Source organism: Vidua macroura, chromosome 3, assembly GCF_024509145.1.
Source record: "Vidua macroura isolate BioBank_ID:100142 chromosome 3, ASM2450914v1, whole genome shotgun sequence".
Taxonomy (NCBI): Eukaryota; Metazoa; Chordata; class Aves; order Passeriformes; family Viduidae; genus Vidua; species Vidua macroura.
This window is the reverse complement of record NC_071573.1, coordinates 22,843,613-22,966,499: the sequence shown is the minus strand read 5'-3', so window position 1 is coordinate 22,966,499 and position 122,887 is coordinate 22,843,613. Positions and strand designations below refer to the sequence as shown.

Sequence of the window (122,887 nt, the reverse complement as noted above, 5' to 3'; positions counted from 1 at the left end):
CAGGAGACTGGCTCAAATTCACTTTGTTGCAAGGACAATGCAGTGTCACTGTGATTATTTTTTTCCCCCATCTATTTTATAGATTGTTACTGTAGCACCTAATGTGCTAACAGAGACATTATCAAATGCTTGATTGGTGAACCAGTGCTTTTTGTGCAGTGGAGGTTGTGGTATAGCCAGAGCATGACTGCCCATTACATGCTGGTTTTTATGTTTGATTCCTGCTGCTGGATTTAATTTCAACTTTCCTTACTCTTCTGTGTTAGCAGTTCTACAGTTTCTGTAAGCACGGAAAGTATTTCCATGTGTTTCCATATATAAGTATCTTTACACACCATGCAGAAGCTGAGATATGCTGTGTTCTACTCCCATTCAGGTAACTAAATGAGCAGACAGAAATTACAGCAGAATTAGAAAGAGGTTTATCCTGAAGAGATTTTCAAACCTATTGCAAGTTTCAGATGAAAATAAGGTTATAGAGGCAATAGATGAAGATTCCTATCAGTGGGTTTTGTTCTTTGTATTTTAATGATTGCACGGAAAGAACGATTAAGGCAGGCCTTTGTGTTGCCTGAGTTGTTCTACATTTTATCTTAACATGTTTTGCAAATTCACATGCAGATTTTGATGGGAATGCTACAGCATGCATATCAAAGAATCCTGGGTAAGATAAAGGTGAAAATTATCTATAACATACGGTGAAATCATTGCACTTGCTATGTGGTTCAAACTTCAGTCACAATCAGTATGTGGAATGACTAAATTTATAATGGGCCAAAATATGAAGAAGGTTCTAATTAAAGCAGGCTGAATCTGCCTTGCATGCTCTTAGCAGTTACGCAATTGAGGAAGAGAAGAAAGGTAGGCTTTAGATCAAGGGATTAGAAGCACACATTGTTCCTATATATGCAGCTCTAATCCAGTGTCATGCTAGTATGAGGTAAATGCTAATCTTGCTAATTTATCTGTAAATGTTAGGCTAAGATGACCTCACTAAGGAAAAGATTCCTTAGATTCTGTTCCACGTGTGCACATGGAGAGACAGGAACACTTTAGCAAGAGTTGCCTTTTTGTGGCAAGATGTTCCTGCTTATTTGAAACAGAGTCAGCTTTAAGCCAGTGAAGTCATATTGGTGTAACCCTGATGTGAGGAAAGGATCTAATCTAAGGACACTAAGTGGAGTTGTTGAATATATTGTGTGACAACAGAAGAAGTAACTTGAACACACTGTGGAAAACTGAATTTCAAAACTTTCTTCTGTATGGAAAACAACTTTTAGTACCTTGAGGCACACATTTAAAGACAGTTTGTGTGAATGAAGAGTGTAGTTATTTAGAAGACCTAATCTTGTGGGCAGAGAGGAAGTGAGAAAGGGTGCAGTGCATCTTGCAGGATACTCTGTCATGGTGCCAGCAGAGGGTAAGGAAAAAAAATCATATGGGAGAGCTTAGGGATTCAGTCTTTATGTAAGCAAGCAGCTGTGTTCACACAGCCTCCCTGAGAACCTGACATACACCACTCTTTTCTCACAAGGAGAACAGAAAGAAAAACAAGTCTCTGTGTTGTCTGTTGAAACTGGCATCTCTCCATGGCATGCCTCAGTATGTTGATAGGGAAGAGGAGGCCCTAGGACTCCTTCATTTGGGAGTAAGAGACTTGAGTCACAACATCTGGAGAAAAGAAGGGGCACAGATCCCTCACTAGTTCAAGAGCATAATTCCAGAATCCTAAATTCAGCTTGAAGAGACTTCAAAAGAGTTTGTCTAAGTTTCCAATTGTAGATAGTCATATGTAATTTACTACTGGTTCTCTTTTGTGTTAAAGTGGACTGGGCAGTTGAATCCTGCTTTCCTAACAGCCACACCTATGGGAAAGCTGACTGAAACAGGATCTCCAATTTCAAAGTTAATTATAGGTGATCTTGGCCCTGTTCTCTCCCCTCCTCTAATATGTCTGTGTTCCACAGGAGGGGGAAGTGGTACTGTCAACTTCCTCAACTCTGGGGCTGTTGGAAAGGCACCTGGTTTATCTCAGAATCTGGACATGGAAAATTTCAAGTTCTGGCATTTCTGTTATTCCCAAATATGCCAAAGTGACCTTGACTTTGGATACCGAAAGTGCTCCAAGACTGCAGTGGCATAAACCCTGAAAAAGGCATTTCAAATCATCACAGAGGTGCTAGGAAGTCCTGCCCCTGTCATGCTTCCTTGGGTTCCCAATTGAGCTGTCCTGAACTCTGCTGTATGTACACGTCACTGATCCTCAGTGAATCCAGCGATCCATGAACCCTTATTTGAGATTTCCAGGCTCAGCTGCATTGTGTCCTGCCTCCTTCAAAACTCAGACAACCCAACAAATAGCAGTCTTGGCCATCCCAAAACTCAGTGCAGACCAAAAAAAATTCAGATGCCCTTCTAAGAATCAAAACTGGCAATTTTATAACAAATGAGCTCATCCATCCAGGCAAATGCTTAGTCCATTTGTATTTTACACAATAACCCTTACTGACAACAAAAACCATTGAGCAAGATCAGGTACATGACTTAACATGATTTTGTGCCCAGAATATGAAGATGATTTTTGGTCTGCAGTGTTATGATTAGCAGTATATTACACTCAATCATGAGGAAGAAAAACTCCCAAAGAATATAGAAAACAACTACTGAAGAAACATGACTGTTTTGATGTTGTTGTCTGCTCAACACAACCAAACAATCTGATCCAACAGATACTTAAGAGATTCTGTATAATTTTGAAATTATTGAACACCTTACTGAAAGAATTCTGTTCAGATTCTATGAAATAGAATTTCAAGCTCAGACATCTTCTTCCTTTCTTTTTTTTCCAAGCTCATTTTCCCAGCCTTCCAGGCCAAGTGAAGACTCTTCCCTGCTTTAAGGCACAAGAGATTCTTTCACAGTGTTTGGAATATGACTGGCATAGTAGTCATAATTTCTCAAAGTGGCAAGGACCCCAGCTGAATTCATGTGTTTCACCTCTTTGTTATACTGAAATGAATTTCCATGGATATCAGTTATCTTGCCTGCAAAAACAAAAACAAAAAAAAAAAAGAAAAAAGAAAAAATATTCCAGCAAAAAGGAGTTGGAGTCCATTAGTTCAAGTGAAATAACTAAAAGCAGTCTTTGGTACACATGCCTGTCTTCAGATGTGAAGTATCTCTGCTTCCAGTTTAAGTACACAGGTTTTATATTGACTGAAATCGAGTAACTAGTGGGTTTATTTTTTTTTTAACAATACTTAAATTCTTTGTGTCTCAGAAAAAGAAAAACATCTCTCTCTCATGGATTACTTAAAATGCTTCCTGAGTAGCTTTTACATTTGCCATTGACAAGCAGCAAAGAAAAATCCTCAGTTCAAGTAAAAACCAGAGTGACTCTATACCACAAACTCTAACATAATGTCAAAACACCCCAGCTGGTTTTAAATGAGATTTTAGAAATCACTTAGCAAGAGCAACACAGATCTTTATTCAAGTTAATTTAACCAGGAGATTCCTACCTACCAAAGAGGCTAAATACAGCATTGTGCTGCCCCAGACTGGTTGGGTTGCTTTGTGCTTGAGCTAACCCTGTTTAAAATTATCCCACAGCAGCCTGAACACTACAGGCTGCAGAGGAGTTCAATAGTGTCATTATGAAGCCTGTTATCCTTGACTGACAGAATTTAGGAATCAAATTCCATAATTTTAGCATATGATGGTAAAAGGCCTATTAATGTGAAAAGAACAATTTAAAAAAATAATAGTACTTCAAATCCTCAGTAGTGAGTCTTTTCATAACTTTTCAACCCCTTTATCCCCTAGATAAGTGAAGTGTCTCATGTTGGTTGAAGACCACTAATTCTACTGAATTACATGAATGACTAAATTTTGGAGTTTGTACATCCAGAGAACAACAGCATGATTTGACCTATTTTTGTTGGTTTAAAGAATGCAATGTCCACATATTACATAACATGTTACTAATAATAAGCTACTATACTCAATTAGTAGGACAGTAGATTTTACTGTGAGATAGTAGCCAACAGAAAAAAAAAAAGGGCATTTGTTTTGAAAATATTAAAATTAATATACCCCAAATTTGGGGATTTGGCTTTTTTAATTATGTGACAGTTATTGACACATGTATTGTCATTTTTCTTTCAATGGAAAGCAAAACTAATTTCAAATTAATGCAGTTTCACTTATCCTGGAACTTTGAATGCTATTAACTTACCTCCCACAGCATGTAGGATAGCTTCAGGTGCACATGTATCCCACTTCTTGCATCCAGGACTGGCAAACACATAAGCAGATGCTTTGCCTTCTATGAGTTGAATGATCTGTTAAGAATAGAGCTGCAATCATTGCAAAGGATTTAGGCATTTAGAAATGGGTAGAAATAACACCAGGAAGTGGGGTTAAATCTGTTTATTTAAGTACTGATAGTCAGGAAAGGAACTCCAGCCATTTCATTATTAATATTAAAAGAAATGTGTTAAGATTTAGAAGCTATACTGTATCACCATTCCCAGTTCAATATTTTTGATTGTTATAAATACAGTCTATAGGATGAAAATCTGCTCTCAGTTTCAGAAACAAGAATCCACTTCTTGTGCAAATACTAAAAAAATAAAGTGGAAAATACATACATGTTGTGTTAGTGCCACTTTGGGCCTTGCACATATTGGAGAAAAGAGATGATAGGGTGTGTTTTTGACAGCTATGACAAAACAGCTTTAAAACCTGTACCAAACGAGTGTTCCCTGTACACAAAGAAATTCCAGAAAGAAAATATCACTGTGTGCTTATATTTTTATCCTTTCAAATGTACTGCTAGATAGGTGGAACAAAAGCTGTATTAATACAAACAGGAGGACATGTCAAATAATTGAGATTAAACTGAATTCCCATTTTGTCATTCTGGTCTTACAACTTTTTATTTTCACCCCTAAAAAACAGAATACTGGGGAAGATAGACCTCAGCCATGACCAGCATGGCCACTGGTACAAATACACCTGTGCCAAATACTCTCAACCTCGCAGCAGACTGAATGCTAGGAAGAGAAGTTGTGCTGGGTAAGGTGGAGCAAATCTCTCCTGTATGTTTGTGCAAGCAAATGATTTCTTTAAAAAGTATTTTTAATTTTTTTGCCAAAGGTGCCACCTCCCAGTAAAAACAGAAGATTTGGGGTTTTCATACCTTGTTTCCTGCTCCTCCAACTCTGATTACATGGTCTGGGTTCAAGGCAGTGATGCACTCATTCACCAGGGCACTGCTGTGGGAGCGGGTGGTAACGATGATGTGTTTGCCAGCAGGTGCTTCTGTCAGCTGAAAGCCAAAGGCACCCATGCCCAGCACTCCCCAAATTGTCCTGCCCAGCACAGCATTAGCTCCTGCCTACAAGAAAGGCACAGAATGATGGTTAGAGTTAGGGGTTTAACTGATCAGCAGTTAAAGCACAAAGGGAGAGGGGTACCTAGATGCATCTTGGCATATCAGGGAGTATAATATTAATACTGGGCTGTACATTTAAACAGTGGCACTTAAAAAGAACTACTCAAGAGCCCAGAGGGAGAAATTAGCTCTCTTTCCCTATAAGGCAATGACATCATTGACCCTTTTCTTATCTGTGACATTGTGATGGTGCATTACATCTTGCCTCCAGTGACTGGCAGATTAATATTTGTCTATTTCTCTACTTGGGGCACAATCTGTAATTGAAAGTATCTTGTAATTTGAAATACTTTGTGATACATGTCACACAGAACATGATAGCATTACATCAGCTCAAGGGCTTTTTCTTTTAACTCCAGTAAGTTTAATTAATCAGGTTGTATCTTGAGCTCCCCCAATAATACTGAAATAATCTCCAAATGTGTAAATGCCTGTAGGTTGGCCGTCCTGACTTTTACCTGAAGCCTGGCATGATACACTCTAACCCAGCTGTCAGTGACAATTTATGCTTGGTTTATTTAGGGCTGCAGATCTATGGCAGTTACCACACATTGCAAATGCACCCATTGCAAGGATTTACTAAAGAATTTCTAGCAAAGACTGCAACACCACTGACCTGTACTTGTTTTACAGTAGGTACTTTATAAGGACTGTAGTAATTTGCAGAGTATCTATGTAATATATCCAGTATTAGTGCATTACACCAGCCTCATGATTCAGTATGGTTACTAGTAAGTTCCTGACATTCAGTTCCTGGACACCAACATTTAAAATTATATATATTTTATTAAAAAAACCCTATAGCTTACATTACAACATTAACTCCACTACACGCCACTTTTCCGTTGAAAGTGTGCTAACTGAAATAGCTTAGGAGTAACATTTAGAAATCACACAATGCTTTTAAATAAATCAATGATTTAATACCTCATAGTTATAATATGGCTGGTTAATAACTCCTGCTATTGCTTTGCCTCCATAGGCAATTCCAATAAGAACCGTTACATGGTCAAGGAGACCTGGACAGAGAAAGCAGGAATGTAGTTATGCTTGAAAAAGAGAGAGATCTTAATAAAAACATAAACCTTCAGTAAAAGTCCACAAATCAATATGCAGGGTGCTATCTTAAAAATGAAATCGTAATCCGGATTCTCAAATGTTGATTTAATTTTTTTAGTCATTTAGCCTTGAGCTCTGCTAAAAAATGCCCCAGATAGAGTTCTTTTAATACAGCTATGTTAGAGTTAACACATAATGAGAAGGGAGTTTAAAGATACAACTACACAGCAGTATATGATGACATTCTTCTGTAATTGTGGTGGGATTTCTTTAATGCCATTCAAAACTAGCAATTTATTGACAGTTGTACATCTCTCTCCCCAAAAAGGGAAAAAATATCTACCTAAAAGATTTTACATTAATCAACTAAAAGATGCATTAGGAGGCAAAAGTGAGGTTTCAGCATATTGTTTCTTAGAGGCTTTTCTTTTTTTTTTTTTTCTTTTTTTTTTTTATTTTATTTCATTTTAGGGTCTATTTCTATGGATAGAAATTAGGCTTTGCTGAGAACAGTTTCTTCCCATGACTGAAGAATCGTGATTTGTGGGAGGATGTTTGTTTCATTTTGAAAGGACTACAAGTACAGCTGTGGTATTTGGGTTGTTTGAGAGGAAGATGTAAATATAACTGAGCATATTCCTGTTTGACGGGGAGATTTAGTCCTTCAATTTTGCAAAGATATGCAAAATTGTAAATTTAACTAAAAACTCAAGACAACCGGCCAGCAATCAAAGGCAGCTCTTTGCACTCTGAAGTGATAAAAATTCATCAGCACTCAGTAGCCCATCAGGAATATTCAGTACTAGTTAGAACTGAATGGAGTCAATAAATACAGTCCAAGCACTCAAAAAGTACAGAAACATCAGCCTTATGAAACCGTATTTTAAGTAACTTCTATGATAAAACTATGCATATGTATATGCTACTTTATTACTATTGCTATTTTTTTAATCAAGAAAATTAAAAGAAAATCCAACCTTCCGTGTACTCCTTGGTTCCATCCAAGGGATCAACCCATATTACAAGCTTTAAGAATAAAAAAAAAAAAAAGGAAAATTAACAAACACAAATCATGTAAATTACCACGCAAAGTATATATTTTACTTTATTGTTTTTATTTCCTTATGGTAGTAAAGAAAAAAAGAGATCCAAAGTTTTAACAGTATTATATGGCTGAAGCCTATAATAGTATTTTACACCAAAAAAAAAAGCTTAAATGTTGACTGGAATGTCTCAGTAAATCTCTAATAGAAGTATGAAGGATTAAGCTGAAATGGAAAATGAGATTACTTTCATATGTCCAAACTAGATTCCTGCCAAACTAATTTGAATCACAATTGCAAGAAGCCAATTTCCATTTCCCATTACTGCACACAGAAGCATGCAGCATTTGTAGCTCTGGAGGTGTGATTCTCATGACTACATTTCAGTTTTCAAACAAAAAAGAAAAATTGGCAATGTTGAAAAAAATCTTTCTTCACTGTACACTCTTAGCAAAAATCAGAAAGTAGTATAGATAATGTAAAATATTAAGACACAGAAATAGCATTACCACATTACCTCTTCCTCTTTAATTCCTGTGTACTGAGCAGGACAAGGTTTCTTCAGTATTTCTTCACAGTGACCATCTTCAATTAAATCTTCAGTTACATCATCAGTGGGCAGCTCCTAACAAAAGAATTCTCAGAATTATTAGAAAAATGTCTTGGATTCACTCACCTCATTTTGCCTTAGAGCTGTGTATTTCACAGCAGCTTGATAAAGCTAATGAAATGGAAAGGTGAAATGGGATGGAAATATCTTTGTTTGTTGCTTTTTGGGTTGCTTTTTTTTTTTTTTAATGAAAACCAATGTTTTCTTAAACCCAGCCAAAGCAAATTCTAGTGCAAGCTACAGCAAGATAAACTGTCAGTATGAAATAAAGCAGGTACTTACTTCCTCTCCTATGATTGTCACCTTGGGAAACTTCCGTGCCAGGGAAGCACAAATGCTCATTTGTACCAGTCGGTCAGCTTTGGTCTGCAAGTCATTGGGTCCAGCCTGTCCAAGAGTGGATAGGAATTTGGGTACTAAAAAAATACACCAGCACAGTGGCCCATATAGCACTCTGAATATCTACTTGTAATCTAAAAGAAGTCTAATTTGGTAAATCTTCAACCCAGTAAGTGACCTTGCGAGAGGCAAGCTAAAAACTGCAAGAAGCAGTGTACCCCAGGGCTAAGACAGCCTGGTCTGACAATAGAATAGTGGATTTGGTGCCCCAAGGTGACATAAAAAAAATACTGCAAGCCTTCCCAATGTTGTATAGCCAAACATATGTTGCTACTGTGTTACTGTAATATCTTAAATGCTAATAACCTGCTACATGTGAAAGTGGGTAACTTATTAGCACTTTTTTAACCCTTTAGGTTCAGAGACAGAATTCCAGTGAGAAATGATTCTGTTAACATTGAAATTTAGAAAGACAGTTTATCTAAGATTTACATCTTACTTGAATGAAACAAAACTTTTATCTGCTTGTATCTTATTTGCTGACAACATGAAAAGTGTTTTATCCAGGTACAGGAATTAGCCATAGGAATGAGATATTCCATTTAGAATCATGTAATGTGTTAATTTTTGCATGCTCAAAACTAGTCTGTCCCTTAGCCAAGTGCTAATTTTATGAAACTTGGTATTTTTCTTTGAAATTTCCCTCTCATCCCCTAATTAATTTGGTTTAAATTAGTCCTGAATTAAGACTCAGTAAGATCAAGTTTATTGCAGAGAATGTTCCAGGACATGAACCCAATAAAATAGTATAAGTAATTCTTCAATGTAAGAATGGGTGGACAAAAGTATCTACTTTCCAAGGTAGGGGCGGGGGGAAAAGTACAAAGAAAAGCAATATAAATTGAGAGCTTAGAGTTGACTGAGGGAAAGAAAACTCAGGATATGAGGAGAGGAGATGGTTAAAAACTCAGGTGTTCCTGAACTAGATAAATGGATAGAGGGTCATTATGTTGAGGGAAAAGGTGGAACATTCCCTTCCTTCCCAGATGTTCTAAAGCTTTCAGTAAGGCCAGTTGGAATTGGTCTTGGTGTTTGCTGGCTTCAGAAAGAGGATGAATGATGAGAAGCAGCACTTCTGTTCCTTTCTGTTCTGCATCTCTTCCCTGCCTCTCTACAGAGGCACATGTAGAGGTCCTTTTGCCTTCTTCCTCCTCCTTCAGCAGCCACCTTTGGGAAGAAGCTTGCAGGAATTTCAAGATCTCTAGTCCCTCAAACAAGAACTTCTTCTGTTGGTCATTGCTTTCAATCTAATTTTGTGTGTTTGTAGTACTCATTCTTCAAAAAATTTAAAATTATGTAAAACCAATCTTAATTAGAACCAATATCACCTGTTACTTTTGATCAATTTTGAATAATGTAAATTCCTGCAGTACCTTCAATGTAAAGACCAAAAATTATATATATATATTTAATGAAGCCATTAATATTGTAATGTATCTGTAAAGCTAGAATTAACTTCTGAAGTTAATTTCACCTATTCCAGTACTGTAGTCAAAACAAAGATTTGGGCTCATCAGTGCAATTTACTAGGTTACAGCAAATTAAGAACTTTAATATCTGTTTTCTTTTTAGAATTAAATTTGAAGCTCTGATTTTATTTTGAAAACTTTGACTTACAATAAAAGCTAAGGTTCTTTTTTGTTTTAGGAAATCAAACACTGATTTATTCTAATCCAAAATTCATCAAGGGCATGGTATTTTAAGCTGTACTAAGGATGTTAGAACATAGGTAAAGAAATTAACAGGAACTATACCTTGTTATGAATTTTGAGGTGCTATACAAACCTTGTGTTATGTGAAGAAAATCAGGACAAAATTATGGTGTTTATTTTAAATGTATAAATGTTGTTTAGAAGTACTGGCCAAAAGACACTTCTCTAGGGCTGTTCTAATCCTTTAAAAAGGAATATTTGTTGCAGGTGTTGGTAGAGATGGTGAGGGCTGTATTAATCTAACTCAAGATTAACAAGTGAAATTGAACTGGAACAAAGTAAAAGGTAATACCTTCTCCACTATGCCCAGATCTCCTGCAGACATCACATTTCTAACAATTGTTGCAGCTTTTTCTGCAACAGAATATGCTGAGGCCACTACACGCATGAGGAGAGCTGGAGAAGCCATGCTGAATGCTGTAAAGAAACAAAAGCCAAACTTGAACATTTCTCTCTTTAAAGGAAGAAAAAAGGTAGAGTATATTACCTAACATTTCAAACAGATACAGTTTAAACTGAGTAGAAAGGGGAAAGTGGGTTACTGCCAGGGAATGGTAATGAAGCAAGCTTTGGCTTTTTTTTTTTAAATACAATTAACAAACACAAGGATGTAAAGGTATTGTAGACAAGATCTTACAAATATCCAAGTTCTATCTGACAGTGAACCTGATTCTCACTAAAATAGAATGACATTAAAAAAGAACAACAGCAGCAGCAGAAACTCTTATCATAAATATAAAGAAAAAGGAGAGTCTACACACAGCACTCATTTTTTGCACACTTTGAACATAAGTTCATTTTTTCAGAACTGAGCCTACAGTTGGTTCATGCCCAGAGTTCAAGCACAAGACCACCAGGAAGGATGATATCAGCAAGTTCACTTACTATTCCCCTTTGTGTAACTATAAAATAGGGGTTTGTCGATGGCCAATTGTGCACACAAAGTAGGTTAATGATATGCAGATACTGTAAACTTGTATGCAAAAGCTGAATTTAACCATCTGAATTTAACCATCCTTTCTGTATTTATTTAACTTTTCCTGATTACTTTAAGGTAATCAATTTCTATCTTCCTGCCTCCCCTCACCACTCCATATCCTGTCATTCTTAATATTGTATTGTCTTCCTCATCTGTTCTCCAGCACAAACCAGTGCAATTCACTGGGCCTTCAGTTACCAAGTAGAATAACCATCACCCTTGGAAAGGCTGGCATTCCTCCCAGCTTTTCTTTAGCTCAGGAAAAAGTAGTATTGATAACTACATTGCATTTTTTAAAATGCAAAGCTAATTGCTTTTTATGTTTTCCTATCAGTTGTTTCTGTCTGTGTAGATGACACACTTTTTGGCTTGGCCTGACATGTATGACACACTTCCAAGGAGATACTTGAGCAGAGCCAGAACAAAATACAGAGGAACTCACTGATCACCACACAAAAGAAGATATATTATGGAGGAAGTGTAAAATAACAATCATATCATAAATATTGCAATTGCAGCAAGTACTGCTTAAGTGGCAATAGGTCATTATACAACACCTGTCCTTTCTTCCTTGACAAATGAAGTTCATGGCTGTTCACAAAACAGCAATGACAGAGGTATCAGAATCCCAAATTTAGCTGATTCAAGAACTCTTTGAGCACTTTAGTAACACCATACCTGTATCAGTAAAGTCAGAAGCACTCTGAGGCTGAAAGAGTAGAGCGACTGTGCAAGCACATTCAAGAAGCACAGTTGCTAATGTTAATTATTATTTCCAGCTAATGGGTGGGAGCAAAGTGCATTGGAGTTCTGTGGAATAGCCAAGGTCCATACCCAAAGTAACCTTGGACAGGTAGCAATGCTTACAAAGGAAATTTTGGAAATGCTACCTGTGGCAAAAAGCAGCTCTCAAACAATTGAAAGTTGCAGAGCAAATATGTATCATAACATATGGAAAGCCATATACTATTTTAAGTCTATACCATAATGTGAAACAAGTTAGCAGGAAAGAAAATAGTTTATTCCATAATGGAAATACATGGAATATGAGAATTGCTGAGAAAGAGTTAAAAAGTAGCATATTAGATGGGAAGTTTGGATTACAGAATTGAAATTAATTATCAGATGAACATAATTAATATTCTTTGCTCAGCTTCTCAAAAAAAAGTCATTTGACCTTTTACTGTACATTTGATCCTACTTCAAAAATGAGATGAAAACTTAATTGTTTTAAAGTCTTGACTTATTTTATGTTTGCATAAAATTTCAAAAGACTCATAAAACAATACAGAAATGCTATCATGCATTCTTGAAGCTTGACCCAAGGTACATTTTTAGGTACATTTTTCTTGTCCATACTTAGGGCAAACAAATATACTTTCTGTGGTGAAGCCAGAATCTCCTGCCAAACCTTAAAATTAAAATATTTTTATGAAAGAATAAGGTTTATTAAAAGAAACTGAAATTAGAGGTTCAACACCCCTTCCTCATCACTCTGGAGTAATTACCTAATGAATTGCAAAGTATTTCATTAGTGCAAAGGTGACTTAGATTTTTACAGCTCCTGTGTGGCACATCTTCTGGTGTATTGGACCTTTTTGATTAGATAAGTATGAATGCAGTCGTTGCCTCTAAGTTCTTCACCTCTGTAACTTTTTGTCCTCAAGTAAACTTATTTATAGGTTTATGGCACATTCTTTCTGATGAGGGCAATGTCTAATGTATGCGTCCACAAGGCACTTAAGAATATATTGCTTGCTTTGGTCAAAAGTATCTTGACTCCTAAAAAACTGTGCAGTTCACAAATTATCCCTCAAGTTAAATTTAGGTATAATTTTCAAAACACACCTTGTCCTCTAAAGATCTTCCCTTCTTTCTTCCAGCCCAGCAACCAAACTGTTGAATGGTCTTGACAAATCAGCCTATTTTGATACCTACTAAAATGAATGACTTCTCTGGTTCTTGTTCTGCTTTTTAGTTCTGATGTTTGTAAGTACTACAGGCTGACAACAAATAATTTCTCAAAAGCACACATGACAGATTTCTTGATGGTTATCTGGTTATCATTCAGTCTCTTTTACACAAACTTCCATTTTCCAAATTTTTGATTTCACCCGATGAAAGGAGAAAGTGGACATCACACAGACCATGTCCTTAAATCCAAGTGCTAAGCCCAGCAATGACGTCTTTCTTGGAACACTCCAGTGCCTAAGCGCCCAGAGCTCCCTATTTCTTTACAATAAACTTCAGCCCACACCTAGTAAAAGATAAACTTTCCATTATGTAAGGGAGCAACATTCACCCAGCAGAAGCAGGCTAGAACTCGGGGTGGGAATCCGACTGCGGTTCACCTACAGACTTCCAAGTGGGAAAGGCCTGCGCTACCTCATTTCACCAAAGAGGAAAAAAAGGGAAGCCTGATTCTCTTGCCATGACATTCCCGGTGGCAAAGCGCCTGCAGGGCAGCGCAGCCGGAGCTAGGAGCGGTGTCCGCGAATGCACCCAACGAAGCGTGGCGGGACACACCGCTGCTGCTCGGGGATGGCAGGAGCAGCTGTGCTGCCGCAGCAGCCAACTCACCGTGTCTAGCCTCGCTTTTCCCTGGATCTCCGCCGGCCCCCGCGGCCCGGCACCGATCGCCGGCAGCGTACGGGGCGCTCCGAGCCCTTCGCGCCCGTCCCCTTGCCGAGGAGGGACCCACGCCCCTGCACCGCCGCTCACCGCCCGCAGCGCACCGAGGCCTCCGCGCCGGCTCCTTTAGCGAGGACTCACCGCCTCCACCGAACCACCTCGGAACGCCCCGAATCCTTCCGGCTCCGGGCGGGGCTCAAGCTCTCGCCCGGCCCGTCGGGCGCGCCAAGCAGCCGCCGTGCCGCCCGCGCAGCGCGGTGTGTCCCCTGCCGCGGCCCGTCGCGCCGGCGGAAGCGCGGCCGCAGCCCGTGAGGATGCTTCGGGCCTGGCGGGCGCCGGCGCTGGCGCGGGCCCGGCCCGGGGCCGCCCGGGGCTGGGCGCGCTCCGCCGCCTCGGAGGCCGCGGCCGAGAGCCGGGAGGACTCCCGGTACCGGGACACGGTGCTGCTGCCGCGCAGCCGCTTCCCCGCGCAGCTCCCGGGACGGCTGCAGCCCGAGACGGAGCTGAAGACGCAGCAGGTGCGGCCGGGGCCGGTTCCCCCGGGAGGGGCGTGGGGCTCCCCCGGGCGCGGCGAGCTCCGGGCCGGCAGGAGGGCGGGGGTGGCCGCCAGGGTTTGTGTTCGGTCCCGCCGCGCAGGGCGAACTTCTGGCGAGTCTGGGCTCTCCCTCGACCCGGCCGTCCCGGCTGCTTTTTAGAAAAGCTGAGGCTGTTGAGGTATATATAGTTTGGATAGTCATAAGTTTTCATACGGTTTGTTTTGGAGGAGAGTCACGACCGTCCGGATAGTGTAGTGCTAGGATAATAATCTCAGGCCTAATATTTCACCCTCTTCCTGCTTTTTTGTACTTAAAACCCACGAATGTCTTCTCTTGTGGAGTTAGAAAAGTGTATTTGTTTACCTGCCTGCTTTTGTTGTAAATTTCACATCCAGACTTTTTGGAAGTGCAGAGACTTGTGATGGTTTTGGTCTTTTTCTTGTTGTTTCCACAGAAATGTGGTTTTTCAGAACTGTATTCATGGCAAAGGCAAAGGAAGACAAAACAGGAATTTTGTCTGCATGATGGACCACCCTATGCCAATGGAGACCCTCATGTTGGCCATGCATTAAACAAAGTAAATATTTACTTGTTCATACTTTATGCTTGTGAAGTAGTAAAAAACCTGCTGTCATGTGCCCTGTGTTCTCCATTCCCATTTAAATTAGTAACACTTTAAAATGCTTGGGGCTTTGGTAGTTGGGGCTTTTAAAAACCAATGGTATGGTTATGTGGATGGCATATTTTGCCATGCTGACATAGATACCATACCCCAACATAAATACCATGTACTGAATGCTTAGAGCTCATTTTGATTCAGCCTTGAGATTCACAGCATTACGCTGACCGCAAAGTGAGAAAGACTCAGATTGTGAGCTGTCACCCACAGCTTCTCACAATCCCAGTGCCAGAGCTTGGGCTGCAGCAATGTGCTCTAGGCCAGTGCTTTAGGCCCAGCTCATTGTTTTAAAAATGAGAGCAAGTCACATTTGTTCACTTCAAGTCTTGCAAGTTTATAAAATGCATTTCTCAGTTTCACTGGTTGTGAACTCCTTGGATCAAAGGTCTTCTAAGGGTCTGCCAATGTACAAAATGGTAGGCAAGAAAAATAAAACTTTCAGGGTCTTTGGATCACAGAGTGGTTTGGGTTGGAAGGGGCCTTAAAGATGATTTAGTTCCAAACGCTCTGCTATGGGCAGGGACACCATCCACTAGACCAGGTTGCTCAAAGCCTCATCCAAACTGGCCCTGAACACTTGCAAGGATGGGGCACCCAGAGCTTCTCTGGTCTTAATTATGAATTTATCCTGCAGCTTTTGATATTTGTATTTTTAAACAGGAGGAGCTTAATTCCAAATGTGGCTGTTCCACATGGGGGAGCTAAAGTGATAACAGACACTTATGGCTTTTCAGATTTTGAAAGACATCACCAATCGCTTCCATGTGATGAGAGGCTATAAAGTGCATTATGTGCCAGGGTGGGATTGCCATGGGCTGCCAATTGAGTTGAGGGCACTGTCAGAAGTCAAAGGAGCTGAAAATCTTTCACCGATGGAAATTCGGCAGAGAGGTAAATAAAGGCTGTGAGACTTTATTGTGGCCTTTTCTATTAGCTATGGGTGACATTTTCTGTGTTCACTGGGTGTATTTGCCAAGCAGATAGAGCAGGCTGGAATCTGATGTAATGGGATCATTTCACACAGGCTTAATTTGTTGCTGTAGTGGGCATGCAGAGCATTGACCATCAGTTAAAAAAAAAAAACAAAAGGAGGGCAGGAGATTTGGATGTCTGCTTTGATTAACTCTTTAGTGGCAGGAAGCTGCTATTTATCAGATCAGCATCCTTTTGGTTTTTGAAGGCTGAATTTGATTAGGAACTGAAAAGATGCATGTAGAAGTCAGGCTCCTTCAGGACAGTTTGGTTCAGTATCACATGTAGGAATGTATTTGTTGACTTTTTAACAATCCTACAAAACTATAGGGGGGATCCTTTTGGAGAAAGTCTGCATTATATGGAAACATTTTTGAAGAAATAATTTCAAATAATTTCAAACCCCCTTTTCAAAATGGGTTGAAAGGCATCATTCAGCTGCAAAGCTTTTTGTAATGAGCAATTGAAACTGCTTTAATTTGAAATTTTGGTAATGAAATGGACTAACTTATTTTCAGATGTATGTTACTTAAAAAATTTTGGATCAGCATAAGCAGAGGGAGTTAACTTTCACTGTTATTAGTTTTATGTTGAGAACTTGTTTTAAGAAATTTTTCTTCCTAACAAAATATATTTCCCCCTGCCTTTCTTAAAAAGAAAGTTTGTAGTCTAAAGACATGTGCTTAATTTTCCTGTGTTGGTGAAAAAATGCCACTCCTGTTTACTCTTTGCAGTCATTTTTTTGTAACAACCAGTCTGAAATGTATGTATTTTGAACCGTAATAGTTAGGGCATAGGTTCACTACATTCAGCTTTGGCTTTACTTTAAAAAAAATCAGTAGTGCATTTTAAGTGGTATTTTATTGATCTTAGTGTGCTAAACCATGTGCTTAATGGAACCATTCCCTTCAGCCAGAGCATTTGCAGAAAGAGCAATTGAGAAACAGAAATCTGCCTTCATTCGTTGGGGTGTGATGGCAGATTGGGCCAACTGCTACCTTACATTTGATCCAAAGTATGAAGCAAACCAGCTGAGAGTCTTCCACAAGATGTATGATAAGGTATGTTGAATTTCTGTGGAAGTCTGTATTAATTTTTGATGAGTTTTGGTTCTCCTAACTTTCTTTTTTCCCCTCACTGTCCTCTCTAGGGTTTAATTTATCGTGACTATAAACCTGTGTTCTGGTCCCCTTCAACAAAGTAAGTAACTTACTATTTTGTCTTCAAACTTTTAGCAAGGATGCCAGTAGCTTTTGATGTTGCAGTGTGTAACTTGTGTTTGATGTGTATCAGAACAGCCTTGGCTGAGGCAGAACTCGAGTACAATGAGCAGCACATCAGTCGCTCTGTGTACATGAAATTTCCACTGCTGAAGTCGCCGCCTAAGTTGACTTCTGTGATAGGTATGGCTTCTCTGTAGCTTTAGAGACTGACAGCTTTGATTTTTGTTATAACTGTGAGTAAAGTGCTTCTAATTTACATCTGTAGATGGATCATCCCCTGCTAGTGTGCTAGTCTGGACCACGCAACCTTGGACTGTGCCAGCCAATCAAGCAGTTTGTTACATGCCAGACTCAGTGTAGGTGTCTTCCGCTTGGTTCAGTTGTCTCTGTCAGTCCTTACTGGTATTTAGCAGCAAAATTAAAACATTCTGGTCTGCCATTGCAATTTACTTAAGGCATCTTTTCTGGGTTTTGTTCAGGGTTTGTTTTGTTCTGTTTTTAAGTGATGCAATTGTAAGCTTTGTTCTATATCTACTAATATATTAACTTCTGTATAAATTTTTATTAAATTATTTCTTCTTCATGAGGAAAGATTACCTTGAATTTTGAGACTTATGAGTGAATTGGACATGTAAAACCTACTTGTCTGTCTTTTAGAGATGAAGCATTTCACAGATTGGTAGCTTTCTGGTATTTGTAATTATTTAGTATCACAATTTTACATTTGCATTGCAGATACTCAATTGTAAAATGTGCAACGACTGGACAACACTTCATCCTTGCTGCAGATAGAGTTGAATCTACAGCTGCTGTTCTGGACACACAGTTTGAAGTTGTATCAACATGTAAAGGTAGGATTTCATATTGTTAAATTGCTTAGAAATCTGCTGATAGGTGTCTCAAAACTGCTTCAGTTTTGATGGATTAAATGTGTTTATAATTTGAGAACATGCCTCAATAAATAATACAAAGAAGAGGAGGAGTCTGTCAGATTTACTGTTGGTGTATTGTAGCTCAAATTATCATCCATAGATTACAAATGAATTTTTAAAATCTGGCTTCATGTTTGGAAAAATGAAATGTAGAGTGCAAGTCTGTTCAGTATCAAAATCTTAATTACACTGAGTGCAGTTTGTCTTTCCATCCATTGCTGATGACAAGGGGGAGCTAATTACAAGCATGACTGGTGAGGTATTGTAGATGGCTGTTGTCTGTCTGGACAAACTAAAGCAGTTGCGTTGACATCCTAGAAAACTGCATAGTGGCATTTCTTAACAGGCAGGCTTGGGATTCAGTGTCATAAGTTGGGATTTAGTGTGTTTTTTTGTGAGTTTTATTCATTTGCCTCCATCAGTGGTTCAGTGCTGGAAATTTTTAGGAAGTTTTTACCTAATGATGAAATTACTGGGGTGTTTTTTTTCCTCACAGCTTCCACCTTTTTGAATCATGTGATTTACAGATAACATCTAAGAGTAGTAGAGTTGAACCTTCTTAAAAATAAATTTCATATTGGAACCTGTTCTTTTCAACTTCCCATATATTCAATAATTAATTATATTTCTGTATTTGTGTACATATCTGTGATGGCAGTTCTTAAACATGTTCCTTCTAGGAGAAAATCATTCGGTGAACACCATTTTGTCATATGGCACATTCCTCAAGCTCTGTGATTCTTGACTTTCAGCAAGGCTTTAATAATAGTACTTCTGTGTTTGTTACACTTGTTCTTTTTCTGCTCTCTGACAGAAGAAGTTGAACGCGTGAATTGTGTTTCTCTGTTTTATCTTCTGCTTGTATTTTTCAGGTGCAGATTTGGCAGATGGTTCTTGTGCTCATCCCACCATTCCTGGCAGAGTCTCTCCCCTGTTACCTGCAAATCATGTGACAATGACAAAAGGGACAGGATTAGTTCACACAGCCCCAGCTCATGGTATGGAAGATTACAGCGTAGCTTCCCACCATCAGCTACCCACGGTACTTTATCTTTTCAGCTGTTGCTCTTGATTTCCTGCAAATGAATGTGTGCCCCTAAAATTATTTATTTTAATTTGTGCATGAAACTTGAAAATGTTTTGAAGCATTCACAGAAATGTGAGTATCACTAATGGCCTGCAGGAATGCAAGACTAACCTTAAGGAAATGTGCATCAGGATAAAAGAATGAAGTTTCCTTCTGCTAATTAAAACTTACGGGGAGGTCTTAGAATCAGATTTTTCTGCTCTTTGTGTGGTTTTGTTTTTTAAAGGAGAACACAGAGAATGTTTCTCAGATATTGACTCTCACTACTCAGAATTGTCTTATACATGCAGATCAGTAAGTCACTTGTTATGTAGATCATTGTTACTTTTTTTCAGCAAAGCTTGTTTTAAACACATACATAAATACAGCTCATTTATGCATGGCCAGTTTGATTGATGGGAGTGAAGATTCAGGATATGAGGCATGGGGAGGGTTAGGTTTGCCTTTATTTTGCACTGTTTATTTGAAAAGTCACTGAAATACCAGTGACTGTGATGTATGATAGTTGTGGTATGTGTACAAATGCAATGGTGCTCATTTCTTCTGACACCTAAAATTCACTTACCTGGTAGATTACGAAACTGCAGTTCGCTAAATCTGAAATGTACTTAAATATTTTGTTACTCATGAGAAAAGGAGTCACCCAGTAGAGTATTTAACTCACTTTTGAATACCAAAAAGATAATTAATTGCCACATGGTATTTCATTGACATGATTAATTTATTTATTTTCAGGATTGCCTTGTGGATGAAAGTGGGTATTTTACAGAAGCAGCAGGTTCTGAACTTAAAAACAAGAATGTCCTTGAAGAAGGGAACGAAGCTGGTGAGTATTTGATGTTTCACCATTTATTACTTCATCACTTACGGTCCTGCATGTATTTTGAGAGTATGTATAAAGGTATATTTTGAGACTTTGTATAAATTGGCCATATTTTGAATGTGGATGAGGTAAAGGCATTCCTTGCTAAGTGTTGATTATGGAAAGGACTGAGTTGAGTTTAACAGCAGCCATATGTTCAAACTGAAATTTAATCTTGCCTCATTTTTTCTCTCAGTCATTAAGATGCTTCAAGCAGCTGGGAGTTTGTTAAAAGAGGAGAAATATGTGCACAGTTACCCCTATGACTGGAGGACTAAAAAACCAATTATTATTCGTGCCAGCAAACAGTGGTTTGTAAACACAGCAGATGTGAAGGCTGCAGCACAGGTATGTAATTTTGTTTTCTTATGAGACAATTGAAGATAACTGTTGCTACTTGGAATCAGCAAAAAAATCTTGCTGTAGTTCCCTCCAAAATATGGTCTTCTCTAGGGTTTATGAACAGTAGTTGAAAAGCATTAATTACTAGTTGAAGTGAAATATGTTGTTGATTCCTTTGGCAATGTTGATATAATCCAGGGTAGCTACACTGACTGGTATATTTGTTCATTGTATTTACAGATGTAGAAGTTTCTTAGAGCTACTGATGTTTTTTTCCCTAAAATATATTTTTTAAATATGATGTTTCAAGGAATTAAATCAGAAGAGACAATTTTATCACTGTTAAATTAACCTTTTTTTTTTTAGGCTAGCCTTGTGTGGCCAGACATCTTTCTTTGCTGCCCTGTTAATTTTGTCACAGTCCTATTTTGAATAACTTTAAAGCTTGGGGTCTTTTGCTCTTTGAAGTTACATAGATCCAGAGAAGATTCAGGCTAGCACCTTAGGGTAACAGTGATTTTATTCTAATTAGGGCATGAGGTGTATATTCCATATTCATCCTTATCTGGAATGGATGAAAACACAGTGGTTACTCAGCAGGGCTGGGAGTGAGTGGTAACCCTCTACAGACAGTTCATATCAAAGTGGATTTTCAAAGTAGACAAGAGTACAAGATACAGTCAGGTTTTAAACTTCAGATTCAGTCACTGATGCCATTTTTAACTTGTTTTTAGGGTGTGTTTGCTAGAGAACCAGATAACTGGGGTTTGGTTGGGAAGTGCACAGGATATGCAGTGTTCAAATAAGTTATCGAAGAGCAGCTGGCAGTTGTCTGAGAATATGTTGTTTGATACTGGGAATAGGAGAGTAGATCTGTAATGTATTTTACTGGCAGCATAGACATTAACTGTGGGAAAGCTGAAGCATGTTCAACAGTTTACTGTCTCCTTTATAGGATGTGCTGAAAAAAGTGAAAGTGATCCCTACATCTGCAGTGAACAGGATGCTGGAGATGCTGGACAGAAGGACGTTCTGGTGCATATCACGGCAAAGATGCTGGGGTGTCCCAATTCCTGCTTTTTATCAGAAGAGCACGGGAGAATGCTTGATAAACAGGTACCTGCCTAGCCTTAGACACAGAGAAGTGACAGAAGAAGCACTGTCTCTTGTGCTGCAGTTAATGATATTATAAAACTTCTTATTATTTCAAGTAGGAATGCATGCTTTTACTTGTAGTTTTTTATACACAGATCTCATTTAGATGTAAGTTAAAACAATCAAAAGCTTGTGGCTGGAAGTGACTTACATATAAATAATAGGAATCAATTTACTTAAATACTTAAGTTATCTGAAGACTCCCCTCGAGGTTAATTGCTGCTTTCATCCCTTGTCTTCAATGAGCTGACAGTCATGAATGACTGGCCTTTCCATTTAAGCAAGCAATGAAATGCAAGTTGTGGTTAGAATAGATGGCAACTGTAATTGTACCGCTGTACATTAAATAGTCCAGGTACTGTGTCAAAATAGCTTTTTGCAATTAAGTGAAAGTGAGATCTGAAATGGAATAACCACTTTGGTTGCAGAATAAATAAGTCTATTTTGTTTCAGAACAAAATTTGAGTAGTTTTGAAGACCAGTCTCAAGTGTAACTGACCCTTAGCTATATGATGTAGTGTGTCCAGATCTTCAGATGCTAGCCTGATTTTGCCATCTTTTGGTTAATAGTATCCAGATATTGCAAACGCTGCATTTCAGGAATTACAGACAACATAATGCAGAGGAAATCCAAGCTATGCTTTAAAACAAGGAAACTCAATCAAATACAATCCTTTTGTGTCCTGTAAGGAGTAATAGAGTTCTGCTTTTACTTCTTTGGAGAACAGAGGTTTTCAGTTGTGAATGCTCTCTAAGAGGTGATTTCATAAAAAGAGTATTGAATTAATTCCATAATTTTGAATTATTCATTGAATTAGTTCCATAATTTTTTCTGCCTTGAGATATGCTGATGTAACTCTGTTTAGTACATCTTAACTTTACAACCTTTTGTGAAAATTCATAATAAGTTTTCACAGCTGGAGATGAACTTGAATACTGTTGCAGAACTTTTTTTTATTCTGGTGTTGAGTAAATGTACTGCAGGAGTCCAGCATGTTTTCCAGAGGCTGTACTGAGCACACAAGCAATAGATAGTAGACAGTAGGAGGTGAGGCTCAGGGTGTGGAGAGCAGGGAATGGACTTTAGACAGGTAATCCTTAGCTTCACCTGGTGTGACTGGGTGTGTAGGTGTGCAGAGAGATGTACTTTGGCTCTCTCACTGTAGGCAATAACTGTGAGAAAAGGCCACAAGAGTCACAATGTTGTTTATAGTGCCTGGATAATGCTGGCACACATCAGGAAATAAATGGCTGGAGGGTTTGTGGGACATAAAACCATTTTACCTGCAAAAAAGCATGTGTGTGTCTCTATAAAAAACTACTATTTCTGAGGAATACTTTTTGCATTCTGGTTGAAGAGTAGGCTTGAGAGTGTGTGTGTTGCTTAAAAATTGTTAAATATGTAGTTTAACAAGCAAAAAAGTGTAACGGAAACCAGTCCAGCAGTTGGCACTCAAATGTGAAGGGCACCATGAAGCAGGAGCTCCTTCTGAACACTGAGCAGCTGGGACAGAAAGCATTTGAAAGGAGGGATGTGTGGGAATTCCTTTAGGTTGTAGTAAAATCACTTTGAAAGGTCATGACCTGTATTAAAGCCCCTGCCTTTTGTGAGTGCTCAAGCTGTGTGAGATTATTCCCAAAATTCTGCAAAATGTGGCAATTGCAGCATTTTGATGTGGCATGCCATAGCTTAACACCTCCACCTTTGTGTGTAGATGTTGACCCAGCAGTGAGACTTGTAGGGGAGTGAACGAGGGGACAGCATGGCATGTTTGGGTAGAATTGATCTGGGGAATAGAGAGGCATTTAGGAAAAAATCCAGACATATTCACTATGCTTGAAAAGAGATTTATTTCATTCGACTGACAGGTTCAGATGATCATTTATAGCCAGTACTCTTTACTTCTAACTTTACTTACTCTTGGTGGAATTTTCAAAGTAAAGTATAAAGCAGTCATTAAATATTAAATTAAATATTAAAATATTAAATAATAATTAAATATTCTAAAAAGTTTGAGCTTAAATATTTGTAAAGTTAAGTGTAGGAAACTTCTGTAACTAGAGTAGAAGTGCACAGAATATTGGCCTATAGAAGTGACAGGCAAATGCAGAAGACAGTCTGTCAATTCATAGGTCATTTTCCTGGACACCAGTTCTTACTGAAAACAGCAGCTAAGCCTGACTGTTCTGTTACATTTGCATTATCATTTTGAAAACCATATTACAACAGGTTACTGACGTACTTTTTAAGAAGTTTCATACTTAGACGGTGTGAATAATTAATATAGTTAAAACACCAGTAAATAACTTGCATTTCAAAGCATGAGCTGTTTTTAACTTGAATGCTGGATAAGCAACCTTTCAGTAGCAGCTGCTGTGGAGTTTTTGAGTGACCATCAAAAGTAACAGCATCTCCACTGGAAGTCAGTGTAGTCCACATGGAGTTGCTGTTACATATGAGAGCACCAGTGGTCAATCTTCAGTGATTCTGTTCATGTATCACCTGTAAAAAGACTTTTAAAAGGAAAAAAAAAGTCCCGAAAATAAACTGCTGTTTCCCTCTGAGAGTTGTCCCTGACTTTGTCACGTGAAAAGCTGCTGAAAGCCCTTCTTTCAAGGTGGAACTGCTTTCTCTTAACAGTGTTTTTGCCACACCAGCAATCCAGTCTTTCTAGCTTAAAAGCCAGGAGGTAGTTTGTAATGTTCAATGCAGAATCTCTATGCGTCTCCTTGCTGCTGTGGCCCCCCCATAACCCTAAAAGATACTTGATTCAATGACATTGTCATCTGTGGTTAGAAATTTAATATACCAATGATGTTTAAATTCTTTTATGCAGAGTATGCTGCATCATATTGTGACCAGGACTGTAAAAGTTATTATTAAAAATCCCTTATAGGAAAGAGAGAGAAAAGAGAGAGCACTTTTCATTATTGCCATTTTCAGTAAGAATACAGAGGTGAGATTCTGTGGGATTTTTCTGCACAAATGGAGAAAAAAGACTTTAAATAATTTAAAGTACGTGCACAAATAGATGCTTGTGCTGTGTGACAGCTTTCAACATTTAATAGATTTCAAGAGAAAACATTCTCCATCTAGGAAACTCTGTAACTCATAGAAAAGAAGAAAGAGCTCCAAAACTAAAATATGAGAATTGTATTTCCAGTAGTAGCTTAGCACAGGTAATAAATGTGAGATACGTTCTTTAATATGACCTCATGCAATAACTGCTTTACAAATTCACTGTTCAGATATAAATATAATAATAAATAGTAGTATTGCAAAGATTGTTCTAATGCCTCACAGCCTTTGTCCACTTCCCTGTGACATTGATTAACACATAAATTAAACTTCTGAAAAAGAAAAACCCAACATGTTTTTGAAAGAGGTCTGTCCTGTGCTCTAATTTGTTTTTTAACATAATAAGACATTTTAATGAATTGCAATTAATAGCAGCTTACCATCCCCTAAATACTTACAGCTGTAGTATCGACGTTCTTGTAAAGCAGAAGATAACTTTCCCTCTTTGCTGCTGTTGGAAAGGAAATGGAGAGAACATCAGGCTCTGTATTCTTCTGCTCCTGACTGTATCTTAATGCTGCCTAATTTCTGTTAACAGATTAAATAAGTGTGCAGCATAATCAATATCTGGCTCCCAGGTGATTGGCTGGAGCTGTGGTAGCGTGAATTGCTGTAGGGGTGTCAGAGCGTAGCAGGGACACGTAATGCAAGTTCTTCCAGATAGCCTCTGAATACAGGGCAAAGTTTTACAGTGCCTTTATGGCTCACTCGGGGAATTATCATGCTCACCTTGAAGGCTGCAGATTATAAAGTGATGAGTAGTTATTTGAGCAAGGTGGTTTTCACTTGCACCTTACAGAAAAGTACTTTGCAAAAATCCTGCTCCTTACAGTGCAGATAACTTAAATAAAGTTATTTCTCTCAGGATCATAAGGATCCTGCAAGCAGAGCAGAGGCAAATACAGGGACTGTGTTTGACTTGTATTTTTCAAAATGTAGGAGTAAAAAAGATTTGTTGAAAAGCTACCCTTGAAATTTTTCATCTGAACTATCTCCTCTTATAAAATGCTTGTTAATGTTCACTTATATTCTGTAGGGAAACACTGTATAGCGAAAAAAACTTGCACTGCTAAAATATTGTACTTTTTTAAAACATGATTTGAAAGTATGATAGAATTTTGAGAGTTCAATAAAAAGTTTACTTCCCAGTCCTTGACTCCTTATTTCTTGTAAGTAATTGATAACACAAATCTGACCTCCTTTTACTTATCTGAAAACTTTTATCTGTAGCATAATTGCACCTGTTGGTTCTTGTGTAGCAAAAATGTCTTTAAAAAATCTGCATTTCATAAATTAATAGTGTAATCTTTGCATTGCATGGCAATATACTTGATAGGTATGTTTGGTGGGAATGGTGTATCTGCAAGGGTACACAAGTCTTGTGTGACATTGGCAATACTTACTGTAAATGAAAGCAGGCATTTCATTATGGTTTCCCAAGGGGAGAGTAAGAGCAAGGGTTTATTTCCTTCTTGTGTCTCCCCTCCCCCACCTCTGATGGAAAGGAAAAAATAGTTTATTAAGAGTATCTTTTTATATGCTGTCCAAGATAACTGTTAGTTTTGATCTATAGCTGGATTTATCACCTTTTATAAATCCCTCCAAATATTGATACTGTGAAATACCTGTTGAATATTTTAAAAATATATAGGTTGAAAATTAATTAATCACTGGAGTTTATGTCCCTCCACTGAAGTGTATTTGCAATAGGAAAAAGTTATGTGGAAGACAGGCTTAGCTCCTGTTTAAATTTTCTGCTTTACAGGATGTGCTGGTAGCTTTTCTCTACTAATTGTGGATATGTTTCTCGTTCAGAGAATTTTTCTGGCTCTCACTGAGGCCAGAGCCATTAGCTGAGCACTGAATTACTTCTTGCATGAATCACTCAACATACACAAATATTTTACATGATAATAAACATGTTTTAGGGTAAATCATCCTCTTTTTAATTTAGTTACTCTTGTCTTCTGCTGGTGAGTTCCATGGCTAAGACTCAGCCAGTGAGAGGAAGGCATGGAAACTGTGGAGAGAGCTCTTCAAATCCTCAGGTGAAGACAACTGGTTATCTATAACTGTCTTTAAAAATACACTGAAAGTGTATTTGAGAAGAATCCAAGGTGGAAAATTCTATTGGCAAAGAGTGAAAAATAATATTGTTACTACTTTTTCTAAAATGTTCCTGGGTGCTGCAGTATCATCACTAAAGGTCAGGGTGTAAATCCAGCTTTGTCAGTGGAAGGTACTCATCCTTCAAAAGACAAATTCATTGGAATAGTTTAGTCCAGGCTGAGGCAAATTTCTTTTTTGTGTTTCCTGTGAGCTTTCTGAATTTGAATATTTAGGGTAAAGGAGGCAAGACATAAGGGTTGCATATCAGCTATCTGCCAGGAATTGTACCAGGACTGGGGTTGTTGTTTGCTTTTGTCTTGGAGAAGTAACACTCTCACAACTGGAAGTATAGCCAGCCAAACAGGCCTCTGTGCAAATATTTCTGGAAAGAAGTGGTACCATTGACAACTGGAGCTCCTCAGTGTTGTTTTAGCAAGATAAATGTTAGCAGACACATTACAAAGCCATGAATTGTGTACTACCACCAATAAAATGGAAAGTGAATGATGCAGTGCTGGTTTGAAAGGGGCAGAATGGTGATGGTGCCACAGGGATATCCATGTCTGAGTATTGCTGCTTAATGGCCTTTCTCTGAAGGGAATCTGCTGAGATGTTCTACAGGAATTTATTTTGAGAAGTGAATTGATTAATTGATGATTGAGTGATTGATTGATAGAAAATTGATGTTCTGTCATGATTTGAGCAGTCAGGAGCAAAACTGGATTTTCTTCTTGCCATTGCACCTCGTGTCATGAAGTGAACTAATTTGCTTTACAGCTTCTTGAAGAACGTGTTTTTGTGCTTAAACCCTGAGTGTAAGAGTCCATTAAATGTTTTAGTGATGTAGCTCAGCTTATTAGCAGTGCAGTAAAATACTGTGCTGAAAACCAAACACAAAACTGAGTGATGACTGAAGATCATCTGCCTTCTGTGTTTTCAAGACAGTTATCAATTATGCCAGATAATTATTTTACTTTTCCCCCTTTTGCAATACTGTGTCAAGAAATTAGTTAACTGATTAAATCTTCATTTCTCAAGTTATAAATAAGTCCCTGGTGGCCTGGGTAACACAGCAGGTTTAGTTTGAAGTTGGCAGGTCATGATGATCTCTGCTGTACTCCTTAAATACAGCAGATGTCTTGAAAATCACCTATTTAGGAAGTGCTCTGTGTGTCAGCAAGACAAAGTGTGTGGGGCTCCTCTTTGGTTCTTTAAGATACCTTAATTTATGTCTAGACTTGGTATTAAGCAATATTAAAAATCAATTCCCCATAGTCTTACCTACTGGGACCAAGGATTGAATGTGTCATAAATAGTGCACAGAACTGCACACCTTGAGGTTGCCTTATCTGTTCAGATCAGAAAAAATACTTAGTTAACTTATTAATTTTTCTTATTTCTGTAATACCTGTTTATTTCAGGACCTTTGTCCTAGCTGGTGATATATGTTATGAACTCATAGATTGCCTTCAGAGTATACATTGAATGGTTTATTATCACTCCTCTACTGGGTGCAGAATTTTCAGTTTCTTACTGAATTAATATCTTAATATATAATTAATATATTTACATTTATTACAATTTGAAAAATATATTGCTAAATTTGGGAAATTCAGGCAACTGGAAGCTTAAGCTGCATATATGTGTGTGTGTGTGTGCTACTTGAAAAGCTGTCATTTCCTCACTCCTTTCCACATGAGTTCTCAAAGTCTCTGTATCCAGTAGGAAAAATAAACCTGTTGTTAAAAAGAGCAGATATTTTGAGGGGAAATAGTTGTGTAGTTTCTTTAAATTCAAGGTCAATAAATAGCAAATAAAATGGATTTTAGAAGTTTTCAAGCTGCTGGCATCTTTTCTGAGTACCCCAATTATGAGATATTTGCAGAAGAAGATATTTGGAATCCGTGTGGGTTTTTGTATGTTGTACAAATCCTCCCATCTTGGAAGGCAAAGCCAGAAAGTATTTAATGCAGGCAGAAAGCTCTGTGAAGTCTTGTATGGATTAGAAGCTGGAAAATCACAGGTTCTAATAGCTTGGTCTGTGTATCAGCATCTCTCACTGCTTTGGGTCTGGGATACTTGTGGAAAGGTGTGATTAACTCCTCCATTCATAAACCCCTTTCTTCCTCCTAACCCAGTGAAAGCATCACAGATGTCATCAAAATAGTGGAGCAGCAAGGGACAGATGCATGGTGGGCCCTCCCTATCGAAGAACTCCTATCAAAAGAGGCTGTAGCAAAGGTAAACTTCTGACTTCAGGTACAGCAGGTGCTCAAGACAGTTGAATGATGGGAAATAATAGAAACATTTTGTTTATTCCCATGATCCTCTTCAGTCTTGTACCCTCATTGTGAAAGGAGTATTCAAAAAGTGAAATCTAAGTGGGGCAGAACACACACAATTGGATTTATGCTGTTAATTCAGGGCAGAGATCTCCATCCTCCTCCTCTTAGATCAGGAGGAAAGTGGCATCCTAATTAACCAAATTATGAGCCCAAATATATTTTAGGTCTTGGTCATTAAGATGGATTAGAATTTTTATTTAGCTCTTCCTAACTTTTTATTGTTCTTTGACAATTCTGTACATAAGCTAGCACAAAGCTGTAGTGCTACTGTGCCATCTGAGGTTTTCTTTGTAATTTTTCCTTGCCCTACCTAGAGTTTCCATCAGTAATTATCTGAAAACTCTTGTCAAAAATTATCTGCATTATTTTGTGTTCACTCACAAAGTTGGTAACAGAACCTGTACAAAACTGGTCCAGAAACCAAATTTGCTTTATTTCTAGCTTTGAAAAGCCTTCACGATATAGAGTATTCTATTTGCATTATTTAATAATTGTTCTCTCAATAGGCTGGTGGTCGTGATGTTTCGGATTATGTCAAGGGACAGGATGTCCTAGACATTTGGTTTGACAGTGGAACTTCCTGGGCTCATGTTTTGGAAGGTAAAGAAGTCCTGTGTAGATCCTTCTTTTAAAATACTTGGGGAGCAAAATATAACTCTTCTGTGTGACAGTGTTGGTGTCAGAAAAACTGAGGCAGATTATGCCAGCAGCGGGCTGGCTGTGATTTGTAAAGCTGCTTTTGCTTGTAAAGATAAGGATTTAATGTTGGCAAACTCATTTTCAGCATAATTAAAGTTGAGGTTTTTCTAATATTCTGCTCTAATGATTCTACATGTGGTGTTCTGTGTAACTGCTAATCACTTCATACTTGTTTTGAGTGGAGAAGTGTCATGGCACAAACAGCCAAGGTACTTTGCTGCTAGTTGGTAGTCTTAAATTGTTTTTAGTTAACAAATTTCAGTCTGTGTTTTTCTGTGCTATTTGAAGCAAAACAAGACTGAGATCAGCTGCTGAGTCTAAGTTCTATAATTTAAAAGTGTAGGTGTGCTTTTTCACTTCTGATTACTTTCAGTAACTAAAGGAGTATATTGTGGCTTAAAATATTTATACTTGCTATATGCTATTTATGGCTCCTACTGCCAGTAGTTGCTACTCAGTAGGTAGCAGACAGATACTTGTATAAAAAGATGTAAAATATACATTGTTGGCCTGGAGGATAGTGCAAAGTCAGGAGTCCTTTCTAGAGGAGGAGTCTGGTCCCATACATCAAGTCTGTTGGACTTTAAACCCTCTGTACACAATTACATGATAACAATCTTGCTGAATTATAAAACACGTTAGTACCAGAGTTTTATTTCTTAGCAACATGATCAGGCAACAGTACCATCAGCACACATTAATTTTCTAGAAGACTTTTACATATATTGAGGTTTATGCTCTTTAAAAATGTTTTTGATTTGATTTTGAAAGGTATAACAAAGTAGTGGTATTTTATGCAGTCACAAACTTGCATTGTTAAAGGGCTGAACACCTCAGCCCTCTAATCCTGTGTAAAGGAGATAGCTTTTCATAAGGAATAGCAGAATCAAGACTCTGGATTCGTTGTTGATTTGTGTAAAGCTCTCACATGGATTCTGTAGTGTCTAATAAATGTTGGGGTTATCACAGTACAGACTTCTTTCATTGAACTATTACAGTTCTCCACCTGGCCCTCTCTTTTGATGAAATTTGCTGGAGCTTGGTGTGTGTAAGGCATCTTCTTCTGCTGTGTGACATAACTGGAGTGGCCCCACTGCTGTCAAAGCTGGGGACTGGCTATCCAGCAGTGTAACCTCCTAACCCTGTTTATTCTCAGAAATTACACAAAAATTGCATTACCTTTTTTCTGTGTAAGTGAGGCTTCCAGCCACTGCCGGAAGTGAAGTACAGTCTGTGATTCATATAAAATTACTGGTTTAACTCACCTTTTATGAAACTTTGCAAGAGAAGTTGTTGAATTAAGAGTTTTTGTTATCTATATTCCAAATACACTCCAGTTTTTAAAGTTTTTTGCAGAACTTCTTCCAATATCAATGATAATCAGCAAGGCTTACAGACAGGCTAATGGGTGAGATTGTTTTCCAAAGTACTCTTGGAGAAAAAAAGATGGAATTCATGGAGAAATCCAAGATTGCTTAGAGAGTGTCATTATGGGAAGAAGAACTAATTTTGTGGTAGGAGATGAGTGATAGCAGAGGTTGTTGCTGCCTTCTGATGTCACTGTTGGTGGCAGAGGTTCTTTCACAGCACGAGTTACTTTCAGGGCAACTGCAGGATATAAAAGATGGCTAAAACTGAGACAAATGTTTGTTTCACTCTGCCCTGAACCCAAGTTATTGAAAAATCTAAGTTAATGATCTGTTAGTAACCAGCAGGAATAATAGATGTTACAGATTTCCCTGTCAGTTCTGTCTTGTGAAAATAATTCCTTCTCTCCAGCATCTCTGCGACTCAGAACTTGGCCTGAGTTTTCAGTGCACTTGACCCAGGTGTCCGAGCTTACTAAAGGAGGTGGAGCTGTTACAAAATGAATCCCTTTAGCTGATGGCCACACAGATTGCTGTCAGCAAATACAGCAGGTTGGGAAGGGGGTGAAGAGGGACAAGAAGAGAGATTCTGCTGAATGAGGTTAAAGGAATTGCTCAGTGACAGCCAAGTCCAATGGTGCAAATCATAGGTTGCATTACCTTTTGCCTTTGCACAGCCCTATTTCTAATGCTTGCCCTGCTGCATCTCCTTCCAGGGACTGGGCCTATTTCTGATGGACATGGCTTAAAGTTACTCTTGTTCCATTAAATTATGGTTGGCTTCCTTTTTCCAGCCTGGGTGTGACTAAGGTACAACTTGTAGTTAAATGACAGATTAACTAAACCATTCTATGTCAGCAGTGTGGCAGGTGCAACTTACACACTAAAATCAGGGATTTGGCTACTAGATTTGTAGTCACAAACTCAAAATTGTACAGCTACAAGTAGACTGTGTGTGAAATAAAAACCACTCACTAGCATCACTGAGAGCAAATCCACAAGTGCAACATTCTCTGAAATCCCCTAAAATTCCTTGGGGATGCAGTTTGCTTTGTTAATGCTCTGTTTGCCTAACACTATTTTCACTGAACAGTTGTTGTGCCCTCTCATCCTGTTTATTTCTTGGTACACATGCCTCAAATTTTTTGGGGGCAAGAACTGTTTTATGCAGTGTTAAAATTTAAGTCCAAGTGCTTCATACATGGATAACTGCATTTTCACAATGCTGCTGTGAGGTAGAAGAGTGTTAATCCACTGCTTCCAAAAAGAAAATTTGGTAAAAGCAAATTTTTTTTCAAAAGCATGTGTTAATTTTAAATACTTAATGCTGTGGTGCCCAGCACTTGTTCTGTTGTTATTTTGCTTTGAAGTTCAGCCTTTTGACAGAACTCATTTCAGTAGCTCCTTCTGAAGCATCCATTTAAGAGATGTCTTAAAATTCTTCTTTAATGTCTTAAAATTCTTCTACATTTTCTGCATGGGCAGAGTGCCAGCTTTACTACAACCTTGAGATGATTCTTTTTTAAACTATTTCATATAAAAATGCACACTGGACTTCATTGTGATGTGATTTGCCACTGGTAAAAGTCACACAGCTTTTTACCCACAGTTTTGTGGGTATTGCAATGATTGTAGTTTTCAACATCATAACTTTTTTTCCCTATCTTATTGGCTAATGTTTAACTGAATGAATGTGATTATTTTACAACTTGCCTATCTAAGTGTTTAAACTTTTGTGCTGACTGAGAGGCTTGAATTTATCTTAGCTGGTTCATTCCTGGCATCAAAATACATTATGTTTAATCTAAAAGTCAAAGTCTATAAGATCAAAGATATGGAATCTTGAAATCCAAACCAGAAGGATCATAAACTGTAATTCACTTTAATGACCTATGTACTATACCTCAGTTAAAATAAACAGCAGAAAAGTCTCTGGGGTTGTTGGACATACTGAGGAAGGGGAGCTACTTATAAGGCAGGTTTTGTATATGCAAACTCCATGTTTGTATTTACAGATAAAATGTTCAGGCCTCTTAACTTTGCAAGCACCAGTAACCAGCTTGCCAGATGTACTAGTTCCTATCAGAAAAGCCCAGTCCAGTTTGCTGTTTGTAATCAGTTATTTGTTGACATTCTTCTCTACTCTAACTACTGGCATTTCCATGAAAAGTTCACTTCTCTAAAACCAATGACTAGTAAACTAGTTGTAAGTAACAAATGTGTTGTTACAGATTTTCTAATGTTATGGTCTTCCTTACCACAAATATTCTTTTTTTATCTTGTCCTCACAAGTATTTTGTAGTCTCTTAATACAAAGGTTGCTCCTTACTTTAGTACTTCTAAACTCCAGATTCTTTGTAGATTTCCTTGACTGAATAAGCAAGTGTGTAAAAACCTGATATCCACCCACACATTTTTCCTGTGCTACCTGGAACTGCGTGGCCTTGACCTTTGTAATGTTGAACTTCCCTTTATTGCAGGATGGATCTAAATATCGAAACTTCCATTAAGTTAAACAAATAAATCAAGTGTGTCAGCGGCAGAAAGAATCATTGTCTCAGGGGTCCTAGGAAGAGGAAAAGAGGAGATAGTGAATAAAGACTGAGTAGAGAAACTTCTGTCTGAATACTGAGAAAACAACACCATCAACTTGTAGAATCAAAACTAAACTTCTGACAAATAGTGTATGGTTTTGCACTTTTGTAGGCTTTGACTTGCATGTTCTGCTGTGCTCACATTACTCTGTTCTCACTCTGGTGACCTGTCTGGGATTGCTTAGGACAAGGAGGGACTTCTTGAGTCAACAAGTTTTGTACCTTTTTGTGCAGTGACTGAATTCCACCAGTAAAGCCATTTAAACTGTGCTGTCCTCTCTCAACCCTGTGGAATAGCTGGGTTGGCTCTTTTGCTTTTAATGTGCAGTCAGCTAATACCCTGCCTGCCTTGTAGCCCAATATTCCTCTAAAGTACTCATTAGCTCCACTTGTTCTCCCCTAGCATTCCTCTTTTTTTCTGTGTTTGTATTTACAGGGAATAATATTTCTACTCAGCCTTCCCAAGCCAGGCTTTTCCAGATGCCTCTATCCCCAACAGGCTTTTTGTTTCCCATGTTGTCCTAACTCTTTGCCAAAGTTTTTAATCTTTCTGGAACACCAGTGACCAAAAATGTAAATTCTGTCACAGGTGAGATGTGGTCACTGCCAAAGCTTCCTGCTCTCTTCTATAAATGCCTTTCATGGGCTGGTTGGGCACCTTACCCTCTGTGCCTTGTGCCCTGGGTAATTCCAAATGGGGAAGCTTCAGATGGTGGCATAGATTTTCATTAATTTCAAAGTAATTCCAGTAGCAAACTGGGTATTCCAGTTTGTTTAGGAACACTTGAAAAGTATTCTGAGAATTTCTGTGATGCAATCTGAGCATGATTGCTTCTTTTCATAATTTATTATTTAGTTTGGGAGAGAGCAAGCTTATCTGTTAAATTCTGAAATGTAGCAAGTTTTGGATTCTTTTAAAAATTGTGATACTAATTAATCCCTTGTATCATAGTTAAGTAACCACACACAATTTAGAAAAGTAATTTACCTACTGGGTTTAAAAAGCAGGATAAATGTTACTAATCACTTTCAGAGATTTTGTCCTTTAATTGTTTTAAGATACAAGGTCTGATATTTCAAATAAAATGTTCTGCTTTTAAAGGTGCAGATCAAAGAGCAGATACATACCTTGAAGGAAAAGACCAGCTAGGAGGTTGGTTTCAGTCCTCTCTCTTAACCAGTGTGGCAGCAAGGAAAAAGGCACCATACAAGTAAGTGTGTGGATTGCAAATATGTTTCTAGTCCATTTATTGAATATTGGGCTTTTGGAAGTGTGCACAGTAGTGTATAAACAAGAGAAATCAAACCAGTACCAAGTATCTGATTTGTGTTCTTACATTTTCAGTATAAAGTTTTTCTTATATTAGATTTTAATTCATTTACTGTTTAACTTTTTTTCTATCATAATTCTAATAATGTTTTCATTCTTAGTAATTTAGGAATTATCAGATACAAGTCTGGCTTTTTGCTATCTCTCCCACTCCTACAATTAAAGAAATTCTTTGTGAAGTGCAGTGTGCAGATCTCCTAAGATCACTGACTTGTGAATTCAACATTAGGCTGTAGGGAGTTGGGAATAGCTGTGTGTGTTCTGCTGGAGCTGTGGCACACCATTTATCTCCTGAAAGATGGAAAGCATAGGGAAGGGAAATGTGGCTCAGCTGCAAGGAGGCTGTGCAGTTTTGAGAGATATATTGGCTTAAAAAATAAATAACACATTAGTCTTTAATTAATTGAAATACTTGTGCCCTGGATATCTAAACGATCTGTTGCTTGCACAACAAAATTAAGTGAGGAAAATAAAGTTGTTTGCTCTCTGTAGATGGTAGTACAGGGTATATTCATGGTTGGTTGAACTCAGGGGATGAAGCCTCAGGCTCACCAAAACAGGGGGGTTCTGTGTGCTTTGACTTAAGAATATTCTCATTAGAAATCAATTCTTAGCATAGCTTTTTCCCTGGGATATTGTTTTCACTAAAATCTTTCCCGCAGGACTCTGGTGGTTCATGGCTTTACTCTTGGCGAGAAAGGGGAGAAGATGTCCAAATCTGTTGGCAACGTGGTTGACCCTGATGTTGTCATCAATGGAGGCGAAGTAGGTCAAGCTCCTGAGTCTCTCAGAACTTACAACCTTTCACTGCCAGATTCTGCAGCTGTCTTGTGGCAGAACTCTGTCAGGCTCTTCCTTGGCTGTACTGCAGTTCCATTTGGCTGGACTGAAAACCTTGAGTTGTGTTGATTCTGCTGCAGTGCAAGAAAACCCCTCACCTTCGTTCTCTGCCAAGAGAAAAGAAAATTATGCAGAGGGTGTAGAATGGTTCCTTTTTACCATTGTTGATGGAGTAATGGAGAAGAGGAATAATAAAAACAAACAAACAAAAAAAATGAACCTCTGCTGTCAAACTGACTGAAGCCTACCATGTGTGGCTAGCAGTGGAGCAGTCAGATGCAGCAGTGGCACCCCAGCAATCTCTCTGCTCTCAGGCTGTTACTTACTCTGGAAACTTCATTCCATGGTCAGGGAGGCTGCACTGCCAGTGATGCTCTGACTTTCCTTCCCTCCGTACTCCTGTTGTTGCTATTTCTGAGGCTGCTGAGCAGATTTTGCCACTCACTAGAGAAAAGAATCAATCCTTGCATGACTTGGTCCTCTAATTAATTAAAACATACAATTGTTCCTGTTCTTTTGCAAAGGAGAAAAGCCATTTTCAGAGTTGAAAACAGTCTGAGGGGGGAAAAAAAAACCTATGTAGTTTCAGATATTAACATTGCTATTTTAATGATAAGCATTCAAAGGATTTAAGCCTGCAGATGAGTTTCTCTCAGCTTACCTGGGTTCTAGCACTGCCTGTACACAGAGTGCTGCAAGTGTGAGTTGTTACTCCTGAGCAGTAACTCCTGCTAAAAGAGGGGGAAGCCTCCAACCACAGCAGCCTCTGGGCACATGGACAGAGTTTTAGGTAGTCCTTTGAGGAGCAGGGAGTTGGACTAGATGATCCCTATGGATCCCTTCCACCTGGAGATATTATATGGCTCTGTGCTTTCCTGTCTGTCCTCAGGATCACACCAAGGATCCTCCATACGGTGCTGATGTTCTCCGCTGGTGGGTGGCAGAATCCAATGTTTTCACAGAGGTGATGATTGGGCCTGTGGTGCTCAATGCTGCCAGAGATGACATCAACAAGGTAAGAGCCACCAGTGCCAACACTGTTCATCCCAACAACAGGTCCTCTGTGTCTTGCCTGCAAAGCTTTCCAGTCTTTAGGCTAAAGAAAGCTTTTTCAAGCTTATTTAGGGAGGTACTACTGCTTTTTACACCTGTGGGTCAAATAGTAAAGTGTGCTGAGAAAAAGACTCATTTCACAGCTTTGTGCTTCGGTAACAGCCAGTCTTTATTTTTCTGTAGGTCCTTTTGCCATGTGTTCTTTATGATGCCTTTGTAACTATTCAAACAGTCATTTTGAAAAGTAGTCAATTTTAGTTAATGATGGAATATGAGCATTTTGTGTTTCATCTGAAGTGAAGGCTAATAATGTTTAATTGCTTTGGGTTGTTCTAGCTCCGGAACACGCTACGCTTCATGCTGGGAAACGTGGAGGGCTTCAACCCAGAGACAGATTCCATCTCCCCAGCAGAGATGTACATAGTGGATCAATACATGCTGCATTTACTGCACGAATATGGCAGCAAGGTAGGAGGCAAGTGTGTTTAGATGAACATGTGTGTAATGTTTTCCATTTGTTATATTTTCTTTAGGTGTGTGAGTAAAGTGTGTGTGTCAAGCAGGCACATTACAACCACAAAGGATCCTTCAATGCAATGTGTACTCCCTTATGCCCATCTCAATTTTTGAGGAAGACTTTAGCATTCTTAACTTGGTTTGGACATCAACCAGATTTTCCCACTAATTGCCCAAGGCCTTAAATTAGTAGTCTTTAAAAATAGTTAAAGATACGTATTAAGAAAACCAAATCCAAAAACTAGAGCTTTGGAAATTTGCTGTTGTACAGAACTTTGACATTTCTATCACTCAGAACCATTCTGCTGAAACCATGGGCCTAGTTTCTAGGGTTCCCCCTTTTCTTTCCACTCAAACTTGAATAGAAAATATTTCTTTGACCTGTTAACTGACTTCATTTTTTTCCCCGTCCAACAACCTTTTAAAGTTTCTGCCAGACATTTTGCCACTCATTCCCTTTTCTGTAAGTTTAGTTTATCAGGGGCTGTGTGATACAAACCAATGCACTGTTCTTACCTCCCTCTCCCAGGTTACAGAAGCCTACAAACAATATGAGTATAGCAAAGTTGTTCGACTGCTGCAAGCATTCTGTTCCAGAAGCTTGTCTAACTTCTATTTCAGCATGATCAAGGACAGGTGAGTTCCTTGCTGCTGGCTTTAAAAGGGAAAAAAGAAATGAATGGGTCTGAGATAGAGGTAATAAGGTTCCAGGTGAATGTTGAGTGAACACAGGCATTTCAGAGGACTCTCAGTGCATTCAGCTGAGTGGTTGTCCTTGTTGTGCTCTCTTCTGTCCACTGGTGGTACTGAACACGTTAAAAGGTCATCAAATGAGCACATTTAAAACCAAATAAATACTTAATGATGGAATCTTTGATCTATATTTCTACCCAGAAAGGGTGTGCATCTGAATTTGGGAAGACAGGAGGAAGGGCTTTTAGCAGTTAGCTGTGCAACTGAGTGTATTTATCTGTTTTTTTAGATCAGTAAAAGAATCCTAAGGCTGTGACAGATACCTGTGTAAATGTGCAAGGGCTGTTTCATGGGGTAGGAAGGGTGCAGGTTATACTGATCTTTAGTTTCCAGAATGTGAGTAAAGGAGGAGTGGGGGGAAGAGAAAGAAGCCCTAATGCTGAGGTTTACAGATGAACCAGAGCAAAGGACTGACAGCTGCAGGCTCAGCTCCCTGAGGACAGATTCTCTCTCCCCAAATTACCATGTTGAGAATCTTCTTTTCCTGTGGCTACAGATGCAGATGGTCCTGTCTGTAGCCCACTGTGCTTGCCTAGTGAAGGGCACTTCAGAAAAGCTTTCCTTACAAAGGCTAGGTGGGTCAGACTTCTGTATGTCCAGTGGCAGTCCCAGAAGTGTGGATCTTGAGCAGAAACATGAACATAGGAATACTTTCCAGCTTTCCCTGCTGTCTTGCAGGCTCTACTGCGAAGAAGCAAAGGATCCTAAGCGTCGTTCGTGTCAAACCGTGTTGGCAGAGGCTCTGGACATCGTCGTCCGCTCCTTTGCACCCATCCTGCCCCACTTGGCAGAAGAGGTTTTCCAGTATATCCCTTACAAGAAAGGTAAAGCATGTACCACTGCTAAGCAAGTCCTTTAGTGCACTGTTTAATTGCAATTACAGAAATACGCCACTCTTTTTTATTCATTTCATAAACACTCAGACTAAAATAAGAATTGCTTTGTGTTGCTTTCAAGACTCAGAGGGTGTGTTTCGTACTGGCTGGATTAATGCAAGCTCAGCATGGAAGAAGCCTGGCATTGAGGAAGCAATAGAAGGTGCATGTGCAATGAGAGACTCCTTCCTTGGGTCCATCTCTGGCAAGAATGCTTTGGAATATGAAGTCATCATTGTAATTGAGCCTGGATTGCTGTTTGAATTAATGGAGGTAAAAAAATGCAACTAAGAGTAGTGTTGTCTGTGTGAAACCTTTGTTCTGCTTTGTACTTACCAGACAATCACAGAACGCTGGAGGTGGAAGGCACTGCTGGAGCCTGTACAGCGCAGTCCCTTGCTCAGGCAGGCTTAGTTAGAACAGGTTGCCTGGGCCTCTGCCTGTTGGTTTTTGGGTAGTTCTGAGGATGGAAACCCTACCAGCTCTCTGGGCTACCTGTGCCAGTATTTGACCACCCTGACAATAAAAAAAAATCAACTTTTATTTCTTGGAGAAGGATCACCTTAACCCTGCTGGCAGTGCTCTAATACAGCATCCCAGGATGGGATGCTCCTGGCCCTGTCCCTTGGAATGCTGGCTTACAGGCAGCTGCTTGGCCCTCAGGCCCCTTTCTCTTGGACACTGCAGTTCAAGTCTGTCCTCCTGCTTCTGGCAGGAGTAAATCAGACTCTTGGTTCAAACCATCCACTCTGATTGGGAACCATAGCTCAGTATTTATTTTAGAGAATGGATGGTGCTGAGAAACAAAACCAAGTTCCAAGTCTGAAAGCTCTCTGTCCCCTAGGCACTGCAGGCAGAAGAAACTTCCAGTGTTTCCCAGCTGAATGAGATAATGATGGCTTCCCAGACAACCCTGCTGAGCGAGCTCCCCAAAGAAACACCTTCAGATGCAAACATCATAAAAGGGACCTTCCTGATTAACTTGGAAGGTAAGAGAACCATTCCAGACAGACTCCTGCACTACAACACAGGTTTGTTCCTGCCTTGAGTCTTACCTACAGCTCCTGCCCCTCTCTCAGCAATGACACTTTCTTTGACAGGTGGTGACATCTGTGAACAATCTTCATACAAAGTTATAGCCCGACCCATTGCCAAAGCAAAATGCCCTCGCTGCAGGAGATACACGGCCGAGTCCTCAAGCACTCCCTGCCCACGGTGCCTCCAAGTCCTTGCTGCTGGAAAGGGGAGCACGTGAAGACAAAATGCCTATGCAAAAGCTGCTCCAAAGTGGCTGAAGCAGCAGGTCTGCATACTGGAACCTGTAGAAGCAGATGCTTAAGCCCCAGCCTGAGCAGGAGTATCATGTATTTTGGGGAACCTTATGTGTGTGTGTATATATATAAATATATATATATATATACACTACTTCTGTATATCACTTTTCAGCTTAATAAAAAGGGTGGTTAAAAATAAGTGACTGATTTACTTGTTCTTAGCAACCTGTGTTCTGTGGAAATTCGCTTCCTTTTAAGAGAAAATCCCCAGTGAACCAGCTGTTGTTTAGTTTTTATACTGGCAGCTGGTAGCTCAGCAGAAGCCCAGAGAACCAGTCCTCTCTACAAAACAGAGGAGAAAGTGGTGACCACCATTCCCTAAAAGGAAGGAAAAGACACAATGAAACCTCAAATTTTATTTAATCAATTTACACAAATCCACAGCAAAATAAACACAAAATAGCACTATATACAGAGTATTACTTACAGTACGTTACAGATTTGATTGGTGTAGTGTGTCAGCTCTGACATGATAGTTACAGTAAATTCCTTTACACAGCTGTACCAGGATAGAGGAATGTAATGCAGCTAAGGAACACTCTGCTTTCCTCAGGCTCCATGATAACCAAATCTCAAGCTCATTCATTTCTGCAGAAGTGTGAGGTGCTGTCAGGCAAGGTGGTCATGGCACCTGTGTGATACTGCCTCTTCCATTTCTCCTTTACAGCTGTTTTAACCTCAGTTATGGAAGTCAGTAGAGAAGTACAATAGAACATAGACCAGGGAATTTTACTGGAATTCTGACTATTCTTTGCTCTGTCTGTAGGAAGTCAAACATTCAGTATCAAAACAAGATTCCTTCACCAGCTGCCTTGTAGTGCAGTGATCAGGAATGGGGCTGCAGAACAGATGGAGGAGGCTGTGTGGAGCAAGCCACCTGCATCGCCTTTTTGGGGGGGAAGTCAAACCCTTCGATAACAGCAGCACATACTTCAGAAAGATAAGACTCAATTCTAAATTCTGTCTCCAGCAAGGCAGACTATTCCAAATGTTTCTTACATATAATGCAGGAGGAGCAGGTTACAGGATGGAGCTGGTAATTTCAGCTGACAAAGACAAAACGTTTATACCAATTTAATTTTTCTCCTGGCTTCCTTCAGACAAGTAGTGAACAGGAGTCACCAATGCCAGATAACTATGTTCAACACCATTCCAATAGTGAAGATACTCACTATAGGATTCCCTTTATGTACTATCAATAAAGTGGGGGTTTTAAGGCTAAAGTATTCAGTACTATCAATCTTCAGAGACATTGTTATCAACTTTTTAAGCATTTTTGACTACAAGTTAACATGTCCAGAGATTCATAGCATACTACATCTCCTACAGTGATAAGATGGAGGAAAAATCTTACAGTAAGACATTCCTTGACCTACTTAAACTCAGCAGAGCTTAATAATAATGGAGAGGGATGTAAATCCAGTTGTAGCTGAAGCCCAGCACCCCAGAGACAGCACAGGGAGAGCTGGACTAAAAGTCCATACTCGTATGTCTGGAGAGTTGGGTTCTCCTTCCCATGCTGTCCTCCCTTTTGCCTAAGGCCCCAGCACATTTCATCCTACATCGAGTGCAGTTGTCATTGTCACATAATGCAGTTACATGGCATGAGCCCAACACCAGCTTGAGCTTCAGAAAAAGCAGTATTGGCTTCACATGGTAACTTAGAGACTGAAGTTCTTGGGTCTAATTCTAAAGTTGCTTTTGGAAAACAAATCATACATGGAACACTGAAAGTGCAGCAGTTACTGCCAACATGAAATACAGATGTGATTCACAAGATGTGATTGTGTTGAGAGAGTAAAACTGCTGTCAAATATACCCAATTTAAACAACTGCATAAAGCGCTCAAGTCAGAAATAAATAACAAAGCAGTTCAGATACTGACAAGTGTACTGGAAACTAAACATATTCTTACTAGTGCAGAATTTAAAATATACTCCAATTTAAAATTACCTTCTGAAATTCTGGGATGGGGAGCATTGTTCTTTTTGTTAATTAACCAGAGCCCTGTGGAATTTTCTTCCCATTAAGTTCAGCTCTGTAGGAGCCTGCCCTGCTCCGCAAGCGCTCAGGCGGGGATGGCCTCGACAGCCTCGATGAGGTTGAGGGCCAGGCTGTACTGCCCGTGGTTCTCGGGCAGGTGCTCGATCACCTTGCTCACCAGCCTGGCTGTCGTTGCAATTGGCACTTCCACATTCTGGATTTCCGGGGGGTCCTGTGTGAAACAAACTCAGCATCTCAGTCATTTCACAGCTAAGCCCTCCAGAACTTTTGTAAAGCCAATCGCTAATGTTTAAACACAATCAAGATGATGCTTTGACCCACAAAACTGTTTTACCCTCCATGAAACACAACTACCATGAGGAAAAGTGGGGGGAAAAAAATCCTATTTCCATGAGTAAGACAGGGCCATTCTGATGTAATCTCTGGCTTGGTGAACAGAAACCTCAGAAAATCAACTTTTTCCAAACTGGAGCTTAACTTACCATAGCTTTGAGCCAAGTGCTCAGTGTTGGAGGAAGCCTGGTGAGGAGTTCCATGCCATCCTTGATCTGTCCATGGAGCAAAGCGAAGGCCAGCCTCTGCCCAGCCAGCATGAGCAGCTGGGATGCCAGCACTTCTTTGTCAGCCACCTGCAGGAAGGCCTGAAAGCAGAGAAACCCAAGGGACTAGAAACAGTTTCAGTGTGACAGCTCACTTAGCTGGAGGCCTGAACAGCCATAACAAAAGAAAGTTCTTGATTCTAAAAGAACAAATAGGCTTTGAGACTGTTTCTTGTATTATGTGTTACTGTAACAAAGCACAGGATTAGGAGCTTCAGAGCAGCACAAGGCAGAGAATTACTCAGAACTTTACAGTGATTAGCAGGAGCAAAAGATGTCTTACAGTCCAGCAACATAACCACCCCTCAAGGAAGGGAAGGGGGTTTTTTGTCCTTTTTTTTTCTTTCTGTCCTAAAAATAAGCCAAATTAAGAAGGCCATACTAGTCATACCAGTAAGTGTAACTCCCTGTCACATTTCCACTAGTTGCTTTACACAAATTCCTGCTGGGAAAATGGAAAAATAGAGGAATTAGTCCTGAAAAGGTACTTTCATAGTCTCTGACTTTTCAGCCTGGGGATTTTTTGAGCTTGATAAATCTTGCCTAACCCTTCCAGGCATTTTAAGTAAGTGAAAAGTAATCTTAGAATACATGACAGTGTTGTAAAATGTTATAAGCTGTTCTTACCTCTTCACCAAGATGATCCATCCCATAACTGTACAGTTCACAGACATAATACCTTCTGACCAGATCCTCAGAGATCTGAAGATACTGAGCCAGGTCTGCAGCCAAAGTTGGCCAATTCTTCCCCTTCTCAAAAGGAAAATGATCCTCTTCTGAGACTTCTCTGTCCTTCTCTGACGAACACAGTGCTTGAACCGCTGCACTCACAACTTTGAGCAAGAACTTTGAAGCAAAAATCAGAGGTTACTTCAGGAGTATCTGTAACTTCAGACATTTAAGGACTTTCAGTACAGAACTTCTGCCTACCTGCTGTCGTATGGATAATACGTCTGGATCCATATCCCCACTAGGTAGCAGCTGAATTGATGTTAGGTCTTTGAAAAATGCATTTTTGCCCTAAAATTGAGAACCAAAGACAGGGAAACAATACAACAAATAGGCAATACAAAAATCCACTCTGATCCAATACTAAGCAGCCCACTTATTTCTTAAATTTATTTTGTACTGCATCTTCAGTTTTGTTCACAGAGCAAATGGAGACCTTGAGTAAGTGAAGGCAAAAAGAGGATGGCTAATAGTAATAGGTGTATGTAGAAGAATGGAGGCACAGGAATAGGATCTGATTTTTACTCAAGACATAATATGCACTCTTAAATGACAAAAGGTAGTATAATGCTTTCTGTTAACAGATAAACAAAGAAAAAATACTAAACCAATGGAATTTGACCTGTGGCAAAATGCTAAAATCAGACTCAAATGCTTGATGAGAGCTTGCAGACAAGAGCCTACACCAAAAGGAAAGTAATATTCTGCATTTAAAAAATTCCAATAAATCCTTTAAGGAAAAAGTCTGAACAGTGTTAGAGCACTAAATTATTTTCTCCACAGCAGGAATTAAACCACAGTCTACACCAGACTGTGTAATTTGTGTTTAAATTCTCTTAGAATCAAAGTGTGGTTATGATAAGAGGAGGAAAGCTCGATTTCTTGTATCAGGATCAAGCTCTGATTGTAATATATTGCATTTTAAATGCAGTGACTTTTCAGTGGTTTTTATGGGTTAAATGAAAAGTTTTTCATTCTTTTTGAGATGCTGGGAATTCTGGAATAATCATCAGCAATAATGGATACAACAGTGACACTAACAACATTTCTGACCTTTAAATACTTATGTTTCCACTGGTCTGGCAATTCTCAAAGCAACCAAAAAAACCTGTCATCCAGTGTTCTGACCATAGAGTATTTTCAGGCCAGCTAATAATTAAAAAGCTGATCCTCATGCAACTGAGGTCACTACAAATCTTTTATTCATAAGGAAGCTCACCAAGGTTGAGTCTCTACCTGAATTCTGGTGACAATTTCGTCAGTGTACCACAGTGGACTAAAGGCTTTCATAAAATCATGCAGCAACTGTTTAAAGTGTGAAAGCCAGCAAATATCCCAGATACCAAGAGGAAGGGAGTATTAATTAAGGCAGTATTTCATTATCTGCTTTCTAAGCTATACCTTGCTGTCAAACAGTGACAGTGGCTTCACACCCTTGAGCGAGAGCCTCATGATGGCGTAGAGGATGGTGCAGAGCACGAACTGGTGCTCCACCAGCGGGTAGTGGATGCGCTTCTGCTCCAGGGCCAGCTCCACGATGGACACCGGGCCCTCCACCGACACCCAGGCATCCTCCGTGTCCAGCACAGGGGCCTGCATCTCATCACTGCTCACATCTGCCTGCCAAGCAACACACCAGAGAAGTCACACACTAAAAACCTCCTACACTGGCCTGCTCTGCAGTGAAATTAAAAAGAAAACTTCATGTTGTTTAGAATATCATCAACATTTGTCTGAACTGAACAGGACAGAAATTAGTATAACCACAGTCTTCAAAAACAGATTTTCACTCATCCGTTCCTTACTTTCAATGAGAAAAATTTACCTCTAGCAAAGTTTGCAGAAGTTCTGAACAGCAGCCAAGAAAAGCTGTCATTGCTGTGTCACTCATCCCTACGTCCTGGTAACAAACAGTAAGATTTAAATTGTTTCAGCTGTAATTGAAACATGCTTTTATTAGCTCTTTATGTCTGAGAAGACAGTTGTTGACATAAAATACATAGTTCAGCTCAGTTTCTTAACCTGTTATATTTAAATGTAAACAGATACTTACTGAAGTACAAAGAATTAACAGGAAAATTTGGAATAAAGTAAATGTAGCCATTTACAATACAGTATCTCCAATGAAGACTGAATCAAGTAATGCCACCTAGTAAATTTAATTTTCTGATCATATCAGTTGTCTTCCAAAAAAAGTTTTAACTAATGACATTACACATGAAAAATAATAGTAACTTGTCATCTTATAGTCTCAAGCCTACCCTCTATAATATTTGAAGTTATACTACTGTTCTAATCTGCTTTTTCAGATAAAAATTAATTTATACTTCTTAAAATGTGTAACATTCTCTCTAGGACAATATTTTCAATTTTTTTTTAACTTTCAAAAATAAATCACAAACCAGTATTAAATTTAAAGCATTTTTACTTATTTCTTCCCACTCAGACAAAAGTAGTATTACTTGCCCGTCTGCATAATCTGTCCTTTGGAGCTTTTCCAACCTGTTTTTTCAAAAAAAAAAAAAAAAAAAAGGTAATATGTATCACAACTAAATAATTTTCATTATGACATCTGTTACCCACATTTTAACCTTTCATTTCTATTTTCTATTTCTATTTTCCCAATATAAAATGAGAAAATAGCTCAATTACAGCTACATGATGCAGCACATTGCATATCTTGCTTTCAACAAAAGACTTGATACAGATTGTAAAGGAATGAACATCACTGATGCCCATATTTAGTTCATCCTTCTTAAAGCCTAGGATTAGAAATAAGACCCCAAGGTCCTCATTCAAATCTCAGCTAAGAAATTCCCAATGATTTCTAGAATGCAGAACTAAAGCTGTAACACCAAGCACAGTATTAGGAAGAAACCAGTTAGTTAATAAAAACCTTTCTCTCCTCTCCTGCAGGTGTTATCTCAGGTAGAAGAGTTATGGTGAAGGATTTGCATAAATACAGGCAGGAAAACTGGAAAAGGGTTTTTGCAGAAGCAACACCTAAAATTGTACACAACTGAGCCTATTTGCTGAAAGGAATGGGGAAGAGAATATTCTCCAGTTCTTAGAGAACTAAACAAAAAGCAAAGGCAGAAAATGAGAGGAGCAAAGGAGAAAGAAGACAAGACAGGAGAGAAAATTCTCGCAGGTTTTGTGTTGGAGTTTTATTCTTTAAGTCACTACCCACTTACTAGGAGCACTCTTCCTTAACTGCCTTCCAGTAAACAGCCCCACTGCATTGTTATAAGCATGAAAAAACCTGAAGCTTAGCAGGGACAAAAGACTACTCAAATTCTAAGCAGACAGGCTACATACTAAAACAAAAGCTAAATTACAACAGTAGCAATAGTTAAAAGTGCTCAATATCATCTTCTGTATTTTGCAGAAGAAGAGTTCATGTATATGAAATCTGGACTTGTGGTAGATCCTTGGTAATAACTTAACAGGAAACAGGCACAGGCACTTTAAGATATTCATTGTTTTCTAACAAAATTTTATATATGCATACATAGATAATTTCAAACTGTTTCACAAATATTTCTTATCTAGCAATTACAAGCTAAAACTGCAGTTAAGTCTTCAGGACACATCATCCAGTGTTGATCAGCTGCCTCTAGTTAACCATCCAACACATCTGATATTTTAAAGTATGCATTTCATTATCACTTCCAAACGTTAGCTACATAATAAGCCAAAATAAACAATGGTGATTTGCATAGTTAAATCAAAGGTATTCCTAATACTTTTTAAAACAAAACACCAAAATGAAATTGTTTATAAATACTGGTTTCACTTTTCAGTTAGTAACAAAAGCATCCTCAAAACACTGCACTCACCTTATCCATGAGATATGTGGCAGAAGAAAGCCTTTTTACTATGAATGTACTCCACATCATCAGAGCAATACCTAGAACAATCACAGACTTGTAAACTCCAGGTGAATAGAAAAGGGAACTTACAAGATGGTGAACAAAACAAGAAGTAATTGTGAATTATCCTCACTTGGTTATACTTGGAGTTTAGATTTCTCAGGAGGAGACTACACTGGTGATCAAATAGTCATAAGTGCAATTAATAACTTGTTAAAATATTTTATTATGCAGACTGGGTTAAACATTTTAAGTACACATCAAGACAGCACTTTATTTGCATACACAAATAGTCTACAAAAAAGAAAATGGTCATCATCTTCATTGAAAGAGGGTATCAAGAAGTGCATGAAAAGTAATTGACTGCAATTGATGTTCCACTATTTAAATACAAGTAAAAATTCATTTCAGAGCAATTTTATTTTCAAATGCTTTTAGTTGGAACACATCAACTTTATCTAATGAACTTATTTTCACAGTTGTGATGGAAACTCAATTTTACCATGGAAGAGAGAAGCGTGGATTTCAGCAGAAAGTTTTGGGGTGGTTTGGTGTTTTAAGACAAAATGGCCATCAAAATTATGAACAGCATTCATTTACTTTAGCTAACAAACATCCAATCTCAAACATCCAAATTTGTTTTACAATTTCAACAAAGATCATTTTTACTAAGAGCTTTGTACTTACCATGCTGAATGTGAGCATTAATGATGCATCTTAGATGATCTATAGACCTATTGAGAAAACATGCTTCCTTATGGAAAAAAATAAATGAAAGTACAAGTTAATACATTATTCAAAACTTACTTTAAATGTAAATTACTAATTCTGAAAGGGCCCAGGTAGATTATCTTAAAGCTTTAACTCTGACAGTTATAAAACTTGTAAGTTATTCTGCTGTTGCAATTTTCTCTACCAGTATCTGACAAACACATGTGTGCATGGCAAAGTTTGTTTCAGTCATCATGAAGCCAACTGTAATTTCAGGGTTTTTTTAGTATAAGTACTGCTTGCATACTCTTTGCTGAAAGGCACCTCCACTGACAACAGTAATTTTTCAAATACAAAATCCATTTCTGATAGAGTATTTTTTACTCAATTTTGCTATGATGGAGTAAGTTTTTAACAAATCTCAGAGGAGTCCTTCTATTCTACATCAAGTGATGTGGCACAGCTCTAAGGAGTTCTGATTTAACTTTTAACATCATCTGAACTTAGGACAACATTTTCCCTTATAGAAACTATAGGACAGGAGAGGGAAAAAAGTTATTTTTTTCTTTCTTATGACAACTCCCAGCAGTGGCCAGGGAATCTGACAGTATTCAAGAAATCCCTCTTTCCTCCCACAATAGAATGGGTTCTAGTCTAAAAAATTTAGTATTCTGTGACTTGTTTAAGCATATTTAGAACAGAGAAAAAGATGCCTCTGTTTTGGAGTACTGAAACTGTTTTGTATCTGCAGTACAAACAGGCAAAAACCTTTTTCAAACTGGACCCAGTTTCCACACTCCCAGTATTGAGCATCTGATAGCTTAGAAATGTACAGTGAGGTGCCATTCAGCCTCAGGACATACTCTCAATTCAATTCAATTTCCACTTATCACAGAAAAATTGCACCTAGTAACTGCTTTCAAAGTCGGTCATATTAATTGATGCTTTGATAAACTACCAGAAACTTGTGAAGCTCCTTCTATCAAGTCGGTCTTAACCATTATCCCCTGCAAAAGACATTTTCTTACCTCTGGGTCCTTATTCCACTGCACTACACATTCCCAAGAGCAATGAGCATGGAGTACATCCACTTCAAGACTACATGGAAATTGCTGATATGCTACTTGCAGCAGCTCTAGAAAAACAAAATCTGAAGTTAGAAGACAGACCTCTTCCCACTAAAATTTCTGCTACTTCACAACAACAGTCTCTGCAGACTTCTATAATTTGAAAAATTTATTTTCTTACCTAGGATTCTTTCCAAGCCTGTAGCTGCTTCTGGTTCCTCAAGAAAGAGATTATTATGCATTTCTACGGATTCTTCAGTACTGTCTGTAGTGTTTTTGTACTGGGCCACATTCAGTATAATCGGACTGAAGCCTTGCCTAAAAACCCACTTTGCTACAGTGTCAGCAATACCTCCTAGGATGTTGAAAAGTAAGAGGTAGAGTCAAGGTATTGCAGATTATTTATAGTTCACAATCTAAGAACAAGAGATAATATAGGATTTTTAAATACTACCTTTAATTACACATAGGTACATACTCTACCAATTAAAAAAATTCCTAATCAACTAATCAGAAGCTTACAATGCAGTCTTTACAGTAATAGCTTTTAACGATTTTAAAGCACTGTTCTACATGATTTACATTGCTTTTTGAATTAAGAATGGTGTCCAGCAAAACAATTTCCAGCGCAGAGTACATCATTAAATAGGTAAGGATGGCTCAGAAGTCTATTAGAAAGAAAATCAACAATCCCTCCAAGAAAAAAAAATGTACCTTTTCCAGCTTCAAGCAGTTTCTTAACAGACAGTCTGCCCAAAGGCTCAGTCTGCAGTGATGAAACTCTTTTTGTCCTTTTGGTCACTTTGCTGTGCAGTAGTGTTTGAAGAATCAGGCAATCTTCTAATTGTTTCAGCAGAAGTTTCCAATATTCAGTATCAAGGGAAAGTGCTTCCCAGGATTCTGTGTCTGAACCTACAATTATTTGGGAAAACTAACAGAAGATATGAATTGGTTTAGGTCTGTTCATTTTAAAGCACCATAATTTTGTTCATGAAAAATGCATAGCATTAAAATTCAAAGGAATATCCCAAGAGCTAATGCATTTTAAAGAATAATTTACTTCAAAGTATGCATTAACTGTTATGCAAAGATCAATTAACATCCCACACTGCTCACACAAGTTACACACATCCTTAAATAAAAGCCTAAAGGAAATAAAAGGACCTGAAGGATCATCTTACAGTCCCATTTTTAAGTTCATATTTAGGTGAAAAGTGAGTTAGAAATCCTTAAAAATATTTATTTTTAAATCCTCCACTATATACACCTTCCCCAAATATATGATTAATCCACCTATATTTCCATTTCCTATCATATTAAAAAATATAGATCATGTGCCTAGAAATATGGATCACACCACATGGCAATTCTGTGCATTACTTTGATAATTCTCATGTCTATCAGCAAATGCTCTGCCAGGAAACCCAAGAATCTTTCCAGATTGGTAGGGAAAAAAAGGGGGAGAAGATACATGAATTTATGGAAGGGAAAAATTGAAGGAAATAAATCTGTTACTTTTTTTTTTAAAGCAGAACTGAAGAAAAAGGGGCAAAGAAGGCATGTAGGTAAAGCATAATATGTTGCAACCTATCAACTCTCTATTTTGCAACACCGACTATTTTGATAAACAGAATTGCAATAGTTGAGGTGAGTGTGCAAAAATACTGAAACACTTCCGGTTCTCTAGTTAAAATTTATAAGGCAGACACAATTAGGGGACTGAGAGAGTTGGGATTGCTAAACCAGGAGGAGAAAAGGCTCCAGGGTGCCCTTACTGCAGCCTTCCAGGACCTAAAAGGAATCTATGGGAAAGGGACTTTTTACAAGGGCAGGTAGTGACAGGACAAGGGGGAATAGCTTTAAAGACAAATAAGGAGGTTTAGATTGGCTATTAGGAAGAAACTCTTTACTGTGAGGGTGGTAGGCACAGGTTGCCCAGGGAAGTTGTGGATGCCCCTTCCCTGGAGTGCTCAAGGCCAGGATAATGATGCTCTTGAGCAACCTGGCCTAGTGGGAGGTGTCCCTGCTCAGGGCAGCAGGGGCTGAAATCACACCATTTTTAAAGTGCCTTCCAAGCCAAACCAAGCTCTGGTTCTATTTACAAGACTGAACACCACCTAGATCCCACCCAATCTAATTCAGACACATCTGCCTGGATGTGTCTATTTGGAAATGGAATCATGTTTTCCATGTTGAATTGAAATGCTTTATGCAGTTTTACAGCCTTAATCACAACTTGGTAAAGGTATTTACTGCCAAGAAAACCAAGCATCCATCATGTTAAGAAGGGCTAGTAACATAAGTACTACAAGATTTCAATGGTATACTTAAAAAAAAATCTCAACTATGTTAAAACAGGTTTACCATCCAAAGTTCAGTGGACTTCTCAAATTTATGTGGAAAGCGTGTAGGCTTTAAGTTCATCAACAACATTTGCTATTGAGAGAGAAACTCAATGTACAGTTTCCATATTTAAATATGTTTAGTAAATTATCCTGGCATATCATTAATTCATCTCAGCATAATGTTCTTCAAATCTGAATGCAAATTTTCAGGCTTGCAGGATGTCACGCTTGTACTCAGGTTGGAATGAGGACAAATGCTGAGGATGTTACTGTTACCAGGACAGATGCAGGGAAGCCATACAGTAACTAGAAGAGAAGAGGAGGTGTGAGATGAGTTACCTTTTTCTCGGTCACGCTGTCGATTATCTCTGCAGTTACAGAGTGTCCCACGTGAGCAGACAGCAGGGCAGCCGCGCTGCTTTCGGACTGAACGCAGGCCGAGCGCATCTGCTGCCACCAGGGGGACACCGACTGCGTGTCCCACGACTCGTCTATAGCGACTGGAGGCAAAGGGAGAGCGGGAAACTCAGCTGGGGTCACTGTGCAGGAGCAACCAACCCCGGAACCAGCACTTGTGAACACAGCTTGTCCACGAAGAGCAATTTCTGATTACTCTACATGATTATTTTCCAGATATTTAGCACACGGATTCTTGGATTGCAAGTCAAGTTTAAAACAGAATGTGAATTACTCATTCTCAAAACTCATTTGTAGCAAACAGACAATAGATCTGAATCACTAGGTAGCAAACCTGCTGCATGCTTTGAAGATCTAAGGGATATTACACTTCACAATGCAAACAGATTCATTTGTGATTTCAAGATGCCACACATATTCAATGCACTCAAGCTGTCTCCCTTCAGGCTACCTTGTGTTCAGCAGCATGAATTTACTCAGACAGCAGCAGTAGCTTATTCATGCTTCCTGTTTCAATCTGATAATGCTGCTCTATGGAGAAGTAGGCAAAAAGGGAACCTGGCACAGATTTATCCACAGCAGCTGTGTCTAAGGTAGGAGAACCAGCGTTTATTCACACGTACAACGTATGTACAACCTACTCCAAATTATGGCAAACTGACTTTATAGAGAACTCAAGTTACAAATGCTGCTAAAGTGACAATAAAGTAAAGGATGTCTGAGAGCCAGTCAGCACAAATTAAAGAGATGGGACTAAACATTCAAAAAATGTGAGGAAAGCGAGCTGGACAGCCACGTTCTGGTGCCAAATAGGAGTTGTGTCAACTTAGTGTACAGAGTGTAAACATGGTATGATTAGTTAGTCCATGAATATGCAGCATTAAGTTTTGCTGCATAATTTGTGAGGGGGGAAAACCCAAAGTATAACAGACTCTAGCTAGAGTAGCAAAATTTTGATAATAACAAGTTGCCTTCGAGTATTTTAAATGCACAACTCACCTTTCATTTTGCTCAGAAGTGACAGCATAGTGTGAAGGCATCTGACAGAATCTGGTTTGTCTAGAATATCCTTTTCCTTGGAAAGCCATAAATTGAGAAGGAGTGACTGTAAAAAAAGAGAATATTGAATTGAAGCAGTAAAATGAAACTCTAATATTGCAACACACCTAATGCAAACAGTTTCTCAAATAAGTTATGTGTCACAGAGTAAAAATGTTATATCCATGAACCATTATATTAACACCACAAGTTAAAAATATGCACAATGCACTCTCTGTGACAGATATTGAAATTAAATAATACAATCAGTACATTTAATTAGGAAGACATTCTAGAAAACAACTTTTCAAGGTCTAGAATGTCTAGAAAACTCCCTTTTGAAGGCTCAACTTGGCAAGCATTAGGAGTTATTAATATTATAGTTGAAAATTTTACACTTGTAGTCCTTACTGAATATTCTAGACATTCTCACTAGAATACCCACATTTTCGACTAGAATATTTTCTTCTTTTTTTCCTTTGATATTGCTTAACTGAGAAATGCAAATACGAGCAACTAAAGAACTGAATAAGGAGGTATTTGAACACAGCCTGAATCCAGTAATCCAAAGGCCAACATGCAGACATTTTCCTTTCAATGTTTTGTTTTCAAAATATTAAATCAATGTTTTGAAGTATGTAATAAACATCTTACCAATAAGGTTTGTGGGGTAAAACCTGCTGATTCCAGTGCATGGCACATTTCCTCTGTGGAACTCTCCCCACACAAACATTTCCAGAAGAAAAAGCTGCCTGAAGCAAGAATTAGTTGACATTACGAATGTTATCTAGAACCATAATCCCTCTCCTTACACTTTGACAAAAGGCAATCTATTGATCAGGTCCCAGTGAGTGCAGTACAAAATAACAGGTGACATTCAGAATCACCTGGTGTTCACCTGCCTGCCAGCTTAAACCACAACAGTCTTTTCTGATGCCCAACAAGGGTCACAGAGGGTAGAGATAAAGACAGATCTGACCAGAGCATGTTAAAACAAACTTGTCATAAGCATTGATTGCATCACTTTAATAGTCAGTGGTCACAATGCTGATGGATTTGCTGCCAGAGCAGTGTGAAGTGTAAATTGCTATAAACATTCTCTGTTGTGCTCTATCAGCCCTGGGGGTTTGGTTTGGGTTATCAGGTACTGTGTCACGCTGGCTCATGGCACGATCTCTGTCGTGACACTGATCTGCCTTCGGCCCTCGGGCGCCATGCAGTGGGAACAACTCGCAATTACACCTTTGCTCCTCCAAGGGCCCATCCAGAGGGAAATGCCTTCCTCCACCTCCCCCTTCTCCAGCCGAACTATAATCACTCTGCTCAACACTGCTCGGTACAGGCAGAGGGAAGAGAAGGCCTCTGGATCTGATGGCAAAGTGACAAGTACTGTGGCTAGTCCGAGCCCAGCAACCAGCACTGTGGCTGAGCTAGAGAACCAACCTGACACTGAAATCACTGACAACTCATCACAAGAAGAAATACTGGAAGTGAAAGTGAGCTCACTCAGTAGGAGGAACAGGAGAAGGAGGTGGATGAGGCAGGCTACTCCAAAGTAGGGCCAGCATGAAAGCAGTAGAATAAGGTGTTCACTGCTCAGGAAGGAAGAAGAGGAAGAATTTATAAACAAGGCAGTAACCAAAAAAATCTCTATCCTTGAGGGAGCTGCAAGGTATCAGTGAAGATTTCAGCCAAAATCCAGGTGAGTACACTGTCATTCAGCTGTTCTTATGTTGGGATAACAGAGCCAGTAGCCTGAAATGAGAGGGTAAGGAAGCCAAAGAGCTAGGATCCCTTTCTAGGGAAGAGGGCATTGACAACAGAATTGGAAAAGGGGCACAAATCCTCAGCCTCTAGAGGCAACTCCTCCCAAGTGTGAAGGAAAGGAATCCCTTTAATGAATACATTACACATCTCCCAGGCAAGTGGACTGATCCAGACTGCACAGAACAGGGAGAAGCCACCCTTTGGAAAGACTGAAAGATGCAATGGGCTTTTAAAGGCTATATGGAATGCAGTGGGTGCTGGGACATTCAAACATTGGGATACAGAGGTAGCGAAGGTCACTTGGTTGATCAGCACTGTGGGATCTGCCAATCAAACTACCCCTGCCCAATCAAAACTCTACTGTACAATAGAAAGGGATAAAAATACGCTAGAGAACAGAGTTTATGTTGCTTCTATCTCAGGCAAAAGCAAACCCTTTTGTGGAACTGCTTTTGCTGAAGGATGTGGATAGACTTGGGGAACTCTGATGTGTACCTCAAGGGGATTTGATTCTGGATGAGAACACACAATGACTTGAATTGTATGTTAATTGCTATATAATATTGTATGGCATCACTACTACAGATGCTATATGCCACATCAATGGTATTACAATAAAAATTACCAAGATTAATGACAATTTAATTTTGATGAATCTGCCAAAGTGCAGTGATGCTATAACATGACAAGCACAGCAGTGATGGAACCAGAACTGGTTTCAGCATGCAACAATCCAACACCACACACCACTTCTCCTGCCCTAGAGGACTACCATGACAGATGGAGCCCACAGCCATGGACTAAATGAAATCATTGGACATTTTAGAGGGACTTCGTTGAAAATCTCAACTCCACAAATTAGGGGTCCTTGTTGCCTCACCTAATGGCCTTGTGCTGCCTCTGGCCAGCTCCCCCATCTCTGAGGCTGAAGTCAGTCCTGCCATTAACTCAACTCTTAGAGTTGAGAAAGAAGCTGCAGGTTACAGCTGCTCTGTGAAGTATCCAGTTACCACTGTGCAATTTAGTGGTGTTAATAACTGAATGAACAGTGGTTCCATGGCTTCAGGGTAATTGTATCCACAGATGCAGTTAGCTTGTATTAATAGTCAGTCATGTAAAAGATTTGTCCTCCTTTTAGACTCTTACTCCAGGTAGGAGTCTAAAAGGAACAGTTACATACTACTTCAAGGCAAGATGGCTTGCTAAGGCCTCAAATTAGGGCTAAAATATTTATACCATCTTAGATTAAAATCAGTCTGAGTAATGTAACTGAGCTCAACAGCTCTTACCTAAAGCCACATATTCTCCATCTTCCATATTTTTTACAGTAATCACATCCTTTTCATATTCTAGATATTCTAAGAACATTTTCACAGACAACATGTCATCCTTCTCATCAGTCAACTGAGTGGTAGTTTGAGTATTTTCTTTCTTGTAGTTCTCCAGTAAAGTTTCAAGCCTATGAAAATCTTTTTCTTCAAGACGAAGCAGTTTAGCCAAGTCCTTAAAAGCAAAAGCAAAAAAAAAATCTCATCTCACAAAAGGCTTATGCAAGCAGATGATTTTCAAAACATAGTAAAAATGAAAAAAAAGTCCAAAGAGTCAAAATATTCTATTTCAAACACTAAAAACATTTTTGAGAAGGGCCAAAATAATCTCCAAATCAGTTATTCACATTGCTCAAACAAAGAGCTTGTCTAGCTTCCTTTTTAAGGACCAGAACAGATGCATTTCCCATTTTAGATTCTGCCCATAGCATAACAATCATCCATCAAGTAAACAAGCCTATAAAATACCAGTATGGTTTTGTAAATATATAAGCAGCTTTACAAATTATAGCAAAAGCAAGCCAAATTATGCTGCTATGCAAGCATCAAAATTTTTGACTTCTACAGTTCCCAAAGTATCTCTCCAAAACCAAAGTGAAGAACACACTACATACTTTGAATAAACGACTGAAAACAGGAGACTGTGGTTTTATTTTCACTTGTATCTCAACTTTGTGTCTCTTAAAGAATTTTAGGTAGATGAATTACCGGACACTTGTATGAGGCTGGAGGGGTATTATAAGTAATTACTTCATTAAAAGCTGCAGGCCACCAAAAGGGGTAACTTGCTTACCTACTTACTTTATCTGAGGCTTTGAAAACCTATTCTTATGCATAAATCATCACTTGAATTTAAAAGACAACAGAATTTTCAATTTACTCACATTATCTGAAGGTGAAGTCTCTTTCTGTATGCTCTGGGAATTTTGTTTACTAACCAGTTCATAAAGATGTAACAGCTTTAACTTGTTTGCACAGAACTGCAGCAGTCCTTCATCCACACACTCCAGCTCTGAGGAGAAATAAAACTGCATTTGAACTTGAACATGTAGCCTAGAATAATGAAACATACACACAGAACTGGAGGATTTCTGAAACTCACTGTAATTTTTGATGCATGGCTGTTTGCACTCATTACATTCAATTCAGAGCAGCTTAAAATAAGAATTATTTTTACAAGAGGTATTAAAGAAAGCTATGAAGCTTGTTTTAAAACTGGAGGTTGACAACATGAAACTGAACAAAGACAAATCTATTGTTTTCTCCTGGTTTAAGGCCAAACCACAGACTGTCAAAAACTGAAATACAGTTCCTATTTTCTTTCATCAAGAATAACAAACTATAATATTTTATTCATTCTGACACTTCAAGCATATTCCCCTCATCTGAAGAAGGCTTGATCACCTCAGCAAGACACTGCCTTCTGTATTTTTGTTATCTTAGTCTCAGAAATTTCATGTATCTATTGACATTCGAATTCCAGTAACAATTAAAGCAAATAACATAGGAAACTAACACCAACATGGCCAAAAAAACCCCTTTTATTTCATCTTATTAGTCTTGAAAGCTTTTCTGAGAGATCCTAAAATGACGTTTCTATACAAAAGATTCCACTGAATACATAAGTTTCACCTGAAGCTGCTTCTAAACATGATTTTCATTTACAAACCCTTAAATACTTTTGATACATTGCTATTAAAATACTACCAAAATAAGAGAAAAACATGGAGAACTTGTCACAGAACCATTTGACTTTGAACTCACAACCACAGCATTCACAAAGCCCAGGATCTGCTTCATATTATCTTTTACCTACTAGACAGAAGTGGAGAAATATAACACTACTCTTGTGAAATTAGAAGGCTGGAACATCAGTCAAATTTGCTGTATATTGTGACTGTGGGGAAATAATGTTATGTTTGACAAGAGATTAATGATGAAAATGCACAAATACACAGGCCTTAGGAAATATCAATCTCTCTTCAGAATTAAAAGTCATGTTTCTGTTTTCCTTTAGATGTTTTAGGAGTTCTAACTGAAATGGATAATGCTATTGAATTAGAATGAGAGAGAGAATTTAGGTAGAGAACTGCATGTGTGAAGGTCTCAATCTCCTCTATGTACTTCAAGAAAACCATAAAAAGAAACTACCACTGATAGAAATGAAGGAGAGATTTCTTTGATTTTTCAGCAACAAGATTTTGAATTGGCAATGGCAATTCCTGACATAAGCTCTGAAATCCCTACCAAAACTTGAAGTATTTGGTAAGTTTCAGCGAAGTTTACCAAAAAAAAAGATACTAGATGTGGTTGCAGCTCAGATTCTCAGTGATAAAGATTTTGTGCTTCAAGTACATTAAAATTCACAGATCATGCCACATCCTCACTTCCTTCTCTGGAGAGAGAGAATACATTAAAACATCTATAGGCAAAAGCCTATGAACCTGCTTTCTAAAGGAAGATTCAACAGGACACAAGTACCCAGACCAGTTCTTTTTGAGTTTGTTTTGTTGGGTTTTTTTAAAAATATAATCACAAGTTACTAGGCACAGAGCAAGCTTAGCCAAGCATACTTACCAGCAAGCTATTTGTAGTCTGCATTAAATAAAGACATAGAAAAGCAACATCCTGTGATATCTAGCACTGAAACTAAGCAGACCAAGCCTGGTCTCCCTGTGGAACAGAACATTTCTACAACAGTCTTACAGCACTGCAGACAAAATGCAAATGCTTCTCTATATCTGCAAAATCAATATCCACCTACCCTGTTTTTTTAAATTATCCATTAATGTCTGAGTGATGTTTGTGAGAGATGAAAGTGGCACGCGTTCACTTGTCAATATACTTTCCAAAGCCTGTTAAGCAGATAGCCAAGAGAATTAAACATTCACTTAATCTCACTGTAAAAACATGCAAGTTCAGCCAACAATAACACAACTTTGACCACAATTTTTCATCTGTATTTCACCTGCACATATACTTGTGGCATAATTTGTTCCTACAGAAAGGTCTTCTCTCTTTTTGTTATTCACAGACAATGCCTTGGGAAAGTCACAAGTTAAAGTTCATTCTAGTCAATAAGGCGTAAAAAAACTACCCAGAAAAAACACACAGAAATTCTACACAGCTCAATTATTTGCTTCAAGTAATTCTAGGAAAAAAAAAAAAACAACTTATTTTGAAAGATTTAGCACCCTGCTAATGCAGTAATTTTTTTCTAATATTAAAGTATACTCTAAATGTTTACCTGTTTTTTTGTAGCAGGATATTTGATATCAAGTATTAATTCCTTTGCTTCAGCTTCAATTAAATCTGCAAACAAAGACAATCACAATTTCAATTCATATTTCTCAAATGCCTTCTGAAGAGTAAATCAATCTGCACCACAGTTAAGGTGCATATGGCTGCCAAAATAAGCTTGAGGAAAATGTAACAAAATAAACATAAACCCCGAGGTACTTAAAGATCATAGCACATACAGCTGTCAGAATGCACCACAATTGTACTTCTGGTTGTACACTTACAACACAGATAATTCAAAAACTCTTTGATAACACAATCTTAAGAAATTATACAAGAGAACCTACCTGGATCTGAGGTTTTAGCTTTGAGTAAAGCATTTAACTTCTTCACTAGATGCATATCTTTTGCTCGTTCACTCTTTTTATCACTGAAGGAAAAGAATTTTTAATTGTATGAGTGAAGAGAACTAAAAGTAATAATTCAATAAAACTGTATTTTTTAAATTATTTATGCTACTTTAAGGTAACATTCCAATAATAAAAAATATGTTAATCCATACAAACCAATGAGAATATTACAGAGTGCTATTCAGCTTGAAAAGGAACACCAGAAATACTGTCTCCAATTGTTTCCAAAAACAATAATGAAATTAATTTACTGATACAGAACATAAAACGTTCTTACCTCAGTGATAAATGGAAAGGTACATGGACAGTTTTTACACTTCCAGAAACTGGATCAACAAGGCAGATCTGGTAAGTCTGGGGCTGCCATCCCTGACTGGTCACATTGTTTAGACCCATTATTTTATAACCAGGATACAACAACCTGAAATTTCAAAAATTTGCTAAAATTAGCAACCTACCCTGTCCACAAACAAAATAAAGAGGCAACAAGTTTTATGAAGCTAAGGTTTAAGAACTGCTAAACACCTTTATCAGAAAAGACTATAGAGTGATGAAATATGATGAAGTCCCCACCTCTAGAACAACAAGCTGCATTCAGTGGAAACACTGGGCAGCACAGGAAGTGCTTGCCAGCACCACTAGCACTTTTACCCCTGGCATAACTATATATCACTTTATTGCAGCAGCACAGCCACCATGCCTACCTGCTACCTGTTTCTTACCTGCAGTGTTTCCCCACATTGAAGGCTCCAACCCGAGGTCCTTGCTGCGTGCTCCACACTTCCAGAATGCCTCTTCTTGGAGCATAGATCACAAGGAACTGAGCTACCCTGCTTGGACCCTGTGCATTCCCAAAAGGAGAAGAATCCATCTTCTCAGTTTCCCTCTCCTGAAGGTCCTCTACAGTCTGTATCCAACCAACTTCTGCATCACGGTATCCTTTATAAAGAGAAGACAGAAGGTCACTAGTGTGCAGAAATTAATACAGAATTAGCACATCAAGCTGTAATCTTAAGCTTTGTTTCAAATTGTGCAACTCTTGACTCCTGTAAAGAACTCCAGTCCATTGACTTGGAACAGGGCCCATCAGAGAGTGGCCAAACGCAGCCTTTGGCAAAGCTCTGGGGAGGAAGAAATTCTTCAGAAGAAGATATAAAAACACCTCAAAACTCATCAGGTCAGTACTCTGGACATTACACCAGTGCAAGAAATTGAGGCTGCCCTTGTTGTACAGCCAATCATGATGAAATGAGAATCTAACAAGCTGTATGTCTTAGCGACTTTTCAAAGTTTATCTTCTCAGCAAAATTAAAGATGGTACTAAAGCTTATCAAGAGAAAGAACCTTGAGGAATAGCACTAAAGCTCTTCCAAAAAAATACAAACCAAACAGATCAAATTTTAACTGTAGGCCATATAAGTATTCCATGGATTTACAAAAATACCCTTATGGACTTAATATTACACCTGACTTTGGTTTGTAATGCGGCAATGTACTAAAATTCTTGGAATTCTAAGTCTGAACATAAGATGCCCCAGTGCTCTGAAGACTATTATTTGCTACATTAATACCACTATCATACCTTTCCACATGCGAACTGCAAGTCCTCTTGTAACATCCAGCAAAATAACCCTTCCAAATTCATCTGTTACTGCTGCCAAAGTGTTACATGGAGAAAGACATATCCTTTCACCATGGCGCCGGGAGTCAGGAAGTCCAAACCTAAAAAAAATAATAATGAAGCAAAGCCACTAGACACATCCTTTTCTTCAGAATACTTAGCTTTTCTTCCAAGGATTAGGACTTCCTTTTTTCAGGTAACAGAAGGTATGGGAAAAATTAAGAGCAAATAATAAAAAAAGTTCTTGTTCTGTCTACCAAGATATATCATAGCTCTGCCTAAGTCCTACTGAAAAAGCAAAGTTCAGAAAGTAGGATAAGCAACTGCTTTGTCATGCAGTGTCAGGCAGTGACTGTACAGTAACAATGAACCCATGCACTGGAAGGGAAAGATCAATAATTATTTGTCCAGAAAGATAAACTGAAATGAAAAAAAGCTTAAAACAAATGACCTGCAAACTACTATCACTGCTTAAAGTCACATGTTCATCAGTTATACACCTTTCAAGATAATTTAAATAATTAAAAACACAAGACATCCAAAGCAACTGTCAGTGAAAAAAAAAAAAAAAAACAACTTACCTCACTGCCAATGGGGTTGCAGGTTCCACTTTTGGTTTCTGTTTTTGGACAGGTTCTTCTTCATGTTTACTCTTCCAACCAAGCCAGCCACTTGCAACAGAAGAACATAACAAGAATTACACTAATGGTCCTAAAAATATTCAAAATATTATGCAGCTACAACTAAAAAAAAAAAAAAATTAAAAAAAAAATTTTTTACCTGGCAGCATTAAATAATGCTGAAGTCAGTTTGCTTGCAACTGCTAAGGCAACATGAGACAACAGTGGCTGTGAGCTACCCTGAAATACAGGAATAAAGTGTTTAGAAAGACAAGAAATAGTCAGCTATGAACCACCTTGAAATGAAGCAACAAAATCTCTAGAAAGCCAAGAAATAGTTCTTACACTAAACGCAACTGCAGAATAGTTTTTCAGGCCTCCTATGGACTTTCAGCTCAGAAAGCATAGCTTTAAGACTGCAAAATTTTAATTCATTGCCCCCAGAAAAGCCATTCTGACATCTCTTTGCCATTTCAAAATCCTCCTGCAAGTCACTGACAGTTCAGTATGTTTGTCTGCAACAGAAGTTAAAAAAACCCTGTGTATCATCTCTGATAGAGAGCTGGCTGGGGTATGGCTTTGGCGTCCTTATAAATATCAACATAAGCAGTTTTTTCACAAACCTGTTGGAAAGCAAGTAGAAAACCCAAAATTCCAAATCTAGCATTTTCAATTAACTTTCAATCGTGGTAAGGACAGCAGACACATAGGGTCTGAATGTAAAGACACAGCTACACTGACATCCTTTTTTTCCCATACAATAGAAGTTGATGTAAATATGCTACAGTTAAGCACAAATTGCAGTTTTTCTCCTACAAGAAATCACTACAATGTACTCAGGTTGTGTTGAATCAAATACTAAAGACCTCCACATATCCCTAAGATGCATGTTTACACAATACCAACATAATTTTTCAAAAACATTACTTTGCAATAAATGAACAAATTTTAAAAAATTACTTATCACACTCAAGATAGAAAATAAAATTTCTCAGTCGCAGGAACCCATGCTAGACACTACTATCACATCCACTCCAAATCACTCCAGTTCCAGAAGATCAAGAAGGGGAAACGTCAACATAAAATGAACATAAGAATACTTCAGAAATACTCATACAGCAAAAAAGATAAATTATTAAAAGTTTCAGTGAGTCAGCTTTGTAGTACATACCTCCAGGGCAAAAAAGAACCCAGTGAAAGGATTGGCTCCAACAGTAACATATTGGGACATGGCAGGTGGACTGTTTTTTATAGCTGCATTATATCCTCCTATATTGGAGGCAGTCTTCATTTGATCAAAAGGACACAGTGTCATGATGCCTAACAAAAACATTAAAGTGAATGTCTTACACATTCAGAACAGAGGCATGCAATTGCTCTAAAAGCATAAATATATTCTTGCCTTTTTGACTGACCAGCCAGCATTCAGGGGAAAGGAACAGCTTTAACCACAGAAATGCCAAACAACATGGCAGAAATAACCTAATGGACTTGGGTTAATTATAAAGCACATCTGGTTTGTTCAGAAGAAAAAAAATCCAGCAGAGTTCAGCAGCAAAAATACACGTACCAAACTCACTTCACCTGCCTTGACAGCAGCCTTCTGACCTCTTAGTTGCCTTTGTAGAAAGGGTGGAAGAAAAATTAAGCTTACTGTCTGTCAGATATGCACAAGAACTGAGGCTTCTGAAAATTCCTGAAGGGTAAAAGTCTTTGAGACCCTATGAGTCAATTTGTCCTTTTTGGAAAGGAAGCATCTCAAATTTAATTTTCCTTATGTGTTAGAATCAGGAAAGACCCATACCAGTCTTAACCTGCCTGCCAGACAGTTCTGACAGAAATGGAAATAACCACATCTGATCTGGTCTCTCTCAGCTGTTTCTTACCAAGCAACAAAAAACAAGACAGCTACAGCTGTAAGAGGGAAGACTTAATCAGACCAGAAAAGAAAATCAAAAATATTTTTTATAGTGGTTAATGAGATTATTCACTGTGACAGCCTTCTCTCACTATGTATTTCTATCCAACCAGTATCACTAAGTGCTCTCAACCAGAATTTAACTGCATAAAAACATTAATTTCATTTTTTAAAATACTTGAAATTAAACAGAAATGCTTACCAATACTGGCATGGTCAACAATTGTATCCACATCTTGCAAACCCCATTTCTTATAAGCTAATGGTGGAGGTTGAACATTCTCATTGCCAGATGCTGCAGCTGACAAAAGTCAATAAAGCACACAAAAATTTCTACTGAGTCAAAGAGAAAGCATAGCACAGAGGAAAAAAAAAACACCTGATGCAATCTGAAGACAGAAAATAACTTAGTTTTAAGTTAACATGCATTGGAACATCTGTTAAAATGGCTTTTTGAAATACTCACCATTATCAAATTAAAACATTTTAAAAAATTAACTGAATAGAACTACACATGATACTCCATCATAAATACATTTTGTGTATTCACTAGCTATTATGGTATAACACTGTACAATTTTTAAAAGCAACTACAATTGATTTCTGTGGTTTGGGCATGTTTAAGTGGAAACTTCTCCACCCAACTACTTGCAAAGTCAGAACACTCACTAGATACGTAACAGTGGGAGGTGAGAACAGTGGTAAGACTAAACCATTGAGTGTCACTTTCAAAATATCTATTACCCGAAATATAGATGAACAAGAATGAAGGAAGATACAGCACTCCAGCTGCAGATATTGCAACAAGCTTTGAGTCCTTCTCAACACCATCCTTGTCCCATCTATCACACAGTACTGTCACATAATTCTCCTCCACTCCCTGGAAACTGAGCTTGCTTCCAAATAAAGAGTATGAACAGGCACTGAACTGAAGGAACAGGATCAAAGTCTGCACAATCCAACAAGGTATGAAAAGCTCTTAGACATGAACACAAATAGCAGTGACCACCACTGCCATCATCACAGTATTATCACTTCCTATAAAGTCTTTCTTGGGAAGAAGAACATTCCAGAGACAGTGACATACTCAGAAGCACCTCAGCAGTATGCAGGGGCTTAATGCCAGCAGGCAGCTGACCACCACACAGCAGCTCACTCACTCACTCTTAGTGGGATGGGGAAGAGAGTCAGAAGAGCAAAAATGAGAACACTTGTAGGTTGAGATAAAGACAGCATGCAAACAAAGCAAAATAATGAATTTTCTTTCTTATTTCACATCAGCAGGCAGTTATTTAGCTACTTCCATGAATGTAGGGCTTTATTACACATAACAGTTGCTTGGGAAATCAAATGCCATAACTATAAATATTGCCCAGGTTTTATTTCCAGGAGTATCATCATATGGCACAGAGTATCTCTTTGGTCAGTTGGGGTCAGCTGTCCCAGCTGTGTCCCTCCCAGTTTCTGGGAACCCCCAGCCTGCTCACTGTCAGGGCAGTGTGAAAAACAAAAAAAGCCTTGACACTGAGCAAGCACTGTTCCACACCACCTAAAACATCAGCATGCTATCAGTGCTGTTTTCATCACAAATCCAAAACACAGTCCCATACCAGCTACTAGAAAAAAACAAAAACCAAAAAAATTAACTCTATCCCAGCCAAAACCAGTGTACAGTATTATGGTGAGCATATAGAAGACAGTCAATACTACTTGGACAATCTGGGCTCTGGGAACATTTTCTGTAAAGGAAGAAACATCCCTGAATGCAGTAGGTGTCAATGTATTGATGAACAAGCAAGGAAGATCTAAATTCCACCCTGATTTTATATTTAATCTAAGCAAATTTGCTAAAAAATAAAGAACTATTAACAGATTAAAAAATAAGCATTTCCCTTTACACATACCTCTTGCTACCTGATTGCGACATGCACGAAGGGACTGGAAGAGGCTGAAGCCATCAATTGTCACAATTGCTGCTGGGTACAAGATACTTAGTTCCTCATTCTGGGGAAAAAATGACAAAAAGGAGACAAAAAATAGATCACTGCTACTGTTAGAACAGCTTATTTTCTGGCTTTTTATACTATTAACTACACAAAGATGAGGATTACATCCAGAGAGTTAATATTGAACAAGCCACAGGCAACAGACTAAGGCAAAACTACAGAAATTCAGTATTAAACTCTCCCAAAAGTGTTTTCTATTTTAATCATAGTTTTCTATTTTCATCTTCTTTTAATAACCTCTTTGTTTGCTTTATATATCTTATGGCTTACATAAGTTACAGCAGCTTTTGAAGGCGACAGAAAAACAAATTCATCTAGAATGTAAATATCACAGTTTTAGAAAGCCAAATTATGAAACTCAATTAATGCCTGCCTGAATTACCACTTGGGCACATAAACGTTAATCTGGTGATACATAGTCAAGAGTCATATTCCTTAATGCTTCTGTATTTCAAAACTGATCCCAAAAATGTCACACTAAATCATGTATTTGTACAAAGCAAACTTGGAAATTTTTTGTGATTCTGTTCATTTTCCACATAAAGCTTGCCAACTCAGTCAAAAGCAAAGAAAGCTGCCTTCTTTACTAAATAGTCTGAGTTCTGCAGAGCCTTCTCTACAGGAAATACTCATAATGACATGGAGGCACCTAGCCCTATAAATTTTATTTTAATTTCCAGCTATCTTCTTTGTGAAATAACTAAGATAAGTTCTTAAGAATGAGTATGAATAGCTCTTGGCACCTGTCAAGATACATTTTTTCCCTTCATCAGTGCATTATGATGTTTTTTTGCACATAAATTAATAAATAGAAAATGAATGAAATGAATTAATCTTTGCAAACAGAGAAAAATAAAACAAATCGATATCACTAACACTCCAAAAGACATTCTGAATCCTCAAACTGTACAGGCATGAATACATCTAGAACAAGAAATCAAGGGTCTCTTGTTCTAAGGAATTGTCCATCCCATCAAAAACTGGTAAAGGACACAGAGGATTCACAGAGAAGACTCCCTTCCATACCCCATAACATCGGCACTTCGCTTTTGAAATAATCTGACAAAACCTGTTCTGTGACACCAGGATGCCTGGGAATTTCATAGGTCCTGCACTTTAGCTGTAGGACAGGATCTTCATTCAAAAGCTGTGCAAGAAGCAGTACTCCACTCTAGAAAAGAAAGGATAAGAAGCATGAACATTTCAGTCCCTTTTCTTGGGGAAGGCAAAAAGCACAATCTGCAGGGACCAAAGTTGAAAACACCCAGATGTTTATGCCAAGAGCTCCCTTTTCCTGCCCTGCTGAGAAACGCACCTCGGTGTAAAACCGAACGTAGCCAGAGGTGAAGCCAACCACGATGCACGTCCAGTCAGGGCGGCCTGTGGAGCTCCTGTTTCACAAAGATACATTCAAGTTAAAAAAAAATCCCACTCTAAGCCAGACACAGAAAAGTGTCATGTAAGGACATTAGTGATGCATATACATCCTTACCTCTTCTGACTTGCCAGTGGAACGCACAATACGCTACTCACGCATTCACTAGAAACAGAAATACAAAATTAGTGGTTTCCCTTGTTGTGAAATTTTACTTCATGCAAGAAATCTTGCCATGTCAGCACTTTGAAAGTTTTAATGATTTATTAATGCAGCACACCATGTATCAAATTCACAGTTAGAATCAAAAAAAGTCCCTTCATTTTAAAGACATCTTCAATTACAAGTTCAAGAGTGCCCAAACAGACTTTTTGTACCTTGTTAATGCTGTCTTTCATAAATCACAGAATGATTATTCTGTCACTACTGCTCAACAGATTCAAGCTGAATTTCATGTGCCTAAAGGTAAATTATTTCTTCTGATCTATAATGATCTGTCATAAAAAAAACACTTTGTTTTTTTTTTAAGAGCTAACTGAACCATACATATCAAAATAAATTTTTGAAATATGCAACTAGGTAGATTTTATATCCACTGCATTTCAGTGCCTTATAATTTGACAGCATTTGAATATGGTCTTCCCAGTTAATGTAATAATTGAGCATGCCCAATGACAGGCAAAGCATGCAGAAGGCAAGCAGATGAACAGGCCTCAATATCTCAAATCAGAGGTTATTTAACTGTTACCATGATACAAAATTTTACACTGTCTAGGGAAACAGAAGCAGTACAAAGGTTTTATAAGACAGCATAGAAGTCAAGATGACATCCCAAACAGCACTTGAAGCATAAATGCCAGCAGTACTGTTTATTTTAATTTTATTTATATATATGTATATATATACATTTCAGGTCACCTTCATTTCCCAAAGTATGGTTAAATAAGCATGGTAGTCAAGTAGAGACAGAAAGCTTTCTAAATGCAAGGTCAAGATGAGTTGCAATTTCATTAAATCCTCAAAGCAACATTAAATATCTCAGTGACATCTCATCTTGCAACAGCAAAGCTTAGCCACCACAGAACATTCTCAGTTGAAGGCAACTTTGGAAAAAGAAAAAAAAAAGACCAAAAAACCAACCAAAACCAGTCAACTCTTGTGACAATTCGACAGTAATTAACATATTAATGCCTCCACAGAATGATAAATCAAAATGTATTGAATATAAGTGTCCCTATCTAAACAGAGCTACCTGTTTCATAGGGTAGCATCCCTCAGGGCTGTAACAGTAGTAAGAAACAAACCCTCAAACAGAATTTTATTTTTTTTTAACAAAAGATGTCAGGGTAATTTCAAACACATAGCAACAGCAGTTTTATAAAAAGATTATGATTTTCACAGATTGGAGAGAAGCTGATGAAGTCAACACCTCCTGCAACAAACAGAAGGTAGAAGGCATCAGGGAGTATGTTCAAAGCAGACAGCAACTCAAGGCTGCAAATGTAACAGCAAAGTGCAAAATCTTATTCCATATGGAGATTCAAAAAAGCATCTGTCTGGTTATTTGAAGATAGATGAAGCAAAAATATTGTATAAATACCAAATGTATGACCGAAGCAAATTTTCCAAGTCCCTAAGTGACTTAGAGCCCAAAACTATATTTTGATCAGAGAGGTGACTGTGCTTGTTTGAATGAGGTTTGGAAAATGAAGAGAAGTATTTCTAGAACAACTTCATATATTTCCAATTGCAACATTCCCTAAGAAAATTTCATCTACTATAAAAGATTTTTCAAGAGTACTTTTTTTCCTTCTAGAACAAGAATTTATAAAAAGCATGTCTAAAGTACACACAAATACACTGATTTGCAGAGAACCATTCTTTTAATTTGCAAGAACTTGTTCTGTGATACTACACAATACACAGGAGTGAGCTTTGCAGATACTGTTTCTCATGAGCCATGTTACTGTATTTGTTTCCAATGCTAATACACATAAAACCACAAAAGCACTCAGATGAAAGGAAAAAGAGTACAAGTAAAAAGCAGATTACTAAATGCTAAACATGAAAATAACATCTTAAATCACAGCTGCATTTCAACACTTACCCTTCTTCAACATTCAGAGAGCCACTCCAGCCAACAGCATATTGCATTTCTTCCTTTCCCTTGTCACTGTGCTTCCATTTAGCTGCCATGAAGAATAAAGACACCATCTATAAAACCCCAATGTTTTGCATTTCACAAATGTAGCTCTAGTTTTAATTTTTCTCTTTAGTACAATACATCCTACCACGCTTAGATTAAGTGTCAATTACAAACCTTGAAGAGCATAAAAGTAAAAAGTGTTTTCTAAAGGACTCATATGTTTTCTTAAAAATTTACATGGAATAAGACACTAAAATTTTGAAATAACTTTGTTTTGTTGAAAAATATTTATACAGTAATCCATCAAATTTTTATAGGTTCAATTCAGGAAACAGTGATCCTTAGGAAAGTACTAAGCAAAGAAAAACTTCTGGGGACACTACTGAACACAAGCTAAAACAAATAGAAAATTTTAGTTTTAACTGCCAAAAAGAACATAAGTACCCCATATTAAATCTGACAATCTTTAATCATTGCATCATAATTCAAGGTTAGAAGACACCATACTTTGTTATTCACAGGGTGCTGTTACAGCTGGCATTTGATTGTTGAATCATCTCCCAGGTGTCAATGGATAACCAAAACTAAATTAGTGTTGTGTGCTATTTGTCTGACACCTAAAACCTGATGCGCAGGGACACTTCTGCCCAGTGGGGGACAGTTGTCACTGTGAAGTTCATCAGAGGCAGTTCTCCAGAAATTTAAATCACTCCTTTATGCTCGATCCAGTAAAAACTTCATGAGGAGTACTGCTGTTTTTCCAATTTTGATGACAAATTAGCAACTGGTCTACAGCAGGTTTGGAATAGGCAGCTTTGCAGGGAATGACAAAGCAGTACAACTCAATAAAATCTGCCCAATTATGCAAATCTGAGTTTCAACACTGATTTTTTGTTTTAAAATGCCATAATAGCTCCCATATCAGGATGTTTCCCTTCATCTTCCTCACATGTCACTCACTGCAAAAGACCAGAACCCCAAACAACAGCACATCTATAAACAGCAGCATGCTGATCAGTGTTCATAAATTTGCAGTGACACCTTTAAAAGCTTCCAGAGCCCTACTTTAGAGTAAAATACAAAGCCACCTATTGTTCAAGATGATATTCAAGAATTTTCTATCAAAGGTTGAATTTCAAGAAAATTCACATTAATACTCCTTTCCAAGAGTGATACTGGCTTAGGTAATTTTTTAAGGGATTCTTACTGAGAAAAATTAATGTCAGTATCTCTGAGCATTTTAAAACAACTCAGTAGTTATAACATGTATGCATTTTATGTGACAAAATAGTTTCCAAAAGGTCAAAACACAACTGAGAAGTAAAGGCAAAGCAACTTATTTGACAAGCAGCACCTAGAAAATGCATGATGTGTACTATAATATACTTCAAAATTCTTGAAGGTATGACTTGGGGGATAAACAGATAGGAGTGGGGCAAACAAATTTTGCTCTGGTTACTATCAAGTGTCCTGGCATAAACGCTCAGTGGAACGGATACTCACGCACTAGAAAGACTGCTTTCTGTTCATTAGCTATTACCATCAGGTCATTGGTTGGTGACAAGGACAACACACAGTCCTGGAGCCAGTAATTTCGCTGGTTCTTGGTATTAGATTCCTCTTCTTCCTACAGGTAAAGCTTTAGTCAATGTATGCAACAATTTTTAGACACAGCAGAACTTGCAAGACCAATGAGAACAATCTGGCTTGCCCTCCATAGCAGTGCTGAATGGACTTTTTATTACTGACCACATCACTTCAGCTCCAACTTGCATGAAAAGCTCTGAGAAATGCATCAGCCTTGCACTAATTCTATGTGTTTACAAAACAGAAAACAAAGAAGTACTCATCACCAGCTCTACTCAAAATCATCTCCTTTTAAAGAGACACTAGGAGAATGAGATCTACAGTTTTAAAATCATTGGTTAGAAAGTGGAGAGAATCTCTTTAGTTATTCTCATTACAATCCATACTCAAAATGAAGAATTTATCCAGGCTCGTACATTGACCAGCATTAAGCAAATACATGCACCTATGAAGAAGGTAACTAAGCTGGTATTCACATGGCAACAGGTATCATGTGCCTTTCCACAAAATAGTTTCACAATGAAACAATTCCAAACTACATAGTGCCAAGTTTTAAAGGTATCAAGATGCGTAAGTAAAAATTTAGATACCATCCTCATATATAAGAGCAAAAAAATTATATCTTTTTTCCTTGGGGCAACAAGCCAAATATTTTATTGTGGCACCAACAAAGTAGCTCCTGCTAATCATAGTTCAAAGTCAGGAAGTAACAGCCTTGGAGTGAACTGCTGCAAAGTCTCAGAGTTCATACTCCTGGTTAGTTAGATCCATCTTCTTATCCAATCACATCACAGCAACACGCTTCCCTTGTCCACAGAGTCCATTTGCACTTCCATATCCAACCCTACCTCCTCTTAGCTCTGCAAAATATTACTCCATCCTTAATATCTCAAAGCAGCTATGCACAAATAAAAAAAACAACTTCAGTGTGATCATTTTCTGATTCATTCAATTTATTCTGTTACAGTAAAGTTGCATCCACTTGAAAATCTGCCCATTTACTCCCAGCAGAAAAATAAACATCGAACTGTAGGAAGAATTTGCATGTCATGCTCTTAATCAGCTATTCATTGTATTTATTTCCTTGCACCATAAAAACGGTCACTGTACACATAGAAATATGCTGTGTATCCATGATAAAGTCTACATTAGCACACTACAAAAATTGTTAACTACTGTTGTCCACACACGCTCCTAATTTGAGTAAGAGAACTTATTTTCATGTGATTTTTGTCTGTTGATGGATGCCAAATTTTTTAGCAACAATTTTCCCCTATTTACTGGCAGTTCTCAAGACTTTACAAAAAGGCAATGAAGTTATCTGAGATACTTGTGACAATTTTAACTCCTCATGGCAGAGATAAATGTGTCATGTGCAAAAACACATAAGCAAAAGCCAAAGAAAAGCCTTATATTAATTTTTAATGTCATGATTTTCAGACTGAGGAAAAAGAAACAAAAATTAAAGACTTGTCAGAAGATTAAAAGGAATTACAACAGCATTCCAGGCAGAAAATTTAAAATTATCTGTTAGCCTGAACAAAGAACTTGAAATACGAAGACATAATACATGACTATCTAATATTAGCTAAAAAGACAAGTTAAGGGTTAAAACAGGAAAAGCACGGAACTTGTCAAAACAAACTTAAAGGTGAAAGACAGAATTATTAAAATCTGCATTTAAGAAAAGATATCATCATTCCTACAAAACAACTAATCAGATCCATATAAGGAAACCTTATAAAAAACAGAATTTTTTTTTCATTTTCAATGCTTTTTTAATTTTCAATTTTAGTTTTCTCAGAAATTGCTATGTTCCATGAAATAGATACTTGTCCAGGGCACAAGTAATTCCAAGAAACAATGAATCTTCCACAGCTATAATGCAAATTAAGAGTTAAAAGCTTTAACAAGGGAATTGATTGCTATATTTTACCAATAATTCTCACACACTCACTTCGCTGTGTGTTCAGACACACAGACTCCTGTATTGATAATGCTCCTACACAAAACAACCTCTTTGCTGTGTATGACAGCAAACCCTTTCAGAAGTTTGGCCTGGAATCACCGGTAACTTCAGAGGAAAACATGCAAGTAAAGGATGCAAGAATGATGTGAACCACCTGGCACAAAAGTGTGACATTTTAAAGGAAAGAGTGAAAAATTGAACTATTTCAATTTAGAAATGCCTGCTAGTTCTATCACATTATAACAAAAGTAGAAAACCAAGTATTTGTTCCACTCATTCAGGAAGTTATAAACTTTACAGTACATCTAACAAAGATGTGGCTTGAGAAACACACTCATTTCATGACAATTAGAGTGCAGCTGAGTACCCATCCTATTTAAAAGGTTTTATACCCAGTCATTCCTGACAGTGTCAGTGATTCATCTCTAGGAGACATCATGCTCATTTCAATTTGTCTGTCACCTCAGCTGAAAAATCTGTTTCTCTGCTGGATAGTCACAAGGATACTGTCCAACACTTGGGCATCCTTCTTACACACTGAGAAAAAGATGGCAGAGAAAGGGTTTGTTAGTGAGATGAGGTCTGGATTCCTCAGAGCTCTTAGAGGGAATTAATCAAGTAATTCTGTTGAGATGATTCATTCAGGTGCAAAGGATTTCTACAAGCCTCACTGACATCTCATCAAGTCAGCTGGCAGTTGGAAGGCTCAGCCTTACAAACAATTAACAGACTAGCCCTGCTACTCTCAGTTGAACAAGCTGTGCAGAGGAATGTTTTTCCCCTTTTAAAGAGCAATTGTGCTGTTCCATCCCACATAGGTAGTTTAAACCCTCCTGCAGCACCATCCACACATCACAACATAAAAGGAGCATTAGTGATCCTTATGAAGATATCTATCATCTACTTAATTCCAGTAATTCATTATTTAGGATTTTTTGATTTATATTAATTCATTATTCACTGCCATGCCCTACTGTTTCTGACTGGCTACAGCACAAAAAGGATGCCCCCAGGGTGCAGCAGCACAGGAAGATGTGTGTATACTTTGGTGAGAAAAGCCCTACAGAACACAAGCATATCAGCAATTATTATAATAGGTAACATCCAATTTATATTTAGAAAAAAACTACAGGAACAAGGGACAAACAAGCAGTCACATTTAAAACACAAATCAAGACCTTTCTTGCCCAGGTGACAGTTACACAGGAGGAAAAAACCAAAACACCACATGCACAAACTAATGGAAAAGTCTTCTATAATAGGGAAGTTAGCAATAAATATATATATGTATACAAACATACATACATATGAACTTACAGGTTCATGTAATTCTGCCTCATCCCAGGCTCCCCAGCCACCATCTTCCCAGCTTGTTGATTTGCCTGCTTTAAGTGAAAAAAGACTTGTCACAGGAGTACAGCATAGGCAACAAAATTATCATTTCACTTTCCCTACTAATGCATTACAACTTTTTTTATGACAGATACTAAAGGAATTCTGCTGAAAGAATCCTGAAGTTTCTTCTTTTTCTGTATTTTATTTACTTCCATTTCTGACAGTATGGAAGAATACTAAGAGGAGATGTACCCAAAATACAAAAGGGAACAAGGGTACAGGGAAATTCATCTGTGACCACAAAACATCTGAGCCCAGAATAATGTAGATCCCACCAGAAAAACAAAAGCTGAAGGTTTGGCCTCTGATGAGAAAATGAGCACAAGGATCTTGGTCATTCACATCTTTGCATGACAACAAAGAGGAAAACTAATGAGACACTGATCAGTTTCAATTATGTCATTCAGAAACCTCAGAGTAACCACAAGCTCAAAAAATACCACAAACACCTGAGAAAACAGAGATTAATCTTTAGTCGTAAGAGTGAATGTGGAAGTTCTTTTTTTCACCTAAAAATACAGAACTTGAAATAAATTGAAAAGCCATTACAGACATTTAGTAGTAGCAGATGTACAATTCTCAGACACTACCACCCCTGGGACCCTCAATAAATCAACAAACATCATTGTAGTTCAGTAGAGAAGCCAAGGACTGCTTCCATCCAAGAATACACTAGAGTGGAATCTGAAGCAGTAATACTGACTCCAAGAGTTTTCCAAGGATTTCTTTCAAGCTTTTCCATTAACTGTTGTCGTGGCAAATTTGACCTTAAGAAGAAGTTTAAGCATATTGTCTCAAACGAGTTTAAATTTAGTTCTAAGCAAGCAAGATTCTGCCATTTTGGAGGGCCAAACAGTACAGACAGGAAGGTTTGTATCAAGAACAATTTTATTTGTTCTAAAAATGTTTGTTCTAAAAACGAGTTCTAAAAACTCATAGTTCTGTTACCATCACGCAAGGAAAGGCTGAACAACAAAACAGAAATCTGTAATCTCTTTGTATAGGTAGATTTTAAATCTTCTGTATGGTTAATGAAGACAAAAACCTTTTGAAAAAATATTTTCATTTTAGACATAAACTTTTCCCCAATGCTGTCAAGAAGGTATTTTAGGAGGATGTAGAAGACATAATGCCCACTCCATTTTACCTCTGTAAAATGGAGAAGTCTGTACCATCTGCAAAATGGGCAAGCCAAGTAAATATAACTGCACAGCTATTTCAGACATCACTATATAAGCAACAAGCCTCCAAGGGTCACAGTCTCATCTTGCATTTGAGGTTGAAAATTTTTGCAGTGTACAAACAGACAAAGGAAAATTATGGTAAATACTGTTAAATATAGTAACCACAAGAATAAAACAGTAGCTAACATCAATGTTTAGATTAAGATAGCTAATAAAACTCTACTTCTGTTTGCATTTTATTATCTAAAAAGATTTTTTAAAAAACCCCTTCCTATAAAATTCGTGGAGGAAAGAAATCTATCCATGTGCCATGGTCCAGAGAGAAACAGAACCATATCTAAGAAACACAGCTGGGGCCAATGTCTTCCCTGCAGCACAGAGCAGACCAACCTTCCCAAGAAACCTTAGCCACTTCAATTCCGAGACTGAACACCCACAACATAAAACTGCAGCTGTGAGGATTCTTGCTGCCTCTGTGAATAGCCACAATTTTGTGGTAGTTGTCATCATGCTGGGATGATACTAGATAAATAAAAAAAGATGGGAAAATGATGTAATGGTGAGTCACCATTCCACTGACGAAACTGCAGATATCTTTTGGAACTGTGTGTGGCCTGCTCTGCAAAGCCAGCACCCTCTCCAGCTTACAAGCATTTACAAGCCTGCTCCTTCATATCCATCCTCCACATTGGATAGATCAGCCCAGAATGTGCCATCGTATGTATTTCTCAAGGCTTGCATCCATCTTGCCCTTCTTCTGCACATTGTTTCTTATTTTAAGAAGAAATAAAATTAAAGTAGTTTTCTTATTCATATCATTCTTATTATTTTGATTTTTCACCTATGCAATGAATAGTGAAGCAAGGCATTAAACAACAGACAACAATCCCTGGAACAATGGACAGAGGAGACACTGTCAAAATAACTCAAAGCACCAGTTATTCACCTGTGCCAAAGATTTATAAACTATTCCATGGAGGCTGCCAGCTTGCACAGCCTTTCCCACCCACCAGCATTTGAGGCGGTTAGTCAAGTCAAAGTCTAAGTCCACAGGGTCCAAGTTCTGTTATGATAAAGATTTAAAAAATCCCCCATCATTTCCTTTAGTAACATTACAGATCGGAACTAGCAACTGTGGAACGTAACACATTATCTAGTGACCAACACCTAAGCAAGACCTAAATAGTTGCAACACGATCATTTTTTCCAGTCCCTTTTCAGGAAAAAAAAAAACCCTAAAAATAAATCAAACTTTCCTGCACAAATCTCTATTTCCATTCAACTCTATCTCTGACTAGTAGCAGATGTCTTATAAACAGAGATTACTATAGAGATTGCAAAAATAAAAGTTCATCTACTCGATTTACATGAACCACTTAATTCTTTAATTTGAAGTATATAGCATCAGCACATTTAAAATTTAAGAGCTGGTTTAAATGCTGCACATGTGCAACACTGGTATTAAGGCATAAGAGAATTCATTTAAGCACATTTATCTTTAAACATAATACCCACAAGAACAATTTTTACCTATAAGCATGCTTTGTTTAAAAGACAAGAAAAGAGAAGAGAGGAAAAATAGCAACAGATCTAGACCACCGATGTCTAACTGGCATTTAACAGGTCAAATTCAATATGAAAGATGTTTTTACTCACTTCCCAAATTACAGAATAGACAACTGAGCACAGAGAAATGCCTGTGCCCTTCCTTCTACAGCAGCACCATGACCTGGAGCAGGCAGCTGAAACGTTTTCTTCCTGCCCTCCCATTTACATTCCAAATCCATGCAGAAGGTTACTGGAGGCTGCAGTTGGACACATGCAATGAAGTCCCATCCATGCTTTATGAATATAAAACATTACTAGGTAATAGTGCAAGAAATGATTGCTTAACTGTGAGAGTTGCAGGTTTTCTTCAACACATGTTTACTGCAATTCTGATACCACTGGATTGCATAATTACAAAAGAAATAGAAGCAGTTTCTTTTCTCTTCAGGTCAAGGAATCTTAGAAACAGCTTAGAATCCTCTTGCTGCTCAGGAACCATAGAGCATTTATTCCCAAAGCTCCTCCAACATGAGGACTGACAAATACATAAGGCTATTTTGCCAACATTACAAGGAAGACTCTCTGGAGATTAGTTTTATATTTGTTCTCTCTTCTCACTTCAGGAATCCTTAAGTGGGGTAAAAAACCCCAAAAGCACAACTAAGTTAGTCTCCTAATCACAAAAATAACCACTTGAGCATTTTTTCTTCCTTAAGGAGGTCACAATTGCTTTTGACAAAGTAAAAAATTACTAAATGACCAAATTAAAAATAATCCAGGTACTACATAGATTTTTTTTTTAAAGTAATAGTGCAAAGTTCCATGGCTTACAGTTATAACTTAACCCCAAAACCAAAATTTGAAATACCAGAGGGGAAAAAAACAAAAGCCATAGGAAACAAACGAAACCGATTACATACAAAAAAAAAAGTATTCTATACGTTTTCTCAGATGCAAGCAATGCCTTAAGTTAGAGCAAGAAAGAATGAAGGCTGTGCTGTAAAGGAGATGTCACAGCAGCAAAAACTCAGGTGAGAAGATAATATGGATGAAGTACTCTGACAGCATCCTCTCACATATGCTGAGAGCATATAATTTTACTCTTCCCCATATCTGAGATTGACTGCTCCAGATGCAACCCAATTCATACAGAGTGCCTATTTTAATGACCCTTTACAGCAAAACTGAAAGAAATAAATACTATACATAAATACTACAAGCTGGAAAGGGAGGATCTGATTAAAGAGGCAATAAAAAGAGCTAGTAACAAGAGTATTCAATAGGAATATAACTGATTCAATAAGATTGATATGGAAGCAGTTAACAACAACCCTAATGCTAAATGTAATCTAGAATTTCATTTTATAATGTTTTTTTTTTCTTTGTAACCTTGTTGGCAACTCTGAAATAAAAAGCCTGGCCATCTGTACTTCTGAACTAAATCAGCTGATCCAGATAAAGCAAAGTATACAAATCAAAAAATGTTGTTTAGAGGAACTGAGCTGAAGAGCACTTTTCAGGCTGCTGTCAATGTAACAAGGCAGGATTTTGGAAAGGAGTTTCTCTGACAGGATTAAGCCATCATGTCTACTGCAAAAAGAAACAGTAAAGTGACACCTTGTAGCTCTGAGGAAGCCCTCAGGTCAGGGGATCAATTTTTTTCTTCCCCTGAATAAGAACAAACTCATTATCATAAATGGAGATATCATTGCTTGGGAACTCTCAAGGTCAAGTTTGGGTTTGTTGGCTTTTTTCCTTATTAATTTCCTTTAGGTAACAGGAGATCAACACACCTGGGAACTAAAAATATCTTCACATCAAGAAAGTACTAATTTTTCTGATTCATCTTAACACACCCACAGTTTATCTAGCAGCAGTCCTTGCTGGTTATGACACTGAATTGCTGTCATCAAGCCTATAAAATGTTTTAAAACACAGTTCAAGCTGTGAGTGTACTAGAAGAACAAAGTCACCCAGTGCTCTAAATAAATCGTAGTGAAGATCTTCAATTTATAAAGATTATACAAAATTTTATCTGTCTTGCTCTACTTTCTGTTCTGTTCAGGTAAACATCCATTAATTACTTTCTGAATGCTAAAATTCTGTCACACCTGCAAAGCTCTATCACATATTGCAGATAAAATGGATTTTTTCCTTCATATGCATGCCTCTATTTTAGACAGCTTTACAAGAGAGCTAACTGTTAGAGCTGTTTCCTGATCCAGCCAATAGCAGCCCAAAACCTCTTCAACACAGCAAGATGTCAAATTAAATGTGATGCAAACACTTCCTATTCCCAGTATTTGCACAGTTAGAACAGCAGTTTTCAGAGCCACTTAGACACCACTAGGCTCAGGCTCCACAGAGGAGCTGTGCCTCATTAGCAGCATTACTATTCCCAAGACTCTTAAATTCTCATGCTTAAGTTCTCCTCATTAAAATACGAAAAAGCACTCCAACTTTTTTTTCCCTAAAGAATAAAGATATAGCAACTCCATATGAAGCATCTTTAACCAGCTCTCTCTGTAAGACCAGGTTTATTTACTTAAAGCACGTGAGCCAAGATCCAACACAACACCTGTTATTCTATTCTAATATGGACAATAAAAAGTAGCTATATTTTGCTTCATGGCAGATCAATGGTCAGCTCAAGCAGTCCATGAACATTTCTTACATTATTCTAGCATGGCATCAGTGGCAATTTTAACAGATGATTGCATAACACAAGCACAAAGCACACAAACCCTTCCTTTCCAGTGTCCACTGAGTAAGCAGGAAACAGGCACCTGCAGAAGTGACTTCACACAAGGCTCAGAGGAGGAGGACAGCGTTCTTTTCCTCCCAGTTTACCAGACAAGTCTATCCTTGGCACAAACAATGCAGCCTGTTGGGCTACAGGAAAAACTTAAGTGAAGTTGTAGTTGATAGGAGCTTCCCTTCATCTTGTTCTACTGTAGAATGTGTTGAAATGCTTACCTGTACAAAGAAAGGGGAAAAAAAAAAATCAAGTCCCCTTGGAATAAAAATCCAGATTTTTTTTTATTTACCTACACCTGTATTTTTAATATATACAACACTTTGCTAAGCCTTTCAAGTTAAATTTGAAGTTAACAACCTCAATTAAATTTTATATAAACGAAATATAGTGATTTAAATAGAAGATGACAAGTTACAGGTTTTTTACACAAATTAAAGACATCTAATTTAAAAACTGGACTAAAGTCACAGTATCACACTGTGATTTAGAAATGTATACTGTCTGCATTTTCTGAAGCAAGCAAATTCTCTTCATTTAAAATGTTACTGCATAAATGCTTTTACAATAATAACCCTACATTTTATTGCAGCAAATACACTCACAGAAAATACTTTGGTTAGTTCTGTTAGAACTAAAATATGGCCCAAGTTAAAACAGCATTAAAAACTTCTTTGCTCTATAACTAAGAAACAAAGAAAGACAAGGCCTACAGCCTCTACTAAAAACCCTAAACCCCACACATTGAAGATTCCAAAGGCACCTTTTCAAAAACATTTGTTATCCAAAACCTGACAGGAATTATTGAAACTTCTGCTAAGCACTTGAAAAATTAAGTTATGACTAAAATAATTTGTTAACTAGATTGTTCTTTGTTAAATAAAAATATTTAATATATATTTATTTCCCTAAGGTAGCCATAATTTTTAACTGCTACCTTTAAATACTAGCAAGAGTTTTCACACAAATGAAGCATAGCTTTAAAAAAAAGAAAGTAAATGAAAGATTCTCATCCTCACTTAAAAAAAAATACTTAAGAGTTTTGACAGGTGTTTGCTGGTATTTATATAATTGTTTGCATAAAAATAGTGACAGTTTAAGTTGAGAACTAAAGTTTGATTTCAGAGCAAATTAACATCTTCTTTGCTGAACTTATTAGCATTAAAAACCTAGAATTTATTTTTCCCTACAGAGTAAAAATCTAAAACCAGACTAAAATCCAAGTTTTTAAACATGCAACCTTATGAAACTACTGTTTTAAAACAGTACATTCTGTCAACAGAAGAGTTTTTAGCAAAGCATTCCCTGATAAAAAGCACAATTTCTTCACTTCTAATTTCAGATACCTCGGCAAGTTGGAGCAGCACTTCCCCCTTGTCAAACACAAATGCATCAAGAATTTCTGCTTCAAAAATCACTAAGTTACAACCTTCTGTCTAAACCACTTTGGGAACTCTCACTTGCTGACATTTATACTTATTTATCCTCAATTATGAAAACAGATGTAGTAGCAAAAAATTACAGGCACAAATCCAAAAGATTTCAATGAATCTAAATGAGCATTATTTTGAAAAACACTCACTTCTGCCTCAATGACTGAATAAGCAAATATAAAAATAGTCCAGAAGACAGCCAACTCATTAAAATGGAACAGCAGCCATGCATCTTCTTCACTTCTATTATTTTGGTAGTTTTACAATATATGAAATATTTTCTCTTTATGGCTGCCATTTGATAAATCCACTCCAGTAAAATATCCAAGTTATTTTACAAAAACATCTCTCATGTACCATCAAATAAGAGAAAAATATTTTGATTTCTTTCAATGCCTACTTTTAGAAACACAAACACATTCCAATCCTTTGCTTTTATCTTCAGAATTCAAGAGATACTAACAGAAGCCTTCTGCTTCCAGAATCTCTCCTTTAGATACAGATGATACCAGAGAAAAGCCATGTGAAATTGTTATGCATTTTTCAAAAACTATTAGAGTTACAAAACAAGCAGCAGCAGAAAACTGTCTTCCACCAAAAGTTTTGCACACAGAAGTTTTAGTGGCAAAATTAACTAGCTGAACATATAATGTACTTTTAAATGTTTTTAACAACTGTTGTGTCATTTTTTAACAAGACCTGTAGTTACAGGATAAGGACCAATGGCTTTAAACGGGGAATGGATTTATATCGTATATTAGGAAGATTTTTTTTATATAATAAAGAAGATAAGGCACTAGAACAGGTTGCTCAGAGAAGCTGTGGATGCCCCATCTCTGGAAGTGTTCAAAGACAGGCTGGATGGGCCTTTGAGCAGCCTGGTCTGGTGAAAAGTGTCCCTGCCCACAGCAGGGGGTTTGGACTAGATTAACTTTAAAGCTCACTTCAAACACAAACCATCCTATGATCTCCCCTCTTCTAATTCCCCCACAGGCATTTTAAACTTTTAAAATAAGCACCTCGATGTTTTCTCTTAAAGCTCTGTCCACAGCTTGACGGTTTTTACAAGCATCCTCATTAACCTCTTCAAACCCTTCCCTTCTCTACTGTTGCCAGAAATCAAAAAAAACATCAGCCAGATATAGTTCGTATATTTTGGGGGGGTTACACCTATATACACACACTGTACAGTTTTTACAGTATGCTGTAACAAATACACAAAACAGTGTTTCAATTCCCTGTGTTTTTTGCCCTGGGCATGGATCCGTTGAGAACGCAGCTTCCTTGTCAAGCAGCTCAGCCTGCACTGCCTCACACAGCAGAAACCTGGTCCACAACTTCAGACTGATATTGCTTTAAGATTCGTTGTCTTAATTTAAGCTGCCACGCTAAACCTTTAGTACACTTTCAGCACGTTCTGCATTCCTTGATAACCTCGCATGCACAACGTGTGCTGTCTTTAGGAGAGCGCCTTCAGACAGCTGCACTCCCAGCAAGAACCCTACAAACTTCTAAAGTTCGGGGCACGCAGGGTCAGTGGCCAAAGAACTTCACCTCCACACTACGGGATAAGGAGTGACACCTGCGAACTGCTGTGCACTTGAAACGTCTGGACGCCAGGAAAGTCTGACTTTACAGGTGAAGATGTGGCAGCTACGGCGAGACACTCACCCCGCACCACAGCAGCGACCCCGAGCACTCGGCTAACACGGCCACCCCAGCGGGCCGGGGCTGGCAGCGCGGCGCCGAGCGAGCGCAGGGCCCGCAGGGACAGCCCCGCGGCCGGACGGGCCCCGCGGGGGCGGCGGGCACAGCCCCGCACCGGGGGCAGGACTCACCGCTCTCCTTGCCGGCCGCGGCGCTGCCCTGGCGGCGGTGCGGGCTCAGGAAGTCGCGGGCCAACTCCAGGTCCTGGAAGTGGGCGAAGGGGACGAGGGCGCAGGACATGCTCCCGGTGCCGGTGGAGCCGGAGCCGGAGCCGCGGCCGCCACCCAACCCGGAAACGCTCGGCCACTTCCCTCCGGCCCGGCGCGGCCCCGCGCATGCGCCGCCCCCGCGGCACGGAGCGGAGGGCGGGGCGGGGCTTGGAGGGAGGTGCTGAGGGAGGAGCGCTGAAGGCACCGCCCTCCAGGGCACCCCACTGCGATGTTTAATCGCACTTTCCCTGAAGAATTTCCTCCCGGCGTCCGGCCTGAGCTTCCCGTGGCGCAGCTTGAGGCCATTTAATCTTGTCCTGTCGATAGCTGTCTGGGAGAAAAGTGCCATCGCCCACCTTCCCACAAGCGCCTCTCCAGTAGCTGTAGAGAGCTATGAGATCATCCCTGAACATCCCTTTTTCCAGGCTAAAGAACTCCAACTCCCTCAGCTGGATTTTACCATCTAGACCTAATATTGAACTAGCACAGCCCAAACCCCCCATGTTACTCTGATGAATAGAAAACACCTTTTATGATTAGTTGAGAACGGGGTTTCTTTCAGTCTTGATTGCTCTTGCAAATACAAAGCTTTTATTTAGATTTCATGTCAACCCATTTCTTTTCCTTCTCTGGACACTGCAGCATCTGAATGACAGCAGCAATTATGATGACTGAGATTTGCTGTGGAGTGACATTGGTACAATGCTGACAGCTGACCTGCAGCCTCCAAAACCTCCTCTTCAGGTAAGGAATAAAAAGAATGTATGGGAAGAACACCAAGGGATGTTTTCTGGACCCCGAAGAAATACAAATTCCCCTAGGTATAAGACTTGACAAATTTTTAATGGATCTTACTTGACTAGCCTTTATGTGTGTACACACACACACACACACACACACACATATATATGTATATAACAAGTCTGTTTCTTGTTTTCTCACAGGGCTCTTTTATGTGATAGATAGCAATGTGTGTCTAGCACATAGCAGACATAACTGAGAAAAGCAGAAATAACTTTGAAAGTCCAAGTTATTCTGCAAGTTTAGTTTGTCATCTAGGTCTTCTACGTAGTCTTTAATTACCTTCTAAGAGTAAACAAATTTTTATTAAGAGAAGTTTCATGCCAAAGTGGGCTCCAGTTGGATTGTCCTAAAGGCACAGACTGCAACAGATTATAAACTCCAGAAAATCTATTGTGAGATATGCAAAGAAACTGGCTTTAATTTACCCTGATAACTTTTTAATGTCTTCAGCTGTTCTATTTTGTTGTAGTGATGTACTGGTTTAAAACCCAGCAGGAAAGTTAACCCCACTGAACTGCATCTCCTCCTCCACCCTCTTCCAACAAGTGACAAAACATTAGCAGGAATCATAATTTTACTGAAAAGCTTGTTATAAATGCAGTACCAATAAAAGAGGGCACAAAAGTGGCCCACAAGAGGGTATTCAGCATGGAACAAACACAAACACTTCCTGAAGAGAGAGAGCCTGGCATTGTTTCCTTTTCCTACCTTTAATATAATTGCTTTGATATATTGCACTATACTACCCTGTACTATACACTACTAGTAGTTTTAACTTTTGTATTGGTTATGATCTTTCATGTAATAATACGTCACAATGAATAATTCATTCTATATAAGATATACCTGAGGTGGCAGCAATGGGACTCTATGGTGGCCATGGTGGCTTTATTCTGGGCCATGGTGCTGAGCAGCCATGCAGTCCCAGCCCCTTCCATGAGCCTGGCAAAAAGATGAGGAGCTTTCTGCTTCCAGCACCCCAGATTTCCTGCTGATACAACAACCCCACAATGAGGTAGGTGGTATTGAATTAAAGAGTGCTAGAAACTCCATCTGTCTTTTCCTCTGTACCCAGGACAAGTAATCAGGACTCAGTAATTTTGCCCTTGGCAACTACAGGAACATTTTGTGTTTGCATTTCAAACCTGTGGCTCCTTAGGCGATATACAGGTTAGACTTGAATTTAAGCAGATGAAAAATCCTTTGGTTGTCCAAGAGAGAGTTGTTCAATCCTGTTTTTCCGAACAAGCGTAGAATTACATGATGTGGAGTAATAGGAAGGATACTCTTCAAAAACAAGGTCATAGTGTGGAAAAAGTTGAGACAAGAGGCTGGTAAATTTGCAGATGCTCTAAGTAAATATATAAAACCTGTAAAGAAAACTATATAATGACATTTTAGAATTGTAATATGCACAGTCACTAGTAATGTCAACTGAATTAATAAAGAGTATGCAAGAAACTAAATTAACAACATGGTTTGTCATTCTTTAGTGAAGTGCTCATCACATAATGAAAATTTTCCTCATTAGAGAATAGTGAACAGTGTAAGACTGTCATATCCCTGCCTGGTTTGCTGTACATGAAGACTGTGAAAAATGCCAATCACTTGGTTTTTAAAATTTTTAAAGTTTAATAATAATAAAATAGTTATAAAAATAGTAATACTATTAGAGTAATAAAAATTTAGAGTTAGGACAATTATAAGACAATAAAAAGCAAAGAATTACAGACGTCCGGATGCTCTCGGGCCCTTAAGCCCGATAAGCATGCCTTGTGAACAAAGGAATAACCTTAAAAGCAATAGCCTGTTGCATATTCATACATCCAACATGATGCATAAATTCCTTGCAAATTAAGAGCTTTTCTGGTTTTTGTCAATTTCTTCTCCTTAATCCCTGTGGTTCCATAAAGATGAAGAGAAGGTGGAAGAATGTTTGTCTTTTCCAATAAGGAGGCTGTAACTCTTTATGGGCCCCGTCACTGCCATCTCTGTGCGAAGAATTTCTTGATTATCTCATCTCTTTCTTGAGCTAGTTGAAAAGTATCTTACATAGTATAGTTTCTATTTTAACATTGTGTTATAACCTAAAAATACATTTAACACACTACTTGAGAGAATTAATACAGCATAACTTTCCAACATTACACATATAATATTCATTGTAACATTTGCGAAAAGCCATTCATAAAATATGCATTTTTCACAAAGACATTAAGAACTACCAAGATACCAATGAAAGCATAAAAGAAGGCAATGAATACTCAGCAAATAACCTGATATTTCAAGACAGTCTTGAGTACACTTTGGCTACGCAATAACCCTTTGTGTATTTGTTATAAGTTCAATAGTTCCTAATTTTTAATGATTCATTATACATATATGGATGGCCACAGAAAACAAAACTACTTTAAAAAACATCTGACATAATTTTAAGTTCCTAAAGACATTCAGATAAACACTTACTAGTTAAAATTAACTATACATTTCCAGTAAGAATAATAATTTGCATTGGAATACATGCTGCTGAACAAAGGGCTTAATGCAGTTTACAAAAATAGATAATTAGGCTATATACAGATTTACACTATAGGAAATAATGTTAAGGATTTGTTTGGAGTCAACACAAGAAATTACAAAAGGGAAAGGCTTCAAAAGGCTTCAAAAGGAGAGAGAGTAGGTTTAGGTTAGATATTAGGAATAAATTCTTGACTGTGAGGTTGCTGAGGCACCATCAGGATTGCCCAGAGCAGCTGTGGATGCCCCATCACTCAAAGTGCTTGAGAACAAGTTTGAGCCAGGCTCTTAGCAGCAAAATCTAGTGCAAGTAATCCCTCTCTCCCAATGGCAGGGGATCTCCAAGATCCCTTTGACCCCAAACCATTCTGTGGTTCCTTGATTCAATGTTGTTCCTCCCTCCATTACCCCTGAGCAACAAATCCCCAGAGAGCCAAGAACATGGAACTCACTCTTCCGTGACATCAGCCCCAGGACACCACGGGCAAAGCGGCTGCTGCAGGCACTGCGGCTGTGGCTGTGCTGCTGCACGGAGCTCTCAGTGCTTGCAGCTGACACGTGCCCCTGGCAGCTATGAATTGGCTCACCCTCCTTGGCCTGCTGACCACGGCTGGGCTGGCACAGAGCATACAGACCACCTGCGGGTGAGTGGCCCCAGGACCTGGGAGGGAGCCACGGCAACACTTGCAACCTTCCCTGGAGGGGACCTGCCTGTCCCCCATGGCTAGGTCACAGCTTTGCACCCACCACAGGAAGCCTCAGTTCCTTGCCAGCAGCCAGGTGCTGGCACGGACAGACGCACACCCCATGGGCTTCCCTGGCCTGCAGTGCGTGCAAGCCCTTGTGGGGAGGGCAGAGGGCTGAGCTTCAGCCTGAGCCACAGCAGGCCATGAAGCAGCACGGAAATGACTTTCTGCTTGCAGATGGACTTGCGGCCTCCGACCCATGGTGTCTGACTCCATACCTCCTGATGACGGCATGACACGCATCGTGGGTGGCACAGGTGCCGAGCCTGGGGCCTGGCCCTGGATTGTCAGCATCCAGCACCCCTGGTTACCAGGTGCAAAGCATTGGTGTGGAGGGTCCCTCATCAGTGCAGAGTGGGTCCTCACAGCAGCCCACTGCTTTGACAAGATCAAGTAAGGAGGAGCAGGAAATGGGGACATCCCCACAACACCAACAGGTGCCCTGTCAGCAGCACCACCAGCAACTCCCGTCCCCTTTCCTCTCAGGCAGCCAGGCTGCCACAGTGCTCAGGAGAAGCCTGGGCTTGTGCCAAGGCTTCCTAACAGCCTCCAGCTTGACATTCCCTCAGCCTAAGGCATGTGAGGGCACTCACACCTGCCAGAGCACTGCTCCCTCTCTGCCTTGCCATGCAGAGATCTGGCAGCTGCTGGGTGGCTATGGCACATGGCTCTGCTCCCTCTCGGCCCTCTCTCCATCTACCTTCCAGGAAAATTGGCATCCTGAACGTGGTGATTGGGGCCACCCAGTTGACTCAGCCAGGCCCTGGGGCAGAAGTGCGCAAGATTAAGAGGCTACTTCGTCACGAAAACTATAAGAGAAGTGATATAAGTAATGATATTGCCTTGCTGGAACTGAATGAGCCTGTCCAGTGTAGCTCTTATATCCAGTTGGCCTGTGTGGCTGACCCCACCCTAAGAGTCTCAGAGCTCATCAACTGCTGGATTGCTGGCTGGGGTTCAACCACAGAAGGAGGTGAGTTCCCAAGAGGGACTCCTGCCCACAGAGCAATCTCAGCACACAGGGGAGAGGGTTTGGGCTTCCCCACAGCAGACACCAAAGCCAGGCTGCAGGACGTATACCTCTGCAGAAATGGGCCTGGCCTGCTCCCCAAAGGCAGACAGCAGGGTCACATTGCCCCAGTGCCTCTGCAAAGGCAAAGCTACCAAGGGAAGGCTATCCCCTCCAGACAGGAGAAAGGGAGAACTGGCAAAGAGCTGCTGGGGGTTCATTCCTTTCTCTGTTAACAGATGAAGACTCAAGTGATCACCTGCAAGAGGCCAAGGTCCAGCTCATCGATGTCCAGCTCTGCAACAGCAGTGGCTGGTACTCAGGGAAAATCCACACCCACAACTTGTGTGCTGGTTACCCTCAGGGCAAGATTGACACCTGCCAGGTAGGAGCGTACCACGAGCCACTCAGCCCACAGCAGCACCGGCATCCCAGGCAGCACCACCCCAACACAGCCCAGGGCCTGCTTTGCCCGGCCACTCAGTTGCCCTCCCAGCCCCACCTTCCCACCACTCTGGGGGCTTCCCACACACACACCCCATCCAAATCCTGCTTGCCCAATGCCCCTCTTGTGCCAAAAGCCCAGAAAGCCCAGCTAGTGCTCTTGGCAGCACAGAGATCCAGGTGCCAAATGTCCATCCTCTGCACATCCAGGATTCCTGTGCAGACAGAAGAGAGAGTGCTAATTTACAGGACCCCAAGTCATTCACAGCCAAGCTTCTGGAGGCTCAAGCACCTGAATACAGTTCTGGCAAGGGCTGTGAGAGAGGAGACAGCTCCTGTGCTGGCAGGGGCCACCCAACACCACCTTAATCCTCTGTGCTCTGCTGCAGGGTGACAGCGGTGGTCCTCTCATGTGCCAGGACAACAATGCAGACTCCTGGTGGGTTGTCGGAGTGACCAGCTGGGGAAGAGGCTGCGCCAGAGCAAAGCTGCCCGGAGTCTACACCTCCACTCAGTACTTCTATGACTGGATTCTGGCCCAGATGGGGCTGAGCCCATTTGGAAGTGCTTCCTGAACAGCAGGGTGGGCAAGATCTAGGGCATGCTGCAGTGCATAGCAACAGTTTCCTGCTGGAGCAATGCCTGCTGATCCAAAGGCAGCCTCAGGGTCAAAATTTTGCTCTTACCACACTCCTCTCCTGTGTGCATGGAGACCTTGTAGATGACTTAGGTGTTGAAGTAAAGTTGCCTATCATCACAGGGAATCATCTTTTCAGTTCAATTCCAGCTCCTGGGCAAAGCAAGGACTGCCACAATTGGCAAGTGCAGAATGAACCTGAGGGCAGATCTGCCAGGCACAAAAGGACAGAGTGGTTCCAAAGAGTCACTGCACAGCCAGAGTGCCTGGTCAGAGAGGAGAGTGCTCTGAGCCACCATGGGCTGGAGGAACCTGGTACATCAAGCCTAGGAAAGGGATAGGAAAAAAGCAGATACCTTGGAGGCAATGATCAAATGCACTGGGACTGCTGATTAGGGCCTGGTGTGAACGTGGGCTAAGGGAACACATCTGGGAAACTCCCAAGCATGACAAGAGAAACTCCTGGCTCCTGACTGGAATGCCAGTGCCCTAAGGCAGAGCACAATTTCACAGGTAGTAAAGGGTATTGATGTGCCAGGTGGTCACACTTCACAGATACTCAAAGGAGGAGCTGAGGTCATTCTGGGGAGAGGAACTTGGCAGAAACAGTAGGAAAGCACACCAGGTATGCCATGGAAGGCCAAGGTGAGTGGGCCAACATCACCTGCAACACCAAGTCTGTTGACAAATGTTCCAGCAGTGGTGCCCTAAGGTCCCATCTGGGTTGCAAAGTGCTGAGGAAACTTCCCTGTGTGACCATTCCAGAGGCACAGGTGACTCCAACGAGCCGATGGTTGCCCCATTTGATTCCCTACCCACACCACTCTCACCCAGTCAGAGCAGGTTTCCATACCCATTCAACCTCAGGATTCCCCCAGCAGACTCGCAGATGTCACGTTCCATAAAGAGCCACCGGCTCCTGCTGCAGCACTCGGTGTCCATTCAAATCCTGGCCAGTGCCACAGCTGCCTGTGCCCTCTGTTATGGAAAGCATGGGCAGTTCACAGCCTCTGGTCCTGGGCTCCTGCCAGCCAGAGCTCAATCTGCAGCTGGCACAGCTCCCTGCCCCAAATGGATTCCTCAGCCACTGCCTGCCGTGGGGACTGCACAGCCTCATCCCGCAAGAAGAGGGGCCTAAAGAAAGCAGCAGAGAGTTTTCTTACAAGGGCAGGTCCTGATAGGACAAGGGGCAATGGCTTTACAGTGACAGAGGGTAGCTTCAGCTGGGATCATAAGAAGGAAATCTTGATTGTGACAGTAATGTGGCAAAGGCATGAGTTGCCCAGAGCACCTGTGTGGATGCCCCATCCCTCAAAGTGTTCCAGGACATCTTCTGAGCCAGGCTCTGGACAACTGGATCTACTACAGGTCATCCCTCCATGCCCAAGGCAGTGGGGTTGGAGCTAGATGATCACCAAGATCCCTTCCACCCCAAACCATTTCATGGCTCACCAAGTAAACATTGCCCCTACCCAAGTGAGTCCCCGTACTGCAGAACCACATAGTGCCCAAGACATGGAACCCACCCCTCTGTGACATCAGCCCCAGGGCACCACAGGCAGCGTGGCTGCTGCAGGCACTGTGGCTGTGGCTGTGCTGCTGCACGGAGCTCTCAGTGCTTGCAGCTGACACGTGCCTCTGGCAGCCATGAATTGGCTCATCCTCCCCGTCCTGCTGACTGTGGCCAGGCTGGTGCACGGGACATGGGACAACTGTGGGTGAGTGGCGCCAGGACCTGGGAGGGAGCCACGGCAACACTTGCAGCCTTCCCTGGAGGGGACCTACATGTCCCCATGGCTGGGCCACAGCTTCCCACTCACCATGGGAAGTCTCAGTTCCTTGCCAGCAGCCAGGTGCTGGCACGGACAGACGCACACCCCATGGGCTTCCCTGGCCTGCAGTGCGTGCAAGCCCTTGTGGGGAGGGCAGAGGGCTGAGCTTCAGCCTGAGCCACAGCAAGCCATGAAGCAGCATGGAAATGACTTTCTGCTTGCAGAGGGATATGTGGGCTCCGACCCATGGTGTATGAGTATGAGTACATGGATCATGACAATGGCACGACACGTGTTGTCGGTGGTGCGGATGCCAAACCAGGGGCCTGGCCCTGGATCATCAGCCTTAAGCATCCTGCAATACCAGGCACAAGACACCTGTGTGGAGGGTCTCTCATCACTGCAGAGTGGGTCCTCACAGCAGCCCACTGCTTTGACAAGATCAGGTAAAGAGATGCCAGAAATGGGGACATCCCCACAACACCAGCAGGTGCCCTGTCAGCAGCACCACCTGCTACTCCTGTCCCCTTTCCTCTCAGGCAGCCAGGCTGCCACAGTGCTCAGGAGAAGCCTGGGCTTGTGCCAAGGCTTCCTAACAGCCTCCAGCTTGACATTCCCCCAGCCTAAGGCATGTGAGGGCACTCACACCTGCCAGAGCACTGCTCCCTCTCTGCCTTGACATGCAGAGGTCTGGCAACTGCTAGGCTGCTGTTGCACATGGCTCTGCTCCCTCTCAGCCCTCTCTCCATCTACTTCCAAGGAAAATTGCCATGGTTTATCTGGTGATTGGGGCCACCCAGTTGACTAAGCCAGGACGTGGAGCACAACTGCGACGGATTAAGAAGTTAGTGCGTCATGAACACTATAATCCAAGTGACAAAAGTAATGACATTGCCTTGCTGCAGCTGAGCAAGCCTGTTGACTGCAACCCCTATGTTCAGCTGGCCTGTGTGGCTGACCCCGCCTTAAGCCTGTCAGAGCTGCAGAACTGCTGGGTGGCTGGCTGGGGTTCCACTACTGCAAGAGGTGAGTTCCCAAGAGAGAGAACTACAGAGCCAGCTCAGCACACTGGGGAGATGGCTTGGGCTTCCCCACAGCACAGGCCAAAGCCAGGCTGCAGGACATATACCTCTGCAGAAATGGGCCTGGCCCAATCCCCAAAGGCTGGCAGCAGGGTCACAGTGCCCCAGTGCCTCTGCAGAGGCAAAGCCAAACCTTAGGAAAGGGGATCCCCCTAAAGCATTGGAGCAGAATTGTTAAGGAGCTACAGGGGGATCATTCCTTTCTCTGCTAACAGCTCAAAAGTCAAGTGATGTCCTACAGGAGGCCATGGTCCAGCTCATTGATGTCCAGCTTTGCAACAGCAGTGGCTGGTACTCAGGGAAAATCCACACCCACAACTTGTGTGCTGGTTACCCTCAGGGCAACATTGACACCTGCCAGGTAGGAGCGTACCATGAGCCAACACAGCCCAGGGCCTGCTTTGCCCGGCCACTCAGTCACCCTCCCAGCCCCACCTCCTCCCCGACTGCTGTGGGGGCTTCCCACACACTCCCCATCCACACCTGCCTGCTCAGGCCTCCCCTTTGCCAGAAAGCCCCGAAAGCCCAGGTAAGTGCTCCTGGTAGCCCAGAGGTCCAGGTGCCAAATGTCCATCCTCTGCACATCCAGGAGCCCTGTGCAGAGAGGACAGAGAGAGCTCTACCCTACAGGATGCCAAGCTACTTGCAGTTAGATTTCTGGAGGCTCAAGCGCTTGGGTACAGCTCTGGCAGGGGCTGTGGGAGGGAAGGAGACAGCCCCATTGCTGGCAGGAGTCACCCAAAACCACCTGAATACTCTCTACTCTGCTGTAGGGTGACAGTGGTGGTCCTCTCATGTGCCAAGAGGAAAACAGTGACTTCTTCTGGATTGTTGGAGTGACCAGCTGGGGAAGAGGCTGTGCCAGAGCAAGGCAGCCTGGAATCTACACCTCCACTCAGTACTTCTATGACTGGATTCTGGCCCACATCGGCCTGGAGACAATTGAAAATGTTTCTTGAGCACCAGGATGGGCAGCATCAGGGGTGTACTGCAGTGCACAGCAAGTGTATCCTGCTGGGGCAATGCCTGTTGATCCAAAGGCAGCCTCAGGGTCAAAACCCTGCTCTATCCTGACCACACTCCTCTCCTCTGTGCACACAGACACTGGAATTGATTTAGTTGTTGAAATAAAGTTACCTTTGTTCCCAGGGAACTATCTTTTCAGTGCAATTCCACCTCCTGCATGGTATTTACATGTCCTCTGAACAGAGAGAGACTTAGCTTTCTCAGGATTTTTTCTGAGAGAAGCTGTAAGAGAAGTAAAGAGAATCAAAACAATTCTTATCTCATTTGCTGCTCTTGTGTTTGTGCACATGTAGAATGTGTTATAGAGATTGTTTACTCAAGGTGATTTCTTAATTAGATACTGGTTATGGTGTTTTGGATAGATTGACCAATTAGATCACAGCTGTGTCAGGACTCTGGGTAGAGAGAGTCATGGTTTTTCTAATTAGTTAGTTAGTAATAGTTCTTGTTAGTAATATAGTGTAATATAGTTTTAGTATAATATAGTATAATAAAGTAATTAATTAGCTTTTTGATATCATAGAGTTCTGTACATCATTCTTCTCACATCAGGGTCACCATTTATTAGTGTTGTGATCTCTGACTCACAGACACAAACTGCACCTTGGTGTGCTCGTTTGCCTAAGTACTGCATAGAATCACCCACAGGATGGGCACGAAACTTCTCCACTCACTAATTAACAAATCACAAACTGTACAAATTTGCGCCCTCATTTTAAACCCTTTCAATCAAACTTTAATACTGGGGCCTGCATTGAGGAAATGGTAGAGGATCCTGGAATGCCTTGGGGAAGACATGTGCCAAGTACATTCTCTTGGCGTCCAGGCCAATGGAGTCCTGTCTCACAGTGGGTGGCACTCTTCCTTTTGTGTTAATCAAGATGGGCTCTGCTGAGAACAACCACCCCACATCTGTACTGGTCCCTGCCACCCTGACTTAAGTCACAGGCTACCTACGCACTAAAGACACTGAGTGCAAGAGTATCACTCAAGGCTGCAGAAGGCCATTACCCTGCCCAGTGAGGAGACCAGCTTAGAGTCACCCAATTGTCCTGGCACAACTTTACTGCGCTGTCTTGGCAAAATTCTGCTGCCCATAACAATTTCTGTCAGTGTTGCACAACCTCAGCCACAGGCATCCTCTGAACTACGACAAGGATATTTCCCATCATGTCAAAAACCATGAGGGACATCAAAGTCCTTTTTCATTATAAAAAGGGACTTCCACCTCCTTCTGTTTGTGCCCAAGGACCCTAGCACCCCCTGAGTGGCAGAAGGGACACAAGGCTCTCCCTGTACCTGTCTCCAAAAGCCTTCCAGCAGAGACTCGAGTGTCCTAGCAGAGACTCAGCACCCCCTACCTTGTGCCTTATGAGGGCCTCCACAACTCCTCTGTGGCCACCCTACACTGATCATGCTGTACATGCCTTCACCCTCTACCAGTTATTTCACCAAATCTGCACCAAATGCCACAACAATAGAGAGGCTCAAATGCCTTTACACAGAATCTGTGCATGGAATTGTAACAATCCCCATTTGGCTCCTACCAACTGTAAAGATTCCAGGTGAACTCACCGGCTGCCAACAGTTGCATGCTTGGAGGAGGGAAGCTCCAAGGGTACTTCTCTATGGTCCCATCTGGGTTGCAAAGTGCTGAGGAAACTTCCCTGTGTGACCATTTTGGAAGCACAGGTGGCTCCAACGAGCCACTGGTTGCCCCATTTGATTCCCTACCCACACCACTCTTACCCAGTCAGAGCAGGTTTCCATACCCATTCAACCTCAGGATTCCCCCAGCAGACTCGCAGATGTCACGTTCCGTAAAGAGCCACCGGCTCCTGCTGCAGCGCTCGGTGTCCATTCAAATCCTGGCCAGTGCCACAGCTCCCTGTGCCCTCTGTTATGGAAAGCATGGGCAGTTCACAGCCTCTGGTCCTGGGCTCCTGCCAGCCAGAGCTCAATCTGCAGCTGGCACAGCTCCCTGCCCCAAATGGATTCCTCAGCCACTGCCTGCCGTGGGGACTGCACAGCCTCATCCCGCAAGAAGAGGGGCCTAAAGAAAGCAGCAGAGAGTTTTCTTACAAGGGCAGGTCCTGATAGGACAAGGGGCAATGGCTTTACAGTGACAGAGGTAGCGTTAGATGAGATCATAGGAAGGAATTCCAGATTGTGACAGTACTGAGGCCATGGCATGAATTTGTTCAAGGACTGCTCTCAAGCCAAGCTCTGGACACTCTTGACAATAGGGTCTAGTGCAAGACCCTCCCTGTCCATGGTAGGGAGTTGGAACTAGAGGATCTCCAAGTTTCCTTCCAACACAGACCATTCTATTGCTCCTTGATTTGATGCTGCCTTCCCCCAGTGAGCCTCCTTGATAGGGGCCACAGTGCCCAGAACATGGAACTCACCCCTCTATGACATCAGCCCCAGGGCCAAAGGCACCACGGGCAAAGCGGCTGCTGCAGGCGCTGTGGCTGTGGCTGTGCTGCTGCACGGAGCTCTCAGTGCTTGCAGCTGACACGTGCCCCTGGCAGCCATGAATTGGCTCGGCCTCCTCCTCCTGCTGACTGTGGCAGGGCTGGTGCATGGGATATCGGACAACTGCAGGTGAGTGGCTCCAGGCAGTGAGAGGGAGCCACGGCAACACTTGCAACCTTCCCTGGAGGGGACCTACATGTCCCCCATGGCCAGGTAACAGTTTTCGACCCACAATGAGAAGCCTCAGTTCCTTGCCAGCAGCCAGGTGCTGGCACGGACAGACGCACACCCCATGGGCTTCCCTGGCCTGCAGTGCGTGCAAGCCCTTGTGGGGAGGGCAGAAGGCTGAGCTTCAGCCTGAGCCACAGCAGGCCATGAAGCAGCATGGAAAATACTTTCTGCTTGCAGATGGACTTGCGGCCTCCGACCCATGGTGTCTGACTCCATACCTCCTGATGACGGCATGACACGCATCGTGGGTGGCACAGGTGCCAAGCCTGGGGCTTGGCCCTGGATTGTCAGCATCCAGCATCCGAGGATACCAGGCACAAAGCATTTCTGTGGAGGGTCTCTCATCAGGGCAGAGTGGGTCCTCACAGCAGCCCACTGCTTTGACCTCATTTTGTAAGAAGGGGCAGGAAATGGGAACATCCCCACAACACCAGCAGGTGCCCTGTCAGCAGCACCACCTGCTACTCCTGTCCCCTTTCCTCTCAGGCAGCCAGGCTGCCACAGTGCTCAGGAGAAGCCTGGGCTTGTGCCAAGGCTTCCTAACAGCCTCCAGTTTGACATTCCCCCAGCCTAAGGCATGCAAGGGCACTCACACCTGCCAGAGCACTGCTCCCTCTCTGCCTTGCCATGCAGAGATCTGGCAACTGCTGGGTGGCTACGGCACATGGCTCTGCTCCCTCTCAGCCCCCTCTCCATCTGCTTCCAGTAACACCTCCTTGATCTACGTGGTGATTGGGGCCACCCAGTTGACTCAGCCGGGCCCTGGGGCACAAGTCCGCCAAATTAAGAAGTTACTACGTCATGAGAAATATCGGAGACGTGACTTGAGCAATGACATTGCCTTGCTGGAATTGAGCAACCCCGTCCAGTGCAACCCCTACATCCAGCTGGCCTGTGTAGCCGATGCTATCTTAGAAGCATCTGTGTCACAGGAGCATAACTGCTGGATTGCTGGCTGGGGTGCCACCACTGCAACAGGTGAGTTTCCATGAGGGACTCCAAAGCCAGCTCAGCACACAGGGGAGATGGCCTGGGTTTCCCCACAGCAGAGGCCAAAGCCAGGCTGCAGGACATACACCTCTACAGATATGAGCCTGGCCTGCTCCCCAAAGGCTGGCAGCAGGGTCACAGTGCCCCAGTACCGCTGCAGAGGCAAAGCCATGCCCTAGGGAAGGGGATCCCCAAAAGACAAGGGTGAAGAACTGGCAATGAGCTGCTGGGGGTTCGTTTCCTTCTGTGTTCACAGATAAAACCCCGAGTGATCAATTGCAGGAGGCCAAGGTACCTGTTATCAATATCCATCTGTGCAACAGCACCTTCTGGTACTCAGGGAAAATCCACCCCTACAACTTGTGTGCTGGTTACCCTCAGGGCAAGATTGACACCTGCCAGGTAGGAGTGTACCACGAGCCACTCAGCCCCCAGCAGCACCGGCATCCCGGGCAGCACCACCCCAACACAGCCCAGGGCCTGCTTTGCCCGGCCACTCAGTCACCCTCCCAGCCCCATCTCCTCCCCAACTGTTGTGGGGGCTTCCCACACACTCCCCATCCACACCTGCCTGCCCAGGCCTCCGCTTGTGCCAAAAGCCCAGAAAGCCCAGCTAATGATCCTGGTAGCCCAGAGGCCCAGGTGCCAAATGTCCATCCTCTGCACATCCAGGAGCCCTGTGCAGAGACAACAGAGAGCCCTACCCTACAAGAACCCAAGTCATTTACAGCCAAGCTTGTGGAGGCTCAAGCACCTGAATACAGTTCTGGCTGTGAGATAGAAGGAGACAGCCCCTGTGCTGGCAGGGGTCACCCAACACCACCTTAATCCTCTGTGCTCTGCTGCAGGGTGACAGCGGTGGTCCTCTCATGTGCCAGGACAACAACGCTGACTACTGGTGGGTTGTTGGAGTGACCAGCTGGGGAAAAGGCTGTGCCAGAGCAAGGCAGCCTGGAGTCTACATCTCCACTCAGTACTTCTATGACTGGATTCTGGCCCACATGAGCACGAACAATGTTTAAAGTGCTTCTTGAGCACCAGGGTGGGCAGCCTCCAGGGCAGGCTGCAGGGCATATCAAGTGTTTCTTGCTGGGGCAATGCCTGTTGATCCAAAGGCAGCCTCAGGGTCAAAACCCTGCTCTATCCTGACAACACTCATCTCCTCTGTGCACACAAACACTGGAGCTGACGTAGTGGTTGAAGTAAAATTGCCAATCATCACAGGAACCATCTTTTTTGACTGAATTCTGACTCCTGGGCAAGGCAAAGACTTCCATATTCCGCACCTGCAGAATGTGCCTGGGGGCGCCAAAGGACAGAGCGGCTCCAAAGAGCTCCAAAGTGCCTGGTCATAGACAAGAGTGCTCTGAGCCACCATGGGCTGGAGGAACCCGGCACATCAAGCCTAGGAAAGGGATAGGAAAAAAGCTGATACCTTGGAGGCAATGATCAAATGCATATGGGCTGCTGATTTAGGGCCTGGTGTGAGCCTGGGCTAAGGGAACACATCTGGGAAACTCCCAAGGGAAACTCTTGGCTCCTGACTGGAGTGCCAGTGCCCTAAGGCAGACCCAGATTTCATGGGCAGCAAAGGGGGATTGATGTGCCAGGTGGTCACATTTCACAGATACTCAAAGGAGGAGCTGGGGTCATTCTGGGGACAGGAACCTGGCAGGAACAGTAGGAAAGCACACCAGGAATGCCAAGGTGTGTGGGCCAACACCACCTGCAACACCAAGGCTGTTCACAGGCAGGGCCAACCTGTGAGCCAGGGGGAAATGATGCCTGGGCTTTTGGCTCCATATTTGGGAGGAGATGAGGGCAGAGAAAGGGACGAGTTGAGGGGCTGTATAAGCCTGGCCAAGGGAGAGAAGGAGCAATCAAAGAGCCAGCTGCACAGACACCAACTGCAGCTTGCTGAGCTTGTTTTCCAGAGTGCTGCACAGAATCACTACAGGATGGGAAAGAACCTTCTTAACTTGCTAATTTACAAATCATCTACATACTGTACAAATTTACCCCAAGACTTTTATACTTATTTATTCAACCCCAGAATATTCATGTTGGGGAAAAAAATAAACGGTAGGGCATCCTGCAACTCCTCATGGAAAACATGTACAAAACTACCCTCTGTCACTGTAAAGCCATTTCCCCTTGTCCTGTCAGCACATCTCACAATCATGGATAATCTGGAAGACTGTCCATTGTTAAATCCTCCTCTCAGTCTTGTGCCCACTTTTAGGTAGCCTCTTTGCCCTGCTGACCTGAGGTATCATGGGCCTCTTGAGCTAGGAACAACTTCCCCTTGTGCTGCCAATCCAAATTTATCTGTAACACCTTGATTTTGTAGCTTGATCCACCTGTTCATTGTTGCCTGACTCTTCGGCACGGGGACATCTACATGACACACTCAAATGGTCAGCTTCTCTACCCAGGCAGTGATGTCTTGCCATTCTTCAGCAGCCCAGACTAGTTTTCCTCTACACCGCATTTGGCCTTTTACCACTTTTCCAGCCACCCCAGACTGCTTGCTACCATCCACCAGTCAGTGTAGAGGTACAGCGTTGGCCACTTCTCTTACACAGCAATGTCCAAAGCCAGCTGGACAATTTTCAACTCTACAATCTGACTGGATCCACCTCGTCCTTCAGTAGCTTCCACAACACAGGGCTCCATACAGCTCTTTTCTATTTCCTACTGGACCCTACAATACACAGGATCCATCAGTGAAGAGGGTGTACCATCCTTCACTTTCAGGTATCTGGTTATATGGTGGGGCTTCCTCAGCACACGTTCTTCCTCTTCTGATGATAATTAAAAGTCCTCACCTTTGGACCAGTTTGCGATGACTGCCAAGATCCCAGGTTGATTTAGGTTTCCTATTCGAGCTCACTGTGATGAGGGTGATCCATTTACTCCAGGTAGCATCTGTGGCATGATGTATTGCAGGGACCTTCCCTTTAAATATCCAGTCCAGCACTGGTAGTTAGGGTACCAGAAGGAGCTGTGCTTCAGTGCCAGTCATTTCTGAGGCAGCTCAAACCCCTACATAAGCTGCAAGAATCTATTCCTCAGTTGGGGTGTAGCTGGCCTCAGAGTCTGTATGCATGACTCCAAAACCCAAGAGGTCAGCCTCAGGTCTTACCAGGTCCCTTCTGCCAGAGGCTCCAGGAAGGACCATTCTCCACAGCTGTGGTGTAGAGCACATTCTTCACATCCTGTCCTGTCCTGTTAGGCCCAAGTGCTACTGCATGGGCAATTGTATGCTTGATCTGCTCAAAAGCTTGCTGTTGCTCAGGGCCCCAGTCAAAATAATTTTTCTTTCGTGTCATGAGGTTGAGAGGTCTTACAATCTGGCTGTATTCCAGGATGTGCCTTCTTCAAAAGCCCACAGTGCCTAGGAAAGCTTGTGTTTCTTTCTTACTGGTCAGTGGGGACATAGCACTTATCTTATTAATCATATCTGTTGGCATCTGCCTGCATCCATCTTGCCACTTCATCCATGGGAAATTAATTTCCTGGACAGGCGCCTTGACTTTACTTCATTTGAAAGTAAAACCTGCTTCCAGAAGACTCTGGATTATTCTCTCTCCTTTCTCATAAACCTCCCCTGCCACGTTCCCCCATACAATGATGCCATCAATGTACTGCAGATGTTCTGAAGCCTCACTCTTCTTCAGTGCAGCCTGGATCAGTCCATGGCAGATGGTGGGGCTGTGCTTCCACCGCTGGGGCAGCTGGTTCCAGGTATACTGCACACCCCTCCAGGTGAAAGCAAACTGAGGCCTGCACTCTGCTGCCAGAGGAATGGAGAAAAGCGCATTTGCAATGTCAATAGTGGTGTACCACTTCACTGCCTCGGACTTCAGCTCATACTGGAGCTCCAGCATGTCCAGCACAGCAGCACTCAGTGATGGTGTAAATTCATTTAGGCAACAATAATCCACAGTCAATCTCCATTCCCCATCAGACTTGCACACAGGCCAGATGGGACTGTTTAAGTGTGAATGGGTTTTACTGACCACTCCCTGGCTCTCCAGCTCATGGATCATATTATGTATGGGAATCATGGAGTCTCAGTTTGTGTGGTATTGCCGATGATGTACTATAGTTGTGGCCATTGGTACCTGCTGTTGTTCTACCCTCAGGAGTCCTACTGCAGAAGGGTACTCTGAGACACCAGGCAAGGTGTCTAATGCCCTCTATCTTCACAGCAGCTATTCCAAAGACCACCTGAGTCCTTTATGGTCTTTGAAATAACCACTCCTGAGGAAATCTACTCCTGGAATACCTGGGACCTCTGGAGCAGTCACAATAGGGTGTTTACTCCACTCTTTCCCAGTCAAGTGTACCTCAACTTCCAGAGTCAATTGCTGTGACTCCCCTGTTGACCCAACAATAGAAACAGGTTCTGCCCCCACATGTCCCAGTGGTACTAAAGTACGTTGTGCACCATTGTCAACCAAAGTATTGTTTTTTTGTGGTTCTGTTGTGCTAGGGCATCAGATCCAAACAGTCCAAATTGGGTCCAAAAGACCCAATTTTCCCCAGCATCTAACTGGCTGGAGGCCAGGGCCCTTCTTGTCCTGGCTACCATTGACTCCCTCTGTGTACATTCCAGAGGTTCCTTCAAGGGGCAGGACATATCATCCTCCCTTCTGTTACTCCTGGCAGCTCAGCTACAGGAAACTGTAGCTGCATTCCTTGTGGTGAAATTCCCTTGTCAGTAGTTTCCTCCTTTAGTTTACACACCTGTGCTGCCAGGACAGAAATTAATTTTCCATCCCACCTCATATCTTCCCCATGCTCACATAGGAAAAACCACAGGTCAATTTGTGGAGTGTACCCCCTCTCCCAGCTGGGGTCATCTGCATCTGATAAGAGAGCATCTGCTCTGTACTGATGAGACTTGGAGAAGGTCCTCTTTAGTCTCCTTCCTGAGTTTCTGATGGGTCTCTTCAGTCCTGTCTTCCACTTTCTATATATGCTCTGCCAGGTCTGTTTCAACAGCTGAGATTTTTGCTTCTGTTGTGCCATGCACAGTGTCTTCATAGTACTGGAGCCTCTTTGTCATAGCACTACCATCTCATCCCTCTCCTTCCACTGCAGTGTTGCTATGACAGGGTTGTACATTTGTGGCTGAATTTGTACAAGTTTGAGCCACATCACTGCTGTACATTTTATGATGTCTGGACTCTTAGTGGTTTGGTCATCATCTGAGAAACAGACCTCTAGCACAGCCAGTTTTCTCAAGTGTTTGATTCCTTGCTCCATGGTCTTCCAGAGGCCTTGCTGCAGCTGAAGATCTGGGTGAAAGTATCTTTCTTTCACACTTGTTAAGAGCTGTGTCCAGAGGCTGAGAGGTTTGGGCCTCCTTGCAATCCCCTGGTCAATACCCACATCATGTGACAGAGGTCCCAAATGCCTCACTTCAGTACCATCCAAAATTGTACCATATCCTGCAGTGTCCCAGATTCGGACCAACCAACATAGTATAAACTCATCAGGCCATTGGCTGAGATATTTTCTCAGATTGTGAAGGCTTTCCAAGGATGGAGACTTGGTGATTATTTCTGGTACTGGCTGTGAGTATCCTGACTCCCCATCACCATCCACTGGGTGAGTAGATTTGGTTTTGTGTTTCCTTCTCTGGACAGGGGTAATTGCTATTGGTTTAGGCTCCCCATCTGGCTTAGCTGCAGCCAGAGTGCCTGGGGTGTCTGCTGATTCATCTTCCTGCCCCTCTGGCTGTATTTGCTGTCCTACAGTGTCTAGCAGTGTGTTATAAGCATTAGCCAGGGCCCAGCACATTGCAATGAGCTTCTTCTCTATCTGACAGGGGAGTCAGATATTTCCCCACCTCAGCTGGATTCTGAATTTGTTCAGAGGGAAATATCCAAACTATAGAGGCAGAGAATTCCTTCAGGGTTTGGCCTATGTCCTCCCACATCTCACACCACTCAAGATTTTCCACCACTGGGGCAGATGTCTGGACAACCTCTCTGGAAATCTCAACCCTGGTTCTAAATGTGCTGTAGGTCTTACGGAGGAGAGCTAGCAGAATTTTAAAAAAGAAAATATGGTATCTTTAACATCCAGAGGGAATGGAATATTCTCAAAAGGTGACATGCCAGATCTGAAGAAGGAGGTAAAAGGCTGGGAAAAATCATCCCCTACTTTTCCCCCAACAAACTGAATTATTAATAAATCCCAAAAAAAGACTGCCAAGACAGCACAGGAAAACAGCAGAGAATACACATCCCTAATAACTCTCATTACCTCTGATGTCTTTCCATAAATTATTAGCACAGAGCATATGAACACAGCAATTTGGATTCTCATCCCTGATGTGAAGAAGATATATACCAGGGCCAGGATTGCCAACGTACATGGATAAGCACACATGCCTAGGTGCCACGAAGCCGCTATTGAACCAGGCAGCATGATAACCATTGACTGTTGTACCCAGTACAGTCTTTCAGGCAAGAATGTTATTTTTTTTATTTTTCACTTTCTCTTGCCCCCTTAAGTTGGGCAACAAATTTTGTCTCATTTTGAGTCAATTTAAAAGAGAACCATCTGGGTTATGTCCTTTAGACTTGCAAAAATCCTTTTCCACCAGTAAGGAATGAATATTAATAAATGAAAGTGAAAAAAAACCAACAAAACCCGAATATTTTTTGTTAACAAACCAAATGCCAACAGGCAGGAAAAAATAAAAAGTAAATAACTTGTAATATCAAAGTTAGACCTCACCACCCCACCAGAACAAAAGGAGACAAAAAATGCTGGAGAATACCCATTCCTGGTACATGATAAAAGATGGCATCAACTTCTCCCCCTTTGGAAAGCAGGAGCCTCATGGAGCAGACAAAGGCCCAGCAGTAGATGAAGGTCTCGTGGCTCGTCTGACACCGACCTCCTCCCCTCGGCAAAGAACAGCAGAATGGTCATGGCAGGTGAAATAGCTGGGCTGGAGCCATTTGGTGTGTTCTTTCCACAGCTTGGCACAGCCTCAGAGTGGTTTGGGTCAGAGCAGGGAAGTTCCGCTCCTGCTGATGTAATGTCCCTGGTCTCAGACAAGCAGCTGCTCAATTTGCCTCAAGGCAGGCCAAAAATCACTACGGCAGCTTCTCCAAGACAAGGAAATGAAAAACCTTTGCCTAGGCAAAAACCAAGCCAGCCATGGTAAAATCACACCACACAGAGCCCTGAAAAACCTGCTTTAAAAAAACACCCACGCAAAACAAAAACACTCGGTCCCCCCTGCCTCATACGCTCAAGGCCCTGGGGTTGAGGGGGTCTTAAAGATACAGTAACAATTTCCGGAAAGAGAACAGAGGATATCTGAATACACTGTCATAATAAATCACTCCAAGGCACTGAGACACAGGTATAGGTTACCTAGAGCAGTGTGGAATCCTGCTTTTCCCACAGTCAGGGGCAGCACAGAAGACAAAGAAACCAACTTCAGAAATTAGCGTAATTTACTGAAATTCAGAACTGCAAAGAATTGCAAAAGGATAAGCTAAGCAATGCATCTAATCATTACTATAAATGACTGCCTACAGTGATGAAGAAAGACACATCACTACTTACCTTAATACTTTACCATTGTTCAGGTCTGCCCATTCAACTGGGGAAACTATTGTCACAATACTGGGGAAACACTCCTTGCAAATAGGAAATTCTGCAGATGCAATCTCCTACAGGCAACGAGGCTTCTGACCGCACTGGGAGAGGGCCCTTTTTTATAATGTTGAATAAACAAGCTACCATAAACATTCTACAGCAGGAATGTCTGGTTTTATTCTCCTATTGGGATGCTCCCAAGGCCACGGAGGGCTTCAGGAGGAACCAAGGGAGTTGTCTGTGACCCTACGCCCAAAATAAGGCCAGATGTGGCCTTGTCTGGCTTCTAAATAGGGAAAGGTAAATCCATGTTTTGCCAGTGAGCAGATATTGATAACATTTGGTTAGAAGGTCAATCTAGAGATCAATTTTTGGTCAAGACCTGTTGTTGCTGCCTTAGTCAGGGCCTGTTGATCAAGACTTAGTACTTCAATACCTCATCCCTCAAAGTGTTCAAGGACAGCTTCTGAGCCAGGCTCTGAGCAGCCATCTCCAATACAAGTTACCCTCCATGCCCAAGGCAAGGGGTCAGAACAAGATGATTTCCAAAGTCCCTTCCACCCTAAACTATTATATGGCTCCTCAAGTAGATGTTGCCCCTCCCCCAGTGAGATCCATTACACACATCCCCACAGAGCCCAGAACATGGAACCCACCCCGCTGTGACATCAGCCCCAGGGCCGAGGGCACCACGGGCAGCGTGGCCGCTGCAGGCACTGTGGCTGTGGCTGTGCTGCTGCACGGAACTCTCAGTGCTTGCAGCTGACACGTGCCTCTGGCAGCCATGAATTGGCTCGGCCTCCTCGTCCTGCTGACCGTGGCTGGGCTGGCACAGAGCATCCAGTACACTTGCGGGTGAGTGGCCCCAGGACCTGGGAGGGAACCACAGCAACACTTGCGACATTCCCTGGAGGGGACCCACCTGTCCCCCATGGCTGGGCCACAGCTTCACACCCACCACAGGAAGCCTCAGTTCCTTGCCAGCAGCCAGGTGCTGGCACAGACAGATGCACACCCCATGGGCTTCCCTGGCCTGCAGTGTGTGCAAGCCCTTGTGGGGAGGGCAGAGGGCTGAGCTTCAGCCTGAGCCACAGCAGGCCATGAAGCAGCATGGAAATGATTTTCTGCTTGCAGAGGGAGCTGTGGGCTCCGAGCCCCACCACCTGTCAACAGCCCCATGACTTATTCCTACGGCGACGTGGCTTATGACTATGGCATAACACGCATCGTGGGTGGCATGGGTGCCGCGGAAGCAGAATGGCCCTGGATTGTTAGCATCCAGCACCCCTGGGTACCAGGCCTGGGACACTGGTGTGGAGGGTCCCTCATCACTGCAGATTGGGTCCTCACAGCAGCCCACTGCTTTGACAAGATCAGGTAAGGAGGAGCAGGGAATGGGGACATCCTCACAACACCAGCAGGTGCCCTGTCAGCAGCACCACCAGCAACTCCCATCCTCTTTCCTCTCAGGCAGCCAGGCTGCCAAACTGCTCAGGAGAAGCCTGGGCTTGTGCCAAGGCTTCCTAACAGCCTCCAGCTTGACATTCCCTCAGCCTAAGGCATGTGAGGGCACTCACACCTGCCAGAGCACTGCTCCCTCTCTGCCTTGCCATGCAGAGATCTGGCAACTGCTGGGCTGCTGTGACTCCTTCTCAGCCCTCCCTCCATCTCCTTTGCAGTAACATCAGCATGCTGTATGTGGTGATTGGGGCCACACAGTTGACTCAGCCAGGCCCTGGGGTACAAGTGCGCAGCGTCAAGAAGGTGGTGATACACAGCGACTACAAGCCTAGCGACTACAGCTACGACATTGCCCTGATGCAACTGGACCGTCCAGTCCTGTGCAGCTCCTACATCCAGCTGGCCTGTGTGGCTGACCCCACCCTAAGAGTCTCAGAGCTCATCAACTGCTGGATTGCTGGCTGGGGTGTCACTACTGCAAGAAGTGAGTACCAAGAGCAATGTCTAGGCCAGCTCAGCACACTGGGGAGAGGGTTTGGATTTCCCCAGAGCAGAGGCCAAAGCCAGGCTACAGGATGTACACCTCTGTAGAGACGGGTCTGGCCCTAGGGAAAGGGATTCTCCAGACAGGGAAGGAGAACTGCCATGGTGCTGACAGGGGCTTATTCCTTTCCCTGCTCACAGATCTAGATTCAGCTGATCACCTTCAGCAGGCCAAGGTCCAGCTCATTGATGTCCAGCTCTGCAACAGCAGTGACTGGTACTCAGGGAAAATCCACCCCTACAACTTGTGTGCTGGTTACCCACAGGGCAACATTGATTCCTGCAAGGTAGGAGTGTACCACGAGCCACTCAGCCCCCAGCAGCACCGGCATCCCAGGCAGCACCACCCCAACACAGCCCAGGGCCTGCTTTGCCCGACCACTCAGTCACTCTCCCAGCCCCACCTCCCATCCTCGACTCCTGTGGGGGCTTCCCACACACTCCCCATCCACACCTGCCTGCCCAGGCCTCCGCTTGTGCCAAAAGCCCAGAAAGCCCAGCTAATGATCCTGGTAGCCCAGAGGCCCAGGTGCCAAATGTCCATCCTCTGCACATCCAGGAGCCCTGTGCAGAGATGACAGAGAGAGCCCTACCCTACAAGAACCCAAGTCATTCACAGCCAAGCTTCTGGAGGCTCCAGCCCCTGAGCAGAGCCTTTCTCTGCCCAGAATACAGCTCTGGCAGGGGCTGTGGGATAGAAGGAGACAGCCCCTGTGCTGGCAGGTGCCACCAACACCACCTTAATCCTCTGTGCTCTGCTGCAGGGTGACAGCGGTGGTCCTCTCATGTGCCAGGACAACAACGCTGATTACTGGTGGGTCATTGGACTAACCAGCTTTGGAACAGGCTGTGCCAGAGCAATGAGGCCTGGAGTCTACATCTCCACTCAGGACTTCTTTGACTGGATCGATTACAACATGCGTATAAACACAGTTAAAAGTGCTCCTTGAGCAGCAGGACAGGCAGGATGCAGGGCAAGCTGCAGTGCAGCACAACCACTTCCTGCTGATCCAAAGGCAGCCTCAGGGTCAAAACCCTGCTCTGTCCTGACCACTCTCATTTCCACTGTGCACACAGACACTGGAGTTGATTTAGTTGTTGAAATAAAGTTACCTTGGTTCACAGGGGACCGTCTTTTTAGTGCAATTCTGAATTCTGGGCAAGACAAGAAATGCCATGCTCAGCACCTGCCGAATGAGCCTGGGGGCACCAAGGGACAGAGCAGCTCCAAAGAGCTCCAAAGTGCCTGGTCATAGACAAGAGTGCTCTGAGCTACCATAGGCTGGAGGAACCTGGTACATCAAGCCTAGGAAAGGGATAGGAAAAAAGCAGACACCTTGGGGGTGGTGCTCAAAAGTACATGGGCTGCTGATTTAGGGCCTGGTGTGAGCCTGGGCTAAGGGAACACATCTGGCAAACTCCCAAGCATGACAAGAGAAACTCTTGGCTCCTGACTGGAGTGCCAGTGCCCTAAGGCAGACCCAGATTTCATGGGCAGCAAAGGGGGATTGATGTGCCAGGTGGTCACACTTCACAGATACTCAAAGGAGGAGCTGGGGTCATTCTGGGGAGAGGAACTTGGCAGGAACAGTAGGAAAGCACAGGAATGGCAAGGTGTGTGGGCCAACACCACCTGCAACACCAAGGCTGTTCACAGGCAGGGCCAGCCTGTGAGCCAGGGGGAAGTGATGCCTGGGCTTTTGGCTCCATATCTGGGAGGAGATGAGGGCAGAGAAAGGGACGAGTTGAGGGGCTGTATAAGCCTGGCCAAGGGAGAGAAGGAGCAATCAAAGAGCCAGCTGCACAGACACCAACTGCAGCTTGCTGAGCTTGTTTTCCAGAGTGCTGCACAGAATCACTACAGGATGGGAAAGAACCTTCTTATCTCAACTCACTAATTAACAAATCACCTACAACCTGTACAAATCTGCACCAAAATTTTTGTCCTTTCCATTCAAACTTTGATTCTGTTGGGCCAGGAGACTTGTTGAAGGGTAGACTTGGGTTAGACTGCCCTGGCGTTGTCTTGTTGAAGGCAGTTTTCACCTCTCTTTTCCAGGTGAAGGCAAGTGAACATTGACTTTCTTCATCTAATGGAATGCTTCAAAATGCCTTGGGCTAAGTGTCACTCCATCTGCTTCTGAACACTCTTCTTGGCTTCCAGTGATGCCTTAAAGAACCTAGAAACAAAACAGCACACCTTCGACATAATGTTAGTATAGGAGGTATTATAAAGGCTGAGCTTCATTGGAGGCCTCCTGTGGCAGATATGGCAAATGTCCACAGAATTCCTCCCCCACATGAGGTGAATACAGTTTTATAAGCTTAGCAAATTAGCATATTTGACAAAAATCACCAATTAGGACCACAAATTGTGAAGTAATTCCTCCCTCAGTTCAACAGTCTCTAAATCCTCCCGCACTCCCCACCCCCCATCCAGATAGAAACCAAATTTTGTTTATGAAAACACATCTCAAAGAGCTGTTTCCAGCCTTGGTTCCCAAGAAGAACCAAGATAGGATTAGGGGCTTTGTACTCTCCACAGCATGGAGCTCCGAAATACGTTTTGTCTGTCTGCTTAGGGAAAAGGTAGGGAAAAGTACTGGGAAACTAACCACAGATACAACAACAGGCTACAGAGCTACAAATGTATGTGTAAAGAATACAGAGAACATATAAAAGAAAATAGGCAAAAATGAATCTGGCATCACCAGGCCAATGGAGTCCTGTCTCACAGTGGGTGGCACTCTTCCACCTCTCTTAATCAAGATGTGCTATGCTGAGAACAACCACCCCACTTCTGTACTGGTCCCTGCCACCTGCATAAGGTTCTTCAAATATTTCCTGATGTCAGAAGCTGCTTGCTCACTAAAGACACTGAGTGAAAGAGTGTTACTCAGGGTTGGGGATAGCCGTTACCCTGTCCAGTGAGCAGACCAGCTTAGAGTTGCCCAATCATCTTGGAACAACCTTATTGCACTGTCTTGGCAAAACTCTGCTGCCCAAACAATTTCTCCCAGTTCTGTGCAACCTCAGCCACGGACATCCCCTTACCTAAATCAGGGATATTTCCCATCATATCAAACACTTCAAGGCATGTGAAACCCCTTTTTGCATGCCAAGAAGGGACTTCCACTCCCTTCTGTGTGTGCTCTAGCACCCATTGTGTGGCACAAGGGATACAAGGCTCTCCCTGTGCCTGTCACCAAAAGCTTCAAGCAGAGACCTGAGCTTCTCCACCTCACAACTTATGGGGGCCTCCACAACTCCTCTGTGGCCACCTTAGGCTGATCATGCTGTACATGAATTCTCCACCCACTACCCATGATTTCACCGAATCTGCACCAAAATTCACAACAATAGAACGGCTCAAACCCACCCTTTTATTTTACACAGACTCTGCAGATGGAGTTATAACATTCCTCCTCTGTCTCCTTCCCACCCTGACAATTCCAGTAGTTGTATATTTGGAGGAGGGAGGCTCTAGAGGTACTCCTCTACATTCCTATCTGGGCTGCTATAGTGCTGAAGAAACTCCCCTATGTGACTATTCCAGAGGCAAGTGTTGCTCCAGTGAGCTGCCAGGTGCCCTGTTCAATTCCCCACCTACGCCACTCTCACCTCGTCAGAGCAGGTGACTGTACCCATTCCACCCTGAGGTTCTGTCAGCAGAGTCACAGATGTCTCATTCGATAAAGAGCCACCAGCTCCTGCTGCAGCTGTCAGTATCATCCAGGTTTAAAGGACAGGTGTCTGCCAAGGAAGGCGGGAGCCTCCTTTGGAATGAAAATGTGACCCCCCCCTTCCCTCCAAATTATTCTAAGGTTGAAATTACTGGGTTTTCAGGCAAAGATATGAGAACAGGAATAACAGTTCTGCGACAATGCGTTATTTTTCCCAGCCCCAGGCAGCTCTGGAGTGCCCGGCTCGGGTGCCTCTGCTTCTCAGCAGGACCGGTGCTTGTTGCAATTCCCTGGTGCTTTTGCTGCTGCACACCAGGGTGGGTTGGCCGCATTATGCCATTGGCGAGAGGGAGGAAACAGAGAGGCGAAAGAATTGTCCAATTCATCCGCATGGATGGCTGGAAAGCTTTAACGGCCATGGGAGCTGCAGTAGAAAAGCTACGAACTGCCCCCAACTCCGCATGGACGAAAACAGCAACAAGACCGGGGAGGCGCCGGATTTTATAGGGGGCGAGACAAGGAGGGCAGAAGCCCACCCGCCCAATGGGGACAGGCTCCATGGCAGTGACGTGGACCACAGCAACCAACGAGAACACAGCATAAAACAGCACAGCTGGGCAGTGGTGCCAGGCTACTGCAAGCAGCAGCTGCAAGCAGCTGGGAGAGGGACCCTCTGTGAAGGGGGAAGGAGTCAGGATCGCCTTCCCAGTGAGGTTGGGTGTTGGAAAGATCCCAGTTCAACACCTGCTCTTGTGAGCAGAAGCACACCTACAGAAAGGAGAAAAGCAGTTTAGGACAGAATTCCACTGTGGCAGCAAATTCACCCCACAGCAGCAGCAAACTGGACCGTTCCCTTCCGGCCCTGAGAGTGAAAGAGAGTGAGGAGCTGAGCTTAGCCCCTCAACCCCAGCCAAAATCTCACAGTATCTGAACATGTCCCAAGAGAACCTCACTGCTCAGAGACAGTAGCAAACTGCACCCTTCCCACTCCTCCTTGGCTGTATCTTTTGTCTCTCTTAAGTATATGTTGTTCCCATCTCTTAGGCAACAAATGGGAGAAAATTCCCTAAGAGAAAAGGAGGGGGAAAAAATCCCAGTCTCCAAGAAGTGTCCGTTCCCCTGGCCTGCTCCCTGTGCCCTCTGTCACGTGAAGGGTGCACAGCCTCTGGTCCTGGGCTCCTGCCAGCCAGAGCTCAATCTGCAGCTGGCACAGCTCCCTGCCCCAAATGGATTCCTCAGCCACTGCCTGCCGTGGGGACTGCACAGCCTCATCCCGCAAGAAGAGGGGCCTAAAGAAAGCAGCAGGGAGTTTTCTTACAAGGGCAGGTCCTGACAGGACAAGGGGCAATGGCTTTACAGTGACAGAGGTAGCTTTAGATGAGATCATAGGAAGGAATTCTTGACTGTGAGGAATACGAGGAATTCTTGCTGATATACTGTCATGGGTTACCCAGAGCAGCTGTGGATGCCTGTTTTTCATGTAGGCAGGGTCAGCACAGAAGACACAGACACTGACTTCAGGAATAAATGTAATTTACTATAATTCAAACCTGGAAAGAATTGCAAAAGGATAAGTAAGCAGGACATCAAATCATTAGCAAAGAATTGCAAAAGGATAAACTATGAAATGCATCTAATCATTACTATAAACAACTGCCGACAGTGATGAGGAAAGACACATCACAAGTTACCCTAATCCTTAACATTATCCAGGCCTGCCCATCAACTGGGGGGAAGCCACTGTCACAGCGAAGGACTGGGGAACCACTGACAGCAACTGGGAAACCCTGCAGGTACCTTCCCCTACAGGCAGTGAGGTTACTGACTGTGCTGTGAGAGGTCCCTGTTTTTATACTGTGGAATAAGCAAGATACCAAAACTTCTAGTGCAGTAACAACTGGCTTCATTCTCCTAATGGGATGCTCCCAAGGCCTTGGAAGGCTTCAGGAGGAACCAAGGGAGTTGTTTGTGATCACATACCCACAAACAAGGTGAGATAGGGCCTTGTCCAGTCCATAAGTATGGAAAGATAAATCCATATTTTGCCAGTGAGTGCACATAGATAACATTTGTTTGGAAGATTCATCCAGAGGCTAACTCTTGGTCAAGGCCTGTTGTTCTGGCCTTAGTTAGGGCCTTTTGATCAGGACTTAGTACTTCAATGCCCCATCCCTCAAAATATTCAAGGACAGCTTCTGACCCAGGCTGTGCACACTGTGGACAACTGGGTCTAGTGCAAGCCATCCCTCCCTGCCCATGGTAGCAGGTTGGAGCTACATGATCTTCAAGGTCCATTCCAGCCCAAACTATTCTATTGCTCCTTGATTCGATGCAGCTCCTCCCACCATGGGCCCCATGACACACATCCCCACAGAGCCCAGAACATGGAACCCCCCCCTCCATGACATCAGCCCCAGGGCCAAGGGCAGCACAAGCAGCGTGGCTGCTGCAGGCACTGTGGCTGTGGCTGTGCTGCTGCATGGAGCTCTCAGTGCTTGCAGCTGACACGTGCCTCTGGCAGCCATGAATTGGCTCGGCCTCCTCATCCTGCTGATCATGGCTGGGCTGGCACAGAGCATCCAGTACACTTGCAGGTGAGTGGCCCCAGGCCCTGGGAGGGAACCATGACAACACTTGTGACCTTCCCTGGAGGGGACACCCGCCATGGGGTATGAGCATAGAAGCCCACTGTGATTCCCCTTCATGGCTTGGCCAGGAGGAGCTGGCTAAATAAGAAGGGAGGGGAACAATGGAACTAGCCAGAAAATAAAAAACTTTAATTGTGAAAATAACAAATGTCACACAGGTACAGAGGCTAGGTTCCAAAGACTCCTTGGGCGGGGCAAATGCAACCAGGTAAGGGGCACAATGTCCAATCAGAAAGGTGAACTCAGGATATGACCTTATATGAAAAAGGTCTCAATGAAAGGTGAAGGAAAACGGGAAACTTGATCAAATATAGGAAGGTTCTAAAAGCATACTACTAACTCCCATGACCCCATGTTTCCCACTGTGGCCAGGTCAGGTGTCCCTTCTCGGCATACTGTTTGCCACGGTCTGAGGCCAAAACCTTCTGTAAAAGCATCTGAGGTAAAAACATCACTAGGACAAGATCCCACAGTGGGAAGCTTCAGTTCCTTGGCAGCAGCCAGGTGCTGGCACAGACAGACGCACACCCCATGGGCTTCCCTGGCCTGCAGTGCATGCAAGCCCTTTGGGGAGGGCAGAGGGCTGAGCTTCAGCCTGAGCCACAGCAAGCCATGAAGCAGCATGGAAATGACTTTCTGCTTGCAGAGGGAGCTGCGGGCTCCGAGCTGTGCCATCTGTCTACCACCCCACAACTAATTACTACAGCGACGCGGCTTATGACTCCAGCATGACACGCATCGTGGGTGGCACAGGTGCCCTGCCAGGGGCCTGGCCCTGGATGGTCAGCATCCAGCACCCCTGGATACCAGGCCTGAAGCATCTGTGTGGAGGGTCCCTCATCAGCACACAGTGGGTCCTCACAGCAGCCCACTGCTTCGACGAGGTCACGTAAGGAGGAGCAGGGAATGGGGACATCCCCACAACACCAGCAGTTGCCCTGTCAGCAGCACCACCTGCTACTCCTGTCCCGTTTCCTCTCAGGCAGCCAGGCTGCCACAGTGCTCAGGAGAAGCCTGGGCTTGTACCAAGGCTTCCTAACAGCCTCCAGCTTGACATTCCCCCAGCCTAAGGCATGCAAGGGCACTCACACCTGCCAGAGCACTGCTCCCTCTCTGCCTTGCCATGCAGAGATCTGGCAACTGCTGGGTGGCTATGGCACATGGCTCTGCTCCCTCTCAGCCCTCTCTCCATCTCCTTTGCAGTAACATCAGTCTGCTGTACGTGGTGATTGGTGCCACACAGTTGACTCAGTCCGGCCGTGGGGCACAAGTGCACCATGTCAAGCAGGTGCTGATGCACCAGTACTACAACCCTGATGACATGAGCTATGATATTGCCCTGATGGAATTGGACCATCCTGTCCAGTGCAGCCCCTACATCCAGCTGGCCTGTGTGGCTGACCCCACCCTAAGAGTCTCAGAGCTGCAGAACTGCTGGGTGGCTGGCTGGGGTTCCACTGCTGCAAGAGGTGAGTCCCCAAGAGCGACTCCTGGGCCAGCTCAGCAGACTGGAGAGGGTTTGGGTTTCCCCAGAGCAGAGGCCAAAGTTGGAATCAGGCTGCAGGATATATCCCTCTGCAGAAATGGGCCTGGCCCAATTCCCAAAGGCAGGTGAGAGCTCCAGTTCCTCTGCAGATGCAAAGCCAAGCCATGGATCCACCACAAGACAGCCATGGGAGGAGAACTGGGAAGGAGCTGTTGAGGGCTCATTCCTTTCTCTTGCTCACAGGTCAAAAATCAAGTGATCACCTCCAGGAGGCCAAGGTCCAGCTCATCAATGTCCAGCTCTGCAACAGCACCTTCTGGTACTCAGGGAAAATCCACCCCTACAACTTGTGTGCTGGTTACCCTCAGGGCAACATTGACACCTGCCAGGTAGGAGCGTACCACGAGCCACTCAGCCCCCAGCAGCACCGGCATCCCAGGCAGCACCACCCCAACACAGCCCAGGGCCTGCTTTGCCTGGCCACTCAGTCACCCTCCCAGCCCCACCTCCCCCCCGACTCCTGTGGGGGCTTCCCACACACTCCCCATCCACACCTGCCTGCCCAGGCCTCCGCTTGTGCCAAAAGCCCAGAAAGCCCAGCTAATGGGCCTGGTAGCCCAGAGGCCCAGGTGCCAAACGTCCATCCTCTGCACATCCAGGAGCCCTGTGCAGAGACGACAGAGAGAGCCCTACCCTACAAGAACCCAAGTCATTCACAGCCAAGCTTCTGGAGGCTCCAGCCCCTGAGCAGAGCCTTCCTCTGCCCAGAATACAGCTCTGGCAGGGGCTGTGGGATAGAAGGAGACAGGCCCTGTGCTGGCAGGTGCCACCAACACCACCTTAATCCTCTGTGCTCTGCTGCAGGGTGACAGCGGTGGTCCTCTCATGTGCCAAGAGAAAAACAGTGACTACTGGTGGGTCATCGGAATAACCAGCTGGGGAAGAGGCTGTGCCAGAGCAAGGCGTCCTGGAATCTACATCTCCACTCAGTACTTCTATGACTGGATCCTATTCCACATGAACCTGAGCCCAGATGCAAGTTCCTCTCCAACATCACGGGCATGTAGTCATTTTTTGATCACTTCACACCCCTGGAGTCATTATATTACCACCCCACAACCCTCTCAGAAGCCATGGCCAAGACCAACTCCCTCTCCAAAACCAACTCCAGTACCAACATTAGGCAAAGTAGACTCCTGTCCATTTCCCATCAAGATTCTGGTGGAATTCTTTACTCAAGTGAAGGAACTCCTCCAGCAGACCTTTGGTCAAAACACATCTTGAGCAGCAGGACAGCCATGGTCCAGAGCACACTGCAGTGCATCGCAACCATTTCCTGCTGATCCAAAGGCAGCCTGAGTGTCAAAAGCCTTCTCTGTCCTGACCACACTCCTCTTCTGTGTGCACACAGACACCACAGTTGTCTTACCTGAATGAAGTAAAATTGTCTATGGTCACAGGGAATCATCTTTTTGGTCCAATTTCAACTTCTGGGCAAAGCAAGGACTTCCATGGTTGGCACTTGCAGAATGAGCCTGAGGGCAGACTTGCCAGGCGCAAAAGGACAGAGTGGCTCCAAAGAGCTCCAAAGTGCCTGGTCAGAGAGGAGAATGCTCTGAGTCACTGTGGGCCGGAGGAACCTGGTACATCAAGCCTAGGAAAGGGATAGGAAAAAAGCAGACACCTTGGGGGTGGTGCTCAAATGCACATGGGCTCCTGATTTAGGGCCTGGTGTGAGCCTGGGCTAAGGGAACACATCTGGGAAACTCCCAAGTGGAGTGCCAGTGCCCTAAGGCAGACCCAGATTTCATGGGCAGCAAAGGGGGATTGATGTGCCACGTGGTCACATTTCACAGATACTCAAAGGAGGAGCTGGGGTCATTCTGGGGAGAGGAACCTGGCAGGAACAGTAGGAAAGCACACCAGGAATGCCAAGGTGTGTGGGCCAACACCACCTGCAACACCAAGGCTGTTCACAGGCAGGGCCAACCTGTGAGCCAGGGGGAAATGATGCCTGGGCTTTTGGCTCCATATCTGGGAGGAGATGAGGGCAGAGAAAGGGACGAGTTGAGGAAGATGAGAGGCTGTATAAGCCTGGCCAAGGGAGAGAAGGAGCAATCAAAGAGCCAGCTGCACAGACACCAACTGCAGCTTGCTGAGCTTGTTTTCCAGAGTGCTGCACAGAATCACTACAGGACGGGAAAGAAACTTTTTTTGCCCTTAATTTCCCACAGCACAATGGCATGGAGAATGGCCTGTGGCTTAGAGCAGGAGCACCCTCCTCTTTCTACAGCATTCAGTTGCTGCATGTCACTGGCCAACCTGGCATGAGGGTGTCACAATGGCCACATTAGATCGAGCCCAGAACAGCAACAGAACTCATTGGCAGCAAGGGCATGGAGCCTGCCAGAGGGCAATTCTCTGGCTGATGGCACCACCACAGACTGTGCTGCACCTGCATTTCACTGCACTTCTGCAGGAAGAATGATGCCACTTGGGCACTTTGCTGCTCACCCGCTGTGGCTGTGACTGGATTGGCTCCTGAACCAAGCACACACATGCTTCCTGAAGGAGCCCTGTTCTGTTTTGGGAAGAATCTCGTGGAAAAAAAAGGCTGCAGAGTGAAATTCCCCGGGGGCTGCACAGCCTCAAACTGCAAGAAGAGGGGCCTAAAGAAAGCAGCAGAGAGCCTTCTTACAAGGGCTGGTCCTGATAGGACAAGGGGCAGGGGCTTTACAATGACAGAGGGTCGCTTCGGCTGAGATCATAGAAAGGAATTCTTGATTGTGACAGTACTGAGGCACTGGCATGGGTTGCCCAGAGCACCTGTGGATGCCCCATTCCTCAAAGAGTTCAATGACAGGTTTTGAGCCAGGCTCTGAGTAACTGGGTCTAGTGCAAGGTGTTCCTACCCATAGGAACTAGATGATCCTTAAGATCCCTTCCAATCCAAACCATGATTCTAAGATCTGTGGAGTACATTGAGTAAAACTCTACCTTCTTCAGCAGCACTTATGATCTCCAGCTGTCATTCATTGATGCTACTTAGCATGAATGAGTGTGAATATACTGTTGTATGCAGAGTTCCACATTTGGTCTTGGTAATAAGTAAAAATTAAACCAGCAATTTAGCAATAGTTAAAACAGACACATCTACACCATGTCAAATTGATACAAACAATCACCTTATCAAATGCATGCATTAGTGCCTTCTGAGTAATGTGGCTAGTAGTCATGGGGAGAGAGAGAGCATGCGCAAGTACTGTATACAAAGTATAAATATAGATCTAAAAGTATTAAAATAGCTGTCACAAAGTATTCTCTCTTGGGGTACCTGTGACAAATTCAGCTGGCAAGGCATTGAATTCTTTGCTGTGAGCTCCTACATGAGCATGAGGCAGAATGGAGGCAGGACAAGGAGCATAAGGATTCCTTACTGCTGTCACAGACAGTTTATGAAATTCAGTAAAGGTTGTATTTGGAGAACAGAGGATGAAAAGATGCACTTGATAGTTTGCTTTTCCTATATACTGCATTTCTTGCACATACAAAAAGAATTCTAAACCTTCATTTTGGAGGAAAAACAATATACTGGAGAAATTCCTTCCATTTTGTACCTAGACTGGCTCTTCTGACTCACAGCAAAGGCAAGAGAGGGGTGAAGATGGGATGGGCCAGACAGCATGTCTCATCTGATCATTCTGAGTTGGATTAAGTCTGGATTTAAGCAACTTTTCCTCCTCTCTACATACTTAGGGCCACTGCAGGCATCTCCAGCTGAAATTAATCTACAACAGCTTGTAAAGCTTAACAAAATTCTGGCTGCGCCTTGATCCAAATTCATGTTTTGCAGCTTGAGGTAATGTGGAAGGCATGAAGACTAGCATCTCAATCTGACTATTCTTGAGATTTTCACAAAACCCTCTGGAGTGTTTACTATCCTGACCTTCGGTTACAAGAATATTTTAACCCAATCTCTAGATAATCTGAATCCTAAAGTCATCTTACAGGTTTATGTTTTTGAAGTAATAAGATTTTTAAGATAACCTGGATTTTTTTAAATCATTGAATATTTGTTATTAATGCTGTTCCCTCAGAGCCCTATCATTTGCACTACTTGATTTTCACCTAAGGATGTGATGTAAACAGAGTTTTACCAGAGAGACAAGGTACATTCCCACATAAATGTGCTTATAGAGGATTGTAAATGCCCACAGCATTTTTACTTCCTTCAGTTTCCTCTGCATTTTTGGAAGTCTGTCTGGGGAGAGATCCATACCATAAATCGCTCATATCCATCTTGAAATGCCAGACATCCTGGTCTTAGATTGCAACACTTAGTCCCTTAAATTCTGTGTAATAAAGTTACCCACATTCCTCCTTGGTACATTTCAGACTTATGTGAAGTTGTGAGTGTTGGGATTTGAGTAATTGTAAAATATGCCTAATGCTTAATAAAGGAATGGTTTAGATCACCCATACATGCATCCAGAACATACTGGAGTTGTACATACTTGATTCCTATCATGTGCTGAGAGAGGATTTTTTATTTGAAAAGCCATTTCTGGTAATGAAAGCAAAACCTGCCCCTCTGGCATTTCTGCCAGTGTGTAGCAGTAGGATGTGCAGCACTAAAGCCCAGAGGGAGACAACCTGTCTTGTTCCTGTTTTTTCTCATCTTGGTGAATCAGACTTCCAGGTTGGCATCCCTGCTTGCTTTTATCCCTCTACACAAAAGGGAGCTGTTGCTAAGCAGCTGTGGACCATGCACCACAGCCTGGTTTGAAAATGAAGAATTAACTAGATTAGTTTTGATGAAGACAAGGTACAGCTGAAGAACAGGCAGAAGAAAGGAAAAAAAAAAAAAAAATAAAAGGCAGCTGTGATTTGCACTAGAGAACAGAGAGTGTCTAAACAGAAGAGCGAATTTTGAAAGCAAAGAGGAAATTATGTGTGTGGCCTAAATGGAAGAAATATATAGAGAATGAGGTGTTCTTCAGGGCAAGTACTGTCTCTGTGCTTATATATCTCTTAACACTGCAAAGCTCCAATCCAGGGGTCTTCAAGGAAAATATCAGAAACAAGTGAACAAAAAGTGCTGGCACCAAACCTTTCACCTCAGCGTCTCACTGGTCCCGACTTAAACACAGCCTCACAGCCACCTTTAGTGGGAGATAAAGAACATGGAAGGAAAAGGGCTGGAAATTAATAGTTCAATTTCTTGTCAAATTTCTTGGGAAATTTTTACCTCCATTGACTCCTTAAGTCATGCTGGTTTGAGAGACACCGAGATTTCAGCTGCCTCAGGTGACTGTGTAGTGACTGAGGACTCACCATATATTTTTTATAACCTTGAGGATGTCAGTCAGCATTCATGCATAGTTCATAAAGAATTCTTCTTCCAATAAGATGTTCTGTGCTGACTAAGCATAGCCAAATCCCATTCTTTTCTATTGCCTGTATTCCCGTGCCTGAGAATCTGAATCATAGCATTCCATGAAAAATCACATTGGCTATTTGGCTTGATATCTTACATTATTATTCTAGAGATTTGAAGGCCAAGCAAAAACTATGCAAGTTTTTCTGAGCATATTAGTGTTTTGTCCTTAATTCATTGCAATAGTATTTATTCTCATCTATGTTCACTTTTCATGAATATTTCAGAAACCAGTTTCACAGGCTGAAGTAGTCTCAGGAAAAAAAGCATGCAAATATTAAAGAACATTGTCAAAAAAAAAACCCTGTACTATAAATGTGGTTCAACTGGTTCCAGCCCCACCAGGCATGTAGCATATGTGTACCCCACTGAAATTTTGGTCTAGTTATGACAAATCAATATAAATGACAATTCAAATATTGCATGTTTAGACTGGAAAATTTACAGGCCAAGAACTGTTTGTTGTAATTAAAATCTAAGTGAATCTGAACCAACTTATCACTGTCTCCTGGTGATCAGAGCACTGAAGGAAACGCTGAGAGAAATAAGTAAGGGTGATTGCTTTGCACCAGTGCAGCTTTGCTTGTAGTGGGTGTCAGCCAATCATTTGTTCTGTTTCTTCCCTGCTTTTAGAGGTCTGCAATAGATTTCTAGAAATCTTAATTCACAAATATATCTTCAGACATCTCTCAGATACTACCTAGAATGTTAAATAATGCAAAATATACAAATCTCATAGGCTTATTTGGTGATAGAGTCCAACTGGATGGATTTCTTACATAACTCATATCTCTGAAGTACTTTTTTTTAAAAAAGTGGTTGTTTCAATAAATATGGATTTTAAATATATAAGCTAGAACTCTCTAGAGAGGTACTTAAAATGTAGGGACCTCTGTTTTGGTTTTGGTTAGGAATGCAGCTGACATATCCATGGATGCAGAATCATTCCTGCTTTGCTACCATGATACCAATCAAAGCAAAGTTCATATTTTCAAATTCTTTATTCATTTCAGTGAGACCTTGATGTCACTGATCTGAGAGAAATATCAGGGAGAGTGATAGAAAAGAAAGGGTGCCCGATCTTCATGATCCTTAATGAGAGAAAACCTGAATGTCAGGCAGAGCAAATCTGCCATCTCAGAGAAGAATGAGTTCAGACTGCCATCTGGGGGATTAGGGCTGAGAAATTCAGCATGTATAGTGCATGTAATGGAATACCTTCCAGTAGTCAGAGCATTCTTTGCAAAAAACTTATCCAGTTAAATTTTTACTTAGTTGTTCAGTTCACAAATTATCTGCAAACCTGATCTCATTTCTGAGCACTTGCTGAATTGTTTGCATGAATAATTTTTGACCTAGAATTTTTCTTCTACCATCTCTTCAATATGTTTCTGATCTGTGACTACTTACTTGACATGGGAGTTTTGCTCAGTTTTGACTGGGTGGGTTTTTTCCCTTGGTTTCTTTTTAAAGAGGGAAGTAAAGTATACTGCATAGTAAAGAGTGGTTAATTAACAAAAATCATGCTGTGGTAGTTAATATGGTCATATAGGTCATATCACCTGTCTGTGATGGCCACCACTAAAAAAGAGGACCAGTCTCTACCCAGTCTCTACCCAGGCATTTGTAAGAAGTTGGGGAAATGCTTCCCTAAAGTTTGTGTGTACGATATTGGCTTTGTGCAAAAGTTTCATGACCAATGTGAAAAAAAAAAAACATCTAATGTAACAGCTGGCTAGAGAGAGACTTTCCACCCACAAAGGCTTGTAGGGAAATCTACACAGGAGTGCAAAGCAGCAAGGGGGCCAGAGCTGCCAAACCACAGGGGTGTGCAAGACAGCTTGACATGGCTGGTTTTCTGTGGTCATGATAAAAATGGAGTTCTCTATCAACTATGAGCCTAAAAGATGACTCTAGTTAAAGACCTGTAAGAGTTGAATATAGTTATTTTCTGCAGTAACTCTCACATGAACTGAACAGTACATGAAAATACTTGTGATTGCAGATCCACTCTACACAGAGGTAAGTAGGCTGTGACAGAGTAAGAAGCAGATCCTGTACACATAGTGCCTTTTCACATTTTTGTCTGAAATAAATGTTCAGCACTCATTAGACAAGTTTTTGTACACACAGAGAAATCCCCGTTTCATCTGTGCCAGAGAAATTTGCACAGCAAGGAATTATGTTTGGTTTTTGTCCACAGCTTAAGAGAAGATCTCAGCACTGCACTTCAGCAGGGCACCTCAGTGATTTTTTGAGAACCACAAAATTTGTTGTTTGCAAGCCACACTGCCCTTTCCAGCTGAGGAAAGTGGTAGTACCTGAAACCTTTGTGCAAAACTGCAGCTTGTGAACTACTATTATTTCCTTGGCACATGCAATTTATTATTTCACGCATTCAGGAGCAGGAAAAGAGAGGACATCACAATAAAACTAAGAGAAGTAAATCCTAGTGATAGACACAGAAGGTTATCTGTAATTTGTCTTTTGTGTTTCTGCATCAATCTCTAAATTATTTCCTTTTCTTCATATGGAGGAAAAACCCCATAGAGGGAAAAAACTGAATTTCTCACCCTCAGAAGAGGTTTTATTCCTAACAGTTATTCAGGTAGCAAAAGGCTTATCCACACATGCAGAGAAAGTTAGAAATCTGGAGCTCCTGGAAAATCATGAAAGGATTTCATTGAA

The 122,887-nt window shown here is 41.7% G+C and overlaps 7 protein-coding genes and 1 long non-coding RNA gene across 16 annotated transcripts; 5 read left to right on the top strand and 3 right to left on the bottom strand.

Annotated features, from left to right (window-relative positions):
• Nucleotides 1–2,467: 2,467 nt before the first annotated feature.
• BPNT1 (3'(2'), 5'-bisphosphate nucleotidase 1) lies at nucleotides 2,468–14,158 on the bottom strand. 2 transcript variants are annotated; one of them, XM_053974729.1, is made up of 9 exons: nucleotides 13,841–14,158; nucleotides 10,574–10,698; nucleotides 8,453–8,557; nucleotides 8,078–8,185; nucleotides 7,495–7,543; nucleotides 6,386–6,477; nucleotides 5,204–5,401; nucleotides 4,238–4,343; nucleotides 2,468–3,044 (listed from the first exon to the last, which is right to left on the bottom strand). In XM_053974729.1, exons 2-9 carry the CDS (start codon nucleotides 10,688–10,690, stop codon nucleotides 2,896–2,898), a joined length of 924 nt encoding a protein of 307 aa, XP_053830704.1. In that variant the 5' UTR covers nucleotides 10,691–10,698; nucleotides 13,841–14,158; the 3' UTR covers nucleotides 2,468–2,895. The 2 variants fall into 2 exon arrangements, with proteins under 2 accessions (XP_053830704.1, XP_053830705.1); XM_053974730.1 differs by having other exon boundaries at nucleotides 14,033–14,158.
• A 47-nt stretch (nucleotides 14,159–14,205) lies between these two features.
• IARS2 (isoleucyl-tRNA synthetase 2, mitochondrial) lies at nucleotides 14,206–40,712 on the top strand. Its single transcript, XM_053974727.1, has 23 exons — nucleotides 14,206–14,409; nucleotides 14,882–15,004; nucleotides 15,841–15,997; nucleotides 16,991–17,139; nucleotides 17,229–17,278; nucleotides 17,372–17,481; nucleotides 17,567–17,657; nucleotides 18,037–18,152; nucleotides 19,106–19,275; nucleotides 20,056–20,146; nucleotides 20,379–20,530; nucleotides 21,480–21,640; nucleotides 29,006–29,108; nucleotides 29,719–29,812; nucleotides 34,975–35,083; nucleotides 35,865–35,967; nucleotides 36,932–37,057; nucleotides 37,432–37,563; nucleotides 38,141–38,247; nucleotides 39,043–39,188; nucleotides 39,322–39,512; nucleotides 40,084–40,228; nucleotides 40,340–40,712. Exons 1-23 carry the CDS (start codon nucleotides 14,206–14,208, stop codon nucleotides 40,492–40,494), a joined length of 2,985 nt encoding a protein of 994 aa, XP_053830702.1. The 3' UTR covers nucleotides 40,495–40,712.
• LOC128805795 (uncharacterized) lies at nucleotides 38,228–40,342 on the bottom strand. The gene is made up of 3 exons (XR_008436568.1): nucleotides 40,295–40,342; nucleotides 39,576–39,755; nucleotides 38,228–38,266 (listed from the first exon to the last, which is right to left on the bottom strand). It is a non-coding gene; the product is annotated as an uncharacterized LOC128805795 (long non-coding RNA).
• Nucleotides 40,713–40,735: 23 nt separating the features above from the next.
• Nucleotides 40,736–83,639, bottom strand: RAB3GAP2 (RAB3 GTPase activating non-catalytic protein subunit 2). Of its 7 annotated transcripts, XR_008436567.1 has the most exons (36): nucleotides 83,496–83,639; nucleotides 74,648–74,727; nucleotides 71,290–71,413; nucleotides 69,748–69,829; nucleotides 67,758–67,805; nucleotides 67,581–67,656; nucleotides 67,335–67,436; nucleotides 66,164–66,263; nucleotides 64,462–64,560; nucleotides 63,513–63,661; nucleotides 62,502–62,581; nucleotides 62,303–62,392; nucleotides 61,683–61,822; nucleotides 60,823–61,039; nucleotides 60,378–60,521; nucleotides 60,038–60,120; nucleotides 59,698–59,762; nucleotides 59,215–59,305; nucleotides 57,335–57,462; nucleotides 56,412–56,625; nucleotides 54,010–54,107; nucleotides 53,317–53,422; nucleotides 52,240–52,400; nucleotides 50,270–50,486; nucleotides 49,737–49,910; nucleotides 49,517–49,623; nucleotides 48,465–48,531; nucleotides 47,745–47,815; nucleotides 46,372–46,407; nucleotides 45,731–45,805; nucleotides 45,307–45,525; nucleotides 44,107–44,196; nucleotides 43,804–44,022; nucleotides 43,060–43,218; nucleotides 42,527–42,788; nucleotides 40,736–40,891 (listed from the first exon to the last, which is right to left on the bottom strand). XR_008436567.1 is itself a non-coding variant. In XM_053974721.1 (35 exons), exons 1-35 carry the CDS (start codon nucleotides 83,602–83,604, stop codon nucleotides 42,642–42,644), a joined length of 4,167 nt encoding a protein of 1,388 aa, XP_053830696.1. In that variant the 5' UTR covers nucleotides 83,605–83,639; the 3' UTR covers nucleotides 40,915–42,641. The 7 variants fall into 7 exon arrangements, 6 of the variants coding, with proteins under 6 accessions (XP_053830696.1, XP_053830698.1, XP_053830699.1 ...); XM_053974721.1 differs by lacking the exon at nucleotides 40,736–40,891 and having other exon boundaries at nucleotides 40,915–42,788; XM_053974723.1 differs by lacking the exon at nucleotides 40,736–40,891 and having other exon boundaries at nucleotides 40,915–42,788; nucleotides 64,462–64,554.
• Nucleotides 83,640–87,330: 3,691 nt separating this feature from the next.
• LOC128804599 (transmembrane protease serine 9-like) lies at nucleotides 87,331–98,536 on the top strand. The gene is made up of 14 exons (XM_053972480.1): nucleotides 87,331–87,538; nucleotides 87,818–88,033; nucleotides 88,348–88,613; nucleotides 88,889–89,034; nucleotides 89,483–89,657; nucleotides 91,099–91,216; nucleotides 91,727–91,948; nucleotides 92,263–92,528; nucleotides 92,800–92,945; nucleotides 96,129–96,217; nucleotides 96,497–96,712; nucleotides 97,026–97,297; nucleotides 97,566–97,711; nucleotides 98,158–98,536. The coding sequence occupies exons 1-14, from the start codon at nucleotides 87,468–87,470 to the stop codon at nucleotides 98,329–98,331; spliced, it is 2,523 nt and encodes an 840-aa protein (XP_053828455.1). The 5' UTR covers nucleotides 87,331–87,467; the 3' UTR covers nucleotides 98,332–98,536.
• Nucleotides 91,242–93,754, top strand: LOC128804838 (acrosin-like). The gene is made up of 5 exons (XM_053973064.1): nucleotides 91,242–91,448; nucleotides 91,727–91,948; nucleotides 92,263–92,528; nucleotides 92,800–92,945; nucleotides 93,358–93,754. Exons 1-5 carry the CDS (start codon nucleotides 91,378–91,380, stop codon nucleotides 93,541–93,543), a joined length of 891 nt encoding a protein of 296 aa, XP_053829039.1. The 5' UTR covers nucleotides 91,242–91,377; the 3' UTR covers nucleotides 93,544–93,754.
• A 7,131-nt stretch (nucleotides 98,537–105,667) lies between the features above and the next one.
• Nucleotides 105,668–108,079, top strand: LOC128804837 (acrosin-like). The gene is made up of 5 exons (XM_053973063.1): nucleotides 105,668–105,796; nucleotides 106,076–106,318; nucleotides 106,621–106,886; nucleotides 107,087–107,232; nucleotides 107,710–108,079. Exons 1-5 carry the CDS (start codon nucleotides 105,726–105,728, stop codon nucleotides 107,893–107,895), a joined length of 912 nt encoding a protein of 303 aa, XP_053829038.1. The 5' UTR covers nucleotides 105,668–105,725; the 3' UTR covers nucleotides 107,896–108,079.
• Nucleotides 108,080–113,043: 4,964 nt separating this feature from the next.
• LOC128804836 (acrosin-like) lies at nucleotides 113,044–116,226 on the top strand. 2 transcript variants are annotated; one of them, XM_053973062.1, is made up of 7 exons: nucleotides 113,200–113,222; nucleotides 113,435–113,484; nucleotides 113,649–113,718; nucleotides 113,923–114,165; nucleotides 114,480–114,745; nucleotides 115,006–115,151; nucleotides 115,627–116,226. In XM_053973062.1, exons 4-7 carry the CDS (start codon nucleotides 114,005–114,007, stop codon nucleotides 116,044–116,046), a joined length of 993 nt encoding a protein of 330 aa, XP_053829037.1. In that variant the 5' UTR covers nucleotides 113,200–113,222; nucleotides 113,435–113,484; nucleotides 113,649–113,718; nucleotides 113,923–114,004; the 3' UTR covers nucleotides 116,047–116,226. The 2 variants fall into 2 exon arrangements, with proteins under 2 accessions (XP_053829036.1, XP_053829037.1); XM_053973061.1 differs by lacking the exons at nucleotides 113,435–113,484; nucleotides 113,649–113,718 and having other exon boundaries at nucleotides 113,044–113,222.
• Nucleotides 116,227–122,887: the final 6,661 nt, after the last annotated feature.

What these genes read in the sequence shown, in the direction of transcription:
- IARS2 (XM_053974727.1), top strand. Translation starts at nt 14,206, where the DNA reads ATGCTTCGGGCCTGGCGGGCGCCGGCGCTGGCGCGGGCCCGGCCCGGG. An exon ending in GGAGAATGCTTGATAAACAG is followed by an intron (nt 21,641 to 29,005) that starts GTACCTGCCTAG and finishes CTCCTAACCCAG; the next exon opens with TGAAAGCATCACAGATGTCA. An exon ending in TGCACGAATATGGCAGCAAG is followed by an intron (nt 37,564 to 38,140) that starts GTAGGAGGCAAG and finishes TCCCTCTCCCAG; the next exon opens with GTTACAGAAGCCTACAAACA.
- LOC128804838 (XM_053973064.1), top strand. Translation starts at nt 91,378, where the DNA reads ATGAATTGGCTCATCCTCCCCGTCCTGCTGACTGTGGCCAGGCTGGTG. An exon ending in GGGACATGGGACAACTGTGG is followed by an intron (nt 91,449 to 91,726) that starts GTGAGTGGCGCC and finishes TTCTGCTTGCAG; the next exon opens with AGGGATATGTGGGCTCCGAC. An exon ending in CACTGCTTTGACAAGATCAG is followed by an intron (nt 91,949 to 92,262) that starts GTAAAGAGATGC and finishes TCTACTTCCAAG; the next exon opens with GAAAATTGCCATGGTTTATC.
- LOC128804599 (XM_053972480.1), top strand. Translation starts at nt 87,468, where the DNA reads ATGAATTGGCTCACCCTCCTTGGCCTGCTGACCACGGCTGGGCTGGCA. An exon ending in AGCATACAGACCACCTGCGG is followed by an intron (nt 87,539 to 87,817) that starts GTGAGTGGCCCC and finishes TTCTGCTTGCAG; the next exon opens with ATGGACTTGCGGCCTCCGAC. An exon ending in GGGTGCCACCACTGCAACAG is followed by an intron (nt 97,298 to 97,565) that starts GTGAGTTTCCAT and finishes CTGTGTTCACAG; the next exon opens with ATAAAACCCCGAGTGATCAA.
- BPNT1 (XM_053974729.1), bottom strand. Translation starts at nt 10,690, where the DNA reads ATGGCTTCTCCAGCTCTCCTCATGCGTGTAGTGGCCTCAGCATATTCT. An exon ending in TGACAATCATAGGAGAGGAA is followed by an intron (nt 8,186 to 8,452) that starts GTAAGTACCTGC and finishes TTCTTTTGTTAG; the next exon opens with GAGCTGCCCACTGATGATGT. An exon ending in TATCCTACATGCTGTGGGAG is followed by an intron (nt 3,045 to 4,237) that starts GTAAGTTAATAG and finishes TTGTTTTTGCAG; the next exon opens with GCAAGATAACTGATATCCAT.
- LOC128804836 (XM_053973061.1), top strand. Translation starts at nt 113,152, where the DNA reads ATGAATTGGCTCGGCCTCCTCATCCTGCTGATCATGGCTGGGCTGGCA. An exon ending in AGCATCCAGTACACTTGCAG is followed by an intron (nt 113,223 to 113,922) that starts GTGAGTGGCCCC and finishes TTCTGCTTGCAG; the next exon opens with AGGGAGCTGCGGGCTCCGAG. An exon ending in CACTGCTTCGACGAGGTCAC is followed by an intron (nt 114,166 to 114,479) that starts GTAAGGAGGAGC and finishes TCTCCTTTGCAG; the next exon opens with TAACATCAGTCTGCTGTACG.
- RAB3GAP2 (XM_053974721.1), bottom strand. Translation starts at nt 83,604, where the DNA reads ATGTCCTGCGCCCTCGTCCCCTTCGCCCACTTCCAGGACCTGGAGTTG. An exon ending in ATCCTGCTACAAAAAAACAG is followed by an intron (nt 59,306 to 59,697) that starts GTAAACATTTAG and finishes TCTGCTTAACAG; the next exon opens with GCTTTGGAAAGTATATTGAC. An exon ending in TATTATCCATACGACAGCAG is followed by an intron (nt 44,023 to 44,106) that starts GTAGGCAGAAGT and finishes TTTGCTTCAAAG; the next exon opens with TTCTTGCTCAAAGTTGTGAG.
- LOC128804837 (XM_053973063.1), top strand. Translation starts at nt 105,726, where the DNA reads ATGAATTGGCTCGGCCTCCTCGTCCTGCTGACCGTGGCTGGGCTGGCA. An exon ending in GGGTGTCACTACTGCAAGAA is followed by an intron (nt 106,887 to 107,086) that starts GTGAGTACCAAG and finishes CCCTGCTCACAG; the next exon opens with ATCTAGATTCAGCTGATCAC. An exon ending in GCAACATTGATTCCTGCAAG is followed by an intron (nt 107,233 to 107,709) that starts GTAGGAGTGTAC and finishes GCTCTGCTGCAG; the next exon opens with GGTGACAGCGGTGGTCCTCT.